This window comes from Periplaneta americana, chromosome 8 (assembly GCF_040183065.1).
Source record: "Periplaneta americana isolate PAMFEO1 chromosome 8, P.americana_PAMFEO1_priV1, whole genome shotgun sequence".
Lineage (NCBI taxonomy): Eukaryota > Metazoa > Arthropoda > Insecta > Blattodea > Blattidae > Periplaneta > Periplaneta americana.
Genome location: NC_091124.1, coordinates 53,234,057 through 53,378,235, shown reverse-complemented (window position 1 = coordinate 53,378,235; position 144,179 = coordinate 53,234,057). Strand labels below are relative to the sequence as shown.

Here is a 144,179-nt window from a genome sequence, read left to right as displayed (position 1 = left end):
TTTAAAATATAGTTCTCTGGAAAACTATTCAAAATAAGCGAAGTGGTATTTGACTTTTTTGTTGCTCTTTACTCGAGGAATCACCCACCAGAATTATTGACATCACTTATGGTTCACCCTGTATAGAGTGTTTTTAAAAGAGAAGTTGAGTAATTCTATATATACTGTGTACATATAAAGTATGTGTAATTTTACTGTTGCTATTGTTCCATTATCACTTGACTGAATTTCATAGCAGAGTCAAAATGGCATGTTAAATAAAGAATTACCATTGACTTTCCCTTGTGAGTCTCTCAACCAAGACACGTCAAGATTATCCTATTTATGTGTCTCTACATTTCATTTATATCCATGTATATGTATATTATTCAGTGACCCAGTTACTCTGTCTAACTCTGGTACATACAACTGTAGGCACAAAAATTGTTCTGTTTTTTGCTAATATGGAAAATTGTTTCTCTAATACCGCTTTGTCTCTTGCTAAGGCGTAACGGAAAAAGTGCTGCCATCTCTTGTTAGAACTTTGCATTCACTACAACGAATATTGATTTTATGAAGCATTGGAGCATCCAGCTGATAATGGTACAGCAAGTTTCAGATAGATGGCGGTGGTGGCAAATACGTGCATTCCGTTTTCAGAAGCCAAAGCGTTTTATTTCATAATTATCCATAAAATTGGTGTATCGTTACCGGAAAGTGTATTGCATCGGCTTTTCATGCTGACATAAATGAGTTAAAATCTTCCCGAGAGAAATACGTACAGTCACCAACGTAGCTCAGACCATAGTGTGTTTGTCTGCAGATCCGAAGCTGAGCTCGCGCTCGTGCGTGGGTTCGATTCCCGCGTGAGTGTGTTATCAGGTCAGGATTTTTCCGAGATTTTCCCTAGCTGTAAGGCGAATGTAAGGTAATTATATAACGAATCCTCATATACCAAACACAAGCTTGCTATCGCCAATGTCATCAACATTAGTAATCTAGTTTGATACAGCGTCGTTAAATAGTCAAAACAGAAACAGGGATACCTCTGTTCCCAAGTTTCTAATAAATATAGTTACGCAATGTATTTGTATATGTAAGTTTTGAATTAGTAGATATTCGAGCATATCCTCGGTACACTTGGTTCGTGCCAATATGATGTATGTATTATCCTTTATCACATTGTATTTCAGATTCTCATGTTATATAAAAGGGCAACACAAAAAAACAACCGCTAAGATCTCCACTGTCGAAAATGAACTTTTGGTATCGACCGCTAGATGGAAGTATATAGAATTGTTGCAATCTAATTCGAGCCTAAAAATCCTAGGTCTAGTTATTACAGTACACTGATTACGTCGAGAATGACCCGTACTTGTCTTCTTCCGTGCACCTACTGAAAATGTCATTTGCATGGAATCGTAATTTTGTAAGCAACCGACTCATAGAAGAAATAGGATTACTTCTGTTTGTGGGTTAGTCCCTGTTGCAGCCTAAACGACACCGTAGATTTCGTCCGTAGGTTTCGATAAACGAAATCTCTCCTGAAATATTGTCATCTAATTTCTCGTAATAAATCTCTCTTTCTTTCAATAAGACACCTTGTTCCGCTTAGAGGGATCGAGAAATAACTGATAATTTCAAGTGTAAATAATGGTATTATAACAAAATTTTACATAACTTGATGTAAAAACTCTCCGAGTTTCGCAGAATGGTCAATGGAACTCGATGTGTGCGCCTTGAATTACCCTACAGAAATCTAAGCGGTATACTCAACCTCCTGCCAAGTGTTCTGTAGCATTTGTGTAGTGACTAGCAGCTGCATTTGCAATGCGTTGCCTCAGTTCTTCCAAGATGTCCACTCTACTACGTTGGTACACAACATCCTTCAAAAGCCCCAGAAAAAAAATCAATGATCAGGTCGGGTGACCTATATGGCCAGACAAGGGGTCCTCCTCTTCCGATCAACCTATCGGGAAAGTTTGTATCCAAGAAGTCACGCACTGCTCCATAGCAATGGGGTGGAGCCCCATGTCGCTAAAAACCCGGTCCGGGGGGAGTTGGTAAACAACAAAACTTCTGCAACATGTCCAGATACACATTCCCTGCGACTGTCGCCTCAATGAAGAGGAATGATTCAATGACAGAATGCTCTACCGAATAGAACCAGGCTTATTTCGGCGTTAAACATTGGTGTACATGCAGCTGATTTTAAACCATTGTTACATAAACTTGGACAGTTTCTGCATTTTGTCAAATGTATATCGCAACAGTATCTTCCATGCGATTTTATATGGTGAGCATTTATTTCTCGATCCCTCTAAGCAGTATATTCTCAACAAAATATACATGTGTAAACATAAGTAATGAGTAATAAATTAATAAAGATACAAAGAAAGGAGCAAGAAAAATTAATGTGGCAGCATGTGACTAATTAGGATTTGATAGGATTTTTTTTAAACACAGTTATCACAATGTCATCCCACAGAGATGTAGGCAGAGCAAATTCCTGCCGAAAATCTTCAAAATGAGCTGGGATAGTCCCTCGAGCACCTATGAGCAAGTCAAATACCTCAATGTGGATTAATGAATGCTTTTTTTTAAGATTTACAGTGTTTATGATGGAGTTATATAAACTAATATACATTGTATTATATATATACATATATATATATATACAAATATTAAAGCACAGAATACTTCATAAATTTTATAGGAGAAAGAGTTCGTCCAAAGGGCTGGATTCGGAAAGAGTACTTAAAACGCTTATTGCATTTCCACGTTGAATAGCAATACTTAAGCATTGACGCAAATAAGTAGTGCAACGACGATCACCAGTAATGGAGATAAAAATTTGGCCGATTTGAGATACCAAAACTTTAGCGTCATGATTCCAAGTTCGAAATAGGCATAGTTAAACCTTAAATTGGCAAAGCTTCATTTCTCACACTAGTTTATTAAACCTTGTCGGACCGTAAAGAAAACAACTATCGTGATGTCCATATTTTATATGTTGTACAATATTATTATTCTTTTTTTTATTCAATGCAGTGGCACTTGACTAGAGTCATTGGCCGTACAGTGGCAATAAAAACTAATAGGAAAGAAAACGAAATAAAGTGAACAATGTCCAAGTGAAACTATGAAGGAGTGGATGTCAGCACTGTAATATCTCTCTATCATTAATCAGAGCAGATAGGTCCGCATGTTAACACAATGAGAAAAACGTTAAACTCAAATCGTCGTGTGATTCCATCTGGTTTTCAGTGTTGTACAATATTATAGTATTATGAAATTTTAATTTTCCTACTAATTTTTTTCTATTGTTTTAAAATTATAGCATATAGCCTATTAACCTGTTGTATCCTATAGGATACAATGTCAATTTAAGGGAACTGTTGACTCATGGATTAGATTCTTCTCATGTAAACCTAAGCTGGCTGATGACATCCTTCTTCAAAACTTATATTTGGGTGAGCAATAATGTCCTGTTTTGTGACAGCATTGTGCGCTAAAATGTCCACACGCTTCTTTTATCCATTTTCTTCTTCTACTATCCAGCCCTTATTTCTTACTGCGGTAGCAATTTTGGATCTTATAACATGATGTCTAGAGTTCCTCAAGAGCAATTCCTGTTCACAGAACCCCAAGACGTGTGCTAAAGTTTCGACCTTCGGGCAGCCATACTTGCACTGAGTACCATCAAGAGCCCTGCCGGGAACGAAATGAAGAGCTGCTAAATTTGCTGTCAATTTCAGACTGATATTCGTGAGACTTTTTTTTGTTAACAATTCAACTGTTGGCGGCTGTTAACTTCGCTGTATATCTCAGTAACTTCTTCTCGTCCTGAAAGGATCTTCCATGATTCATATTCACGACACTGCAATAATTCTTCTCGAACATTTCGAATAGTAGCTTTAGTAAAGTTGTCGGGAAAAGAAAACCAGAGGGAATCACACGACGATTTGAATTTAACGTTTGTTTCATCATGTTAACATGTGGACCTATCTGCTCTGATTAATGATAGAGAGATATTACAGTGTTGAAGAAAAACTTCCCAAGGAGTGAGTATTAACTGAAGTCCTTTTAACTTCTTACTAGTGTACAGCATGCTATTTGGAGTTATCAGTCGGGAGGAAAAGCATTTCTTCAATAGAGCTTCGAAATATCTTATCAACATCTTCTAAAAAACTTCGAGATAATTTATGTAAAGGAGTAATTTGATGAGCTTGGGCCAGATATATCGATTAACAATATTAAGCTTTTGATCAGGTCGCAGCATAGGTATCGATAATAAAAGTTCAAGATTCTAACAATGGGAAACTATTAATTCCTCATAATTAAACTTCAGTTCATCATTGAAAATTATTCTTAAATATTTTATTGTATCTTCTGGTCCAATGACCTTATAATTCACTATTAAAAACAACAAAAATTAATTATAAGTAAAGTAATTTGAATATAAAAGTGAAAATTTGTGTATTGCATGTCCACATTATAAAAAATACGTGTTAACAGTTTCGGATTAATTGGTGTAAAAATATGGATATTAGAACTTTCTCAGATCCATAGCATTGAGATCTTTCTTATCTCGTTTAGCTTGTAGTGTTATTATTATTATTATTATTATTATTATTATTATTATTATTATTATTATTATTATTATTATTATTATTATTGAAAGAGCAACTGCTAAAGTTAATTCAGGAAGATTGTTTCACGCTTCTACAGTTTTCTTTAAATATTGAAAAGTACTCTCCTTCAACTCAACGCGTAACTTTCCACCAATCTCTTAGCAAAAATAGGGAAGAAAAGGGAAATGGAGGAAAAAGTGGAAGTGGTCTGACCTCCCCCTCGCGAAAGGAAGAGAAAAGAAATGAGTAGAGGGTAGAAGAGTATTAAGAGGTAAAACTTCTTTATGCAAACAAAACAGCCAGTCAACCGCATTGAAGGGGAAGTGATTTGGGAAATAGCCGCTCCCCTTCATGTTCAGCATAATCACACTCTTCGCAGGTTAGGTGGAAAACCAGGAAGAGAGCGCTAGTTGTTATAGAACGCGTGGAGAAAGGTAGAATGAAGATTAGGTCGCACTCCTCTGTGCTAGACATTGCAACCAAGCGTGTCGTTCCTTCCTTATTTTCAAATCCGTGTTTTAATTAAAACCTTAACTCATGCAGTCATACCCATATTATAATAATATATTCATTTTGCCTTGGCTTATTTCTCATAAGTAAAATAGCGTAAACAGTCGCTAAATGGAGTTCAGTTTTGGTCGAAGATCAGGTTATAGACTTGAGTTCTATCTCTAAACAGGGTGGAAGGTGTTCAGTAACAATAAGTTCACAGAGTAAAACTCCGTAAGAGAAGAGAATGATATCAAGGTTATCATGCCAGACGAGAATATCAACAAAACTGCAAGTTTACAATAAAGTCATATAAATATGGAATGATTTTTTCTATAGTCTAAGTAACAAGTTACCGTCTTTGATTTTTTCTCATGCCAATTGTAATTCTAAAACGATTGTTTTCAAACCTAGGCTAAATAAGTTCGATTAAAACTTTTTCAATAACACAAAATTTGTTGATAATGTCCTTCTGACATGAGTTCTTGATATCCTTAATTTGAAATTTTCCTTAATTGATACCAATTTCTGTTCATTTTTTGTTTGTATGAGTAGTAATATCGTTGCTGCAATAACATAAATTTGATATTGGTTAATAAAACAACAAATTTTGGGATCAAAATTTAAACAAAGTCAGGATGTGTAATCCACTAAAATAGATGTTCATCAGCCATTTTTGAAGATAAGATCAAAATCTATTTGCCATTTTACTCCTAAAGCCAAATTTTAGTTTGATATTGGCTTTCAAAATTTTAAGATAAACGATTACAATTTAGGAACGAATTTTAGAGACACTTTTATACAAATATAAAGGGATATTTTTGAAATGCAATAAGATAATAAACTTTCGTATCATATAAAATTTCCTGATATCACAAAGAATGTGTGTTCTAAATATCGTGCATGCATATGACGTTAATAGTTCCGAAGATATACACCGTGTTCCGCTTATAAGTATAATAAAAGAAATAGTTATAATTTCATAACAATGCATGCAAATGGGTTAAGATTGGTACCATTGTAAAGAGGAAATTGGGAAGTTTTAATCCATTGTTGTTACTTATTTTTAGAAGACTCACGCATGCGCAGATCATTAAATAAGAGAATTCGTATCGTATCTTTAGTCAGTCAGCATGTGGACGCCACAGCAGAAAGCCTTTTGTGTGCTGTCATTAGCAGAACATAGATCCATAGTTCGTGTACAGCGCTTGTTTCGCCGTCAGTACAATCTTAGACCGAGGGAAGCTGTACCGACGTACGTCTCAATAATGAAATGGAATAGGCAGCTCAGAGAAACAGGAAGTTTGTTGTCTAATGCAGGTAAACATTCCAAGCGTAAAGTGTCTGACGAAAATGTCGAACGCATTCGCGAGGCATTTCAGAGAAGCCCGCGGAAATCCATTCGACAGGCTAGTGTGCAGTTGAACATCCCACCAACAACAGTGCATACAGTGCTCCATAAAAGATTGCGTTTGCGAGCGTACAAGCTGCAACTTCATCAGATGATTACGCCGAATGATAAACTGGAACGAAAACGCTTTGCAGAAACAATGTTGGATAAAGTGGACGATGACGACACATTTCTAACTCGAGTCTGTTTCTCAGATGAGGCAACCTTCCACGTCAGTGGAAAAGTAAACCGACACAATTGTCTCATCTGGGGGTCGGAAAATCCAAGTGTCGTAATTGAACACCAACGGGATTCCCCTAAATGGAATGTTTGGTGTGGGATCATGCGTGACAGAATCATTGGTCCCTATTTCTTTGCTGAAAAGACAGTCACTGCAAACACGTACCTGGATATGTTGCAACTGTATGCTGTGCCACAACTCCCAGATGGAGCAATTTTCCAGCAAGATGGGGCTCCACCACACTTTGCCAACATGGTTCGCACATTCTTAGACGAACAATTCCCTGCAAGATGGATCGGAAGAGGATCACCGTACATCACATGGCCTGCCAGATCACCAGATCTAACACCACCTGATTTTTTCCTGTGGGGGTTTGTTAAGGACCAGGTCTACAGGACGCCAGTACGTGATTTGGCAGACTTACAAGAAAGAATTTATGCTGCTGTCAACAATGTTACACCACAGATGCTTCATAACACTTGGGTCGAGGTTGAATACCGGTTGGATATTTCCCGTGCCACCAATGGAAGCCATGTTGAGGTTTATGGAACATAAGGTAACAAAAATTCCCAGTTTTCATTCTTTGTAGCAGTTGGTTTCAACTATATACTTGTATTAATTCAGAAGTTATAGCTATTTCTTTTGTTATACTTATAAGCGGAACACGGTATAATTTTATATGAGAATAAAGCATTAAATTAAAGTTACAGGAAACTAATAAAAACTTATATGATGTAAAAATCCTGTGCACTAGAGCTTTTAAAAATTGGGACAAAGCAAATAACAAGACCAAAAATGTGCATTAAATTTTATCTAATATATTTTCCACATATAAAAGATTTTTGCAAAATAGACATTTAAATTATTCGATAAGTATCAGTCAGATTCCAGAGCTGGACACAACACAAGCACTATTCCACTTAAAGTGACCGAAGATATTCGTGAAGCTATTGACTCTAATAAAGTAACAATACTATCACTTCTTCATCTTAGCAAAGCTTTCAACTCTGTAAATTTTGACCTGCTCAGCCATAAATTGAGAAATTTGTAGAGACTGCTGTGAGTTGGTTCGAATCCTACTTAGGGAAAGACAACAATGTGTTGTGTCCGAGAATCGAATCTCCTCCTGGCTTAACATAACTTTAGGTATACCCCAAGGGTCAGTACTCGGGCCATTGTTGTTTACAATATATGTCAATGACATTACATCTTTTGTAAGGCATTGTAACTATCGTCGGCTTCGGTAACGTAGTCGGTACAGAGCTGGCCTTATGTGCTCGAAGTTGCGGGTTCGATTCAGACCCAGGTCGATGGCATTTAAGTGTGTTTAAATGTGACAAGCTCATGTCAGTAGCCGAGGATACTGTATTTCTTATACTATAACAATTGAAAATTTCTGTTTTGTCTTCATCCATCCGCTATTTTATTACATAAATGTGGTGTCAATCTCCTATCTATGTAAGCACATTTTGTTTCATACGTCCAACTTTAATTCTAGAAATAATGATCTCAATGTTTTCTCAGTATGAGCCACTTTACACAATATACACATGCATGCACTTTTGATTAGCCGGCTTCGGTAGCGTAGTCGGTATAGCGCTGGCCTTCTGTGCTCGAGGTTGCGGGTTCGATCCCGGCCCAGGTTGATGGCATTTAAGTGTGCTTAAATGCGACAGGCTCATGTCAGTAGAATTACTAGAACTTCTGCGAGACACACCGGCGACGCTGATATAACCTCTGCAGTTGCGAGCGTCGTTAAATAAACCATAATTTAATTTAACTTTTGATTAAACTAACACTAACACTGTGGCTTCTGCCACAAGCCTCGCACTGAACTCTCCATCCTGGAATAACTGCCAACAGTGAACTTAATAATATGAAAGGATCGGAGTGAAGCCAAGTGTTACGATGCGATACATCGTTTTAGCAAAGTTACAGTCCTGCTTTTACTAGCTATAACACTTTTTTTTTGCGTTGGCTAAAGGTACGGTCACACGTCGCTACTTTTGCTGCGCAACTTTTGTACTGCAGCTGCAAAAGTTGCGTGTTGTGTTCACACGTAAGCCAAAAGTAGCGCGCTGCACGCTACTTTTCGTGCTGCGCAACCCGAGTGCTGCAAAAGTTGCAATTGGAGGTTGCGAGTCTGTTCACAAACAAGCCGCTACTTTTGCAGCCGCAGTCTTGCTACAGATTACCAACTCCGTGTTGACTTCTCAATATACATTTTGTGGTTGTGTTCGCATTATTATGAAAGTAATGCGATAGCTTACTTATCTATTATTTGCTTTTCTGTCCTAACTAGTATTCAGAAATTGGCATTATTTTTACTATAAAACTTTTAAAAATGCCTATATACTTAAATGATAACCAACAGCATATGCACGTAATCAATGTTGGCAACCCTCCTGTTTGAAACTACGCTACGGAAAATTAAAAAAATGAATTATATCGTCAGCAAATATACTCAGACTGTGTTGTACATTTAGTAACTGTTACAAAGAATTTATTTTCATCACATCTAACATTAAAATATATCAAAACAATAAAAGTGTCATTGGCACATTTGGGTGGCAACACTGGTCGCAACCGCAGCGAAAGTTTCAACAAAACCGATATCAAAAATGCTGCGGTTGCAATCCTGAGAACCCTGTTCACACGTCGCTACTTCTAAGCTGCGCGCAGCATGAAAAAGTAGCGGGCAGCAGGTTCGGCAGCCGCTACTTTTCGGGTTGCACCGTTGTTCACACGTCGCAGTACGAGAGTGGCGCAGTTTTTCGTACTGCAGCGCTGCAAAAGTAGCGACGTGTGACCGTACCTTAAGCCTCAAAACTCTCTTAAGAGCTTCGCCACTGAATTACATAGCGTTATGTGCGTACAACGTCAAGAAATTTTTGACGTCCAATTAATAAAGTCAATGAAAATGGAAAAGTTCGTTATTCATGTGCAAGAAGGTAAGAAACACTTCCATTTTCGCTGGTTACAAAAATGAAATCGTTTTTAGCGATCGACAACTCTCACAACCGGCAATAAAATTGTGATGTGTCAAGCTGACAACAAAAGAATAAACAGATGTTCCATAAAATTATGATCGGAAAACACGTACGGTATGTTCAGTATTTAGAAATAAATCTAGTGCATTGTACAAACCATTAAGTTCTCTACCTGCAAGACCATCTCTCGCTAGTCTCAGTCTAGTAGAAATGCAGCGTCGACAGATAGCAGATAGAGAGCGACCTTCAGATAAGGAGGTCAACTGCGAATATGGTGAATAAGCAGTCGTAGCTGATAGTGACTGCCCCTCTGGCTAATGGGGTTAACAACCCTTCAACACATCTTGTTGCCAATCCATCAAATAAACTATCGGAATGGTCAATATGCTGTTAGGAGGATGATATTAGAATGGACTTCAAAGAGACTGCGAAACTTGGCTTAAACTGTGACCCAAAGAGGCTTAAGCTGATGAGTATAACTTGAAGAGAAATTAATTATTGTGGGAAACACTGCTGCAACTCTACAAATTATTATACGGCTTAGAGATGAAGTAAAATAATACGCAAAACTGAATCCTACAATTATTGTTCCAAGTGTAGCAAAGAGTAATATTGGATTATTGGGATATTCAGAAAATATGCGATTTTTTCCATTCTTATACAAAACTTAAATATGTCGACGGTTGGAACCACATTCAACTCCAGACAAATTAACGGTAAGAGGGGTGTACTCATTATTTGAGAGATTACATATGGACAATAATAATTAATTGCAATTTCAGCGCGATTAGCATTTGTATATTAAAATTATAGTAAAGGACAGTCGCTCAAAGTAGCAGACATTAACTTTAAAACTGCATGTTTTTCACATTCTCAACTATATTAGGAGTGGGGGAAAAAAAAGAAAAAAAAAAGGGTTTTACACATATCGAAAAGTAATTCAATGATAATTTTGTCATGTTCCTAATGTAGTAGATTATGTGAATGTACGAGTACGTAATACGACTGAAAATAACACTGCATTAATTCTAAAATATAGGCCTACGTCTCTCAAAATATTGTTGTTCATGTCCGAAAATGTGTTATTGCGAAATTCGAAGTGTATAATCACATGTTACGCGTTGTGGAAATAACAGTCTCTTAATTTCTAAAATACCTGTATACGTCCCCCAGAATATTAGTCTTCATGTTAAAAAATGACTTATTGCGAGTTTATATTGTAGGCCCTATCTGTATTTTGTAATTACAGAAAATAAGAAGTAAAATAATATTAATAGCCTGTGTTCTGAATTTGTGAGTTGTAATTTCTCAATTCATATAAAAAAAGTGGGTATGATATAAGCGGATGTACAGCGGTAAAAGGGTAACAAAATTTTCCAATATAAATTAAATATTATCCTACGTATATTATATTGCTTCTTTGGCACGACCGACAGAGAGATAAATTTTGGCTCATAATTACATCCCAATAAGTTCAAACTGGGAACAAGGGAATTCCCTGTTTATCATCAGCTGTCTCTGAAATTCAAATGAAAACACGCATAGACATGAAATTGCGTGAAATGTACAGCTTCAGATCAATGTACAGATCTTATAATTATTTTGTCTCTGCCTCTGTGCAACGTCACATTTGCGGTGGGGAGGAAAGGAGACGGCCGAAAGATTGTAATGTTTTTTTTTAATACACTGACTTCCACGACTAAGAAATTTAACAGTTACTAACCGGCAGAGATAAATGTAAGATCTGTAGCACATTGAGATAACGCTAAATGGGCGTATAGGGACCGAGGAGTGTTTTTGTTTTGCTGCAAGACAATGCCAACTCATTTAACCTGTATAAATTTTCGTTTGGTTTTACTTTATTTATAGTTCGATTGTTCTGTTATTTAATTTGTATTTTTGGTCATGTGAAAGAGAAGGCCTGATGCCCTTAACTACGCCAGAATAAATAAATAAATAGATATACACACATACAAATTAAAAAAACATTTGAATGTAAGGTACGAGATGAAATGTTTTCTTTCGTTGTCTGATCTACAGTTGTTTTAAATTCAGTAAATCCTTTCAAATATTTGGCTAAGAAATTCATTAATTCATGTAAGTTACACTATTTAAAGATTCATCTTTATTGCGAGAAAATCTTAATAAAGATAATTCGTTTTGGTTGTTTATAGTTGAGTTCCTGAGTTTTCCGAAATGTCTAACAGTCAGTTTAATTATAAAAAAAAGGGCAACCCGGGCAACGCCGGGTGCTTTCAGCTAGTATAACATAAATTTGATTCTTCTTATTGTTGACATCTTCCGGTTGAGTTGTATTCAATTCGAAGCGGATATTAGGATCTATTATATAACCTATTGTGTTGTTAAAGGCTAGTATATGAACCCGCCGACAAATTTTTGTTTCCGATAGACCATGGATTTCTTCATAGGTGGTATATTACTTGTCGCGAAGTGCTTCAGGTCAAAAACAACTTGTTCAAATATATAAGTAAATCCGAAATCTTTAATTCTTTTACAAGATATAGGATTCTCTTTTAGTTCCAAATGTCAGATTGGCTAAATCCAAAACATGGTTCAGTAAATCGATTCCTATTGATTTGTTCAATAAACCACCTTCCGAGGCCCACTCTATTTGTTTCAGTAGATTTAAATCTTCAGTACACAGGTGGCTCCTAAATAATCCATGTTATATTATTCCAGAATTTTTGGTACCGTATTGATAATTATTATCTGTTAAACCAGCTGTCGTCAGCACAGAGCACCCTGGGGCTGGCGTCTCTTTCCCGCAAAGAACACAGTGAACCATGCTGCACTCGTAGCTGCTAGCGGGTATGCTCTCTACCTCTTCCTGCTGCACGACGGGGCATACGAGACGGCTCCGCTTACCCTTTGCACATTTCAGCGAGTGTTGACGACCACTGTTTTAAACTGTTTACTAATTTCAAAATAGTCGCTTTATTGCATACCTGCACATTTAACTCGCCATACACTCTGAGTTTCTGGCTAAATAAATATTGATTAATTGGTTGGTTCGCTGATTGATTGGGCCGGGATGGTTTATTAATTAATAGATTAATCAATAAATTGATCGATTCTTCCATCGATCTCTCGGTCGTTCTTTATTAAGGACCAGAAACGCGGAATTAAACAATTTTAATATAGGAGGTCAGTAGAAAATAAATACTTCAAGTTGAATGATGTGCTCACGTTTAAATACATTTATTTTAACAATATTTCTGTTCTCGTTCTCGTTTCCGTTACCGGTTTTGTGGACCAGCCTTAAGAAGATACTGTTCATCTGAAAGTTTGCTTTTGTTTGCTGATGTTATAGTAAGGCCAAGGGTGTTGCTATTTTATAAACTTTTTCCAATATTCAGTTGTAAAGTTGAGTCGAACGTCGACTGTGGTGCACTTCATTCCAGAGCTAAAGAACTTATGTATCCGAGAATAATATTTTAAAGTTTACAGATTTAATGTGCGTGTAGATCGGGAGAAACGAGTAACAGTGTCTAAACATTGTTTCAAAAATAAAGATCATGTGCGCCTTAAAGTAAAAGGTGTAGCTAAAAGACAAGCATCAATAAAACTTTTTATTATTATTTTGACGCCTTTTTTTTTTAATCCACTAATTATATCCCATAGATCTTACATGAGCAATGAAGCTTTAAGATTTGGAACAAGTCAAAATTTTACAAAATTACAATTACAATGTTTACAATTATTTTACAATTTTTGCAGTTTTACAATTTTGTAATTTTCTACGAATTTTTACAATTTTGTAATATGTAACATAGCGTTATTTTTTCACGTAAAAATCCCTTTCCATTTATACGAAATTACTGCGATAATCTTACAACTAATTAGCAATAAAACGCGAAATGCAATAGACTAGTTTTATCAGGATTTTTTAAATTAATGGGAAATTCTATGATCTCTAGCATTTACCTTTTAAAGTAGCCTACCTATCGTAAGGGGATTCCGAGACAAGAATTACGATATTCCTTTCTTTACTGATATGGCGCCTTCTCTTGGGAGTCACCGTACAGTTCCAAGGATTTAGTAATTGCAATTACTATAACTGGAATATCATTTGGCGTTGTGATCGTTTTCACTGAAAGACGAAAATAGGTCCAGCCTTTTGATCGTTCCACCATTCTTTTCGTACTAATAATTTTTTCGCCACCTTGTAAAAGATAGAACATAAATATCTCCTTGTATCAAATATTTAGTTACTAAAGCTGAAATACTTCCATAAAATAATAGTTACGAAGTTTTTTTTTTTTTATTTACAGATTTCGTTTCATGCTGATGCTGTATGGTACTTTGTCAAAAAGATGCTATACGGCAAGCCCAAGTCAATACACTACTATAGAAGGGAGATAAATTTCTGTTTTTATTCTGGAAATGGAACTCATTTACTTCGTGGTTGCTCGAGTTTGCTATAATTTTAACTATGACGATTTTACTAATACAGTATTCCTATGAAAATAGAGAGTTCAGTGTTACCGGCTCAGACATCGAGGTTTCATGTTGTGTTGGAATTCGATAATTGAATCGATAGTTCTCGAATGTCCATTGTATGTTTTTGTACCATCTCGCGGAGAAGGTTACAACTACGACGTCCCGTGGTTTGATTCCCGGCAGGGAGTGTATCCTGGTGGTGAACCTCTAAACCAAGTGTAGAGTAAAGAATTTTGTACTTCGCCGGAGGTATAATACAAAAGTTTAATCTTTATTTTTCTGTTCTAATTATGTTACATTATTATTAAAATCTCGTGAATGTATATTAAATATGTCAGATAGGCCTATATTTCATTTTGGCGGACCCCTAAAAGGCTTTTTTATAATTCAACTAGCAATCTTGTTCTACTCGTTAAACATTTACATTTCATTATATTTACGATAAAGTTATCAGTAAGATGGTAGATGTCTTTTCTGTGAAAAATTAAACAAGTGTTTTAGAATTATCATAATGTTACCAGTGGAATGGTTGAGTCCCTGCTGTGATAAACTAAACCAGCTTTTTACACTTACCATAAGGTTATCAGTGGGATGGTTGATTCTTTTCTGTGAAAAATTAAACCAGTCTATTAGACTTATAATGTTACCAGTGCAGTGGAATGGTTTGATGTCTTTTCCATGGAAAACTAAACCAGCTTTTTACACTTACCATAAGGTTATCAGTGGGATAGTTGATGTTCTTTCTGAGAAAAATTAAACCAGTTGTTTAGACTTGTCATAATGTTATCAGTTGGATAGTTGATGTCTTCTCTGTGAAAAATTAAACCAATTTTTTAGACTTATCATAATGCTAACAGTTTGATGGTTCATGTCTTTTCTGTGAAAAATTTAAACCAATTTTTTAGACTTACCATAAGGTTATCAGTAGAATGGTTGATGTTCCTTTACTAAGTCTGGCCCAGTCTTAAGTTGCAAGTCTACTTCAACATTAAGTGGATACTCCACTGAAAATCATTAAAATTTTCCAAAAAAAAAAAAATTATTGGCTGTTTCACGTCTTTAGAATGTATATTTTTCTTACCCCAAATGGATTTAGCTCAATTATTGTTACAAATATGTTTAAATGTATTTATGCTCGACCATGCCGAAATGTAGTAATTATAAACCTGGTAGCAGATTTTTAATGCATGTCATTAAAGCACACCTACTCATTAAAAGTCAGGTCTTTCAGCCAATGACGACTCAGGTTACGACTGTTCAGCCAATGACAGGTCAGCTTTCTACCGTTATAAAACCGCAAGTATCGATTATTCTCGGATATGCAATCGAAAGAGAATTAGCGAAAAGTCACGGAGGCTGGAAATCCAATACTGTCGCAGAAGGTTATGTTCTGTTACTATAATAATTAGCGTTAATTGTAAATAATATTCAAATAAATTCAATTTGTCATCTCGTTTTTCAATGTCTAATTTTATTTCAATGTTATCTCTGTAGGTTCTTATGGACTAGAAAGGTCAATGTGCACATCTGTTCCTCGGAAAAAATCAATACTTTCGCGTCTGCGCACATCTCACAACATACGGGACATTGCTCCAGGTCAGATACAATAAAATTAATAATATCAAGTTTGAAATATGGTCGAGCATAAAAAGTCGTATGAAACTCGCCTATAATGGTAATTAAGAAGCTCGTATGAAAATTATGAAACTCGCTTGCGCTCGTTTCATAAATATCCATACTCACTTCTTAATTACCTTCATTATAGGCTCGTTGCTTAATGTACTATTTTAAATTAGGGCTGTAAGGAAGCGTGGCATGTAAAGAACTGTCAAAATTATTATTTCATCAAAGAATTATATTTTACAATTTTCTGGTTACAAATCTAGTACCGTAACATTTTTTTCTAAAGTCGGCTCCCTGAAGTTACTAGATGAATGTAGCGGAGGAGAATTTTAATAAATATGTGTTACATAAATATTCATTTTACTTTGAAATCCATTTTTCCGTAAGTTTATTTTTCTTGATTCAACACCAACTTTTTATGCCAAATATTAATCAATCTGGATGAAATTTTTACTGCAAGTATTTATAAGGTAGCTGCATGTTTCTATGCATTTATTTTGTAAGAAATACTGGTAGTTTATTTTATTAATATTTTTTTCGTGAATTATAAAAAATAACATATTCAAAATTTCAAAATATTTTTGAAAGTGAATAAATGATATATTTTATAAAATGAATGCATAGAAATGTTTCTCTATGTCTTGTGAATGTAACCGAAAAGGAAGCTTAAAATTTGAGATATTTTACTAAAAACTTTGGTTTGAAAATCTTTGTAAAAATAAAAAATAAACAAATAATCAAAAGCTAAAAACATTCGAGAGTTCAAAATTTGGATTTTGTTAGTCCTTTACATAGTAAACATGCTCCCAAAATTTGGTTGAAAACAAAAGTTTAGGAAAAAGTTATCATTTTTATTGGAGTATCCCCTTGAGTTTAGGTACTTCTATAGTCTATTTATTCAAGAAGTTCAGAGTACAAAATGTACTCTCTTACAAATGTGTTTATGCAAACAGCATTAAGTGCTGTATTGCAATTCGAAAAAAACGTCTGTATAAGTGGATGGCGCATAGAGAGTTATCAAATCTCCAAACACCTTGTTTAGCCGGGTAGGGCCTACCAAGCATTTTAATGCCTTTTTTCAGCCCCCGATTAAATATTTACGTAACGGAGAAAGAACCTACTTTTTTCTAACAAAAATATCTTCGTTGTTCAACAAAAATAAATTAATAACAAGCACAGACTTTAAACAGCTACATTATAGCTTCTGTGTATCGCCTTTAGATGAAGCATACTTGCGCGTCATATGGCGGTCAGCACCTAAAGCCGAGAAGTCAGTACCAATCGTTAGCGATAATCGATTTCAGTGTTTGTTGTGATTGGTTATCTCCAAATGTGGTTATATCCAGCTTGTCCAAGTGCTTATTAAAAATGTGAATTCTTTTTATATTCTTTATATTGTAGTGATTATATTAACAAATAGATTAGGCAGTACACTGAATTAACTGAGTTCAACAGGTTAACTGTCTGTAAAGAACCTGAACGTGGAACTGTGGAAAACTGTACATTATAGTTTAAGAAGAGAGATGTTGTTATAGACGACAGTACTTCGATAAAATAATCCGTCTGGAAAAGTTCGTATATCAACAACTTCGATCAGAAGTCAGCGTAAGATTTTGGAAAATACTGTTTCAGTAAGAAAGTGTAATTTTCTTAATATGCATCATGGTGATGAATATTCTAAATTATTGAAAATTGTACAATTTAGTCTTTGCGAGCCCGGCCCACAATGCAGCTGTGGAAAAGAATTTTTCTTATTAAATCTTCAATGCACTGACGATGAAAACAGATTAACCGTGAAATATGTTAAGAACTTGCTCATTGTCTCCTATAATTAGATTTAATTGTTCTAAATATTACAATATCAAGTCAAGAATGTAATTTCTTATAATATTCAAGGTAACGGAAAACATTCTTTTCTCAAAAATAAATTGTTGTAATTGAAATAATGAATGCTTAAAATACCCCCGATTTTTATTTTAAAATTTTGCAATCCTGGGAACATATAGTACCGTAACCAAAATTGCAACAGAGTTGTTATAGGAAATACGATTTTTGAGATGGAATCAGAAGAAAATGCTAATAATTGAGCCGTTCAGAGCAGAAGTGGTGTAAGTCAGAATTGAGTAACGAGGTTTAAAGTAGAAATTCTGTAAAATACAGCGCAAAGTAGCAATTAATATGTCCTTCGTGCTATCCACTGACTACTAACAGTTTAAATAAATATAATATTAATTGCTACTTTGAGCTGTATTTTACAGAATGTTTACTTTAACCCTCATTACCCATGTTTGACTTACACCACTTCTGCTCTCAACGGCTCAATTGTAACTTCCCCTCTTATATTGCGGGCAAGCTATTATATTTTGTAAACAAGAACGGATTTTTCATAGAATTGTTATTTCCATTGCAGAATGGATATTTTCTTAATTTTGATGTCAATAAAAATTGTTTGTACTTCAAAAGATACTAGACGAGAGTGAATTTAATTTCTTTATCTCTGCTCACTCTTACCTGGAACGGTAAACACAGTTAAAATTGGACCCTTAAGATTAGAATTTAAAAAACTAAATATATCGGATATGTACGCAAGATTTGCAAGCCAAGAGAAGTCCTGTAGGCGAATTCATTTCTGTTAGGTCTAAACTCTGTCTCAGAAGTCTGAGATAAATAGAAAATATTCCAGCACACTGATGAAAAAAATCAGAGAATGTGATAAAATTAAGTTTAGCTAATGGTGCATATTTAAACAAATGGATATGGCTCACAGCAAACTCTTTTGGAGTGCTCCACGTTTCTCGGCTGAGGATCTAGCTAACAGTGAATAAACTTGCGCAACCCCGATTTTTTCAAGGATTGCTTCAAATTTTTTCACATTTTGCTTACCTGCAGTTCCATGGACAGAACTGAGTTTATTTTTTTGCGTCACAGATGATGTCCATCCATGTGAGACAGTTTCCAACTTTTCAATGCTTTTGGAAATCCAGTCGAAGTTTCAGTTGATATACTCCGCTCTACGCGCATTTTTGGAATTCGTAAGACATTTTGTGAAGTAGTCAAGTGAATATTGAAATAAAAGTTGAAGCCACTGTTCAGTATAACAATACATACCTCCTCTAATTACAGGAAGTACCCTATACTCCCGCCCTTTTCTATTTCTCTGTAAACACAGCTAACAAAATACAAAAATAGAAGTTGAGCTGCTTTCAGGCAGTGCAGCGACAGGAATTCATTATGTATCAATCATGTAGGTTTTTCAAGAGATGAGAACAAAGTGCAAGACGGCAGAATAGCAAGGAAATACTAGCTTATACCTGCGCGGTTGTCCTCTTGCTGAAATATGTATCCGTTTATGTACTGAAAACTTGAAGTCTAATATTGTACATTTTTATAAAATTTCTTCTCAGTTTATGCTGATATATTGATAATTTCTTACAAGGCGATTCATTAAACAGTTTTTAGTACGGATGTTAATTTTACTTAAAATAATGGGCTATATAATTATGTTTAAAAACATGTAGTATTGTGCGAAATGTGTAAATCGACGACCCAGTTAAAAAGGGAAACAACTCAAAATTTAAAGTTTCGAGAAACATGAAGTTTAAAGCTTCATGTTGTTGTGAAAAATCCAATTAACACACACTACATAATTTGAAACTCACAATATCTCATTTCGTGTGTGGAAAAAATGTGGTGGCTCTTGAAAATACTGAGTCTGGCTACTGAAAATATTTTAGTTTTGTTTATCCGTAGTAAAAACTTAGCTTTTATTGCATATAAGCTGCCTTTAAATAGATACATATTACTCGACCAAGGCCAGTGGAGTCCTGCAGCCCGGAGTCGTGGCGCTACTGCTCCTGCGTTCGTAATACCTCATCGCGATAGTTCACATTACTTCCGCGGCTCCACTCGCCTCGGTCGAGTAATACTTTTTTATTGTCATTAAATCCAAGTAGTATTTTGTCTATTAATATTATTCCTTGTTCATCGACTTAGACACATAGGCACACGAATAAACAAGAATGTAAAGACACAGTACCGGAGCGTGAGGGGAGACTGTTCAATTGCAGCGTGAACTGTTGACTCGCATCTTGCCCTCCGTACCAAGCCACACTACTTTTATATATAAAATATCATTAACAGAATTTGGAGTGATTTCAACGGTCCTTTGATTTTTCACAGCAACATAAACCTTTTTAAAATTCAGGTTTCACGAAACTTTAAATTCTGTGTTGTTTCCTTTTTGAAAAGGGCCGTCGAAATATAGTAACATCCTAATTCGGCAACATTTTGAATTTTCAGACACATACTCTTACTTACTTGTCCACACCTGTGGAGTAACGGTTAGCGCGTCTGGCTGCGAAACCAGGTGGCCCGGGTTCGATTCCCGGCCGGGGCAAGTTACATGGTTGAGGTTTTTCCGGGATTTTCCCTTAACCCAATATGAGCAAATGCTGGGTAACTTTCGGTGCTGGATCCAGGATTCATTTCACCGGCATTATCACCTTCATCTCATTCAGACTCTAAATAACCTAATATGCTGATAAAGCGTCGTAAAATAACCTACTAATATAAAAAAACACTCACTTATTTATGACTTTTAAGAAACCCAGAGGTTCATTGCCGCCATGACATAAGCCCGCCATTGGTCCCTATCCTGAGCAAGATTAATCCAGTCTCTACCATCATATCCCACCTCCCTGAAATCAATTTTACTATTATCATCCCATCTACGTCTCGGCCTCCCCAAAGGTCTTATTCCCTCCGGCCTCCCAACTAACATTCTATATGCATTTCTGGATTCGCCCATACGTGCTACATGCCCTGCCCATCCCACACGTGTGGATTTAATGTTCCTAATTATGTCAGTTGAAGATTCAGTCACATATACACTAAGAAAAAATATGTAATTAAGCCTACATAGAAATCCAGATGTAGGAAGAAAACTGAGGAGAAATTTCGAGGGACAAAATTAGTAAATAAAATGACTACGATGGCGGTGAGATGAGAGTTGTGAAGATAACTCTCAATCTACATCGTTGCGCATGCGTTTAGGGGCAAATATTGAAACAGCGACGCACCTGGACGAGATGCCTGGCAATATAACGCGGCTTACGAATTGGATGTGAAGTGCCTCCCGGAGTGTGGGGTCGTATAGCATGCAAATCAGCCTCTCCCTCCTCCTTATCATGCGCCGGCTTTTGCTGCTGGGATTTGTTTTCGGTCCCATGTATCGAGCCTTTAGAGTTGCACAGATTTCAATCTGATTTCGTTACGTGATTCAACTGTACACGAGGATATTTTGACTCTGATCCTCTCTCCCGCGCTCTGCTGCTGAATTTTTGCCGATGCGTTCTTCTTAACTACACACAGAAGCCAAAAGATATATGACGCCGTAAACAAGAACATCTACGAGGGAAATGCAGCAACTACTGGAAATGACGTTAAGATAAGACTTCATAAAATTAAATGTTTATTAGATGTTTTAATATTCGAAATTGATTACTAATCTCATAGTCAAATAGCCTACATATTACAATTTATTGTGTAAATACAAGGTAACTGGGTCACACCCGAAAAAGCAATATGCTTGAGGTCGGGTGTGACCAAGAATGAAAACTAGATAGAAGGAATAATAATAATAATAATAATAATAATAATAATAATAATAATAATAATAATAATAATAATCACAACTATGATTAAACTGTTAAATGTAATTACACATAAAGTTTAAAAAGAATAAGACAAAAAACAAAAACAAATAAACAAACGGTACAATACCCTACAGTATACATAAATATACTAAGTTAAGAATACAACATTGTTAAAGTGAATGATTAGAATATACATGATTATAATTTTAAAAAGAGTTCAAGCACTTGTATACAGGGTGTTTAAAAATACGGGGCATAATTTCAGGTATGTATTTCCCACATGTAGACAATCAAAATACTTCATTACAACATGTGTCCGGAAATGCTTCATTTCCGAGTTATGGCCTTCACAACATTGAAATTCACCGGAACGTTTTTCTTTCCGCAGGTCGTTGTCATTACAGAAGATGTTCAAAATGTTCACCTCCTGCTTGAATGCAGACCTCACTTTAATGTCTCATTGACCTCCGAACACGATCCCAAACTCCAGGAGTATTGCGTATGCCCTCAGAACATGCCACAATTCGATTCCGAAGGGATTCCAAATCAGGCACGGGAGACGAATAAACCAATGATTTTAAATGGCCCCACAAGTAGAAATCGAGAGGGTTCAGATCAGGTGAGCGTGGAGGCCAAGCAATTGGGCCACCTCTACCTATCCATCGATCAGGAAACCTTCGATCCAAGTACCGCCGAGCCGTACGACTGAAGTGTGCAGGAGCGCCATCATGCAAGAAGTGAATGTGTTGACGATTGATCAGTGGAGTGTCCTCTAAAACATGAGGTATGGTGTTTTCCAGGAAGTTTGTGCACGCCTGCCCCGTAAGTCTGTTTACAAGTACATCGATCACCAATGATACCGGCCCACATGTTGAGGGAGAACCGCAACTGGTGATGAGATGGAACAGTTGCACGTGGGTTTTCATACGCCCATACATGCTGATTGTGGAAATTTGTTATGCCATCTCGTGTGAACTGTGCTTCATCTGTAAATAATACTAAGGCAGGAAAGTTCGGATTTACACCACACTGCTGCAAGAAACACTGACAGAACCTAACTCGTGCAGGGTAATCTGCTGGTGGCAGGGCCTGTACACGTTGCAAATGATAAAGATACAATTGATACTCTTTCAACAGTCTCCAGACAGTCGTATGAGGAACATTGACTTGCAACGCTACCCTTCGTGTGCTGATAGAAGGAGTCATGTTCACAGCCTCCAGAATCTCCTCTTGTACTTCTGGAGTTGTAGATCTCGGTCGTCCCCTTCCCAAACCAGGAGAGTTAAATTTTCCTTCTCGCACAGACGGTAATGGAGACGTACAAATGTCTTCCGATCTGGACATTGTCGCTGTGGGTACCTCTCCTGGTACAAACGACGAGCCAGCGCAGCATTGCCGTCCGCCTTACCGTACATGAAGTGTATCTCTGCCAGCTCTTGATTTGAATACATGTCGCACAGTCTAACGCCTACACAACACTGAATGTAACCTTCGCCTCGGAATGAACTGTCAGAGTGCCCTCTTAATGTCTCCTTTGACGGCAACGACCTGCGGAAAGAAAAACGTTCCGGTGAATTTCAACGTTGTGAAGGCCATAACTCGGAAATAAAGCATTTCCGGACACATGTTGTAATGGACTATTTTGATTGTCTACATGTGGGAAATACATACCTGAAATTATGCCCCGTATTTTTTAAACACTCTGTATAAGCTAACAAGCACATATTCTAAGGAGGCAAATAAAAAAGTGAAATATTTTTCTTCCACTATGTTAATAATGTCAGAAAAAGTGCATCTACAAATTTTTACCACTCGACCACAATTACGAGACCGTCCAGAAAGTGATTTTCCCTAGGGTCGTTTACAGAAAAAAAATACAATTCCATAGAAAGATTTATTAAAACAGATACAGCAATTGTTGCGCTTTTTGTCAACATATCCCCCATTGGAATTGAGACATCTGTCATACCATGGGATCAATTTTTGTGTCATTATGACGTAGACGTCAGCCGCCTGGGATCGGAACCAGCAGCGTTTGACAGCCGTCTGCACCTCTGTGTCGATCCCATGATATGACAAAAGTCTCAATTCTGGTAGGGAATATGTTGAAAAATAGCTCGACAATTGCTGTGTTTGTTCCAATAAATTTTTCCGATTAAATTGTGTTTTCGTTCTGTTAACGGCCCCTGGCGAACTTATTTTTTTAGGGGCCTCGTAATTGCGGTCGAGTGACCAAAATTTGTATAAGCAATTGTTTTGACATTATTAACATGGTGAAAGAAAAAAATAACTTTTTTAATTGCCCTCATCAGAATGTTTGCTTGTAAGAAATTCGTTTTGACTTCAACACTGCCATAATAAACGAAATAGGGAAGTCCCAAAGTGTCTATGTATGACCAAAAATTAAGAAAAGTATAATTAAATTTTAAAATATCTAGGGCATCATACCACAAGGGCGTTTCAACAAATGCAGCATTTTTTAAATGTTTTAATGGAACCTATTTATGTTTGAAAACAATCGTTTCAAATTTACAATGGATATGAGGAATAATCAAAGAAAGTACCCAGTTAAGTAGACAAGAATAGGAAAAATTATTCTATATTTAAACGGCTCTAATGTAAAGTTGCAGTTTTGTTCATACTCTCTTCTGTCATAATGCCCTTGATATGTTACCTCTAAAGGCTGGCTAGTGTAATACCCTACGTTACTAGTCATCGATATATGCGATAGAGAGGGAAAGGAACTGGCAACCCTACCCCGTTATATTCTGACTTAGTTGCCTCATTAGTGATGCCTTATTGGTGTCACCTTTGAGTTTCAGACCTGTCTTTGGACAGTCGACTAAACAGCAGTACTGGCTAACTGGCATTGCTTCATGTTCTCTCTCCCTCTCCCTCTCCCCCTCCCTCTCCCTCTCCCCCTCCCTCTCCCCCTCCCTCTCCCTCTCCCTCTCCCTCTCCCTCTCTCTAAGCACAGAGTGAACAGTAAGTAATATCCTTAATTTCAGAGGGTCATTCTTTGAGATATTTCAAACAAAAAACTTTAATACAATTTTGCTCGTTTTTGCTTCCTTTTCGAGTCAAAAATTGTTTGATATACTGTACAACATTTCATAGCGTGTTTTGGGAAAGCCATTGATTTAATTCCCAATATGCCCAGACAATTTAAGAGAGCAGTGTATTATAATAATACAAATTTAATATTGAAAACATTTTAATTCTGTCCTTTAAGTGTGCAGAAAATTGATCCTAGTAAATGTAACTTTGCGTTCTGTAAAGGAATTTTAATTTAAATTTTAAATATGGAAACCATGTGTAAACTATGGTGTATTGAATGTAACAAAAATGTAACTGATAACATTAAAAATATATCAATCAAATTGTTACGGAACGTAGAAAATGTTCAGTGATGAAATATTTGTCGTCTTCAAGCCAGTGTTCATTTTAATATAGTTTCTTGTACATGTATTATCAGGCATTACATCTCACTTGACGATATGTGTCTGAGGAAGAACAATAATTGTTTGTATACATCTGAAGTCTAACTAGTGTAATATATAGCTAGTCGGCGATGTATACAATGGAGGAGGAAAGGAACTGGCCACCCTGCCCCATTATCTCCTGGCCTAGTTGCCTTATAAGTGGTGCCTTCTTAGTATCACTTTTGAGGTTCAGATCGGTCTTCGGACAGTTGACTAAACAACAAATTAGTTTCTTAATAACTCATTATTTTATCAGTCCCTGTTGAGTTGTAGATAAGGGTGACCAACTTCTGTTCACAAAAATTCGGAAGACTTGTTCACGACAAATTTTAGCGAAATTGGTCTGGTAAAATATGTATTTTCAGCAACATATTGAAAGCTTGTTTTCCCTCCTCTTCCCAGTATCACAGCAATTTCTCTTTAACCCTTAATCCCTACCCGGGGTACTGGAGTACGCCATGAGATTTTTATTTTAATTCTTCTTCGACTTGGTTGGCAATACTGACATGTTCAGAAGATTGTGACCATATGTGTAGAAATTAATTTCTGTATTTTAGGAAAACATTAAGCTTTTAATTGATGGGGTTCTCCAGTACCCCAGGGAAGGGTTAGTGTAGACTAAGTTTCGCTATGGGTAGGGATTAAGGGTTAAATTTCGTGAAATGATAAATTGAAGAGCGTTAAATTTCAATGTACGACAGGCAATATCCAATTGTTATTTTTATACATCTGTAGAATTACGTAAACTGTCAAAATCAGAGTTGATTATCGTGGTATAAAGCCTTGGTTTTTCTAAACCGACGCATGCGACGTGCAAGGTGCTAGACCCGCTTCGCACAAATCCGGACTGCACGAGAGATAGTGAGTGGTTTCTATAACAGCTAGGTGCGCAGACCTCGCATCTCGCAGCTATAGAAACCACTCACTATCTATCGTGTAGTCCGGATTTGTGCGAGGCGGGCCTCGCACTTCGCACGTCGCATGCGTCGGTTCAGAAAAACCAAGGCTTAAATTCTATTCATGTAGTCACTAATTTCACCCTTCCTGCAATCTTTCATGCCAACTCAAATTAAAAAAAAATCAAATTCAAATTTATTCATAATTTACATTTGAAATGATACATTTGAATAGATACTCGAAATGAGCATATGCTCGTGCTCGGATACAGTCCAGTAGAGTCTACATAAATTTTACAGACATCAATAATAATGTTGATGATAGAAATAATAGTAACAATAATAATAATAATAATAATAATAATAATAATAATAATAATAATAATAATAATAGAATAACAGTGCAGTGACGGAGATAATACAGAATAGTAGCCGAACTGAAACATTCAGTGCAATCATACAATTGAAATGATTCTGTTTTCCGTGGTGTGCAGAAGATGAAACGACTCCTAAGCTCCAAGTTGCTATTGTTTCGTAAACTTGCAGAGACTGAGAATAGCATCTAACACTCATGACTTGTTAATGGACAAACTTATTAAAACTCTTCCGTTTTGGGATAACCCCAGCAAGGATTTCGTACGGTTGGCGGCAAAATATTCACGGTATACTTAAGAAGGAAAGTTGCCGGACTTAATTCAGCCAACCGGATTATGAGATTTTCTGAGGCGAATTTTGGTGGAGAGAACCTAAGAGCTTATACGATCAGCACTTTCAAAACTTTTCCAAAGCTTTGACCTAAGAAGGTCCTTATAATCTTTACTTCACCTACTTCAAAACTCGTCGAAGAACAGGGATAGACACTTACCGTATAATGTGCTTTCATTATTAATTATCTTGTGTTATGAATAATTTAATTTAAAAGAAATTGCATTTCAGCAGCATTATTTACTCTTGAAACAAGACTTAGATATAACTCAGTTAACCAGAGGTCTCCCACTGGCTTTGGTTAAGTTATTTATGGTGTCGTATTTTAAAGACAATGGTTCGATTCTTGGGACATACACACTGCTCCGTCGATTATAGTAGAATGTGTTTGAGTCTAAAGAAAGCAGAAAATAGTACAGCGTGGGCTGCTGTTGTGACGAGAATTCAACCCAGGCATATTGGTAAGGCATCTTGTCACAAACACTTTCAAGTCGTAGCATTTCTGACAAAGTAAATATTATTCAACGCCTTGAAAACGGCACAAATGTTACGGATATTGCCAGACAGAGTAAGGTAATATTTATTTATTTTTATTTTTTCTTTATTTATTTAGTCATTTATTGATTTGTTTTTTCATTTATTTATTTATTTATTTATTTATTTACTTAAGGGTATATGTACGTGAACGACCACAAATATTATCAGAAATTGCAGGCTCTAAATTTCTCAAAATTTATAAGAAAATGAACTCACAATTGGACAAAAATTACAAGGTACCACAACAAGACTTACTAGAACTTAAATATCTGATAAAAGTATAAAAAAGGTTGGTAATAATATTTTTTTAGAATTCACTTTTTACCTTACATTAAATTTTCCAAAATTTTAAAATTTTCACACACATTATTTCATAACTCCACAACCATTAAAGATAGAATTCTGAAATTTTGTACTCTGATTTAACATGCATTTATGCAAAAGGTAGACTACAATAATGCCCATTTCTTTGAAAATAGAAAAATTAGGTCACATAACATTATGTAAATTTTAATATATTTTATATAGGACAAATATAAAATTAATTGTATTAAAATAAACAAGTCTACATGTCTGAGAGTAGTCTAATTTTCAGAAATAAGTGTTTATTACATGCAGGAAAAATATTAAAGATGTCAGAGAGACCATAACAATGTTACGGTTACCAAATGATGTAACTGCAGATTTTTTTTTGTTCTTTTTTTTTTCATACTTTGATAAAACTGGTTTGAAAAATATTATTAGTAATCTTTTGTATAGTTTTATCAGATATTTAAGTTCTAATAAGTCTTGTTGTGGTACCTTGTAATTTTTGTCCAATTGTGAGTTCATTTTCTTATAAAATTTTGAGAAATTTAGATCCTGCATTTTCTGATAATATTAAATAATTTTGTGGTCGTTCACGTACATATACACTTAATATTGTATTTTGTTGATATATACAGGGTGTTTCCGGGCTAGTTGCGTGGAAATGAAATAATTTTATTCCTCTGTACACCTTATTTATGTATATTTATCTGTACATCTTACACGTACTGTATTCATCTGACGCTGTTTACGTTGTCTACTTACATTATTCCATTCAGTGCGCTGTCTGAGGGGTGGTGACAGGAAACTACACTAAAGCAATGCAAATAGTGTAATGTGTAACGGACATGGTCGGTCCTGGTATGCACATCTGTAGACAGCAGTGTATGTGTACAAGTTGCAGTGTCCAGTCGGTCAGTCCTAGTGAAATGGAGGAGTACACGAGAGCGGAATATGCAGACATGATTTTCGAATAAGGATGAGCCTATGGGAACAGTAGACAAGCTCACAGATTGTATCCGTACAAGTACCCACCCATATCATCTTTCCACGACTGTTCCAAAGGTTAAGGGAAGGAGGGCACGTGGTGCCAAATTACAATTCCATTTCCACACAACTATTTTTGCTTATAACTTTCGACTCAGTCATTTCCGGACCAGGGTTCCTTATCTCAAATTGATACATGTGCCCTTCCCATCATCCCTGAAAGTTTTTAACACTAGGCCGGAAACACCCTGTATATATTTATATGTATTCTAGGAAATAAAACTAATTTGTTTTAACGTTGTTTCATATTCGCTATTTATAATGGATTAACAGGATTGGGAGGTGTTTTTTTTAATTAAGCGCTCAGTACAAGAGAGGAGGAAGTGTGCATAATACATGGAGACCTAAGAGACGCTATGTCTCTGCACGTATTTGTGGTCCTTTATAAAATATGAGATCACTCAAGTAGGTCCACCTACTCAGAAAGCTGAAATGGACAGAATCTGATTTAATTTTCATAATTAGGATATCGAACTTTCAGATCGCCTGTACAAAATTGTGTTGACGAGTGGAATTTATTTCTTTGATTCTTCCGTTGTTATAGGCGGCTGACATCAATCATCCTCACCTGTGCTGCAGCTCTTGAAGACGGAAATAGACGAACTTCCGAGTGGCAGTGCTGGAAGTGTGATTTCCAGGACCGGTGTACTCCCCTCTGTTCACAACGAAGTGAGTAGAAAGAATTCAGCTTTGAAGCATGTTCCACAAGGGTGAGTACATCTTACTGTTATACTCTTTAAATATTTAACTAGATATTTTATTAATATGATATCTCATTAAATGCATAAATTTCACGTATTGGTATAATCACTCATTAGTAGCCAATATACATGATCATGAAATTAGAAATAGTGAACAAATTAATATTCCATACTGTAGATTACATAAAACTAGTACAAATTATTCTGTCATGGGGATCAAATTATATAATAAGCTTCCCAGTCAATACTATAAGTTACCAATCAATAGTTTCAAAACTAGATTTTATAATTGGCTTTTAATTAATCCCTTCTACTCTATAGATGAGTTTCTTAACATGAATTCATACGAAATTGTTTTTTTAATAAATAAAGTTATTTACATTTAGTTACAAATATTACAATAAGAGTGAAGTGTTTTCATTAATTTTAGAGTTTCAAAATGTTTTGTGTTTTCATTCTAATTAAACTTTACTGTTTTCAATTATATGTGTATTTTCAAATGTATGTTTTTCCCCCCTTCTGTATTGTGACGAACCCTATCACTGTATGTTTAATGGCTTAATAAATTGAATTGTATTGAATTACTTCATTACGAAAGATAATAGAATATCTGACGTTCTCTATTGCATCTGGTAGAGCGATCTAGTGTGCCGTGTTAAGTATCGTTAGTACAACTGGCTCTGATCGATTACCACACTATATTTTGGTCAAAGAGTACAAGCTACAGCAATATTATTATAATTATTCTGTGCTCTTTGGTATGTTCTTCTGTGGTTACAAGGCAACCATCATCGTAAAATGACAATCGACAGGAACAGCTATTAGAGGGGCGGCCATTTTTTCTCTATATACAACGCTTAAACGAGGGGTTTCGTGTATATAACTACTACAAAGCAATTCCCATTGTATAGTTACGGACTGTTTATACAGCTATCGCTTATGCATGGTTTATTAGTAAAGTTTTCTGTCTCAACTCTGCATAAGTCTCGTATAAAAACTATACTTGGTTTATTAGTAAGATCGTTACATTTTTGTTCCTTATATCATCCTCCATTGAAAATTTGTATTGCAGCCAACCGGAAGATGAAAGAGATGGTGTATTTTACACTACCTTCTAATACAAGTTAAAATACAACCAAACAGGGACAGAAAATAAAACAAAAAATTAGATAATTCAATTTGTATTCTTAGGGTTTTAGTGTATTGGAAAAGTTTGCAGAAACTAGTTAAATATATTGTGTTACTATCTACTATTTTTAATATATTCTGCAACGCTATATTACAAGGTCCATAAACATTACCGTTTAACATATATTACTTATACACACATACCACTTATAGGGGCACAACATTTATCTCGACTTCTTTGTAAGTTTCTGACTTCTATCTTGCCTTTTGAACTAACCGTCTCTGGGGGCATCTACACATCACGTAGTGCTAATATCCACTACCTACGAAATCGGGCGCTGATGTTATTTCGTCCGCGAAATATTAGATGGTGGTGTCCGCAGTTTTGCATCCTATTATATTCATTCATGGTACAGTACTGAAGAAAAGTATAAGCGAAGGTGAAGATAAAAGAAATAGGTAAAGGAAAAAGTTAACAGAAAAGGTAGAAGATGAGACTAAGAAGAAATTGACAAAAGAGAGAAAGATTAGAGTGAGAGAAAATTGCTGTAAGATCGTATGGCTACCCCTGGCAGGAAGCATGTTTTGCTCAATAGGAAGGTAATTTGAATAGTGCAGGTCGCAAGCTGTCCGACATGGCAAGACCGATCGACGGGCATTGACGACAGTTGAATGGAGAGCAACGCACTGTCCAGAATGTCCAGCAGATTGTCTGCTTAAAAGGCATTGGTATCAGTTTAAAAGCGAGCAGCTTTAATTCTGCAGGCTTGAAAGGAAGATCCAGGCCCTGGAGACTGTGTGGAGTGCTCCTGTGTTGCTCATGCAAAGAAAACGTCTTCAGCTCAGTACACAAAGCGAGTTTTCAAATTAAACGAGTCCAAGGCCCCCAAGAACTGTTTTCTCAACTTATACTGACTTAATATATAACTGTGTATTTATTGTTTATTTATTTATTTATTTAGTTATTTATTTATTTTATTTATTTATTTGTTTACTTATTTACTTACTTATTTATTTATTTATTTAGTTATTTATTTATTTATCTTTTATTTAGTTATTCGTTCATTCATTCATTTATTTATTTAATTATTTATTTATTTATATTTTATTTATTTATTCATTTATTTACGTATTTATTCATTTATTTATTTAGTTATTTTATTTATTTGTTTACTTATTTAATTATTTATTTATTTATTTACTTATTTACTTATTTATTTATTTAGTTATTTATTTATTTAACTTTTATTTAATTATTTGTTTGCTTATTTATTTTTTATTTACTTATTTATTTACTAACTTACTAATTTATTTATTTATTTATTTATTTATTTATTTATTTATTCGTTCATTCATTCATTTATTTATTTAATTATTTATTTATTTATATTTCATTTATTTATTCATTTATTTACGTATTTATTCATTTATTTATTTAGTTATTTAGTTATTTATTTATTTGTTTGTTTTCTTATTTATTTATTTATTTACTTATTTATTTATTTATTTATTTAATTATTTGTTTACTTATTTATTTATTTACTTATTTACTAATTTATTCATTTATTTATTTATTCATTTATTTATTTATTTATATTTTATTTATTTATTCATTTATTTATGTATTGATTTATTTATTTATTTATTCATTTGTGTATTTATTCATTAATTTATTTATTCATTTATTCATTTATTTATTTGTTTCTTTATTCATTTATTTGTTTATCCATTTATTTATTTATTTAGTTATTTATTTATTCATTTATTTATTTGTTTATTTATTTATTTATTTATTTATTTATTTATTTATTTATTTATTTATTTATTAGGCCTACTATTATTATTCTGTCTTTATTATTGTTACCGTAAAAAAGAAATGAAGTTTAGAAAGTTGTAAGGGAAGAAATTCATTTCAGGCTCTGACAGTTATTATTAGAGACGAGAATTTCATGCACTATAAAATCCCAAAATAGGCCTATGCATGCATTCGTGCACTATCGAACTATGAAAAATGCACGATCGAGCGAAAAATACACTAAAATATGCACTTTAATTTCTGTTCCAAATTTCTTATTTCACTTCACTTCACTTCACTTCACTTTTTTTGCACAGTTAACAACTAATAACATTTCTAAATTGGTTACTGTGAGGTTTCTGTGCTTATCAATAAATATGTTTCTGTAGGCAGAGAATGACTCCTCTATATTGCAAGAAATTATGGATGCAAACGTGAATGAACCTTTTTCTGTTACTTAGTTTTTTTCTTTATTTTCATTCTTCACTCTTGATTCCTGAAGCTAAAATAATGGGCATAGAAATCGAGAAACTGAGGTGTCCACTCAAAACCATTAAAATATGCATTTGAACTGAATATAATGTATATTATATGCATGATTGACCTAAAAATTGTTTAAATATGCATTATGCATGTTTTTATCCCCAAGAAGGCCGAAACATGCAAATATGCATGGGAAAAGTACACATATTTGGAACCGGAAAGTAATGAAATGGATAAGTACTAAATTTGAACTACTCGTATGTTCTATGTTCCTACAAAAATATGCATTTGCTTGGATTTCTCGTCTTTAGTTTTTATAATTCATTATAAATAATTTTCTGTTTTAAAGTTTCAAAGTAATAAATTACGTAACTATAAATATATTAAATTATTAAATACCAAAATTATAAATACATTAGAACAGCCATTCATAAAACTAAATCTTTTAATGTTAGTCAACCGTGTTAAAACCAACTTTTATACGGTAGCGTGCTAAAAGTGCGTATTTTTAACACTGAGTGCGTTCAGTCGGGACAGCGCTAACTCAGCGATTGATTTTTGATGAGTTGCAGCAGCTGAGAGCTGCTGAACGACCTGATGTCACATATCCACCGTAGTTCAGCACCACTTAATCGAATGAATGATAATGGTGGATAATTGGGGAGTATCCGGAGAAAGCACTTCAATTGCCTGGAGCATGTGCTTGCCCATCACAACTTATAAATTCAGAATAGAGTGAGCTTTGCATTAGTTCAAGTCCTCATGGGGGAAAAAATTTTCCGGCCAGTGTATGTATAGAACCGGTGCCCACCCACCACCGTGTTACATGTAGGTAGCGAAATCCGGTTACAAAAGCCAGCAATAACAGCTGGGGGAGGGGGGATCAGCGTACTAACCACACGATAGGCCTACTTCCATTATGGTTGGATGATCGTCCACCTCTTTTGGCATGTGGCTGTGAGGTCAGCAGATAGCTAGTCGGTCTAGGTCTTAGGTCAATTGTCGGTTTCTGGTTTATCTAGTTATGTAAATCCTACTTAATTGTAATCTAATACTAATATGTATACTAATGTTTTAATTTTTATTTTTACTGTGTATATTTTTTTTATTGAATTATCGGCTTCTGTTTTTATGTAATTCGTATTTGATTCTAACAACATTAGTATGTATTCCACTATGTTTGTTTTTATTTTATGAGGTAAATTTTTATGTAACTACCTCTTTTGATCTCATTATGTACCCAAATTGTATCAGTATGTAATTACTTAATTCCGATCCAGTTTTATGTTCAACTATGGAAGCAAATAATTTTAATCCTTGTTCAGTGTAAGAGAAGGCCTTACGGCCTTAACTCTGCCAGGTTAAATAAAGCCATTATTATTATTATTATTATTATTATTATTATTATTATTATTATTATTATTATTATTAAAGGTCTGTAACGCCACGGATTATTATTATTATTATTATTATTATTATTATTATTATTATTATTATTATTATTATTATTATTATTATTATAAGTGCTTTTTTTGTGGATTGTGGCACTGTATGGAACAGAATCATGGATATTACGAAGAAGTGAAGAGAAATGACCAGAAGCATTTGAAATGTGGATATGGAGAAGAATTGTGCTTGTGAACTAGACAGACAGAATAAGAAATGAAGCTGTGTTGGAAACAGCGGGTGAAGAAAGAATGATGCTGAAACTGTTCAGGAAGAGAAAAAGAGTAAGAAGAAACTGCCTATTGAAGGATGCACTGGAAGGAATGCTGAACGGAAGAAAAGTTCGGGGCAGAAGAAGATATATGACAGACGACATTAAGATATATGAAGACTAAGAGAAAGGTAGAAAATAGGAAAGATTGGAGAATGTTGGTTTTGCAGCGTAAGACCTGCCTACTGAACCGGAGTAGGTTCGATTCCCGCTTGGGCTGATTATCTAATTGAGCTTTCCGAGGTTTTCCAAACTGTAAGGAAAATGCCAGGTAATTTGTGGCAAATCTTCGGCCTCATCTCGCCAAATATCATCTCGTTATTTCATATTTTCATATTTATTGTCATCATACGGCTTTCAGGTAGTGGTTTCCCTCACATTTCTGCATACGGTCCACCACTACTTTACATACATTCCATCATATATCCTTTATATTTCTCTTACCATCTATGTCTCCCAAATCTTCCAATTACCTAAAGTTAAACCCTGCTTCTGTATATTTCTTCCTCCATCCTTTCTGATGTACAGTGTTTACAACTCTTAACCTTCTTTATCTTCCCTCAATATAATTCCCGAATGCTATGCAATACTGTCCACCTTACTCTTATATAGAAACATTCGCGTCTACATCTACTCCTCCATCTCTACTACTATCATTGTCACCTATCATTACTGTTAGCTATCCCTACTTTTAAGTTTATCGTTAAAACCTATTATTTCTGACTAGTATTCACTAATATTTCTACTATCTCATCTACTTTATCTTATTATATTAATTGTCTCAATTATTATTGCAATGTTCTAATGTTTGTGATACCTCCTTGCTATTCATATCATCTCGTTATGACTAATTCCATCGACACTAAACAAGCTGGTAGTTGATACAGCGTCATTAAATAACCAACTAAGAAAATTGTGTAACATATACATTATGCGATTTATTCAAATTTTGAAACAGATAAAATTATATATATATATATATATATATATATATATATATATATATATATATATATATACTATATTCAGAGATTCTGAGCGAATTTTCAGCCATATATTCCGTGAGAAATGTTCAAAACGCCAAGTATAAAAGGCCAAACTAGAAATGTATAGACATAGGCTGTTGCTGTATTTGACGCTACTGCAGTAGAAGCGGGAGTCCCGACATAGCTCATTACAATGATGGGCAAGCAAGTATACGGAAACGTTAAGCTAATTACCTATTAGTCCTTGAGTGAGCGCAATCCTAAATGAGGTACGTAACGGTGAAGACAAAGGAAGTGTAAATAATGAATGTAATCAACCCGTTCACAGGCGAAGGCTTGTTTACAAGACTCGGGCCCCGGATTCAGCCAGGTGACTCGATTTTACGCACGAAATTCCAAACCTCTTCCCATTCTGTGAGGAATTCCAGCTTTCATTTCATCCTGCTGTGTTCGTGTTTTGTGTTAAATGTTAGACAATAGGTAGCCTAAGTGTTAATTAATTTGAAATTACTGGACTATAAAATACATAGCCTATGTATTTGTTAAATTGATGTATCTTTTACCTATGCATTTACTATTTATAGCGATATAATTATAAACCAGTTCGACTAATTAAAATGTGCCTCAGTGAAATGTACAGCAGAGTCCGTATAGGTCAGTTTCTATCAGATGCGTTTCCAATTCACTGCGGGCTAAAGCAAGGAGATGCACTTTTTAACTTTCTTCTAGAATATGCCATTAGGAAAGTCCAGGATAACAGAGAGGGTTTAGAATTGAACGGGTTACATCAGCTGCTTGTCTATGCGGATGACGTGAATATGTTAGGAAAAAATTCACAAACTATTAGGGAAAATACGGGAATTTTACTTGAAGCAAGTAAAGAGATAGGTTTGGAAGTAAATCCCGAAAAGACAAAGTATATGATTATGTCTCGTGACGAGAATATTGTACGAAATGGAAATATAAAAATTGGAAATATCCTTTGAAGAGGTGGAAAAATTCAAATACTTAAGAGCAACAGTAACAAATATAAATTATATTCGGGAGGAAATTAAACACAGAATAAATATGGGAAATGCGTGTTATTATTCGGTTGAGAAGCTTTTATCATCCAGTCTGCTGTCAAAAAATCTGAAAGTTAGAATTTATAAAACAGTTATATTACCGATTTTTCTTTATGGTTGTGAAACTTTGACTCTCACTTTGAGAGAGGAACATAGATTAAAGGTGTTTGAGAATAAGATTCTTAGGAAAATATTTGGGGCTAAGAGGCATGGAGAAAGTTACACAACACAGAACTGCACGCATTGTATTCTTCACCTGACATAATTAGGAACATTAAATCCGACGTTTGAGATAGGCGGGGCATGTAGCACGTATGGACGAATCCAGAAGAAATGCATATAGAGTGTTAGTTGGGAGGCCGGAGGGAAAAAGACCTTTGGGGAGGCCGTGACGTAGATGGGAAGATAATATTAAAATGGATTTGAGGAAGGTGGGATATGATGGTAGAGACTGGATTAATCTTGCTCAGGATAGGGACCAATGGCGGGCTTATGTGAGGGCGGGTTCCTTAAAAGCCAGAAAGTATAATTATATTATTTATACCTTTACAAATGCAGAAATAGTGGATGGCCATCAACTGTAGATCACATCTAAACTCTTACAAAAAATCGGTGGTTATCAAACCCATGAAGGGTCAAGGCTGGTCTCACGTTAACATTCCTCAGCAGAGGCGAACGATCATCCAACAGGTACGGAGTAACGTATGGTCAGCAGGATGCTTCCTCTAGCAGTTACAACTGGATTACCTAACCAGAGTTCGCTACATACTATATGTTCCCAAATTCATCACGGTTCTGGGTGGGCATCGGTTTCGTATAAGGGTCGAAATTTCACGAAAAAATTTCCCTCGTGAGATCTCAAACCAAAACTCTTTCTATATAGCTAATGTGAGGGATGACGCTTGAGGCCAGCGGGTTACGGCGCAGGACTTAAACAATTACAGTTTTTAGAATTAAATGTACCAAAGTAGGATATTAAATAGCTCAAGTTTTTATAGAATGAGTAGTATGAACCGAGCATGGTAGTGTAATGGTAGAGACGTCTACATAGTATTCGGAAGGTTAGGGACTCGGTCCCAGGGATGGGCTATCCTGACTTGGGTTTTTCGTGGTTTTTCAAAACTCAGAGAGGCAAGCGAATGCTGAGATAGTACAAGAGTCACGATCTGCTTTCTTCCCAATCCTACTATCCTTCATAACATGAATTCGTAGTCATATCATATCAATGTGGCTACAAGGATTGATTAAAATAATATAAATGTCACATACACGTCAAATGATTTTAAATTTGTATTATCCTACTATCACAGTCTAGAACTCTAGAATATACAGTTACGAAGCTTGAGTTGATGATGGTACCAGGAACAATAGACTGTGCAGGTACTATTTCGCATTGTCTGTAATAATGCGATAGTAGTGATCCTAGTGGTTAACAACTATCTATGGATGCATATTTACTACGTATTGAGCTTCGTGACTGTATATGACTGTGGTGCTATGCTGTCTTTTACCTGGCTACCCATTCAGTTCACCGTGACGTATTTATAAACATCGCTTCGGTTGGGTTCAAACACGGTCTGCTACTGAACGCTATTGGCATCTGTGTTTAGAAGAGACTTTATGTCCAGTTGCAGTTAACTTGCGATAAATGCCTAAAAAGTCCGCAATCTAGTTATAATATTTGGATTACATGAATCGGGATGATGGTGAGCATGAAATTGTATTAGTAAACAAAAAAAGAGCGAATTTGTTTGAGAAATTCGGTGAGATTTCGCTTATCGAAATCTGTCGTGTCATATAACCCTACTGCAAAAGATGGATCATTTGGAATGTTCTACAAACAGCAACAAATAAACGAAATCTCATCTGAAATTTTTTGTCGCCTAATTCCTCGTAAGAATAAATTATCTCTCTCTTTTTTTTCACCATCACCACGATCCAAGTAATACAAACACAATAATTTGTCTTCGACTGTGAAAGAGGTTGCCATTTTATTTTACTACTATTCACTGTTTATCTCCTTTAACTGCTGGAATATGGCGGGTTAGAGTTTACCGTGGTTAATTACTGTTTAATTTCTAACCGAGGTCGGTGCACCGTAAAAATATACTTAACCAGGGGTTAGTTGAAAATTTTAAGCGGTGGTTGCACTAACCAACATTGATGCACGTGGCCATCAGAATTTTTCTTCCACTCTTTAAATTGTATGCATCTGTAACTTGGACATATTTCAGTGGAACTGTGAGTGTCGAACTGAGAGAGATTTTACTGTAGTTCAATAGAACCTGCCGAGATTTGAACTCAGTGTTTGTGACGTTGTAAATCATTTCCATAAACTAATAAATAAGTAAAGAATGGAAGAAAAGAAGGAAGGAATGAATAAACAAATTAATGAATGACGGAATAAATAGAAAAATCAATGAAGAAGTAAATCAATAAATAAAATATTAAATAAATGAAGAATAAAATACAAATAAATATTACCTTACTCTGTCCAGCAATATCCTTAACGTTTGTGCCGTTTTCAAGGTGTTGGTTAATATTTACTTTCTCAGAAATGCTCAGACTTGAAAGTGTTTGTGACATGATGCCTTACCGGTATGCGGAGGCTTGGATTCTCGTCACAACAGACCACGTTGTACTGTTTTGTGCTTTCTTTAGACTCTAACGGATTCTACTAAATCCACGGAGCTGAGTAAGTAATTTGTTATACTTGCTCTACTTCTTCCCCGTCTGAAGAATGAGAATGGCATGATAGTAATACATTCTTCCCTGCATTCCAGATCTTGTTTCACAGTAATGTGTGTGTGTGTGTTAGTGTGTGTTAGTGTGTGTGCGTGCGTGCGTGTGTGCGTGTGTGTGATATTTCACCTCACCCCTGCCAGATGTAACTACTGTAGTCTCTTTGCATTTTTTCTTTATAAGTGAACTTGTTAATGAAACACAAATATTTTTATCTAGAAATATAATATAATGTTAGCAACGCCAAAGAATAGCCTATTAGTCCTTCATGAATAATTCTCTTGAGAAATAATTGTTAATGAAAAACTTTCTTTCAGAAAAATGTATATTAGTAATAACTGTTTCGAAAGGTTAATTTCGGAAAGAGGGATTTAGGAAAAAGTACAATTCGAAAAAAAGACGTTATGAATAATGGTTTCGGAAAAATGGTCGAAAACTGTTGGAAACCAATGTTATTGGCAGGGCCGGGTATTTATGGAGATCGCGAAAATCACGACATAATAGATAAACAATAGATTTTTACTAATCTTCACGAATTAAGTGATTCTGATTAATAATATACGGATAAAATAATCGCGACAAATCGCGAAATATAGTTCTAATAGCGAAATATGAACATATTCGCAAATTATTACTATTGCGTCGTTTTATAGGGAATTTCATATTCTGAGTTTTTTTCGGATTTTTTTCACTTGAATTTGTTATATATCCAAATAGGCTACAGTACATGTTATTCCAGGTGTTCTGATTATATTAGTGAACTCAAAAGACGGAGAATTCAACATTTCACTAAAAATTTGAAAGTGTTAATTTGAGGGCTGCAAGTTTTTTTTTTTTTTCCCCCGTTTTTAATCAATGTATGTTAAATACAGTCTCAATCCAACAAATATTATCTATTGGTCATACAGCACCTTTACCAGAATCCAACGAACATTTAATGTTAATTATTTGGAAAGTAATAGGCTATTCATACTGAGTTAATACTCCAATTCCAAAATAATTTTATTTTCCAAAATTTCTATCAATCTCCGCCAAGAGTACAAATCAATCTCCAACAATCTTCGCCGATACCAATATTAAAAAACACCAAAAATAGAATTAATCTCCTTAAATACCTGCCCCTGGCTATTGATTATCGATTCACAAAAGCGATTAAGCTATGGAATGTAATGGAATTTTGGAAGAGGGTTACTACGATCCAGCACTGCGATATTTCAAGATTTATTGCACTAACCGTCAAGCTAGTCGCATTCCTAAACTTACACTGGCTGATAACACTAACGTTCGCTGCATATCCAGGTCTCCAGCAGACAACCCCCTTCGTCCATAGGCCAGCCTCTTATGTGCATCGCCAGCCGACGTTCGGAGAATGCTGTGGAATGACGACGGAATGGAAAAATGTTGACGGAAGGATATAGATGCCTAACCCCGATAAATACCCAACTGCGACCTTGTCCGCCATAAGTGCTACTATGGATTCTTCAATGAAAAATCCCAGGTGTGAACGGGACTCAGACTCGGTCCCTTTGTGTACAGACTGAAGACCTTAACCACTCAGCCACCGCAGAGGTTTTCGATCAAGCTAAGTAGTACTAAATGAATGGCCAATGTCACAGTTTGCTTTACCCGTAACCACTTTCAGAGGAGACAAAAGAAAAGTAAAAACAGTGGAAATTGAGGTCAACTCATTCTTTCACGTGGAAAAAGAATGCGAATGTCGTATTCTAGCAGAACATTTGTTTACATTAGCGACTTTTTTCGCGAGCCATCTGTTTAACCTCGATAATAATTAAGTTTAGTTGAAATTAAATTTGAGACATATATATTTCGGGTTTGGCTTTTGTTTCCCTGCTTCGCTTTTATTCTCTTTCTGTTCATGTCTTGCTCTCCCTTCCACTCCAGAGCAATCTAGAGAAGAAGCTGTAACTCGGTTAGCGGAGCCTGGGAGGCGTGGAGCGAGTCTAACCGCCGTGCCTGCCTACACATTGTTCTCCCTTGGGGCCTGCCCAAGACGATGTCGGGCTCGGTTATCGGACAACTGTCACGCGCTCCACGCTGGGACGACTGGGACTGCTACCTGCAGTAGCACATCATAATTACACAACACACACCGCAAACTTTGATACTCTATTTATTTGCGTCGTTATCTAGCTTAATAATCTAGCAGAGCCGTTGAATGAACAACTGAAAATTGTCTTTCCTTATCATATAAATATAACTACAATTACTTAAGGGAGATATACAAGTTTGAGCTCTAAAAAGTAGGTAAATTCAATTTTTTTTCTCATCAACTAATGATTCTTTCACCTTGCAATTTGACATGCTCAGCATTCACTGCGTCTGCAATTATATACTATTTTCAGATTTACTAAAAGTTTCACCATTATGAGTAATTATTAGGTCTGAGAAATATAATAATAATAATAATAATAATAATAATAATAATTTATTTAACCTGGCAGAGTTAAGGCCATACGGCCTTCTCTAACACTCAACCAGGAGTAAAAACTGCGTTACAAAAACACTACAAATTTACAAAGTACACTACAATTTTACACACAAAACTGAATAAGATAATAATAATAATAAAATGTAAACAACAAGTAAGAAGAAATCAGACATAATATATAACATACAGAAAGAAAGAAAAAAGCATAATAAAATGTGAACAGCAGGTCAAAATAAATGAGACATACAAAGTATAAAAAAATAAGACAATTATTGATAATAATAATAATAATAATAATAATAATAATAATAATAATAATGATAAAAATAAGAATAGCAATAATAATAATGATAATAATAAATAATAATAATAGTAATAATAATAACAATAATAGTAATAAAATATTGCAGTACAAAGCATACAATGAATACAACATTTTTAAGTACACACAGTAAGGAAAATTATGATTATATATAGCTCAACTTATCACATTAGAGATATACCATTATCGGAAAATATGAAAACAAAAATATAAAATAAGTTAAATATCACTAGAACATAAAAAATGTGAATACGTGGAAACATGCAATACAACACTTGTCATAATAGTAAGTTAGTTTGGCAACTCGTCATAAGATAATTGTCTAACTTGGATTTGAAAGATTTCAATGTTCGGCAGCCCTTGACATCAGGCGGCAGAGAGTTCCAGTGACGAGAGGTAGCAACAGTGAAAGATGAGGAATACAGAGATGATTTGTGAAGTGGAATTTCTAGCATGTTATCGAGTTGTGATCGGGTATTAATATCATGATAGCGAGAGAGAGTATGAAAACGAGCGAATAAATAATAGGGGGATGAAGTGTGCATAATTCGATATAAGAGAGAAAGTGAGTGCAGATTTCTCCTCGCATGTAACCTAAGCCATGATAACTTCTAGAAAAAAGGTGAGATATGATCATAGTATCGAACATTACAAATGAAGCGGACGCACGCGTTATGAACACGCTGTAGTTTCTGAGCGGAATCAATCCTGACATCACTGAACAAAACGTCGCATCACTGAACAAAACGTCGCCGTTATACTACCAGTGCGCTTCGTGCCCCTCTTACTTTGAGTACGTCTCAGAGTTTGGGTGAGTTAACGCAGTGTCTTTCGTTCGTTTGAACTCATGCTTATCATCACGGTAAGTTAGTCCTCAGCATTTGGGTGGTTGAAAGCCACTCCTTTGACTTCGAAACACAACTACTGCTGAAGAAAAATTTAAAGACATAATTTTCTTTGTTAAAGAAAAATTGCATTGTATTAAAGACATTTTGTTTTCTGTCTGTAGAAAATACACCTAATACAACATTGACAAATATCAGTCTTATTATTTCGCTATGTTAAAATCATGGTGTATTACGTTTTTGTTCTACATAATTTTTCATTTCATATATTGTTGCAGTGAATAACAAACCACATTTTCAAATTTTCAAAGGAGAATGATTACTTCTGGTAGAAAACACAGCCTTACATCTAGAAAAGCTTTGTTCCACTTCTGCAGAAACAATAAGAATATATTTGAAATATTTTGCATAAGCATTATCTACTCGTATCTCAAAATCTGTATCATTATTAATAAATCTCCTCATTTGAAATTGTCACAAATTTTACTTAACTTACTTACAAATGGCTTTTAAGGAACCCGAAGGTTCATTGCTACCCTCACATAGGCCCGCCATCGGTCCCTATCCTGTGCAAGATTAATTCATTCTCTATCATCATTCATCATATCTCACCTCCTTCAAATCCATTTCAATATTATCCTCCCATCTACGTCTCGGCCTCCCCAAAGGTATTTTTCCCTCCGGTCACCCAACTAACACTCTATATGCATTTCTGGATTCGTCCATACGTGCTACATGCCCTGCCCATCTAAAACGTCTGGATTTAATGTTCCTAATTATGTCAGGCGAAGAAGACAATGCGTGCAGTTCTGCGTTGTGTAACTTTCTCCATTCTCCTGTAACTTCATCCCTCTTAGCTCCAAATATTTTCCTAGGAACCTTATTCTCAAACACCCTTAATCTATATTCCTCTCTCAAAGTGAGCGTCCGAGTTTCAGAACCATACAGAACAATCGGTAATATAACTGTTTTATAAATTCTAACTTTCAGATTTTTTGACAGCAGGCTAGATGATAAAAGTTTCCCAACCGAATAATAATACTCATTTCCCATATTTATTCTGCGTTTAATTTCCTCCCGAGTGCAATTTATATCTGTTACTGTTGCTTCAAGATATTTGAATTGTTTCACCTCTTCGAAGGATAAATCTCCAATTTTTATATTTCCATTTCGTACAATATTCTGGTCACACAAATTTTACATAGAGCTTAATATCCATAATGTTTATCCAGTATTCTTTTCATCTCATTTGCTTCAGTTGTTCTTATTTCGTGTTCCAACTATTCAGTTTCGTCATATTATCATTCTCTGCATGTTATTTTCTGGCTGTAGAAAATACATCTAATATAACAATGACAAATATCAGCTTATTATTTCACTGTGTTAATATGAGAGTGTATTACGTTTTTGTTTTATATAATTTTTCATTTCATATATTGTTGCAGTGAATAACAAACAACATTTTCAAATTTTCAAAGGAGAATGATTGCCTGTTGCTAGAAAACACAGCCTTATATCTTGAGAAACTTCGTTCAACTTCTACAGAAATGTCCACACCTGCGGAGTAACGGTCAGCGCGTCTGGCCGCGAAACCAGGTGGCCCGGATTCGAATCCCGGTCGGGGCAAGTTACCTGGTTGAGGTTTTTTTCCGGGGTTTTCCCTCAACCCAGTACGATCAAATGCTGAGTAACTTTCGGTGCTGGGACCCCGGACTCATTTCACCGGCATTATCACCTTCATTTCATTCAGACGCTAAATAACCTAGATGTTGATACAGCGTCGTAAAATAACCCAATACAAAAATTCTACAGAAACAAAGGGGGCATAGTTTAAATATTTTACATAAGCATTATTTATCTCAAAAGCTGTATCATTATTACAAATTTCCTCATCTGAAATTGTCACAAATTTCGTCCTCGGGATCTTGCTATTATTCTTCTTTACAAGACGTTGAATGTTGCCTGTTACGAATAGCAGTATTCGGTCGTAATGTAACCGATCAACTAAAGTTCACTGCTGAACGAAACACACTGAAATCCCTCAACTCAAGGCAATTACGTACCGGCACCTAAGTCAGAGGCGCATGAAGCGCGATGTAACGGCATACAATTCTTAGCCCTAGTAATTATCATAACAAAAAAATGGCCATTTGTGTCGTTTTTATGATAATGTCCACAAATATGAACAATATGAACTACAATCTTTTAAACGTCTACAATAGAAGTAATTTTTTTTTTTTAATTTCTTGCGAGAAGTTAAATGTTTAATGTTATTTAGGTTTTTTTAATAAACTATAAATATTACAGCAATAATTGTAGTTCATCTTGTTCACAAGTATGAAAGATAGTTGCATGTAAAATTTTATTGCGTTATCTTAAAAACGTGCCGAGTTATCACAAAAACGGTTTTGAAAAATACAAGTTACGGGAAATGCGCGTTAAACATACCTTATGTGTGGAGAGCTAAATAAGCCATGCTCGCACGTTTATGGTCATATCAATCAAAATATTGTATATATCATAGAAATTCCTTCATTGACCTAAAGATAAATGTCCAATCTTTATATATAAAAAATAAATTGAAAAATGATTTTTTTTACCCTCGAACCTGTATATCATCCCTTAAGTGCCATTTTCCTTAACAACCTGTGGATTAAACAAATTGAAATCACTTTCTGATTTAAAATTAACAATTAATAACTCAAATTGTAGACACCCTACATCCTGTAAATGCCCTTGCCTGAAGGAATTTTTAGATGTGAAATAACTGGGAATTACTGTTGATTAGCACATGGAATGGGATAGACATATTATCTTTTATGTAACAGAATTCGCAAAACAATTTATAAATTTGTAAATCTTCGCCAATATTTGCCTACTCACGTCTTACGCTTGGTTTATTTGGATATAGTTGAATCTATTACCCAATATGGTATAATTAGATGGGGAGACATTACGAAAACTGCTCTTCTTCCTCTAATTCTGTTATAAAATTATAGAATCAAAATTTGTTTGAAATGGCAACCATTTCTTAACCTTCTCTTTTCCGTTCGCTTTCCTTTTATTATTCTACTCCCTCACATCTTCTGAATTTCCTTTCATCTTATTATTCTACACCAGGCATATCAACTGATGCCCATACGAGCAAGCGCGCGTTTTAGAACTCAGGAGAGCCTGAGCGCTTTACAGCGGAAAGGAAAGAGACAGACGAGAGAGGTAGTAGCCTATATACAGCTTGGTCGAGCTGTATACAGGGATGGCCAGCACTGATTCAATTAATAAAGTGACGAGAACTTATTAAAACTGTATCCATGTTAATTTTTAGATTTGTCTGAGAAGTATATGTGCATTAAAGAATTTAAGTTTCAATTTTAATGCTCATTTTTCACGAGTTTCATTTTTATTCAAAAGCAGTATTTTCTCAACTTTTTACAGAAAGGTAAAATTTTCAGATAAGTATGTTTATTTAGTAACCATAGTAACCGATTAATCTAATAGAAATTCAAATATAATTAATTTTAGAAAAATTAATTAAAATTACAATTACACGTAATAATCCATACCCTCCTAATTTTAACAATATACCAGCCAAAATTATTGAACTACTGAAACAATGTTTTCGTACGTCTAATCGTAAATATGTATTACAGAAGATAAGCATTGAAATTTTTGAAAATATTCGCATGGAAAATATTTGTAAGAAAATGAATTAATAATTACTGTTACATCATAAACAAAGATATGTGCCCATGTGTTGTAGAAACGTCATATCTATAGCTTCAGCAGATTTCGACATAATAATTTAATATTCTGATGATAGGAAGTTGCGCATCAATATCACCTTTAAAGCATAATGCGATAAGGGTTTTGTTATGTAATATTAGTTACAGTTGAAACACATACCTAGGTAACTTTTCTTTGTACTATAATATTGTTTTGATTAGCTTAATGATTACTTTTATAGGGCTAAAGATACCATCAATATCAATTCCAACTTACTATGTCGTACTTAATATCTTTTTTTGGATATCACTTTCTTTGTGAATGATATTTCATTCACTTAATATAGTATAGTTTTGTTACTATAAAATTTATATGAATATTTCTTCTTAACTCTTTATTATGTTATTAACTGCAATATTAAGAAACTGGTGTTAGTACTTTGTTTTGCGGACAATATAAATAATATCAAACAGCAAATAGCCATATAAAATAACGACATAAAATTTCACGTTTTGTTTGAAGTTTGTACACCACTGTTTTCTTAATCCAACAGGCTACTTATTTATATACACAATCCTTCCTCCTTCCATACTTAGCGCTTGATCCTAGAAATGTTATCGATTGCAAACTATGTAACATTTAATGTTTGGTTCCGTTACATAACCAAATTCTAATACCTTCTCCCTCATTATACTATACCGTACTCCTAATACTAGGAGAGAAATTCTATAGGAACTCCCAAGGACACAACTTTCGGAATTACAGAGACATCTGTCAGAGTAATAGCAAAATGAAAACGGTAATATAAGGTAAACCATGAATGAAAAACGTGTGCCCTCAAAATATTCTTTTAGAAATTGTTTCTATTTATTTTTCCAATTCTACGTTTATACACATACTTTATGTAAATAATAATACAAGTTACGCCTTCTTGTCAGAAGTAATATGTTTGACTTAATGTGCTTTGACTGTAAGCCGAAGCGTACTTACAAATATATATGAATATATAATATATGAGTTATTAGACTGGCTAAGTACACTGCAGCGTGGTTTCTACTCACAACCGTGAGTGAGTAGGCCTTCACAATAAACCTACTCATATCACTAATTATTATAAGAGAAACCTCCCCCCTTCAAAAGCCGCCAATAGCTCCTTAGATATTTCTACGTATATAGGTAAAGGAACGAAGATCACTTGTGTGTCCCAGATACAGGAATAGTCTAAACATAGGAACTTAAGAATGAAGATAGATTTCAAAAATGGAAGGATAATCGTATTACATAACATCCCAGTGTATATCAGCATTTAAAGTAAGAGGGATAGAGTACTTTATTTTAAAATGTATATAGGTATATAGGACGATTGCTGCTATCTACCTTTCTGACAGGTAATCTAGAAAACGGAAGGAATACGCAATCAGTGAAGAGGTATTTGGAGACATTAATTGGTATGCTTGGCCTAATCTTTTGTTCTACATGCCTAGAAATAGTATCGATTGCAAGGAACCTAGATTGAGAAACGATGTATTTGAAGATAGTTCGTGAACTTTCTATTACAAAGCATGTAGAATCTGAGTTCGTGTCTCCTAGCGGGAATACACGATAACTGAGGATGTATTTGTAGGCACTTGGTGTACTCGACCTAAACTTGTGTTCTACAAGCCTAGAAATGTTATACATTGGAAACTATGTAAAATTTAATGTTTGGTTCCGTCAAGGAACCAAATTCTAATACCTTCTCTCTCATTATACTATACTCCTAATGCCAGGAGCCCTAACTGTAATCTGCAAATTTTTTCAGCATTTTTCCATATTTGAGTGACTTTTTTTTAAGTGTAGAAATTATAATAATTGAACTTTAAAAATAGAACAACAAATGTCTCGGGACTCAGGAGGATATGTTAGATGGGCTTTTCTAAGCTAACTTCGGGTCCAGGAAATTAGGTAAAATCCTTTTTCGTCCCCTTGTAGGACCAATACGGAACGAACTTGCCAGACCAGAGTTTGTCTGTAAGAATTTTTTTTCTCTTACATTTTTAAAAGCATTTCTGTATCTTTTTTTTTTTCATTTTTGCATTTTAGTACCGGTATTCTTATTTAAATATACGCAATATACTAAAAAGGAGTTTTCAGGCACAAATATGGTTTTTAGGCATTTATAGGACTTTATGGTTAATTTAGGCGTGTTAGGTCCTATAGAATTTTAATAGGGGAATCGTGTGTAGGGCTGCATGAAATGTAGAAATATCTTAATAACTTATGTCTAGAACTTAGCAAACAAAATAGATACGGAACTAGAAATTCGTTTCCTAATTATCACTCACCTTATTTTAATTGGCTTTCTAATCTTAAGGGGTTAGGTACAGCTTACAGCAGTAAAATTTTGGAAATATTTAATATTGTTTCCTCTATTAATGTATCTTGTACAATAATGGAAATTAGTATGTGTAAAACACTGTTCTTCTGCTATATGTAAAAATTGTTTTACGATTTAAAAAACTTATTTACATTTTTTTTTTCAAAATTCAGTTCACTGTGCAGTGATGAAGCATTTTCCACATAACTCAAAAACTATCCAACATTCTGCGATGAAATGTTTTGTGTATATTTATACATGTTATATCTTCAATATGATGCAAGATCTCTTCTCTATCTTTGATAGATTGTCTGATAAAAAATAAATTAATTTTTAAAAATGGTCAAATATCAGTATTTTCTTCTAACACAAGATAAAGAAATATTATTTATTGAGGAATGTAGTTGAAAGAACATGATACTGTAAACATGAGTTTCAGCAATAAAATAAAAGAGAGAAAACATGAAAAAGTTAACAAGTTTATGAGTTATAAGGGAAAAGCTTCATCACTGCACAGTCACCATTTTAAATTTTGAAAAAAATGTATAAATATTTTTTTATACTTACTTACTGGCTTTTAAGGAACTCGGAGGTTCATTGCCGCCCTCACATAAGCCCGCCATTGGTCCCTATCCTGAGCAAGATTAATCCAGTCTCTATCATCATATCCCACCTCCCTCAAATCCATTTTAATATTATCTTCCCATCTAAGTCTCGGCCTCCCCAAAGGTCTTTTTCCCTCCGGCCTCCCAACTAACACTCTATATGCATTTCTGGATTCGCCCATACGTGCTACATGCCCTGCCCATCTCAAACGTCTGTCAGATGAATACTACAACGCATGCAGTTCTACGTTGTGTAACTTTCTCCATTCTCCTGTAACTTCATCCCTCTTAGCCCCAAATATTTTCCTAAGCACCTTATTCTCAAATATCCTTAACCTCTGTTCTTCTATCAAAGTGAGAGTCCAAGTTTCACAACCATAAAGAACAACCGGTAATATAACTGTTTTATAAATTCTAACTTTCAGATTTTTTGACAGCATACTGGAAGATAAAAGCTTCTCAACCGAATAATAAGAGGCATTTCCCATAATTTCTGTTTTTAATTTCCTCCCGAGTTTCATTTATATTTATTACTGTTGCTCCCAGGTATTTAAATTTTTCCACCTCTTCAAAAGTAAATTTCCAATTTTTATATCTCCATTTCGTACAATATTCTCGTCACGAGACATATTCATATACTTTGTAAATATATATTTTTTTTAATAGTAAATTTTTTTCTTTCATATATCAGAAGGACAGTGTTTTACATATACAGGGACATCACTTTATTTTTACCAACATTTTTAACATTAACCTGGCTATACTCGGGAACACTGTTGCCCCCTTCCATTACAGGAGTTTGATGTTACTAGTGCAATATGTAAACAAATCATTTTACTAGGTATAGGAGGAGAGAAAAGTAGTGTATCCATTTATGTTGTAGGGAAATACGATATTGCGATTTTCAGTTTGATCATCACTCTTACGGAATTTATCAAAATACAGTAGAGTAGTAACATTTTTTTTGAAAAAACTCAACTTTTCAGGCGGCTATGTTCGTTATATAATGCTACTTTATTTAGCATATTAATTATTGATGTTATCATACAATTGTAGAGAGTGCATTTAAATTGAGGGGGTCATAAGTAAAAGGCTGTAAGTGCACTTAAGTTACTTTTGAGAAAATGGGGTTTAAATATTTAAGCTTTCGTAAAATCGATGAAATTTTTTATTTAAATTTTAATGTGTGATGCGATTAAAATATCCCTTTGCGACTAAAATTTTAGATACTTTTGCTTACACTGGATGCACTTAACTCATGTTATTACAAATGTCACTAGCATTCCTTTGCTTCTAGCCACCTCAATTCAAAAAAAAGCTAATCTGAATTTTTAAACAAGTTGCTGAAAATGGTTGCCGTTCATTACAATGCAGGCTTCAATTCAGTACGCATATTATTAAAAACATTTTGAAGCATATTCTCTGAAATTGAATTTATCGTTTCTTGAATATAATTTTTAATACGATATTATTAATATAGGTTCTTTCTTCTATAGAAAACGCAATCATATTTATGAAACACACTATACACTGCAGTGTTTACTTCACTGCTTGAAGACTTCGAATGCAACAGCGGCCGTAAGTTTGTATGTCTGACAGGAGCAAGGACATTAGTGAAGGGGTGAGAGTGAAGTACATTCAGAAATGCAGGAAAAAAAAAATGCAAGTAAAAATAAAATGATGTCCCTGTACTAATTTTCATTATTGTATAAGATACAGTAATGGAGGAAAAAAATGTTGAATATTTCCAAAAATTTTACTGCTGTAAGCTGTACCTAACCTTATTCTTACCTCTCAAAAGACAAAATATCAATGAGACATTCTTAAAGATGTCAACAACTTCTGGAACCAAGCAAGACGTAAGAATACGAATTGGTCCTCGGTTCTCTTTGTGCAGCCCTGCCGACCCTTGCGCAAATTGATGGGTCGAGAAGGGGCGGGTTCCTGGCGTTATCAAATCTCTCCAAGTCAGCGGAGTGGCGTAAGAATCGCACTACTGTACAAAGCTGTCGTGAATATCAATCTATGGGCCGCGCCTAAAATATTATCATATGTGAGAGTGTGATATTTCCAGCAGATGGAGCCGATCACGACGGTTTGGAGGGAGGGAAGAGATATGATACATGACGCCAATATCTTTGCTCTCTACCACTGTCGAAAAGAAAGATAACTCTTCCTCTCGCAGCTTCAGGACGATATTAGTTTCACTTCTCACCGTCAGTCTTGTCTGTGAGAAACATCGTTATATTTCCTGAGAGGAGGTACATGGAACTTAACTGTCAAGGAAATATCTCTTTCTTATAACCTTATCAATCTATCCCTTGTAGTCACTTCTTCCTAGATGCATGTTTCTCTTCGACTGAACCTTTTCCACGCTACAGTATACCGATTAGTGATTTGACGTGCAGATATGTACAACCCTCTTTCGTTGAGGTCGGATTGGTAGCGTTTTTCTGTGTTTCCAACTAAAAAATCAAAGAACCCATTTACTACTCCCGACCGCGAAATGGAGATTTTCCAGTCGGTGTATGTTCCTTGTCTTGTAGTATTTCAATAGTGATTTATAACACGCTAACTACATCACAAAGAAACTCTGTTAGTAGAGTGTTTGTAGAATAGGTTAATGGTAATTTGCACGCACAATACAAGCCTACTCAGCAGCGAGAAATTGCGAGACAAATATTTTTGAAACTTATTTATTTTATTTATTTATTTATTTATTTATTTATTTATTTATTTATTTATTTATTTATTTATTTATTTATTTATTTATTCATTTGCTCATTTATTCACTTATTTATTTATTTACTTATTTATTTATTTACTGATATATTTATTTATTTATTTATTACTGATTTATTTATTTATTTATTTATTTATTACTTATTTACTTATTTACTTATTTATTTATTCATTTGTTTATTTATTTATTTATTTATTTATTTATTTATTTATTTATTTATTTATTTATTTATTTATTTATAGCGGTACTTACATTTAGAATCTGACACAAATGCATGTTTTTGCCAAAACACACAGAATAATTTACCACTCCCTCCCCCCTCTTAACACAGACGATAATGAGTAGTTGTATAATGAATTTCAGGAAGAAATAAATTTTGATACACAAATAAGAGTATAAGTAATTTTATATTCTGAGTTGTTTGAGAAACTTAGAGACACCATGCAAGTTATTTTCACAGTAATGAAACAAAATCAGTTCTTAATATAAGCATTAGAGCTTTCTCTATACTTACGAAATTTTAAACACTACGCACACTATACAGGGTGATCATGAGAAGTTACCGCCACTTACGGAGCTTATTTCCGAAGATATAGTATCAAGTTTCGTAATTATATTATATTATATTAAGGAGACAAAGAGGAAGGCAGAAAATAGGAAAGACTGGAGAATACTGGGTTTGCAGTGAAAGACCTGCCCTTGGGCAGAACACTCTGAATGAATGAATGAATATTATACTTACTTACAAATGGCGTTTAAGGAAAAGGCAGGTTCATTGCCGCCCTCACATAAGCCCTCCATTGATCCCTATCCTGTGCAAGATTAATCCAGTTTCTATCATCATATCCCACCTCCATCAAATCCATTTTAATATTATCCTCCCATCTACGTCTCGGCCTCCCCAAAATATCTTTTTCCCTCCGGCCTCCCAACTAACACTCTATATGCATTTCTGGATTCGCCCATACGTCCCACACGCCCTGCCCGTTCTCAAACGTCTGGATTTAATGTTCCAAATTATGTGAAGTGAAGACTACAAAGCGTGCAGTTCTGCGTTGTCTAACTTTCTCCATTCTCCTGTAACTTCATCCCTCTTCGCCCCTAATATTTTCCTAAGAATCTTATTCTCAAAAACCTTTAATCTCTGTTCCTCTCTCAAAGTGAGAGTCTAAGTTTCACAACTATGCAGAACACTCGGTAACATAACTGTTTTATAAATTCTAACTTTCAGATTTTTTGACAGCAGACTAGATGACAAAAGCTTCTCAACCGAATAATAACAGGCATTTCCCATTTTTATTCTACGTTTAACTTCCTCCCTAGTGTCATTTATATTTGTTACTGTTGCTCCAAGATATTTGAATTTTTCCACCTCTTCGAAGGATAAATCTCCAATTTTTATATTTCCATTTCGTACAATATTCTGTTCACGAGCCATAATCATATACTTTGTCTTTTCGGGATTTCCTTCCAAACTTACCGCTTTACTTGCTTCAAGTAAAATTTCCGTGTTTTCCTTAATCGTTGGTCGATTTTCTGCTAACATATTCACGTCATCCGCATAAACAAGAAGCTGATGTAACCCGTTCAATTGCAAACCCTCTGTGTTATCCTGAACTTTCCTAATGGCATATTCTAGAGCAAAGTTAAGAAGTAAATGTGATAGTGCATCTTCTTGTTTTAGCCTGCAGTGAATTGGAAAAGTATCAGATAGAAACATATTATATTATATTATATTATATTATATTATATTGTATTATATTATATTATATTATATTATATTATATTATATTATATTATATTATATTATATTATATTATATTATATTATATTATATTATATTATATTATATTACTTTGAGAGAGGAACATAGGTTAAGGGTGTTTGAGAATAAGGTGCTTAGGAAAATATTTGGGGCTAAGAGGGATGAAGTTACAGGAGAATGGAGAAAGTTACACAACACAGAACTGCACGCATTGTATTCTTCACCTGACATAATTAGGAAAATTAAATCCAGACGTTTTAGATGGGCAGGGCATGTAGCACGTATGGGCGAATCGAGAAATGCATATAGAATGTTAGTTGGGAGACCGGAGGGAAAAAGACCTTTAGGGAGGCCGAGACGTAGATGGGAAGATAATATTAAAATGGATTTGAGGGTGGTGGGATATGATGATAGAGACTGGATTAATCTTGCTCAGGATAGGGACCAATGGCAGGCTTATGTGAGGGCGACAATGAACCTCCGGGTTCCTTAAAAGCCAGTAAGTAAGTATTATATTATATTATATTATATTATATTATATTATATTATATTATAGTATATTATATTATATTATATTATATTATATTATATTATATTATATTATATTATATTATATTAGATATGATTTCGTACTTATACTGCAGTTCTTGATAATTAACAGAATTTCGTGAATGAACGTGGTCTCTGTCATCATTGTCATCCCTGCATCGTCATCAGTGTCGTATCTTCTGAAGTATCATGTAATACACGTAATAAATTATTGAACTCTCCATAATCAGAAAACGTAACGTAACACCACTGGTTGAGAAAACACAGGGAAATAAGAGGCACGTCTCTAATATTGCGTCCTGCTGAAAGAGAATTTTCAGTTCCACCACAGGAAGTCGAAAGCGTGGTCATTTGGTTTGCAGCCACAAGCAATACCAATTATTCACAGAGATATGCTTGGAACTTTTGTACGTCACAGACAGATGTGGCGACAAAAAAATAGACAGTAACAAAATTACGTAATCAAAGTTTGTGAAACATTATTTAAAATACGCAACATCCGTTAGTCACGTTTCGTCTACACGCAACATACATTTGAAACTGTTGTATAGCCTATTCGAAATAAAAAATTTAGAGCATTGACCCATCTAACATATGACACAAGTAATGTAATAATTTGAGATAGAGCTTGTAATCCATAGTTTCGAAATTGATAATATTTATTATAACATAATTGTATGACGTAAGTTGCTTTTTAATTTAGTGGTTCTCTTCTTTTTAGGTACAGTATTTTTGACCATCGTTTGATATTCCTCAGCAGTAAAATTACTAATTTGGTTAGCATGATAAAATAATCGCATTATACAACACAAAACAAATTTTGCACCTAGTACAAGAACTCATGTCCCTGTAGGAGGGAGACATGTTTATTTCAGTACTGAAAATCGAACTCAAGCTTATAGGATCTATAATAAAAAATCTACCTGCAAGGGTGCAGCTGAAGGTGGACAAATGCAGTGTAAATAATTAATTTTATTATGCGAATAGAAAATAGATAGCCTATGAAAGACAGATTTCACATGCTCCGAAAAAGATTTTTAAGATGTTGTTCGGATCAAATTTCTGCACATTTAAAGGGTAAAACTGAAATTCTTCCAATAATTTATTATCATAATACACTGTTCTCTTAAATTGACTAGCATTTCGTGGTTTAAATCAATGGCTTTGGCAAAACACACTTTGAAATGATTCTTATAAACAAGTTTTATCTCGAATAGGGAGCAAAAACGAGCAAAATTGTATTACGCTTTTTGTTTGAAGTATCTCAAAGAATATCCCCCTGAATGTTTCGCCTCGTTTGTTTTCATATTTGACTACATTTACTTTTAACTTTTCTAGCGAAGTACTATTTGCACGGTACACATTATTGTTTTCTTTTATTATTTTATTTCATTACATTTGAAGCTGATATTTTAACCCTTAAACAGTCGCGCCCAACTTTGTAACAATAAAAGTCGCGCGGAGTGTTGCAGATACCCTAAATATAATGGGTTCTTATAGAATATTTTTAGTGAACAATTAAAATGTCTCTCTTACCTCATTTATACAACTATATGAAATACATTAATACCTATCACAATGTTATAATTAATGTACAGTAATGGTAATATTTCAATATTGGTTCACATGTAATATTCGAAAGTTTATTCACTCCTAATCAAAATTTCCAGACCACAATCTTGATTTTTCTTTACGCACAGTCACTACGTAACGTCTATTGTTATTATTTGTTACACATATTATATGGTCAGTTTAGTCACTGTCACTATTTACAATAGGAGCACTGTTGTAACATTTCATCATCTCACACCACTTCAACCGTTATTATCTTGGGTATGCGGATTCCGATTTCAAACTTATTTACGGTTATTGTTGCCTTACAAATTCTAAGAAAGGTACTGAAAGTTTCAGAAGTACAGGCTTACTCAATATGTAGTTAACAGCTCCGTATATGTGACTGGGGTGTTCACATCATCCCGCGCGGCTATTAAAGTATTAAGGGACTTAAATATTGCGAATATGGAGATGGTCAATCAATTCTTAGCCGATTTAATCAATTTTTTGTAACTCAATTAGGATTTATGAAAGAGTGCATTTTCTTGTAAGAACAGCACAGCTTGGGAAATTTTACAGTAACATTTCTCCACAATTTTTCCCCCGAAGCTTAGTTAATAATGAAGAATAATACTCTCCTCTTAAAGTATTAAGTTGTAAGTAGTCATAATTATTCCGTCTTTGTCCCATAAAACTGATACGAATAACAATCCTGAAAATTTTTGAAGGCGAAATTTCTTTGGGTGGGGTAGTCACAAAACCAGGTATTCCGACTCTGTGGTCATCTTCGAACTTCGTTCTTTCTTTCTTAAATTCCGCAGTTAATTTTATATTGGCGTACAGATTAATATTCTTGCTTAACAGATTAATTACTGATTATGTTACTTGCAATGAAACTAACATCTGTCCATTCTTATTATTACCAATAATTTCTCTAAACAGAATACAAAACCTCTACTGGCAAAATCTCATTACATTAATATTCTCATTATATCAATATAATTATTTTATATTTATATTTTGCACCGTATAACATAGTTCTAGTAATCTTTTATTATATTATTTCTCACCATTTTAACAAACTAGCTATCTCAAGTTAATTATAATTATTCTTTACTTATTGGATATAGGCTGAATTGAATTACATTAGCTCATAAATTTAGTTATTACTTTTTTCTTATAGGTTTTGTCTCAATTTAAATGAACATATACTAGTCGTTAACACTTAACTGAAGAATATTGCTGCAGAATCTTTTAAGTGTATTGTAAATATTCATATTTTAAATATGTATATCACTATTGTATTAAGGCTGGTTGAGTGGAAGAGAAGGCCTTATAGCCTTAACTCTGCCAGCGAAAATAAAACATTCTATTCCATTCTACGAAGGACAATGATTTCTCAATATATCCACCAACTCCGCACAAATTTCCCTTTAAAATATGTACTCACCGACCGATACTTAATATTATTAAAATTGACATAATTTATTTTATTTTAATATAGCACCGCATAACCTTGTCATAAAACGTTAAGTAACTATATATAAAAAAACTCTTTTCCATAGTATACCACTTTGAGTTTTGTTTATAACGAAAGTCTTTGGTTAACTATACTTCAATTCATTCATTCATTCATTCATTGTTCTCTGCACAAGAGCAGGTCATTCACTGCAAGCCCAGCATTCTCCAATATTTCCTATTTTCCACCTTCCTCTTTAGTCTCCGCATAAATGACCCATGTATCTTGACGTTGTATATCATCTGATACATTCTTCTGTTCTGAACTTTTTTCTTGTTCACTATTCCTTCCAGTGCATTCTTCAGTAGGCAATTTCTTCTTAGCCAATGACCTAGTCAATTTCTTTTTCTCTTCCTGATCACTTTCAGTATTATTGTTTATTTACTTACTCTTTATGGTACATCTTTATTTCTTATTTTGTCTTCCATTTCACACACTCCATTCTTCTCCATATCCATATTTAGAATGCTTTCAGTCGTTTCTCTTCACTTTGTCATAATGTCCATGTTTCTGTCCCATACAATGCCACAATCCACAGAAAGCACTTCACTAGTTTCTACCTTATTTCTTTTTCCAAAGGTCTGTATAAAATGCTCCTTTTTTATTAAAAGCTTTCTTTACCATTGCTATGTTCCTTTTGACTTCCTGGCAGCTGCTTACGTAACTAGTTATTGTATCACAGCCCCTTGGTAATTCTTGCTTTGGCCGTTAAAACTTCACACTCTAACTCGTTGGTAATATTATAGTTAATATATCGCAAGATTACGGCATAAGCAGAACATGGAATGAACATAAGATAAAAATTCATTATGTTCCGAATGGAAGAAATGGAAATTTCGCCTCTACCGCACTATTTATAATCGAACCTAAGTTCGCTGATCTTAGTTGATAGCGCTACCGTTTTAACCGCAATAAATGAAAAATAAATACAATTTGTATGAATAACAAGATGACATAATGCAGGAAATGTGAAAATAATTACGATATTAGTGTTAACTTCCTCATTGGTGTTCAAGTAACATTAAATCTCGCATAACCTTGCTTCTCTGCTGACATCCCTTGGCATTGAGGATTCTGTTACAATATCATGGACCATCAGTGCTGCAAATGAGCCTCATCAACTCCGGCACACCTCAAACGTCAGGCCTGACATCGACTCTCTTTCATGTTTGATTCCACATCCGTTAAATAAGCTGTTTACCTTCGTGAATAAAGTTTGACCTTAGCCCATTTTATATACATCCTGAGATCACCGGAAATTGCATGCAATATACGGTTATATGTGTCGAATATGGTAGTACCAAGTGCAACTGTTGCTGAGAGAAGGTCGACTAATGGGAGAATTCAGAATGTCGGGATTTGCAAATTAAGTCTTGAGAAATGTGGAGTTCTAGGATCGGTAGCCAGAGGATGGTCTTTGGTAGGTTAAGGGCAACCATGTTGTTGACTACAGTTCTCAGTAAGTATGTACCACATCTTACATGAGTTTATGCATGTTTTGTCGTCTACCATGGCCTAGTTCTTACCATGCTGGAGTTGTATTCAATATTCAAGGGTTCAAACTTGACCTAGGGCGATGAATTTGAAAGGGGGATAAAACCCTTAACTTGGTTCCTCTTGGAAAGTAATTAAAGGCCGATATTTACGCCACAGTTTAAGGAAGCTACCTGAAATTTGCTGGTAATTATTGCCATGATTCATTTTGAAGCTAAATAATATCTACAGTTGAAACCGTTATTAAATAAAATAATAACATACTACTTCTTCAGGCGGTAGGATATTAGCCTTCGCGTCTCCAAATTAATTTATTCAGTATTGTAAGATCGATTTAAATAGGAGGGAAATGATATGACTATAAAGGTTGAAAGGGGGCATAATATACTAAAATAAATTAAAAAAACCTTTCATGCGTTTTATAATTATGTCCATGTTTAATAGTTATAAAATATGACCATCAAGTGATCTTTAGTAATGAATTGCTAGCATAAAGTCCCATGTTCGGTAAAGATCTCTTGTGATGGGAGTGGAACCCCCTTTACATGGTAGCTTATGGGTACTCGCTTGGTCAGCCAATCCAGGCGAACTGATATAGTTGTCGTGGATAGTTGTGAAATGGCTATTAACAATGTTCAATTTTAACTAGTCATAGCACTTAGTTCCTTGCTCATTTTACGCACTGTCTACGTAAAGCTAATACCAGCACTTTGAAAAATACTAAGATTATTATTTACAATACTTTAACTAACACTTTCACAAACACTGACTTTACTATTTACAATATTTAACTATCGCTGTCACAAACACTGACATTACTATTTATAATATTTTAACTATTGCTTTCACAAACACTGACTTTACTATTTACAATATTTTAACTAACGCTTTCACAAACACTGACTTTACTATTTACAATATTTTAACTAACACGTTCACAAACACTGACTTTACTATTTACAATATTTAACTAACACTGTCACAAACACTGACTTTACCATTTACAATATTTAACTAACACTGTCACAAACACTGACTTTACTATTTATAACATTTTAACTAACACCTTCACGAACACTGACTTTACTATTTACAATATTTAACTAACACTTTCAAAAACACTGACTTTACTATTTACAATATTTTAACGACCACTTTCACAAACACTGACTTTACTATTTACTATATATTAACACTGATGATGTTCGCTATTTACAATGTCCTTTTCTAGTTCTCTCCATAAAAATCTGTTCCTTGCTGTCTTCGATCATTGTTTGCCCGCCTCTTTCGCGAACATGTCAAACCACCTGAGCCTTGGTCTTCCCTGTCCTCTCTTGCCGACGTAGGGGTCCCACATGGTGACTTCTTGGGCCCATCTTGACTTTTGTAGTCTTGCCACATGTCCCTCCTATATCCACTTTGTTTTTAGTAATACCGAAGATCATACATCTTGATTACACAATTTTTAACAGTATATCACTTCGGTATGTGTATTATATGTCTTTCTCGTGTTAAATTCTATCGTACCTGGTTAACATGTTTCAGCCAGTTCTGAAGAAGACCCATACAAGGCCGAAACATGTTAATCAGGTACGATAGAATTTAACACGAGAAAGACATATAATACACATACCGGACCGAAGACCAATTAAAAACTTCCGCCCTGAAATTAAACGAGATAGCTAGTAACTATGATATGAGTATTTCAACAAAAAATAAAAGATAAATAGAGTGAAATAAAAAAAATAAACAAAGTAATGACTTTTGAAGGAACAAACCACAAAAGATGCAAAATAGTGATTAATACTGAACTGATAGCGAAGATAAATAATTTCAACTATTTTTAATTACCCTACTGCCAGAAGAACGACATAAACATGAAGCTAAATAAATTCTATAACATGTGTGGGACAATAAGAACATTGAAAAATGAAACTTCATAATCCACATAAGTAGAATTTTACAAAATTGTGACAGTATCTATATTAACATATCCGGGACTCGAACCCGGGTTTTTAGATCTACGTGCTGACGCTTTGTCTACAAAGCCACACCGGATTCCAGTTCCGATCCCGTATTGAAACCTCTCAGTTTAAGTTGCACCTCTTAGTTGGAGTCCCGGTGCCGAAGAGAATTTTTCTCCGCTCCACCCATCTTTCATCATATGATAACGAAGAATTCTTGCACGGAAATATCATATGTACTTCGGTACACCACAATAATATTTCAGGGTGTTGTTGCTTACTTGAAAATAAAATACATACAAACTAATTACAAATTACCAGTAATGTTTGTAAAGTATTATATCAATGTTAAATAAAATATTTTGTAACTATCATAATAACATTAAAAATTAATATACAAACAGTTGTTTCATGTGGAATTGAGAGTAATTATTATAGAGAGCGTATTCTGTCCGAGGGCGTACGCAGATAAGGTTAGTTGTTCATAGACTATAGAGGCGTGACGTCATGTTGGCTCGTGGTACAGGTAGATTACTATGACGGAACACTTGCATTACGCTTGTTCTGCAGTTGACGTTCTATTTATGATTGAAAACTAGATCTTGGATACCATTGAAAATGCATTCTAGTGATAAATATTGATACTACCATGACCTTTCCTGCAATTTAAATAATTTGTTTATTTATTGTACTTCGTTTATTTTTACGGGTACTGGCAGAGTTAAGATTATAAGGTTTCTCTTCCACTCAACCAGTTTAAAAATATGTAACAAATACCAATAGCATCAATATAGAAACAATGGAATAATAATAATAATAATAATAATAATAATAATAATAATAATAATAATAATGAGAAGAAGAAGAAGAACAAAATGTAGATGAGTTCAGTTACAGTAATTATAAAGAGTTAAACAAATACAATTTAGTGTTAAATAAAACAATTTGGATCAAAGGAATGATTAACATAGAGAAGGAAAATTGATATAGTAAATATTAATATTCTACAAAAGTAATATTTGAAGAAAGATCATATCTTAGAGACGAAAAGCAGTCTTTCTGACAGTCGACTTTTGAAAGTAGTCAATATCTGACAACCCTTTACACTATGTATACTAAAAATATGCTATTTTCACTATTACACTATCATAAAGAATTTAGGCTTACATTGATCAAACATTATTTATACTATTGTACACAATTTACAAAATAAGTATCCTATTGTATTATGAAATAAAATACCTAACATTACAACACACTGCACTGTACATAAGCTAAATATTGTAATAATGTTTAATCGATGTAGACCTACACTTTTATTATGGTGTAAATATTAAAAACAGCGTATTCTAATATACATAATTTAAATAAATTAAACTGTAAATATTATAATAATTTGTTAAAGTGGTCCAAGTCAGTCAAGTAGACCTACTTCGTTTACTAGACGCACGCACTTCGTTCACTTAAAAACTCTAGTAATACTTAATCTTGTTGCCTCCTGGGTTAAAGTACAGTCCCTAATTATTACAGTTATATAACAAATGAAGTCAGATGTATTATTTTTGCTGTCATCAAAATTCCATTTGTGTGAAATACAAAAAATCAAAGGTTATCTTAACCAAGGCCATAGTAATTGATTTCATTTATGCATTTCTTGTAGGCCTAAATGACAGTTTAACAGAATAAAATACAAGCCGGTACATCATCGGCATCTTCATGAAATCTAATGTTTTTGGAAACAAAATTTACGTAGCGAGAAAATGAATGTGTCATATTAACAGTACTGAAATATTATGTATTTTCATAAATTGCTTGGGGATCATGTAAATACAGTTTGTTTCAGAAATAAGTGCGAAAGATTATGCGCTTAACTTTCAGCCTTATTTAACGACATTGCATCAATTTCGAGCCCACCTGGCCGTTATGAAATCGGCGATAGTCAAATAACATTTTGGTGAGATGAGACCGAGTATATTCCATGGGGTTACCTGACATTAGCCTTGCATTTGGAGCAAAAATTCGGAATAAAATCAAACCAGTTAACCAAATCAAGCTGAATTACAATCTTAATCTAGGATTAAAATTTAGAATAAAATATTATTTGTAATTTTATTTGAGAGCGGTAAAAATAGACCATTCCAAAATTAGTAACGACACTACTTCTATTCAGCTCCCCTAGCAGATGTGATGTAAGCTAGTAGCGTGAGATAGAATGGTGCCTCTTAATAATGTATTATTTGTTAGTTATTAATTTCATTTACATTCTATGCACAGTGATTGTAATAATAAGACTTATATGAAACGTCCTTTGTAATAATAAAACTTATCTGCAACGTTCTTTGTAATAATAAAACTTATCTGCAACGTTCTTTGTAATAATAAAACTTATCTGCAACGTTCTTTGTAATAATAAAACTTATCTGCAACGTTCTTTGTAATAATAAAACTTATCTGCAACGTCATTTTGTAATAATAAGACTTACCAGCAACGCCATTTGTAATAATAAAACTTATCTGCAACGTTCTTTGTAATAATAAAACTTATCTGCAACGTTCTTTGTAATAATAAAACTTATCTGCAACGTTCTTTGTAATAATAAAACTTATCTGCAACGTCCTTTGTAATAATAAAACTTATCTGCAACGTCATTTGTAATAATAAGACTTACCAGCAACGTCATTTGTAATAATAAGTCTTATCAGCAACGTCATTTGTAATAATAAGATTTATTTGCAACGTCCTTTGTAATAATAAGACTTATATGTAATGTCCTTTGTAATATGAGTTATCTGCAACGTCATTTATAATACTAAAACTTATTTCCAACGTCCTTCGTAATAATAACACTTATCTGCAAGGTTCTTTGTAATAATAAAACTTATCTGCAACGTTCTTTGTAATAATAAAACTTATCTGCAACGTCATTTGTAATAATAAGACTTACCAGCAACGTCATTTGTAATAATAAGTCTTATCAGCAACGTCATTTGTAATAATAAGATTTATTTGCAACGTCCTTTGTAATAATAAGACTTATATGTAATGTCCTTTGTAATAATATGAGTTATTTGCAACGTCGTTTATAATAATAAAACTTATCTCCAACGTCCTTTGTAATAATAACACTTATCTGCAACGTTCTTTGTAATAATAAAACTTATCTGCAACGTTCTTTGTAATAATAAAACTTATCTGCAACGTCATTTGTAATAATAAGACTTACCAGCAACGTCATTTGTAATAATAAGTCTTATCAGCAACGTCCTTTGTAATAATAAGACTTATATGTAATGTCCCTTGTAATAATATGAGTTATCTGCAACGTCATTTATAATAATAAAACTTATCTCCAATGTCCTTTGTAATAATAACACTTATCTGCAACGTTCTTTGTAATAACAAGACTTATCTGCAACGTCATTTGAATTAATAAGACTTAGCCACCGGCGTAAGCTACACCTGAACATTTGTCACCTACATAAAGAAATTGTCTATTGTAGAAATAGGATATTAACAATATATTGGTAATCTCACACTTCCAATAGTATATTTATTTTTCATATAAATATTGTGACTGTCATCATCAAACACTAAGTTAGTCGGCAGGTACGTTTGTCTGCTGATCCAGAGCTGCGCTTGAGTATGGGTTCGATTTACGCTTGGGCTGATTACCTTGATGGATTTTTTCGAGGTTTTCCCCAACAATAAGGCGAGAAATTATGCACTTCGATTACAGTCTAGAATAATATTATTGTAATTGAAATTAGATTTTGAGTTTTATATTCATAAATTTAAAACTTAATTGGTTATAATAAATTATTTTTCCACTTCTTTAGTAAGATATGTAATATTCCTGTTACAGTACCATTAGTTAAAGTTGTATCATCAGCAGATACGATTGTTTTTTAATCAGTATTATAAGGTAAATCATAGTTCCTGATCAAACAATTCAAAGGACCCAGCACTGTGCCTTGAAGAACACCACAGAACTGATTGAACTCTTGAACATTTGTCACCTACATAAAGAAATTGGCTATTGGAGAAATAGGATATTAACAACATATTAGTAATCTCACACTTCTAATAGTATATTCATGTCATCATCAAACACTTAACTTAGGTCACAAAAAATATTTACAAATTTATAACGGAGTCAAATACACTTTATGAAATGAAGATCGTAAGGTATTAATTTTCTGTGCGTTATGCAATATTTCCGTAATGTAATTAAAGAAAATGCCAGATTTGAAGTACATTTTTGAAATTGAAATTTATATTTCGCAGACAATTTGAGAGTATAGGCTTATTTCTGTATTAAATACTTCAATAAACTATACCGGAATTATTTTAAAGAGTCAAGTAAGTAGTTTTTTTTAGTAATTTAGAGATACAAGTCCATGAAATATTTCCCTTTGTATGAAGACATTTAGAAATACAATAATATATACATGAATGTGTCATGTAAATGCTATTTTTTTGCAATAGTGAAAAAATTACAGTTAAAATGAGAACAACTCTATTTAAAGTGACCTCGCATGCAGCATGCTATGAACACAGAAGTGACTGCGTGTTCATTGTAATAAACCGTTCCTGCTACGCTTGAAATACGATGTATTCAGAATTAAAAGCTCTGCTTGTTCTTTCATGAAAAGAACTGCAAACACTTGGCTCATAAATAATTAACGCGTGGTTTTCTCTCCGAGTGTCCGAAATTCCAGAGGCTGGCACCAAATCCCGGGGGTGTCATGGGTCAATAGCTTATGTCCTTACTGCGGCGACTTACGGTCTGAAAATTTGGCTCAGCTAGTCTTGGAAGAATGACTAACTTGTACGTTTAAAGACATTAATAAAAAAACACGATGCCGAAGAGGAAATGAAAGACCAGGACAAGCAACAACACAAAAATGAAGATAAGGAACACAAATAAGTTACTACTGAGAAGTAAAAATGAAGTTAAAATAGACGAGAATAATGAAAAGTAGGCTACGTCTGAGGTAGAAATGAACAATATGATGAAAACAAAGACAAATACTATCAAAGAAAGATAAAACGAAAATGAGAACATAATCAAGACAAGGACGGTGATAAAGCTAAAGATTAAGATGAGAACATAATTGTTGACGAAAACGAACATAAAGTTCAATATTTGATGAAGAAGACTATAATAAAGATGAAGACGAACTGAGGCCACTACTTAAATGAAGAATACTGTATTGAAGGAGAGAACCAACATGAAGATCAATATTTAGATGAACACTTTAATGAAGAGGAAGAAGACTATAATGAAGACAAGCACGAAAACAAAGGTCAATATTTAGATGACGATGATTATAATGAAGCTGAAGACGAACATAAAGTTCACTGCTCAAAAGGAAAATAATATAATAAAGATAAGAACGAACACAAAGGTCAATGTTTAGATGAATACGATTATAGTGAAGCTGAAGACGAACACCAAATCCACTACTTAAATGGAAAATATTGTAAAGAAGATGAGCATCAGCACGAAGGTCAATATTTAGATGAAGAAAACTATAACGGAAACAAACACGAAAATAAAGGTCAGTATTTAGATGAAGATTATTATAATGAAGCTAAAGAACACAAAGTTCAGTGCTCAAAAAGAAAATATTGTAATGAAGATGAGCATCAGCACAAAGGTCAATATTTAGTTGAAGAAGATTTTAATGAAAATGAAGACGAACACAAGACCTAAATGAAGAAGACTATAATGAAGACGAGCACGAATACTAAGGTCAATATATAGCAGAAGATTATAATGATGCTGAAGACGAACACAAAGATCAATACTTAAGGAAAGTCGGGGGAATATGGGCACCTTAGTAATATTTCGGGTGCAATATCTCTCTGTTTTTTTTCCTAATAATTAATTTTACAGCTGGAATATGTTTCTTAACAATTTAGCCATATTATATAAGAATCCTGACTGCTCACTCCTAAACGTATGCAAGTAAAACTGGAAAATGCATGTTAATGTGTTTTGCCCATATTCCCCCGAGTGTGGGGGTAAAATGGGCATTAATGATGTGAATCACAGACAACTGAAAGAAGTGAAACAACACTTAAAATACTTGAAAATATAACTGTATTAACTATATTATATATTGTATATGCAATTTGTGATTGTTATTGCGTAACGCCTTTGGTAGATGATATGACTCTTTGGCGATGAATGACGTTTGGAGAATCTAAGACATTTGAATCAGTGGAAGGAATTGTATGAATTGTAAGTTTGTCACCTGATGCTGCAGTGCCAATGTAAGTATAATCAGGAATGACACTCATGTGCAGTGGAAAGGGGCCTGAAGCTCGGAAAACATTTACAGCCAGACATACATTGACACATCTGTTCAATGCTTCTTTGACAATTAAAGCAAACTCGACCTTCGTAAAGGATCTCCTATGTTGCCTGAAGAAAGCTGTAGCACCACTGTTGTATGTTTTCTTCAGAGAACCAAACATACTCTTATCTGCTGATTGAAGTCAGGCTGTGGTGTGTGGAGGAAGACAAAACATGCACAATCCGTTTTCTACTGCAAAGTTAAGAGTGTCAGGATCACAACTATGTGAATCACGTCTATCTACTATCAAAATTGTAGGTGCATTCTTACTGATGTTGAAATAAACAACGAAGTTCTTGATTACTGAAAAAAATACACGAGGTGTGACCATTAAATTCCGAGATTGTGTCTACTGTGGGTGAAGGGATCACGTGATTGACACGCGTGCGCAGCAGTGACACTAGACGACCTTGAAGAGACGCGACACAAAGTTTCGAAGCGCTATCTTCATTGAGACCGGTGTTACACAAAGTTTTGTTAGCACGTGCATCCACGCATTTGCGAAATCACGATGGACTCGAAACTGGAGCAGAGAGCCAATGTCAAATTCTTTGGGAAATCGGCAACCGTAACCCATGGAATGTTGAAGCAAGCCTACGGGAATGCAGCAGTGAGTCAGGCGAGGTGTTTTGAGTGGCATTCGCGTTTGAGAAATGGCAGAACATCGCTAAAGGACGACGAGAGACCAGGTTGACCACACACGTGCAACACTGCCGAAAATGTCGAAAAAATTCGACAAATTGTGCATAATGATCCTCACGTCCATTTTGAATATAAACGACCACAACTCTGGACAAAGAACAAATGGATGCTCCATCACGACACTGCGCCAGCTCACAGAGTTCTCGCAACACTCCAGTTTTCCACCCGTAATAAGATGGTCGTCGTTGCTCACCCCCGTATTCACTAGATTTGTTCACCTGCGACTTTTTTTTTGTTTCCGAAGATGAAATTCAAGCTAAAGGGTCGTCGTTTTGGCACTGTGAAGGAGATCCAACGCGAATCGCAGAAGGTGCTTGACAGGCTTCAAGAACGCGACTTCCAGGAGGCATTCCAAAAATGGCAGACACGTTGGGATCAGTATATAGCTGCCCAAGTGAACTACTTTGAAGGGGATGGTAGCCAAATTTAAAGGAGGTGATTTTATTTCCGCTTATGGGATAGGTTTCGGAATTTAACGATCACACCTCGTATCTCCGTTAATGTAGGCAGACTGCTTGTTGAAGTACACCTTACTGACAGCAGGCAGCTGTTCTTTCAGTCATTATTGTCCTCACTCCTTTTATAATGATACTTGGAGGAAAGTAGTTCCCTGATGCATTGAAGCAGGCCACAAGGGCAATGGTTTCTCTCTTTTCTTTAAGGTAAATGCAATGCAATACTTTGTGTTCTTTGAGTGCAATGACATTTTTCGCTGTTATAATCATTTGTAGGCCATTTTCATTAACATTGAAGAGTCATTTTCATAAAATGTAATGCTTGCCCATATTACCCCGAACATTAGCGCCCATATTACCCCGACATACTTTCAACAGTTGGCACTACCATAAACTATTCACAAAACAACGTCTGACGCAATTGAACAGCAGTTCAAGACGTGTATTCTGTATGTATACTATTTGATTTAAACTATTTTCTAAAGTTCATGTGTAATCTATTTCATACAGCATATCTAAAATAAGTAATATGAAATTTTAGTATGCTTGGAAGTCAATACTCACGTTTTAGATGGCTGTTTTAACAATTATATGAGACAATACTGCACAGCGCGCTTCCCACAGCAACCATTACGATACTCTCACTTTATACTAACCGTTATTAGCGAAGAAACATAATTCGTTGCAAGAGTTTCGATATGAAAATATAATATTGCACATATTACCCACGTGCCCATATTCCCCCGAATTCCTTTAGATGGAAAATATTGTCATGAAGATGAACATCAGCACGAAGGTCAATATTAGATGAAGAACACTTTAATAAAGATGAAGAGGAACACAAAACCTAAATGAAGATTATAATTAAGACGAGCACGAACAAAATATTCAATATTTAGATGAAGAGGACTATAATGAATACGAATATGAACGTACGAACAGTATTTAGATGGAGATTATGATAAAGGCGGACATGAACACGAAGCTCGCTATTTAGATGAAGATTTTGAAGGAAATGAAGATGAACAAGAAATCTCTCTTTAAATGAAAATACTATGCAGATGAATGCGAACAATAAAATCATTGTTTAGGTAAAAGTACTAGGAAGATGAATGCGAACAAGGAAATTACTATTCAAATGGAAACCAAAGCTATGATGAAGACGAACACAGATAATTGAGTCATTGACATGGCAAAGGTCGTAACTGCCAAAAATTCGAATTTTTAGGCTTTTCATTGAGAAGGTAGTAAATGGCCATGCCAATGGCACAGAGTAGGTAGTATGTCCGTATGTAATGAAACGTAGTCACTAGATGTTGTAAGTTGTATGTGCACAGCTGTTGGCGCGGAGAAGGTAGTAACTCCTTTTACAACATCAGAGTGTGTCTAGACAAATATGGGCTGATAACTGTGCAGGGCAGAATAAGAATCGGATGATTCTAATGGTCCTGATTTACATTATTGCCAAGAAACATTTTGATTCAGTGGACTTGAAATTCCTGGTTTCAGAACATTCCTACATGCCATGTGATAGGGAATTTGGCATCATAGAGAAAAGAAAAAAAAAAAGATGCAAGAACATGGTTCCAGAAGAGGTAAGGCCTAATAATGTAATAATGATGAAGGATGAGGATTTCTTCGACTTTTCTGCAGAATGTGACAAGTTTTTGAATACAAGTCCTATCAAAATCAGCACCCTCAACTGGATTAGACTCTCAAAAGCTGATTTTCCTCTAATAAAAACAAGACAGTCATTTAATGACCTTGAAATGTGGACAGAGCACAGGATTTTTAAGAAAGGACAGTCATTAACGTCAATCATTAACTTGCATTGCTTGCAACGTCTTGAAAGAAGACCAGTCGTCCCTGATGCCAAAAAGAGAGACTTTTTATCTATGTTAGACTTCCTCGATGAAAAGTACCGAAAAATTTGTGCATAATGTATAAATAACGTCAATTCTCAGTTTGGCTAAGGAGTGATTTCAATGTTGTGTTTTCATAAAATAGGATTTCACAGATAAATCTGTGCCAGACTTTTCAAATTTCATATGTAACACAAACATGAATGTATGACTTTCATTTAAAGCAGTTTCTGTAATAATGTAAGTGAGAAAGTGTTCGTAAATTTGTTTTTTGCTTCCCCTGAAAAATTTTGTTTTTGGCAGTTACTGCCTTTCCCATGTCAGCGCCTCAATTATTATTTAGATGAAGACTATGATAAAACGAACACAAGTACAGAGGTCAATATTAAAGTGAAAACGAAGACTGTGTTGAAGATTAACATGAATATGAATGCAAATATACAGGCGAACAGGGACACGAAAAAAGGGATAAAGACGTACACAATAAGAATATAAAGACGAACAAGAACAGTGATGTGAAGAGAGATTAAGAATAACGTGGACATGAAGATGAAAACTAAAATGAACCGAAAAACAGAAAGTCGAACACGAAGATAAAACAAAGACGAAAGAAGAATACGACGAAAATAGTAGCGGTACTAAATAATAATAATAATAATAATAATAATAATAATAATAATAATAATAATAATAATAATAATGGGCCTAGTAATGAGGACGAACTCGAATATGGATGGAATGGTAAAACTATAGAGAAAAAGGGGACAAAGATAAAAATAAATACGAAGATAAAAACAAAAATTAAGACCGATGAAAATGGACGAGAGATGAAAAAAGATAAAGTTGAGGGGAAAATATGTCATATGTTACGTTTAATATAATGTACTCATATTATAAGAACTATTTTTTGTTAGTGGGATGATTTGATGACAGTAGAATGGTATTTTTGGGGTTTTCTGAAATATTCTGGAAAAACTGACAATTGTTTTATTCAGTATGTTATAGGATATGTTCAATATGTAATTGCAAATTCAATAGATTGTTGATATGAGTTACCTGGTCCAGTTTCTCCCTGAAATCCGATGTTATTTCTATTGGAATGCACCATCACTCCGCAGTGTAATACTAGAGTACTCAGCATTACTTACAGCTTAGCGGCGAGTGAGCTGAAGACATTCGGACTTGTGTTCGAAGTTGTAAGGTTCTGAGTGCCTGTAACGACGCTTTGAATGGTCGCAGAAGAAAGAGGAACAGATACTTTTTCTTATTCTGACGTCTGTCGAGCAAAAACAGACGAGGACTTACGTCGATGGAAGAAGAAACGAGTAAGAAAAAGAACTTCACTTGAAACAAAATTCAAGGAACTAAATTTCGATAAATTACATTTTCTTTGTTTATTGGGTTATGTATTCAGTTTTTATACCGATCGAGTATCCGCAAAGATAAAGACGAACAAGTTATAGCCAGGAAGGCTACGGTCGTGTGTTCAAATCCCGCCAAGCTATGGATGGTTGTTCGTTGTTAGACCTAATATATCTTGTGTTGTCCTAGATGTAGGCCAGGCGTCGTGCTGACCCCAGGTCACAGGATTGCCACGTTATGCGTGTCTAGTGTCAGGTTGAAAATACCAAAAAAAGGAGAAGTCTTTGCTCATTCATAACAGTTAGTAAATTAATTACTTAGTCAGCCAGTCAGTCAGCCAGCTAGTCAGTCAGTTAGTCAGTCAGCCAGCCAGTGACTCACTCAGTCTGACTGACTGACTGACTGGATGGCTGACTGACTGACTGACTGGATGGCTGACTGACTGACTGACTGACTGACTGAATGACTGACTGACTGACTGAATGACTGACTGACTGAATGACTGACTGACTGACTGAATGACTGACTGACTGGATGGCTGACTGACTGAATGAATGAATGACTGACTGACTGACTGACTAAATGACTGACTGACTGACTGACTGGGTGGCTGACTGACTGACTGACTAGATGGCTGACTGATTGACTGACTGATATCCTAGATCATATATACCCAGATTGCTCTGCGTTATAGGCTTTGACGGTAACAACTTTCGTCAGGTTTACTATGCTGCCATCTAGTTGTTACGTAAGGAGTCACGTCATAACTCCCATTTGAATTGCATTAGCGACTGTACTGCCATCTCGTGTTCGTTTACGGCGGACGGGTGGCGATCCTGGCGGTTGTTCTCTTCAAAGTGCAACTGATTTTAACATAGGAATGAGCAATCTATATGTGATCTGGGTTAATACTGACTGGCACATTTATTAAGGTAACAGCTCACTGACTGATTAACGAACTGCGTGACAAATTTATTGAAATAATGGCTGAGTAACTGAATTACTGCCTGATAAATTGATTGGCGGACACACTGACTGACTGAAAAGTTCCAGTCCTGATAGTTCACGAATTGACACTAAGGTGTGAGAAGTGTACTATGATTTAAGACTTCCATGGTGTAACATGGTGAAAACGTTTGGATCTTCGCATCGTGTCATAATGTAGACACATCTAAAGTTTCGAAGCTATGTATCGACTCCATCATCAATAAAGGCAAACATGTTTGTTAGATCTGTTACCAACAGCTAATCTCAAGGACTAATCCAGTCTTTGACTTATCAGTAGAGAGCGGAATTTAGGCAAAAACCTATTTTTTCCTTGATACATACAGGCTTGAGATTTAATATTTACATTTTTCATGGAAATATAGGTATAAATAAAGAGTTTTATAGTACCTAAAGATGTCTATTTCGACATTAGTGTCTATTTTCAAGTTTTTTTTTTTCATTTTTGCATCTTTTTCGTAACTTATATCTGTTTTTCTTAATATCCTGTACCGTTTACATTCCAAGACGGATAACAGCAACTCCTTCCTAGCAGTGAACGACACAATAGAGAAGTACCTCCGGGCCACCCCTTCTCATTCTTACAATATTTCAATCCTAAAATTTCAACTTTCAGTCGGCCTGGGTAGCGTAGTCGGTACAGCGCTGGCCTTCTGTGCTCGAGTCCAATCCCGACTCAGGTCAATGGCATTTAAGTGTGCTTAAATGCGACAGGTTCATGTCAGTAAATTTACTGATATGTAAAAGAACTCCTGCGGGGCAAATTATTATTATTATTATTATTATTATTATTATTATTATTATTATTATTATTATTATTATTATTATTATTATTATTATATCTTTCTTTGTCTGTCAGCAATTTTACACAAATGCACTGAGTTGTACCCGAATAAGCATTATCTTACATTCCAAGACAGATAACAACCCCTTCCTTTTTTCTCACCATTTGTAAGTACAGTAGTGAGCGACACAATAGCCACAATAAGTGCTGATCTTCTAGTGTGAAGCAAACTCAAACTATGGAAACGTGATCATTGAATGAAAAATACTAACTTAATGGCAGAATGTCTTCATTTTGTGTATGCATGTATACCCTTGTAAAATGTGGAAGTTTCTTTTTATCCTAGAATTTTGCATTAAATAAACGTTCAATCTTATATTAATGACATTTTAGGCCCCTAAAATGCCACTTTTTAAGGGCCTAAAATTCCGCTCTCTAACTGTTAAAAAGATCTATATGACACAACCATTACAAACAAGAAAAGTTGGAAGATCGAAATTAAGATGGGAATATGATGTCTTGCAGGATATTAGAATTAGTAAGATAAGAAATTGGAAGAATTTAGCAGAAAATAGAGAAGTCTGGAAAGGCATTCTGAAGAAGGCTAGGGCCCATAATGGGCTGTCATGCCATGTATGATGATGATGATGATGATGATGATGATGATGATGATGATGATGATGATGATGACTTTTCAGATAGGTTACATCTGTCTCTGGTTACTGGACCTACGAATACTCCCGAAGTTTCTGCATATAAATCTATGATATTCTGCAAAATCTTAAAATTTCTGAATATATTTCCCATGCATTTGGTGTGTTCAAAGTAAGACGTTATGCAATTGTGTATTTTTGTTCTTTAAAAATTATTATATGAGCCTAATGATTCGGTCGTTATTACACAAATTTAAATGACATGAATATATATTTTGACTGTAAATGTATGTGCGAAGAACAAAGAGATTGAGAGAGAGAGAAAAAAAAAACAAAGAGAAAGTAGGAATTGTATATTATTTATTTGAGCCGTTCAGAGCAAAAGTGGTGTAAGTCAAAATTGACTTACACCACTTCTGCTCTGAACGGCTCATATATTATAGGCCTACCTTAATTCTGAAATTGAAGGATCATGAACAGGGATGGGCAACTCGTGCTCCCAAAGTGCTAAAAAACCTTGAAAGAGAGAAAGGCAGACGGAGCCAGCCGCAGCAGTTACAAGTTGTTTGTAGTTTCGCTGCAAAAGCCACGGTGCGCTCTGGCGGCTCATGCAGGTGATCGTGATATCTGTTCCATGATTTGAATTTCAGAATGACGCCGGTACAATAATTATAGTAATTTTAGACAGACTGTACCTAAACACATAACAAAATTATATTATTTCCTAGCTTTGTAAATTAGTTTAGTAGGTACTGGAAACACAAACTGAATACAATCTTTTCAAGATACAACAAATATAGCTGCAACACTTATTTATTATTACACTATTTGTTAATATTTCTTATTATATGTCTCATTTGAAACATAGAACCTGAGAATTTACAAGTCTTTATACATTAAAGAGTATTCCTCTGTTCTCAGAAAGGTAATAGTCTGTATTCGTAAACAATAACAAATTCAAGGAAGTATTTTTTACATGTCACGGCAGATGAAATAAACTTACTTCTGAGCTCTTTCTTTACTTTTGGAGCTTTTACACTTCTTTCTTGTATTAAACTCTGCCTCAAGCACATACAGTATATATGGAAGCAAAGAGTATATTTGGAATTTCTGACTTAGGCAACATTACGAACAGTTCGATTCCTGATTTTGCTGGAATCTGAGTGGGGTGCTGTTCTGTAGATTTATTAATTCAAACTATACATTTTCAGGATTTTCTATCGACGTAAGCTAAAAAAAATTTCAGAAAAATTTCGATTCCTTGTCAGTTGTCACTGTTTCTCCAATTCTGCTGTCGGTCTTGAAGTAGGGTCTTATATTTGATAAGAAGATTTTCTTATCACTCTTCAAGATAGTTTATAGTCAAAAAAAGTGAAATTATCTATATTCTACATGATACTACCACATTTCAAATTTATCTATAAATGTTCTTAGCTAGTAGATTATAAGTCTTGCAATTCTGTAACTCGCACGCACAACGTGCTAATGATATTTGATATCAGTCTCACCTTGTTGATATCTCATTTTTACCTTTACCTGTTCTAAAGCAGATGCAGACAGCATTTCTTTACTAAAACCTTCACTGTTTATTTGTAACATAAAATGTCATGCGTAAGAAAGTGTAATAGAATACAAACTTTACATCTCTTCTTAATAAAAAAAATTCTCTTTTTACTCGTAACTAAAGGGAAATGATCTAGGAATTATATTGTTTTTCACTTAAAACGAGCCGCCACTTACGGCAGACGCGATCGAACTTGTGTCTTGAAAGAACCGCACACAGACAGTACAGCTAGTGGAGAGTCCGTTCTATCTGCACTGAGATTGTGTTGACACTTTGAGAGCACGAGTTGTCCACCCATGATCATGAAGATGCCTACTGTTGTAATTTGTCCGCAAAAGTTCCACACAGTATTTCGAGGATTCAAACATGGGTCTCCTGAGTAGAATTCATTCAGTTAACGGAGTATCTTCTCGTCTCTAAATAAGTAAATACAAATTACAGCGGGGTAATGACGCGGAGGCGTGGTCCCGGGGTGTGAGATGCGATATTTGGTGTGAACCCCATCTTCAGCAACGACGGAACAACAAATAATCGATGGGTTGATACCAGGGCCTCGCGCGACGGAGAGGTCCAAGGGACGAGCAAGAGAGCTAAAAGACTATCTCAGCGGTTTAAGGGTGAGTGGAAGTGAACGCAGCTACGAACAGGGGAGAAATCTACACCCTACCCCACTCTCAGGAAATGTGAGGGTCACCCCAATCGTTGGGCAGTGACTTGCAATTTCTCGGAAATCATATTCCTTCGATAAGCAAATGAAAATCTAGAAGCGAAAAGATAGTTATGTAGGAAACTGTATTTTGAAGACTCGCTTCTATATGTCGCCTCCACAAATTTATTTAATTTTACTGTTTACTATCTCAATTATAAATTTAAAGAAAACATGACCTATAGAGTGATAAGTTATTACCGGATTTTTATGTAATATCAAGGGGTAAAATATATACATATTTATGTAAGAAAAATAAGCTAAATATGTACCAAAATATATAAAATCATGAAAATGTTTAATATCAATATCTGGCAGGTATAGGATAGGTAAGTGATTTCATAGAGCACCCGACTTTTTTACCGCACAATTGACACATTACTATTTTTCCATCTGTAGTGAAAGCTTCGTCCATCGCTATCCATGATTTTATTATTGTCGTTAGGGTTGAAGATACGGGGGCCATTTAAGTTAGTTAAAATCAGTATATAAACTCGCACTTTATACTGTAAGTACTAAAACTAGAGAACTGAGTGAAATGAATGACACAATAGTACTGCAAGTACTGTTTCTCTGTACTGGAATAGGAGAAAATAAGAGGAGATGTGGGACATACGCATTTTAGCTGCTGCCTGTAAAAAAGAAAGTAGCTACTAAAATCTCAAACTATAGGCATTTACAAACTATTGTTTGAAAAGTGACATATCTGTCTCATTCAGAAGGGTAGAATTATTCCAGCCGAGAATCATACTTAATAATTGCTCGGAAAATCCCATTTTCGTATAGGTCTACTAAATTTAAAGTAAAGAGGTTCAGCAATAACCTGAAAAGTTATTTATTTTAATCTTTCAACATCTTTCCAGTTTGTTCCTTTACTTGAGCTTCTTTTCAAAAGTCGGCTACTTTATTGCGGCTCATGCCAGACTTGACACGGGTTTTCCCTGGAAGGATTAGGAAGAGGGTGGGTAAGGTTGCAAATTGCATGGGAACGGCTTGTTAAGACGTGTGCAGAATAATTATAGTTCGAGACAAATCATGTCGTCCTCGTCCCATCCACCGCATGAAGGCAACGCTACTTTCTGAGGGATTTTTACAATACAAGGTAGTTGTATGAGAAAGGTTGCCTTTTGTTCACTCATATTTACAGTGGGTGGTATGGGGTGAGTGCCTCTACTACTTCCTGGAACTAAGAATGTTATGATTCGTCCCGAAATATATCCTTTCTTGTGTAGGTAAAAGGTTTTTTAAATCTGTGTATTTCAAATTGTAAACTTCTCCAGCAAAAGTTTTTTTCCCCTTTTAGAGAAGTAAAAATGAATAAACCCTTAAATATGTAGATTTGTGTAATACCAAGCCATAATATGTAATATGGGGTAAATACGTAAAAATATGTAGTATCAAATTTTGATATATTAATGGTAATTACAAGATTCGCAAAGATTTGTTATTTATATACAGTTAGGTTGAAAGGAATATAATATGTAATTACATAAAAATCCGGTCCCTAGTAATAACTTAGTAACTTGACAGCTGTCAATTCTTGGCAACTAATTGAAGAATATTTTTTCCCTTCCGCTGGGGCTAGGTAACGGGTGTACGCTATAAACAGGTTTCGCATAGCACGGCGCCTTTCGAAAAGTGACATGGACAAGTAAAGTCCGCTTACAAGGGAAGTACTTGAGTTGTAAGAAAGAAATATTCTATATTTCTACATCATTAGCAAGAGTTAATGACGAAGTCATCGAATTTCAAAAGAAAATGCGATTTTCCAGAGCGTTTAAGCAGAGGCGCTCTTTGAGCTTGTTATATTACATACGAAATAAATCGCAATGTATAAATAATTTTCATTTGTATTAACCACAATTATACATTATACAGGGACAACATTTTATTTTTACTTCAATTTTTATTGCACCTGAGTTTTTGAATGTACTTCACTCCCACCCCTTCTACTAATGAAGTTCAACCGTCCTCCACACAGATCCAAGACCGCATATACTATAGCCTTACGGTTAGAGTAAACAGTACGTTCCAAAAATATGTTCGCGTTTTCCAATGACGAAAGAGCTTTCAATATTGAATCATTTTCGCACAGGTACTGTCGTCCATTTGCCTACGTCGTATCCCGGTTACTCCCACCAGCTTTTATTCGCCAGCTAGTGGCTGGGCTGTCTTAGCTCTTTTCTGAGAACATTAATTTCTGTTAGGAATTGGACGTCTACGTAATATTATACAACTGTTTAAAATAACTTAAATAAAAGGGCCTCGTTAAGTAATTAACTGTCACGTGATTTCCTCCCTTTCTACGACCCTACGACATAACCACAAATGATTTCCTCTCTTTCTACGACCCTACGACATAACCATTTGGACGGACAGTAGATAGTATGTCTGAGTAATTTTATCTTTTCGGATCGGGCAGAAGTGAAGATTGAATTTACAATACGTAAGGTACTCTTTTATAGAGTAGGTACAGAATTATTTCAACATGAGTTACTAGTACGAAGAACGAAACTGGTAATTGGGATTAGGTACAATAGTCTATAGTGCGATAATATGCACATTAGAACTGAAGCCTGTATCGAAATGAACGGCCACCATTTTCAAAATTGTGTTTAAATATCCATATTATGATTATTTTTCAACTTAACTTCATTCCCTATAATGTACGCTAATGTGCTGTAGACAGTATAATATACACTGCATAATGAATACGTCCACATGGACAGCTCAGTTCGTGAGTAAAAACACTCATTGTTAATACTGTACTGTATTTTGATTAAACAAAAACATAATGAAAATGATCAAACTCAAAAGCGCAATATTTTCTAGTTTACGTAAATGGATGAACTACTTTTCTTCCCTCCTATACCTAGTAAAGTGATTCGTTTGTATATTACGCCAGTATCATCGAACTCGAATCGTGGAAGGGGATAGCAAACGGCGTTGATCCAGAGGTATAGGCAAGTTAATATTAAAAATGTTAGTAAAAATAAAATTATGTCCCTGTACTTACCACATATGGTTTTGGTTTAACATAGGCTATGCATATGAATATAATGATTAAAATTAAACTGAAAATAATTAACAACACTCCGTCTGCTATACCCGATCTATTGACATCAACGAACTTTGTATTTAATACACAAAAGTAACAGGATTGCCAACATTTAATCACTGACCAACTGAGGTTAATATAGCTACTTTGTCTCCGAATTAATTTATTGTAAATTGGCAAAAAAAAAAAGATAATATTTTATAGTTCAACAATATTATCAATTTTATAAAACTGACAAATCCTGTAAATAATGGGTATTCATAACATCTGGTCAAAATTCTTAGATAAGCAACACTGATAACCAATTTATTTCCATCATTTTCATCGAAACATAGCTACTATACTCCGACCCAATTCGGCAAACTAAGAAACTTCTATGAGACACAATTGTCATCATAAGAGTTAAACCCTCTGGCTGTATCCAAATGTTCTAATCTTGACGTCATTTCAGTCTGTGTTATCTACCCAAACTACAAATCTTCCCACTCTTGATGCAGGGGAACTTTACACACTATTTCCTCGACAGTCACTTTCGATTTGTAACAGTAGAAGGCCGGAGGTATTTTAACTGAGTGAAATCTGTTTTCTGGCAAACGCTGTGTACTTTTATCTCCCGTGGACACACATACGCATACATATTAATGCACTAATGAAGCAAAAATTGTAGGTACATCAAGAAAGAGATGAATAAAGATTAGGGGCCGTATTCAAAGACATTCTTAGGGCGGGCTTCCGGTGGATGATCAACGAACTAACGTTTTTCGTATACATAAATCAGTGTTAGTGATATGATATGATATGATATGATATGATATGATGTGATATGATATGATATGATATGATATGATATGATATGATATGATATGATATGATATGATATGATATGATATTATATGATATGATATGATATGATATGATATGATATGATATGATATGATATGATATGATATGATATGATATGATATGATATGATATGATATGATATGATATGATATGATATGATATGAATCCTGTACAAGTAATCAGTCGATAGCCGGGGCTAGTTAAGCACACTCTTAGCGCGGGCTAGCGAAATGTCTATGAATAGCACCCTAGATCTTTACTAATGGAACTGGAATTATGCATCCTAATATGAAACGAAGAGAGAGAAGAAGAATAAGAAGAAGAAAATACGACACTAGTTTTATTAAAGTGCATGTGTTAATTTAGATAATTGCAATTCTTTGAACGACTTCTTTTTATTTGTTTACGCACATTAAAGTCTGTGTGATGTATCTCGTCTCACTGTGAAAAGCGAGAGAAAGGAGATATATCTTACTTCGTCTGTATTGTTATGGCGATGGGGGAGTGGAGCGGCGCCGTCCATCCATCCAGCGGCGGAAGGGACTAGTTGATACATTCTGTAACGCAAAATAAAATTACAAATTATCTCTCTTCGTACTGTGTAGTTCCGTCATTGAGCTTGTCTTTCAAGAAATTGAGTTCCGGTAGCCTGTGCAATAATAAGGTTTTGAAAGGAATCCTGAAAATGTACAACCCTCCTATAATCTCCACCCTCATTTGAAGGGACTTGGTTTTATTGCTACTGAGACAAGATAAACCTTACCAGGTAGCGATTCATAATGGAATTAAGGCGATGTGCCAACTGAAATTTCTAAAATCCACAATTTCTTTAGCTAGAGAGTTGAAATTGTTACTGAATATGCGTATCAGTATCATAATCACAATTGTAAATTTCAATCTTTCCTCATAAACACTAAAAAAATAAAATTATTAATGTTTCCTTTATTTTTTTTTCATTTTAGTGAAAATCCTATTTAAAAAAAATATATATATATATACTTTTTTTTAAATCTAATATTTTCTTAATGGAATGCACATTGTGGGATGGAGCATTGATAATACCCTACTCTAATTTGTTCATCGCAAAAAAAATATATATATATAATTTCTTCAATGTTCAAACATTAACAAAAAAAAATAACACTGCTTTACGTATAATTCTCTAGCAATAAAACTATGCTGAATACAGCCAAACAAATGCTCCATTTCACAACAGATATTGATATATTTATTATAGTTCATAGACAAAGGAAGAAAAAATATACATACATATAATCATTGAAGCCTTACATTACACACTTTATAATAATTTACATATAGATATAGAATTTTTAATATAATTTCTAAACTTAACTATTTAATACAATATGTTTTATCTTGCACATTGCGACTAGTTTTGTGCAAGACTCAACTCATTTAAGTATGTTGTTGCAATTCATTCAATTCTAGCTATTTCATTTATTCTCCCCATTCTAATTAATTTCATAACAGAGATATTACTGAATAACTATGCCAAGTTTCATCACTCTAGCTTTAACCACTTAGAAATAGAATGAATACTTATGTTGAAAACGTAGAAAATTTCTTTTTTAGATAATTAAATTTAAAGTTTTGGTTACATATAACTCGTACATTAAAAAAACTTCTTCCAAATTACATAAACGTATACTTATAATTAAGTTACTGAGATAAAATTTTCATAAAAATACATATAGATATAGAATTTTTAATATAATTTCTAAACTTAACTATTTAATACAATATGTTTTATCTTGCACATTGCGACTAGTTTTGTGCAAGACTCAACTCATTTAAGTATGTTGTTGCAATTCATTCAATTCTAGCTATTTGATTTATTCTTTCCATTCTAATTAATTTCACAACAGAGATATTACTGAATAAGTATGACAAGTATCATCACTCTAGCTTTAACCACTGAGAAACAGAATGAATACTTGTGTTGAAAATGTAGCAAATTTATTTTTTAGATAATTAAATTTAAAGTTTTGGTTACATATAACTCGTACATTAAAACAACTTCTGCCAAATTACATAAGCGCATATTTACAATTAAGTTACTGAGATAAAATTTTCACGAAAATACTCCTCATTAAATCGTAAACTTTGTAACGCGAAAATTAAAATTATAAAATTTGTTAAAATTCGACTATATTTTCAGTAGCGCATCGTCAGTGACTTCCATTCAGCGTCAAGGTATCGCCTTAACTATTCTGTACACGCAGCAGGTGATGTTAGAGATATCTAGCTTTATTTCATTTTCCACTTCATCGAGAATCGAAACCAGTCCTCCTAAATATGAAACTATCACACTAATACGCAGCCGACCGTGACGGTGGAATGAGAGAAAGGGCCTGATTTAATGGCAGCATGTTCAGTAAGTGTGTGGGATAGAAATTGCCGCCATCAACAACGTCTTAAGTTGGAAGATATCTCGTCTATTGATAATACGTACGTACCGTTATGGGAGTGGTCCGGCCCGTCAAAATTTATCGCTATCTACGGTTCGTGCATTTAACTTGGTGACGTACATTCAATTTGCACGCCAAGATCGAATTCTTCTCAGTTAGTGACAAATCTATTTCACAGTTTAAAGAAAGCTTCAACCCCGGATGTTAGGCAAAATGCCTTTTTAAACTGAGTGTATCTATGAAACACCTATTAGAGATAAACACCTTTCCACACATTTGGGGACGATAGATCCAATTTTTATTTTGCCTTTTTTGCCTATTTTAGCTCCCGTTGCCTATTTTAAGCTTATATACCTTATTTAGCCTTTTTACGTCATTATTGTACATTTTCTATATTTTCAATGCATTTAAAATAAACCGCACATAAATTATATCAAAAAACAAAAAAGAACGGTTGTACAAATTTAAAAAATATATATATATATATTTATATTTACCTCACACAAATATTTGCTGAGAATCTTATTCTCCAGCAATACATATGTTTCCAAGAAGTCGTAAACTTTTCCTCCCTACCGATTCCACCTTTTATGTCACTTAATAAAGATGTTTGAACAGTACCCTCAGTGCTCAGGTCACTTCGGGGTTTACCAGCGAAAGAAAGGGGATGAGGAAGGTATTAAAAGCAAGTCTGCAGGTCCCGTTATTGTTGTCGCTTAAGTCACGCATACTTTGAAGTCTCTAATCCCTTCTCACACTCCTCTTTTTGAGGTAATACACAATCGGTTTTTTCCGATCTCTGAAAGAAAGTAGAGACAGTCCTTCTGAAATAAGTTGTTTTAAGTTTGCTCCAATCACTTCAGTAGAAGTAGAAAGATCTTTTTCCACCAGGAGAAACGTTCTCTCTTACAGGCGGCTCACTATGACAGTTGAAAACTTACAAAAGCATCTTGTTGTGATATGTAACCAAGGAAAGTGAGTACCGTATGGGGTAGTTTATTAAGTATTTGTCTATTTTTTGTCTGCTTCCATGAATAATAAATGCTTATTTCACTGTCTATTTTTACTATTTTAGTGCCTATATGCCTGCCTATTTTAACCAAAATAAATGCTAAACATCCGGTCTTTAGTCATTAGAAATCCTTGTTTACGACTCTGATGATAAAATATAATAAGATGTACGTATTTTTGCAATACAGCATTAAATATATTTAGTCATATTCATGTTTTCTAACTTTAAAATAGCCTATATTCAGCAATAAATAATAAAACTTATTTTTTTTTTTTACAATTTCTACCTGTATTCTGTTAACAATACTCCTTAAATCGATTTTCTTTCATAAACATATCCATATCTGATAACAAAATAATCTAAAAATTCAGTGTAGATGTGAAAATTACAGAAAAATAAGAATTAGGCCTATTTCATTTAAACATTTCCCAGTCTAAATAACTACTCAAATTAAGCAAATTTAATTGAAACAAAAAGCAAGTTAATTTAAATATTGAGGAGGGAGCTTAAACCTGTGTTAATTTCATTTTAGGTTTCATCTCCACTCCCCTCCTACGCCCCTTTGAAATTTCAAATGACACTCCTGTATTATGATACTTAAATCTGAAAGAGTATTCAATTGTTCATACTTCTTATTCACATTTGTTCTCACATGTCTTGTTTTCTGTCCTCGCCTGTCAACCTGGACTTTTGTTAGAGCTGAAGAGAATAAAATTACAAAGACTATTGTTGATTACAGATTATTTCAGGTAGTAACACAAACTAATATCAAGGAATATTGTGGTTATGTATTATAAACCTGTTCTTCAAAAATTTTAAGCAAGATACAGGATAATAAACGCCGAAGTCTGCATTTACGTTATTTATGTATGTTCATGCTCTACCATGCCGAAATGTAGGGTAATTCCGGGGGAGATAGCCATGCGGGTGAGACGGCCAACCGCTCTTATTTTTATTCTAATCATCTGTTTCGAATGAAAATCGGTTTGCCGTCAGATATTAATTAAACGAAGTGATTGTTGCACCTGCGAAAACGGAAAGTTATTATTTCCGCGTTTTGTAGCCGTTCGTGAGTCTGTGAGCAAGCAATAATTTTTCACCTTCTGAAATAACAATAGAGAAATACTGCATTTTGTGAGGAAATTTGCTGGAAACATTATTAAAGAGGTAAGGCATATTTAAACATTCTATCTTAACTGTATTTGTTCTCTTCACTTCTGCCAGTTTTTATTACGAGGTATGGCCATCTGTCCCGTAAAAAAAGGAGAGATGGCCAGCATTTTTCCGGGATAGATGGCCTACAATTGAGGAATATTATTATGTTAAAAGTATCGTTATTTCTAGATTCCGATAAAATATAAAGCAAAGCCCGGCAGCAAACGTGTCTTTGGAATGAAGATGACTTATACCGTGCTTTTGAAGCCATTAAATATGGCACTTCTGTACGTCAAGCCTTCATTACATTTCATATTCCAAGAATAGTCCTGGAAAGTAGAGTTAAAACAGACAATTCTACAAAGGGTGCAATGGGACCAAGTGACACATAGGCAATGACAATGGATGTAGGTTTGTTCGCCATATTAAATATGCAGGAACATGGATTTTCCCTTACAGGGACCGATGTCTATAGTCTCGCTTACATTTTTGCTGAAGAACTTGCCAATATTCTCTGACTGGCTGACAAGCAAGCATTCTGATGGGAGCAGATAAAAAAGTTATTTTTTTTTCACCATGTTAATAACGTCAAAAGAAGTGCTTATAAAAATTTTGGCCACTTGACCGCAATTACGAGGGCCGTAAAAAAGGTTCGCCAGGGGTCGTTAACAGAAAGAAAACACAATTTAATTAAAAAGAATATTGAACAGACACAGCAATTGTTGAGCTATTTTTTCAACACATTCCACATCGGAATGAGACATTTGTCATATCATGGGATTGGTAGAGAGGTGCAGGCGGCTGTCCAACGCTGGTTTCATCCCAGGAAGCTGACTTCTACGACACAATGGTACAAAAATTGATCCCATGGTATGACAAATGTCTCAATTCCAGTGGGAGATACGTTGACAATTAGCGCAACAATTGCTGTATCTGTTTCAATAAATCTTTCCATGTAATTGTGTTTTTTTCTGTAAACGGCCCCAGGTAAAATCACTTTCTGGATGGACTCGTAATTACGGTCGAGTGGCCAAAATTTGCATAAGCACTTCTTTTGACATTATTAATATGGCGGAAGAAAAAAAATAACTTTTTTATTTGCTCCCATCAGAATGTTTGCTTGTGAGGCAACGCTTCCTATCCCGGAAACCAACTGGAAAAGATACTGTTACTTTGACCTTTCAGGATTTTGTTTCATTAACATGTTCATAAGGTCCCGCGTCGTGGCCTAAGGCATCCTGCCTAGGGCTCGCGTTACGGAATTCGCGCTGGTTCGAGTCCTCATGGGGGAAGAAATTATCTCATGAAATTTGAGCCAGTGTATGGGACCGGTGCCCACCCAGCATCGTGATGCACTTGGGTAACTACGATAGGTAGCGAAATCCGGTTAAGAAAGCCTGCTGTAACGGCTTGGGGGATCATCGGGCTAATCACACGATACCGCTATTTGGTTGGATGATCGTCCACCTCTGCTTCGACATGTGGACGTGAGGCCAGCAGCTGGGTGGTCGATCATGGTCCTTAATGGGCTGTCGTACCTCGGATTATTATTATAATGTGTTCATAAGCGTTTCAATTTATTTCTGTGTTGTTTTAAGGAAAATTCACTAAAAGAGGAAAAAACAAAAAATAAAGTTGTTGAAAAGTTTCAAACAATCATAATTATGCACTTAGACACTATATTTATGTGTCCAGTGCATAAAACCTCATTCTTTTACAAAAAATTGTTATGAATTTACTTAAAAATTATGGTGGCCATCTATCCCAATATCCTATGGCCATCTCACCCACATATGTTGGGTGAGATGGCCAGTGGCCTATTATATTTCAAACATATTTTTTTATTACATCAGTGAATTCTATGCGCCCTGAGGCACTGTAGTGGAGAAATATAACCTAGAAGGAACGTATTTGATTTGTTTCGTATTTCTTTACCAATCGGTTACCCTGTTCTAAGTGATTTAAAAAACTATGGTCATCTAACCCGGAATTACCCTAGTAATTATACACCTGGTAGCAGACCTTTAATGCATGTCATTAAAGTACACCTAATCATTAAAGGTCAGGTCTTTCAGCCAATGACGACTCAGGTTACAACTGTTCAGCCAATGACAGGCCAGCTTTGTACCGTTATAAAACCGCAAGTATCGATTATTCTCGGATATCCAATCGAAAGAGAATTAGCGAAAAGTCACGGAGGCTGGAAATCCAATACTGTCGCAGAAGGTTATGTTCTGTTACTATAATAATTAGCGTTAATTGTAAATAATATTCAAATAAATTCAATTTGTCATCTCGTTTTTCAATGTCGAATTCAATAATCAAGGTTATAATATTATCAAGTTTAACGGGACTACGTCAAGGTCAATGACATTATTGTTCCTCGGAAAAAATCAATACTTTCGCGTCTGCGCACATCTCACAATTCGACCTAGAACAAGGTCACTTCCGATCTTGTCAGTTACAAATAAAATGTATACATCTGAATACCGGTAATTTCAAGTTAGAAATATGGTCGAGCATAAAAAGTCGTATGAAACTCGCCTATAATGGTAATTAAGAAGCTCGTATGAAAATTATGAAACGAGCGCAAGCGAGTTTCATAAATATCCATACTCGATTCTTAATTACTATCATTATAGGCTCGTTGCATAATGTACTATTTGATACCATGACATTATGGGAATGTTATGTAGTAAAGTTCCGAAATAGGCTGTATTACTGTCTAGCCAACAATGGAGCATATTTTGAACACTTAATTTAGTAAATACAATTAATTAAACTTAGAAAAGTACCTAAAATAAACTGTTTGACCAATTTGACAATAACGCCAGGCGACAATAGAAAACAAAAGATGTGAAACAAATGATAAGATGTATAAACAATTGAATACTCTTTCAAATTAAAGTATCATAATATAGAGATGCCATTTGAAATTTCAAACGGGGTGGAGGTGAGGGTATGAAACCTAAGATGCAATTAACGCCGGTTTCATATTTACTCCTCAATATCTAAATTAACGTGTTTCTTTTTTTAAATTAAATTTAATTGAAACTGTTATTTAGAATGGGAAGTTTCGAAATGAAATCGCGGAATGTATATTTTTTGGCCAATGGAAGGGCCCTAACTTATTATTCGTCCCGACGCTATGCGTGGACTTACAGATGTCGCTACTGTCGAGGAGCGCAGACCACTTCATTCATCAGACGCACCGCAGGTGGCAGATCCACATTACACTATAATTGCGATAACAATAACAGATTGTCTTTTTTACACGGTATGTAAACAGAGATGCCGCAAAAAGTATCGGTTTCGGGATTTTCCCAGAAATAATGTACATGTTAACAGTTTTCCTGTAATTTGTAATCACTTCATCTTAAGTAGGAAATGTTATGAATAACGGTTAGAGCTGGTTTGGTTTTGAGTATATTGTTTCTTTGTTTAATTTTTAAGAATAAAGTAATGAGGTAGTTGTGGTGGTGGTGGTGGTGGTGGTGGTGGTGGTGGTGGTGGTGTAGGTCCTTCCATCAGGAGTATTGCGCGTTTGTGAACAATTTCAATCTGACTATTGCTTGCCAACACTGACTTCCCTCCATGGTTTGCCTCCTCTACAACTATTATTTTCCAAGTTTGCTTTGGATTTCTTCTTCTTCTTCTTCTTCTTCTTCTTCTTCTTCTTCAGTTCGAATCAAATCTTGCTTTTCGATGGATTCGTCTTCATTCCTCAGAGTCTTCCTTCTCCTTTCTATCGTCATTTAATTTGTTGTGCAACTGGTTCGTCTTCACTGATTTCCTGCAATGAAGAATTATTTATTAACTAGTATTCTTCTCAAGTATATATTTGCAAAGGTCTGTAATTTGTTAGTAATTTGATTGTATACTTTCCAAGTTTCGCACCGTAAATCGCAAATGATTTTACATTACTGTTAAATAACAGGACTTTCGATAACTAATGGCAAAAATGCTGTAAATCAGTGCTCCTAGCGGTGACCATTGAAACTTTGTACTAGATAATAGAGCAGCGATTGTTTCATAAATTTGCAATATTGAAAGTCTTTAAGAAGCCATATTTTGTAAATACAGTGGCTGTGTCTGATTTGTAGTAAATAATACAGCCCTAAAGGTACGAACATAGGTGCTTCATAAAAATCCAAGTTGCAAGAGAAAAACATGCAACTCAATTCTCAAGAGCATTAAAAGAAGCCCGTGGGAGAGAAGTCCTACCATACTGAATTATTGCGAGTTGGGTGGAAGCAAGGCATTCACTTTTAATCAAGAGTTGACATCCGAAGATATTTAGATTGATCAGTGAGAGATATATTCAGAAATGCTGCTCCAGATGGAGTCCGACGTCTTCCAAGAATTTGGCAACGTATTGTTGACATAGCAGGAGACTATATTTGAAGTATGTAATGTCAAAAGTAACCTGAATGAATTTCGTGTGAAACAGTAATGTGTTGCCATTACGTTTCGAATGTCTTAGTATACGAATCTAGTTTCTTTTTTAATATTTATATTTTCCATAATATAGCTGTAAAAATATTCTATTAGCTTCTTCAATCGTTTTGAACGTCTTCTACAGTTCCTCCGCCTGTAATCATTACGCTATAATTTAAGGAATGTGAACCATGTTCCTACAAAATAGTTATTTTCCATAGCTTTAAATGTCGTTTATTAAAATTCTAACCTATTCAACTTTTCATTATCTGGATTTTTAGCATTGTCATTTCCCTCGACGTACAGGGAGCTGCCCTGATGCGTCAACCCTCAATCTGGAGGAACGAGGATTTCATTTCAGCGTCTCCATCCCCCGGAGAGGCTATTTTTATTATAGTTAACAAGACCTCTCTGCCCGTCATGTAACCCTAACATCCGGATTATCAGAGCCTGGGATTTTTTTACGTGATGTTCTCATCTCCTTCTCCTTTTTCAACTGGGCTTGGAACCGGCTATGGCGGAGTTTTGAAACAAAAATTACAATTTTAATATCAGTGATATGAAGTACAAAAATTTACGAAGCTGAAACATGGGAGCTAAAATCTAGATGAATCAAGATTATTTTTGACAGAAAAGGATTTCTAGCATCTCTCCGCAAAAGAGACAGAATAAGGAACAATGTGATTAGAGAAAAGATGAAGGTTCAAAATTCAATAACAGATTTCATAACACAAAGTAACTAAACATGTATGGACACGTGAGAAGGATGACAGAGGTTAGATTGCCAGAGAGAATACTGGAATGAGTTCCACCTGGCAGAAAAGGAAGTGAACAACCGAAGGTTACATGGAAGGATGGAATTTTCAGCAGCATGTGGGAGTAAGGATTGGAGGATAGGGATTTAAATCACAGTGAACGTTGGAGAAAAGAGACAGAACAGTATTAATTGGGCGTACGAAGATATTAACATTGTAAAGTCTGCTTCATAATAAAATATTAAATAATAATAATAATAATTATAATAATTAATAATCATCATCATCATCATCACATCATCATGCGGTCATAGGCAGTTACATGTCTCTCCGTTCAGATGCATTTTAATAACAAAAGTGTTACAGTCTTTCTTGCAGGCATATCCTCAACCACATCGCACTGGCGCATCAAAGGAGAGTACGTCTGTCTGGAGGCTGCGAAGAATGTAACCTACGATCCTCTGTGTGCGTCCAACGGGCAGACCTACCAGAACTACATCACCTTCCAGTGCTTTATACGCTACTTCAATGGTAGGTATTGTGCATAAAATTAAGTCTCACTTAGTTAAATTCATCTATTGTAGGCTTAGGTTTGTAGATTGTTGCTAATATTACCATTATTTTCCTTTTTTGCTGAAGACAGATAAAATTTGGTGCAGAGCGTCTTAATAAAGGCAATACATCTGAATTGCGATTTCCATCAGACATTATAGAAGTTTATAGAGTACACAACATTTTAAAGCACGCTCGACATGAATTGGGTTGAGTAAATTGGACTGCCAAGCTCCATTCAATAGCGGGTGGTGAGAATAGGGTATTAAGAAAGTCTCTCACGTTGTGCTATTTCCAAATGTTTAAAGTTTCAACACATTCGTGTTTCGAAGTTTAATATAATGTTAAATATAGATAATATATGAAAAGCATCACCAAAAAGGTATATTAAAATAAATGAATAACATACAATTAAACCAGTATCAGGAAACTCACAACTAAAATTCGTATTTTTAACTGGAGAAGATAATGAAAGAATTTTGTACATAGTTTTGGTGGAATGATAAGGGAAAAAGAGAGATACGGAGAAAAACTCTCGAAACTAGGCTTTGTCCACAACGAATGTCATGTTCGCAGGGGCCAGGGATTGAACTCTGGCTCGTTTGCAATGGAGGGAGTTGATGAGCATTCTGTTCATAAACTTACGCTATTCATTTAAATTCATGCAATGATGCAATGGCGAGTTATTTCGCGAGGACATTCTTGTCCATAATGTTGGCTTCCTGCACTTGTTGCGAAAAGGTTAAGATAAAATTGGTGACCTGATCCATTCATTCTACAACCATTACATAAAAATGGCAGTACGATGCAAAAATAAACACTGTTAAACTATTTTGTTCAGTGGATAATGATGTGCAAGCATGGAAAATACAATTTATCCCCGATCTAACGGTGAATATAAATAACCGTGCAAAAATTATACAGGATCTAGCAATGCTCTACTGAGTATTTTGGATTTGACGTTTGTGACGCCAGGTTAAGAAGATACGGTTATATACGTGTGATAGGGTAGCCTGAAAGATAGGCAGACGATGTACGTTTAACTGTCAATATTTTTATCGGCTTCGTCCAAGATCATCTAATTGGTCCTTATCTTCTACCGTCCGACCGCCCACACTTCGTGAAAAGAATCTTGTCTGAGTTACTAGAGAAAATACTATTAATTTGCCTGATAGAGGATGTGAGTAAAGTACGACTTTCTGTGACTGTCAGTGACTAGCTGAATGCTACTTTTCCCAGTCGCTGGATTGGAAAAGGAGATCCTACCCTATAGCCTGCGAGGTCACCTGACCTGAACTCTGTTGACCATTTCCTCTGGGGATACTTGAAATCAATTGTGTATGAAATCCCAGTGGACACATTAGAGAAATTGGTTACTAGAACCATAGCTACCTGCAATCTGATTGAGAACACTCTAGGGAGCTTCGAAAGCGTACGGCAGAATATCATAACGCCATTGCAAATCTTAGATTCAGGTTCGTGGTCGAGATTTTGAGCATTTTTTGTAAGATCACTCACTCTTTCCTGTTTAATTTCGGAACTCCATATGCTATATATATAATGTTTCTTAATTATAGGTACAAACTGTAGAGGTAAATAGAGAGAACTAAAATAAGGCTTAGAATCCTAGTAAACATAGGTCCTGAAACCAGACGTTTCCGAAATCTATGGGGTTTGATAATGCCCGTCAGTACAGATGTTCTGGGGTAACAACTTCCAATATGCATTGAAGGAAGAGAATGTTTAACATGTGTTCAATATGACCACCGTTCATGTTAAGGTAGATAGTACGTTTCCTCATAAACAACCGTACTCGTTCGAATATCCCTGGCGTGCCTCTAATATGTTGACAAACATTGAGAATGGGTTCCTGGAACTCATTAGCATTACCAACTGGGCTAAATACACAAAATATTTTAAATATCCCCAAACAAAACAAGTCAGAGGATTGAAGTCGGGAGAACTGGGAGGCTATAGTGTTGGTAAGACGCGGCCGATACAGCTGTTGTAAAATCATGTGCGTAAGGACTGTAACGTTGAAATGAAAGTGAGCCAGTGCTCAGTTATGCATGTACCATAGCAGCTGCCTTTCCCAAAGAGCTATATTATCCAAAATGTCGCGTAGCTCATATTACAAAAAATTGAGGTACGCACGAGAATTGAGTCTGCCACGTAAAAAAATGAGGTTGCAAGTTTGACAGGTGTATTAGGTCTAAGTGATGATAATAACTCGGAAACGGGTGGTTTCCGGATCTGTGTTTTTAGGACTTTTTGCCTTGTTTCAGTGTCCTCCAGTCATTTATACAATTTGTACTTATGATTGTGAAACTCTCGGTATATAATAGTTTGGAGGATCAGTGACCGACATAATGGAGTGCCAGGAATCGCGTAATTCATATATTATTCGTGCAGAATAGTGACATTGCCAAACGGAAACGTCCGTTACCGGTACCAGTGGGATTTATAACAAATACGATTCATGATATGAGGGGCTCACAACCAGAGTGGACCAAGTCCACCAGTGATCAGTTTGTGGATTAATACAATCTCGGATGAAGAAATCTTAGAGTCAATATTCATGGTTACAGTGTGATATTCAATGCAGATGAAAGCGATTATCTTGTAACCTATAAAGAATACAAAAAATGTAGACCAGCTATTGTTAATGTAGGCCTACTGACTTCATAAGAAGACATCTTCCTCTGTTACTTAATGCAGAGGTCAATAACATGTCAATAGATCTAGAAGTTTGTAGCCTAATACTGAAATATAAGCCGCTTACAATGAAGTTCTTATTATTCTATACCTGCATCCGCAACCATTCTTCTCAGTCAACAGTTCTAATACAATATGAATGTTATTTTATAATATTCGTAAAGAACGTTTGTAAATATTATTGTTTGTTACTATGTCCTAGTCAGTAATCGAATGGATGCCCTGCTTGAAAATAAGTTGTTATAATCCCGAGGTTAATGTCAGATGACTTATAAAAATCGTGGATATAATCATAGCTGGGGGCGGGGGAACCTACAAAGTAGGACTTGTTTTAGGTACAAAGCACGTACGGTCAGAAGACCCGTGCATTGGATTTTAGAGAAACTTATGATAATATAAAAATCTGTATGTATAATATTACTCAATAAATCTATCTATCTATCTATCTATCTATCTATCTATCTATCTATCTATCTATCTATCTATCTATCTATCTATCTATCTATCTATCTATCTATCTATCTATCTATCTATCTATCTATCTATCTATCTATCTATCTATCTATCTATCTATCTATCTATCTATCTATCTATCTATCTATCTATCTATCTATCTATCTATCTATCTATCTATCTATCTATCTATCTATCTATCTATCTATCTATCTATCTATCTATCTATCTATCTATCTATCTATCTATCTATCTATCTATCTATCTATCTATCTATCTATCTATCTATCTATCTATCTATCTATCTATCTATCTATCTATCTATCTATCTATCTATCTATCTATCTATCTATCTATCTATCTATCTATCTATCTATCTATCTATCTATCTATCTATCTATCTATCTATCTATCTATCTATCTATCTATCTATCTATCTATCTATCTATCTATCTATCTATCTATCTATCTATCTATCTATCTATCTATCTATCTATCTATCTATCTATCTATCTATCTATCTATCTATCTATCTATCTATCTATCTATCTATCTATCTATCTATCTATCTATCTATCTATCTATCTATCTACCTACCTACCTACCTACCTACCTACCTGTCTATCTATCTATCTATCTATCTATCTATCTATCTATCTATCTATCTATCTATCTATCTATCTATCTATCTATCTATCTATCTATCTATCTATCTATCTATCTATCTATCTATCTATCTATCTATCTATCTATCTATCTATCTATCTATCTATCTATCTATCTATCTATCTATCTATCTATCTATCCATCTATCCATCCATCCATCCATCCATCCATCCATCCATCCATCCATCCATCCATCCATCCATCCATCCATCCATCCATCCATCCATCCATCCATCCATCTATCTATCTATCTATCTATCTATCTATCTATCTATCTATCTATCTATCTATCTATCTATCTATCTATCTATCTATCTATCTATCTATCTATCTATCTATCTATCTATCTATCTATCTATCTATCTATCTATCGATCCATCCATCCATCCAGCTATCTATCTCTCTATAAAAATCGTTACATGACTTCCTTTAATGCGAAAATAAATTTTGGAACTCCATTCCTGAATAATGGATCTCTAGAAGGAATTTACTATTTCTCACACATGTAAAGATTCAACTATGCTAGTCGTCATTACTATGCAGAGTAGTGAATTCTACCATTCCAGGTATCCCTCCTTCAGGAATGTAATTGTCCACACTGCCATACTAGCAGACTCATGGAAATTGTTAGTCGACAATATCCGCAGATGCTAGAAAATTATCATCAGAAGCAGCATTAATGCTTTAGGCATTTTGTGCCTACATCAAGTACATTTGAGCACTCTAGAGTTTCGGAGGTCTTCCTAAGTTTCTCTTGCCGATATGTTTATACACTGTTTTCCACACAAAGGGAGCTTCCCGCTGAAATCTCAAATGATCTGGCCACCTCCACTTCAAGGCGGGAATACTGTACTCGACGTTTTATAACTAAGTTAAGAAAGCAAATTCAAGTAAAGAAACATATGAACGTAAAATACACTAAACTGAAAATAATGTCATCTAAAAATATTACGGGTTTTTCCTAATTCATTTTTCTCATTGACCTTAAAAGTTCGTTGCGACGGGCAACAATATCGCCATATTCCAATAAATATTTCTTACTGCCCTCGTTTCTGCTTTACTGGAATCCAGTAGCTTTTAGTACTTTCCTCAATGAGGAATGTGAAATTTTAATTTGTAGTGTTTCGTATTTTGAGGGATTCCGGCAAAATATGGTTTAAACTGGTTACAAAGCTTTCTTTATATAAAGCAAGAAGTTCCTGATTTAATGTGTCCAATTTTGTAACAGGAGAGTCGCAATACGTTTTCTTTTTTGGAAGTGCTTTTAAGCATTTCTTCGGATTCATTTTCTTTTATGTAACTATTTACCTCAATTTTAGATACCACCGTCGCTTTAAGTGTTCTCTCCAAAACATGACCAACGGAATTAGATTGTGTTTCATTTCTTGCATTCTACCATCTATTAAATAGTAAGTAATTACTAAGCTCACCAACACCAGCACCCAATCACAATTTTCATTATCTTGAATGAAAATGACGTGTTTAAAAACTGAACTTTACTGGATTACAAACAGGCCTAGACTGAGGGAGGATAACAAAGAACGCTAACGTGTTGTAGGAACTTTCTGTCAAACAGGTATGTGATAGTAAGTATCGCACCCCAAACCCTCTTGTTACTAATTGGCAAAATTCGCCCTAACGTTTAAACTCAACGGCGGGAAGTTTCCTTCTGTATAAAAACAGAGTATAAACACAGCCTAGTATATACAGTTATTGTCGGACCACCGGATCTATGCCCCTTCAGCGCTGTCGTCGTTCTTGGAAAAGTTAACGCCTCTACTCACCCCATTCCACCCGTTTCTCTCTCACTACGTCAAACAGCAGGCCACGAACCTTGCCGAATAGGGATGTTGCTAAACTTCCGTCAAACAGTGCCATGTCTCTTCAATATTGTTTATAATACTGTAAGGTAAATTATTACTTATTCTTAATTTAATTTAAGTAGGTCTAATGACGCTGATTGACTTACGCAAAATGCTATTACTTGCTTAATAATATTTCTTTCCCCACTCCGTGCTACAGTATTCATGTTGAGTTGACAAAACTGGACTGCAAGTGCAAATAAACTGTCCCGCAAGAAGGCTCAAAATTGTGAGTAGTGGGGGAGAGAAAGAGAGGGGGATAGAAAAGAGAGAAATAGGAATACAGGGGGAGAAATGAATTGCCGAGGCTGAAAAGGAATTAAGGTTCAGTTCGCATATCTTACGGGGGCACAGATCCGATGGTCGGACTATACGAAGCTCAATACGCAGGGAATATGCAACCATAGATAGTTGCTAACCACTAGAATCGCTACAATCGCCTCATCACAGACAATGCAAAATAGTACCTGCACAGTCTATTGTTCCTTGTACCCTCAAAACTGAACCTTCGTGACTGCATATACTAGACTGTGCTATAAACGTGTCAGTGTAAATAGCTTTTATCGAAACTTGGTAACGGACAGTGTTTGGTCACAGTGCACGGGTTAACGGTGCGTCGGGGAGCGTGTTTCCGGAACCCGGAGCCAGACCACTGCGTGCTATCCTTCGTGGTGTGGCGCCGCGTGTGTGGAACGGATAACGTCACCTACAGCAGCGTCTGGGAGCTCTTGTGCGAGGCGCGGCGCCAGAACAAGGGTAAGTACTCTCTACAGCCTGACAACCATGTTTATATTTGCCAACATCGCTACTTTTACTCTATATTGCAGCTATAAAGGAAGATTTGAGGAAGACCTCAAGTTCCTTTTTCATACTTTCGAGATGGCTCTTCGCCGTAATACATTTGGTAGTTTAGAAATTACGCTCCAACACTTCACCTCTTTACTGCCAATCTTAGGTTCTTAGACGACAAACTGGAATCTTCAAAGAACTTACATATACCACACTTCCACCAACACGAATCAAAATTGTGGACGAAATAATTTGAAATCAGGACTAATCCATTTTTTCTCGCAGTTAAAAAAAGCTGTGTTCTTATTGTGATAATTTTCTTAAGACTGCGAGTATCATTTTCAAAATTTCGTTTTTTGGTGTTCAATACAATAAAGTATAAAATTTTGGCGATAATGTCGCAATAAAATAATGTCTGTTAACGTGTAATAACTCACCACATCTCCTCTACCAAATGTTCTTGGAAACGAAATCAATTTAAACACATTACATAAAAATATAACTCACTAATTAAGTTACGCTTTTCATTATTATTATTATTATTATTATTATTATTATTATTATTATTATTATTATTACCCGGATAATTTAATATAGCCTAGGCCTATTATGATTTACCTTGGGGTCGCAAGCACGGCATATCTATCGACGGAAGAAAACTGACCAATCTACGCTTCGCTGATGATGCGGTTCTGTTTGCCAGATCCAGGAAACGATTGGAAGAGATGCTGAACGAATTGTGTGAAGAAAGCATGGCAGTAGGCCTAAAAATCAACACCAGCAAAACCAAAGTACTGACAAATGACGCAGAAGGGCAGATGATCGTCAACAATGCGAACATCGAATTTGTCACGCAATACATTTACCTTGGCCAGACCATATCCTTTCAGAACAGCATGGATAAAGAAATTGATAGACGAATAGCATCGGCATGGAGAAAGTTTCGGAGTCTGTCCTTCATCCTAATGGACAAGAGCCAGAAATTGCAGAACAAGAGGCAGATCTTCAACAGCTGCATTGCACCTGTACTTCTATATGGGGCGCAATCCTGGTCACTCACAAAGAAACAGGCATTAAAATTAGGAAGATGCCAAAGAAGAATGGAAAAGAAAATACTCGGAATAAGCCTGAAAGACAGAATCAGAAACGAAGAAGTACGGCGACGAAGCGGCGTAGAGGACGTGGTCACACTCGCTAATAGGATGAAATGGCGCTGGGGAGGACTCGTGGTACGAATGCAACCTACCAGATGGGCACACACGGCGACACTGTGGGATCCAAGAATTGGCTGGAGAAACCGTGGACGACCGAGAACCAGATAGGGAGACGAGTTCAAGTTGCAGCTAGGAGAACTGTGGACCAGAATAGGACGCCAAAGAACACGGTGGAGGGACGCAGTCAACCAACTTTGAGCGGGAGCAACAACCAGTGCTAGTGAAATTGTGGACAAAGAACTAGGAATGTACATAGACCATCAGGTCGGCTCTTCTGATGGTCAAGACTTGAGCCACCCCTGCCCAAGCAGGAGGCCTTGCCCCACTAGGGATTTACGGCTATTATTATTATTATTATTATTATTATTATTATTATTATTATTATTATTATTATTATTATTACTATTATTTAGTTCAAGGACAATACGGATGGTAAGATTTAGTGAAATAATTAACACAATTATTAGGTTAACTTACTGTTAACTCCAAATCAGTGGAACAGACAAACTGCAACATACAAACGTTGCAATGTTACTTTAACTTACTATTAATTCTAAATCAGAGAAATGGACAAATTGCAACATACAAGTTCCAATATTTTCCGATTTCATTAAAGATCTCTTGTTTGAAACTCACGAGAAGACGCAATTATTTCGTTTTTTCGTCCCGTTTTAACACCGTCACTTCACTTTGGGAACTAACTGTTAAAATTACCAGGTAGATTAATTGCTTAGACTGAAGTATACAGTATCGTTAAATTCTCACTTTTGTGCTGAAATACGAGGAACCGTTTTACAAATACTGACTGTCTGTAGTACGGTCAAAATCCCTCTTTTATGTTCATACATACCGAAAACAATGTTCTCAAGGATTGGTCAAGCTCTTAACTGCCAGGCTAAAGCACTCTTAGTCAGTCTAAACATATATAAGTAGAACGCCAAAATCTTCGAACATGTACCAAATATTTCTATAAAAACGTAGCCTATATAATATTTACTTTTAAACTATGGAAAATTAAAAAATACACTATTTTTCGTATTTATCGCGCAAAGTAAGTCTTTCGTAAGAAAATGTGAAATTCGCGAAAATTCGCTTGAGAAATATTGTCAACTATGTTTCTTTTTTTTTTTTTTGGTCTCTCCAACAAGTCTTGCAAAGTGCATCTTGCTTACCGGCACCTGTGGTTTAAAGTAAGAGTTCCACATAGAATTTGTATACCTATATCACGATATTGATTATGTGCAGCAGATACAAAATTATTTACTATAATACGTCGCCATGTGTCTTATTTTAAATGAGAAGAAAATTAAGGAAAAATAGAAAATATTGCTCAAAAGAAATATAAGAAATTGAGAAAATCCGTGGAAGAGGCATACATAAGAAATTTAAAAGGATACTGAAAAATAAAACGTTCTTTGAAATAGAACAGATTCATGTAGAGTTCGTCATGAACAACTCAAGTGTGTTATATAGTACCTAACTTAAGCTTTGTAAAAGTAGGCCTATACTATATTCTTAATATTTCGAATTTTTAACATATCAATATGACATACAGGAACCTCCATATAGGCCTATGACACTTTCCTCACATCAACATTTTCTGTTTATAGCCTACCCTTATGTAGTTACAGCGAAATTGGCCGACGTTTCAGTGGTAGCAATTGTATTATAGATTTAGTAATTTGTCATACAGAATAATATCTGTAATATTGACAATTAATAGGGCCTATATTTCTCCTCAAATATTAATTGTCAATATTACAGATATTATTCTGTATGACAAATTATTAAATCTATAATATAATAATATTCTCATAGCTAGCAGTGCATCTATCTGTACAGATTTCTGTGCACTTAACTGCGGAATCCCGGCCAAATAAGTCACTCAGCTGAGTGCGCTCCTAATATAATGGTAGTTGACAATGGACATATACGTCAACATACATGCCTAACATGGAGTCAGGCCAGAAAGGGAGACATTGAAGGAGGAGTGTTCGATCCGGTGCTGTGGATTGAATTCGGCGTAGCTCAGTGGCCAGAGCGCTTGGTACGTAGAACCAAGTACCTGGGTTCGATCCCCGGCGCCGGAGCGAATTTTTGTCCTCAAATATTAAGGTAGCAACTGTAGTTTAACGGGAAAAATGTTTATAAACAATTGAAAAATGAATACAAATCCTCATACTTGTATCACAAGATATGTTTAAAGTGTCTTCCTTCGGCTTCAATATAGAATTCCCGTAAGAAGAGAGCCGAATGATATCTAATCTTCGCCTGAAACAACATATAACAAGACATTAACAAGAATAAATACGAGTATATCATAGTAGGGGTTTTAATATATGACGTTGTGTTCTACTTACAACCCAAACCACATGCCGATTGGTTATACCGTGTACTGCATATAATTAAGTCACATTTTCCTTGCCGTATCTTAGTTTATTGACAATATTTAGTGTTTAAAAATAATTATCTTATTCTGAACACATAATTCGCTTTCTTGTCACCATGTATGCAGTTTACTTTTCGTTTTTAGCCCGGAGCAGTTTCCTAGCTCAGGCTTTCTGTTTTGCCAAAGGGACATCGAAGATTTTTCGCCCCTCCTAACATTGAATCGTGTAGAAACTACCCCTCACCCTCTCTACAACAAGGGAGGAAATCAGATAACGTGACGTCACGTGAAGTCGATCTCACCTCCTTCTTGGTGTGGCAGTACGTGAGCTTCAGCTCAGATGATCTTCTCTTTCCACGTCAAGAGACGTTGCTTCGACACCCGATACCACTCTTGTCTACTCTACTTTAAAAAGTTTTTGTTTGGAAAACAACATGACAAGAAATATGATGGGCTTAGAATCAGAAACGTCTGTGTGGAATTCTCAAAACAGTGTAAACTACGACTGAAAGCAGACTAGAGTGAATATTGGTTTACCGAATGCTTTGTTTGTTGGAATAGCACGAATGAAATGAAATAAAATAAAACGAAAGCAATCATGATTAAATAGATAAAATAAAACCCCTATTCCGATGCAAGGATTATCACTATCACTATCATCATTATCATCATAATCATCACCAATATCATCAATCAATATCATACAGTATCATCATCAAATATGAATGGGCTATTTGAGAAACAGCCATTTTTGACCAAAACAAATTTGTTCTTCTGATATTAATACATGTATTTTCACGACTGTGGGAGAAAGTCCCAGAAGGAAAAATTCTATAAGTGGCGGAATTTGGTGATAAATATGCAGGATGTAAGTGATATAAACTATTAAAATTATAGGGGAGACTCGGCTAATTCCGCAATATTAAGAAGTAAATCTATCATATGTTTATCAAAATGTTTATTGAAAAATATTTTCAAGGTATGTAGACATGGACGAAAACTTTCATTACCAAATGAGATAAAGAGACCTATTAAAATGCATATAGCCTATATTTAGTTGTACATACATTGCAGTTGAAAAAGAACAACTCGGGTAATTCCGCAACAGTGCGGATAAATCCGAAATAGGATTTGGCTAATTTAGCAGTAGTAAATAATTATTATGAAATACATTATGAAAGTAACATAAAAGGAACAATTTATATGTAACAGTACTCACTTTCTTCACAGCTGTGAACAAAACACGAAAAACAGCCAACTTTCGATGTTCACTGTATTGCCGACAGAGGTGTCGACCAATATCGTTGGTTTTTTTCTACAGCACTGCAGAGGACATGCCTCCTGTTGACAGCTTCTCAAAACTTACGTTCACGCTATTGTAAAGCCGCAGTAAAATCATATATGCACTACTGCGGAATTACCCATACTGCGGAATTAGCCAAGTTTTCCCTTTAGACAATACATGTTCGTCTACAGGACAAAAGTCTAGTGAATTTAATTATTACTTGCGATGTTATATTTAATTTGTAATGTACCATGCTTTTAAGATTGATAGTAGTCTAAATTATTAGTTTACATTTCGACTGAACGTGAATGACATTACCAATCCAACACATAGCAATACACAACAGAGTAACAAACGACTGTTTCAGCGTACATATCGGGTAAAGTAAGTACACACTCAAAAATGTTAGACTCACAAAACACATTTTTTTTTCTGGGAAAACCTTGACAGTTACAGAAGAACAATATTTCACTTTTTTCTTCAGTTATTTATGTTCTTCCATCCCGTGCCGTGGCGTCGTGGTCTGAGGCGTCCTGCCTAGGACTCGCGTTATGAAATGCTCGCTGGTTCGAGCCCTCATGGGGGAAGAAATTTTCTCATTAAGTTTCGGCCAGTGTATGGGACCGGTGCCCACCCAGCATCGTGATGCGCTGGGGAGCTACGATAGGTAGCGAAAATCCGATTTCGAAAACCAGCTATAACGGCTGGGGGGATCATCGTGCTAATCACATGATACCTCCATTCTAGTTGGATGATCGTCCACGTCTGCTTCGGCATGTGGACGTGAGGCCAGCAGCCGGCTGGTCGGTCTTGGCCCTTCATGGGCTGTAGTGCTACGGATAACGGATTTATGTTCTTCCACGAGTATTTTTTTTTCTTTGGCAGTTTACGGTATACCGTTTACACCCTGTATGGAAATATACCTTCAAGTTTGAAATTTCTACAGTTCATCTTTCCTCTTCAGCCGGTTATTTTGTAGATATGCTTTGTAATTTCCTTCGTATTTTATTCCAGATAGTTTATCAACCACATAAAAACATAACACTATTGAATTGTGAATGTACAGTACAGTATTACCACAGTCTAGTAGGCCTATATACAGTCACGAAGCTTAATACGTAGTAAATATGCATCTATAGATAGTTGCTAACCACTAGGATCGCTAATATCGCCTCATTACAGACAATGCGAAATAGACCGGCACAGTCTATTGTTCCTAGCACCCTCACAACTCAAGCTTCGTGACTCTATATACGAGACTGTGGTATTACGTTATATTCGCCATTTTTGTGACGTAACCATTTGGTGGTTACGGAGTGTTATTGTATAATGCGGGAATCCTGGAAGTATTTTAATCATTAAGCAGAAAATAATGTACTTGTTTTCCAGGGAATGCGGTACAATATGAAGGTCCTTGCAGGATTCAGTGCCCCATGTCACTGGTATACAAACCAGTGTGTAGCTCAGAAAGTGTGGTTTACCCCAATCTGGATGCCTTGAGATGTACTGCAATGAGAGAACCGGAGAAAAGTAAGTTAATTTCATTTTCTATTTATCTACGTCAAAATATTTGTTTATTTTGATACTGTGTAATTTCCTACAAACGATGAAAACTGTGTTTATTACTTGCTATCGATGTGTGAAAGTTAGGTAAGTTATGTTATTAGCTTATTACGTTAGTTACTTCGTCGTAAGATGGTGGTATTATGATCGATGGATCGATAGGTGGAGTTGTGGTATACAGGATGTTAAAGAAGATCTTATATTTTAAGAGGTGGTAGAACTCATCAAAACAATTAAAAAAAGTCTAATAAATATGTGAGCAGATGCTCGATGTGACTTCCATTCATCGTAACACATCCTTCTGCTCGACGTCTTAGGGAACCACGCAACTTTTCAAACACCCCTGGTTAGTCTTGGATGTGCTGACAGGATGGTGTTGAAGACACGCTCCTGTAGCGTTTGAAAGTCTTCAATGGGTGTTGCATACACTAAGGCCTGTAAGTGTCCCCATAACCAAAGTGCAAGCGATTAAGATCTGGGGAATGAGCAGGCCATGTTATAGGACCTCCTCGACCAATCCGTAGAAGATCAAATACCCGTGTTAGATGTTGCCTGATTCTGTTATAGAAATGGACTGTTCCGTCATGCAATAACCACATTTTTAGTCTTTGATGGTTCAGTACTTCCTCCAGAAAGACGGAGAATCGGTTTATTAAGAAATGCCGATACTGAGAACGACGTGGTAGAATGTGTGGCCCTATTAACCTGTCACCAACATACGAATTTTATCCCTCAAAATATTAGACCTTCCTCAACACTCTGTAGAGTATTTTGACATCTGAACGTTTTTCACATTTGACAGTTGGATAGTTTATTAGTTGAGCGTCATCGATCGATTACCGGTTCAGTTTAGCTCTTATTTTGAGGAGTGTGGAGAGTTGTTTTACTTTTTTCTATGGAATTATTCTATTGCAGTGCACGAAGGCTTTTATAGATTGTGAAACGACGTGTAAGATAAAGATTTGCAAGCGACTAAGAAACGTACGGTAATTATCCCTATGGATTTAGTTGTAGTGTTTTTGGAAAGAGGACAGTTAGTACGAAAAATACATGGTTTTACTGTTCAACTTTTCTATTCAACTGACTATTGCATTGATTGACCCGTAACTGCGAAGTTTTTACTGTATATTAGAAGTCAGGTGTTCTGAAGTTGATTTAAATATTAATGTAGTTTACGATTATGAAAACGAAATGAGGAACAGGAGTGTTATTTTATGTACACTGGCGTTCAAAGATATCTTACTCCTACTAATCTATAGCGATCAATAATTTGTTCATGTAAGTCTGGCTTCTTCAGTTAATACTTCTATGAATAAATAGATGGCGAAGGTAACAGTCAGTATCGCCAATAGTAAATAAATATACCCGCATTATAGAATTTAAAATTTCATTCCCTTGTAATGATTGTAAAAAGCATTAGGTTTAGCGGGAAACTGCTGATACAATTATAAGAATATTTTTACTTAATCCCCATCACCATTTTGTCCAACATGTCCAAATAATAATGTCACTTATTGAGAAATACGGACACTATTTCAAAGTAATTCAATTTGTTATATAGGTATTTGATTCTAATTTATACCCTGTTTAGAAAGTTCGCTTACACGAACAGAAAATTGTAGGTCAGATATTTTTGAACGCCAGTGTAGAAGAGTATAAAATTATTTCGTGCCATGCTATAGTCCCTACTAAATCTGTTCTTTTACGTTCACCATCTCAGTATGAGTCTAAGGTGACTTGAAGTCATTCTTTTACTAACACATTTTATTTTACTAAACTAAGCACAAATTAAAACTCTACTCTAATCTATATTTTACTTGTTCCTAGTATTTACTTTCATACAAATATCAGCCAGCTTGACATTTTATATGTTGGTATCACTGTACAGAGAGTACACTGCCATCTTTCGGAAAATTGTGCAATTACATTTTCTCACGTTATATGAACGAACTTACGCTATGTCGAATGGATGCTTAAGTAAGAAAATATTTACAATTCAATTTTTGAAAAGGATAACTATGAAACTTCAATAAAGTCAATCCCTCTCAGTAATTATTTAGGAAATGCTTGCTACAAGTGAATAACTTACTGGTATGTTAGATGAATTAGGTTATGTTAGAAGTGAGTTTTGTAATATAGTGGATTGGACTTTTTCCGTTGCTGGTGATAAAATATAAAATATAATTATTATTTACGACGTTTCGAAGATTGGTTCTATCTTTGTCATCGGGTGAGAAGGGAACCTACTCGTTCGGGACTGTTACATACAGCTGCCTGTATGACCGTTTGTTTATATTTTGCGATGTGTAGACTATATGGTGTAGGTTACAATAACTTAGTATTTTAACACGTCTGTTAGAGAGAGGAAGAGGAAATAATTAGTGTACCTTTATTATGCGAAAAATGTTATTTAAATATACCCTCATAATCAACATTATCCCCAATGGCTAAGTCTAGTGGGTCGTTCTGATCTCATAAGGTGAATGACATTAAATGTGATCTGCCCATCGATTTCTTGGCCTATCAAGATTTGTTCTTCCTCTATATCTGTAGCATATTTACGGTACTGCTTAAGTTTAGATTTCTTTTCATGTTTGCAGATTTGTTTAATACGGTTTTTATCTAATACACGTAGGCCTACATTTCTCAGAAATCTTATATTTATTTTGGTAATTCAATTCTCGTTTTATTAGTCTTTAGTTATGTTTCATAACCCAGACCAATAGGCTACAAAATTGCTGGAAATGCCATAACTTTATTCAAGTTTTACAGCATACTAATTTGCTTATATAAATCTATATTTAGGATCCTTTCAAACTTAAACGGTTAAGTCAATTTTCACCTCTCGTTAACGTTTTAATTTTGTATGCAATATATATTTTACATTCCTCTGATTGAGATTCTGGCAGATATGTGCATAATATTATTAGACAGTACATCTCACTTGACGAAATGTGTCAGAGGTAGAATAATTGTTTGTAAAATACATCAAGACATGTATTGTGGGTCCCTATCACCACGGCATGGCGCGTCCTCAGGTTGCGGATCGAGGAGACGGCCTCCAGATATGGAGGGTAGCTGTGAATATATTCAATAAGCAGTCGCGGACAGCCGATGAGGGGTGGTCCTCCAGCTTGAGGATTGGGCGAAAGGCTAACAACCCATCACCGTAAAAAACAGCTTGTTACGAATCCTTCAAATAAGCCACGGAATGGGACTGATTCTCTGGCACGAGGGAAGCCGGAGGGAAAAAGACGTTTAGGGAGGCCGAGACGTAGATGGGAAGATAATATTAAAATGGATTTGAGGGAGGTGGGATATGATGATAGAGAATAGATTAATCTTGCTCAGGATAGGGACCAATGGCGGGCTTATGTGAGGGCGGCAATGAACCTGCGGGTTCCTTAAAAGCCAGTAAGTAAGTAAGTAAGTAACTAAGTAAGTAAGTAAGTAAGTACGTAAGTAAGTAAGTATAATACATCAAGTCTTATTAGTGTAACATGTAGCTAATCATCAATGTATGCAATGGAGGGGAAAAGGGACTGGCCAATCTATTCCATTATCTCCTGGCTTAGTTGCCTCATGAGTGATTCCTTATTGGTACTACTTATGAGGTTGAGATCTGTCTGCGAAAAGTTGACTAAACAACAACAAATAATAGAATATATTTTATATTATTAATCTTTACAATAGCGTTACCAAAGGAAGGCGGCTAGGAAGGACCCTACCGAAGACATTATATTACGGCATAGTCTGGGAGAGAGGGGTTTGGGTGGGGTAATGACATTTTTAGACAATTGTGAGTATAGGCCTATGCAAGGTACATCAAAAGCCTAAACTAACCTAACCTAACACTGATTCGATCTTAGTAAAAATCGCTTTCTCTGTAGGAAACCATGGAAATTAGATGTATGTTCTGCCCCTCCCTCCCGTCTATCCCCTTTCACCTCGAAGGAGCGCTTTCGCCTGCCTGCACCTTTCCGTTGGTTCCCACTTTCACTGCACTTTCTATCCTTATTTCGGTATGTACCCAATTTTTCTTTTATTTACAGTTTATATGTTTGTATAAAAAGCTAAATACTTAAATACATTCGTACTTGAAACTGGTAACGCAATTATGAAGAAATAATGTTACATTAAGTAGGTTTTCTCAACCAAATATTTATTTTATAATGGTCTCGTCATCCACCACAATATTGGCTGCAGTATTATCTGTGAATCGCCTCAAACGACATACAGAAAGTAGTCCAGATTTTTCTTAAACTTGGGCCTGTTTACGGGTCAAATTGCTCACTACCACAGTTAACGATGTAGGATTCTAGGCGATCTAGTGGTATTGTATTTATTTACATTTCATGGTATTCGTACATCGCTTTACAGTCAGAATAAGAAACATGTCAAAAGAATCTTAACAGGCTAATACTATAAAATCTTAATTATAGTCACAGTCTAGTTGGAATATATAGAGAAGAGTTTTACAATAGGGTAAACTAGGGTCTGTTGGACAGTCGGGCATGTTGGACACTCTGAACTTTAACGTGTTACCTCGCCACTTGTGGGCACCACATTCTGCTAGAAGACAATGACGGAAGTAGCCCCACTCGTGGCTACTTCCGTCATTGACTTCTAGCAGAATGTGGTGCCCACAAGTGGCGAGGTAACACGTTTAAGTTCAGAGTGTCCAACATGCCCTACTGTCCAACAGACCCTAGTTTACCCTATATGATACTAGTGCAACACAAGGGGTTCGTATCGATACTTAATATAAGAGAGAAATATTCAAGTGCAGTTGTTGAATGTCATAAATTCACCTACAGAATAGAAGGCGTGAGAAATTAGGTACTTCTTTAATTTGACCCTAAATAATCTTATGTTTTGAGTTTGATTTTTCATATTCACGCGCTCCTTTTTTATAGCAAGATAGATGGTGTCCTTAATCCGACAAGTCTTTTTTTTAGCGGCATAGTATACAAATTATTTAACATAAAATGTAGCAAGACATAATTTTAAGCATCATAATGACATACTTCCATGATACTCAGCCTTATATAAGTTAACAAGAAAAACATATAGAAAAGTTTAGTGTCAAGTGTAAGAATTATTTGATTATGGAATTGAATATTCAACAGTTCCCAATTATTACTAATAGGCCTATGTATTAGATTAACAAATTAAATCTGTTTCAGATATTACTAAGAAGAAAGACGGTGTGTGTGGAAACAGTCAAGCATTGTCCATCTGCCTGCCCTCCAAGTATAGCGGCGGGAGAAAGAGGCAGACTCCAGTCTGCGCAAGCAATGGCGTCACCTATGCCAGCTACAACGCCTTGGCTTGTTTGCGACTCTATAATCGTGGTAAATATAAAACATTTTTCTTTACGTTTATTCTCTCCTTTCTTTCTCTTTTCTCATTTGATTCTTTTTTTGCTTTATTTATATCTCTCCTTCCTGTTTGTTTTCAAATTCCTTCCTTACCTTCTGTCATGTCTTTTCCCTTCTTTTTTCTTTCTTTCTTTTTTCTTTCTTTTTTCTTACTTTCTCTCTCTCTTTCTTTCTTTCTTTCTTTCTTTCTTTCTTTCTTTCTTTCTCTCTTTCTTTCTCTCTTTCTCTCTTTCTTCCTTCCTTTCTTTCTTCCTCTCTTTCTTTCTTTCTTCCTCTCTTTCTTTCTCTCTTTCTTCATTTCTTTCTTTCTCTCTCTCTTTCTCCCTTTCTTTCTTTCTTTCTCTCTTTCTTTCTTCCTTCCTTTGTTTCTTTCTCCCTCTCTCGCTTTCTCCCTTCACTTCATATTTCTCCTTACTTCTCGTGTTATTCTCTTTATCTCTTCTTTCATTCAATCTTGCATTCTTTCTTCCTCTTAATTTCTTTTTTATGTATTTTTTATCTCTTCTTTTACTTATTCCTTCTTTCCTTGCTCTTTTTCTATATTTTTCCCTATTTTTCTTCTCTGAATTTCTTTCCTTATTCCGTATCTTTTGTCCTTTCTTCTCTTTATAACTTCTTTCATTTCTCCTATTTTCTTTCTGTCTTGTGTTCTTCTTTCACTTCCTTTTTACTTTCTTTCCATCTTTCTCTGTCCCTTTCTTTCTTCACTTCGTTTCTTTCCTTGCGCTTTTTCCTCTTTATTACTTCTTTCCTTTCTTTTCTTCTTCCTTTATTTCTTTCGATCTTTACTTCATTTCTTTCTTCATTTTATATCTCGTGTTCTTTCTTAACTTTATTCTCCCATTTCCTTCTTCCTCTCTATTCCTTTCTTCACTTCATTTCTTTCCTTACATTCTGTCTTGTATCCTTTCTTTTCTTTATTCATATTTCCTACTTTCTGTCTCTCTCTTCCTTTCTTTTTTCACTTCATTTCTTTCTTTATTTTCTGTCGTGTATCCTTTCTTTTCTTTATTCCACCTTTCCTTCTTTCTCTATCTCTTTTTCTTCACTTCGTTTCTTTCCTTATTTTCTGTCTTCAATCCTTTCTTTCTTTATTCTATCTTTTCTTCTTTCTTTATCTCTTTTTCTTCACTTCAATTCTTTCCTTATTTTCTGATTTGTATCCTTTCTTTTCTTTATACCATTTTTCCTCTTTCTCTATCTCTTTTTCTTCACTTCATTTCTTTCCTTATTTTCTGTCTTGTATCCTTTCTTCCCTTTATTCAATCTTTTCCTCTTTCTCTATCACTTTTTCATCACTTCATTTCTCTTCTTATTTGCTGTCTTGTATCTTTTCTTTTCTTTATTCCATCATTTCCCTTTCTCTATCTCTTTTTCTTCACTTCATTTCTTCCCTTATTTTCTGTCTTGCATTCTTTCTTTTCTTTATTTCATCTTTTCTCTTTCTCTGCCTCTTTTTCTTCACTTCATTTCTTTTCTTATTTTCTGTCTCATATCATTTCTTTTCTGTATTCCATCTTTTCTCTTTCTCTATCTCTTTTTCTTCACTTCATTTTTTTATTTGCTGTCCTGTATCCTTTCTTTTCTTTATTCAATTTTTCTTCTTTCTCTATCTCCTTTTCTTCAATTTATTTCTTTCCTTATTTTCTGTCTTGTATCGCTTCTTTCCTTTATTCCATCTTTTCTCTTTCTCTATCTCTTTTCCTTCACTTCATTTCTTTCCTTATTTTCTGTCTAGTATCTTTTCTTTTCTTTATTCAGTCTTTTCTCCTTTCTCTATCTCTTCTTCTTCACTTCATTTCTTTTCTTATTTGCTGTCTTGTATCTTTTCTTTTCTTTATTCAATCTTTTCTTCTTTCTCTATCTCTTTTTCTTCACTTTATTTCTTTTCTTACTTTCTGTCTTGTATCCTTTCTACTTTTATTCAATCTTTTCTTCTTTCCCTATCTCTTTTCCTTCACTTCATTTCTTTTATTATTTGCTGTCTAGTATCTTTTCTTTTCTTCATTCAATCTTTTCTTCTTTCTCTGTCTCTCTTTCTTCACTTAATTTCTTTTCTTATTTTCTGTCTGGCTCGAGGGATGACATAGGCAACTATAGACCTATAAACTTGATGTCAAACTTACACAAACTGTTTTCAAAGATAATAGCAAAACGGATAACAAAAACCCTGGACGAAAGTCAACCTCCCGAGCAAGCAGGATTCCGCACAAGTTTCAGCACGACAGATCATCTGCAAACCATAAACCAGCTGATAGAGAAGTCAGAGGAATTTAACTTACCTTTGTACCTAGTGGAAGGCAAATACATTCGTCTATTGAGCAATATTTATAGACAAAACTTTGCTAAGGTAAGAACAGAAATAGAAGGTCAATCATTTCGTCTAGAACGCGGAGTACGACAGGGTGACCCAATCTCTCCCAAACTCTTTACAAGCGTTTTGGAAAATGTATTCAGAAAAATGAACTGGAACAAGCAACAGGGAATAAACATAAACGGAAGACACCTAACAGACCTAAGATTCGCGGACGACGTAGTCCTATTCGCAAAAACACCAGAAGAACTACAGTCAATGCTCCAACAACTCTGTACACAAAGCAAAACCGCAGGTCTATCAATGAACATGGCAAAAACACAGCTGATGACAAACAGACAAGAAATCCCCATCTCAATTGACGGAACAACGCTACCATATGCAACAGAATACGCATACCTAGGCCAACTAATTTCCTTTAAAGACAATACTGGAAAAGAAATAAGAAGAATAATATCCTTAGCTTGGAAATCCTTCTGATTCCTCCAGTTCATACGCCTTGACAAGACAATCAGCAGAAGACTCAATTTCGAAGTACTACAAACCTGCGTCTACCCAACACTACTTTATGGATGCCAAACATGGTCGACAACAAACAGACAGATGAATGCGCTAGAAATATGCCAAAGGAAAATGGAACGAAAAATATTGGGAATAACTATGAGAGACAGAATTTCCAATGAGTCGCTGTCCCAAATGGCATCAACAACAAACGTCACACAAAGAGCAAACAAATTGAAGTGGAAGTGGGGAGGCCACATCGCGCGGATGAAAGATGAAAGACGGACATACAGAGCCACCATGTGGGACCCGCGCACAGGAGACCGGCACAGAGGCAGACCAAGGAAGAGGTGGGCAGACTTCTACACAACACAAGCAGGCCAGCAATGATCCAGAATAGCAAGAAGTAGGGGAACATGGAGAACAATTGGATGTCGACTACAAACGAAGACAGTGCCAGCCACAAACAACATCCCAAGTTGACTCAGTGAAAGTGCATTCAATATAATAAAAGTGTTAGTGAAATCAAATTAATCAAAGTGACAGCGAAATCAACTCCAACCAGACAAAGAGACACTAGACACAACCTAATGCGGAGTAGCTCACCGCGTTAGTGGAAACAGAGCTACCCTTTAGCAGGAGACCTTTGCCCTTCAAGGGACACATTAGGCTATTATTATTATTATTATTATTGTTATTATTATTATTATTATTATTATTATTATTATTATTATTATTATTATTATCATCATCATTTCTTTTCCTTATTCAATCTTTTCTTCTTTCTCTTCTCTTTTTCTTCACTTCATTTCTTCCCTTATTTTCTGTCTTGCATTCTTTCTTTTCTTTATTCCAACTTTCCTCTTTCTCTATCTCTTTTTCTTCACTTCATTTCTTCCCCTATTTTCTGTCTTGCATTCTTTCTTTTCTTTATTCCATTTTTTCTCTTTTTCTTCACTTCATTTCTTATCTTATTTGCTGTCTTGTATCTTTTCTTTTCTTTATTCAATCTTTTCTTCTTTCTTTATCTCTTTTTCTTCAATTTCTTTCTTTCATTATTTTCTGTCTTGTATCCTTTCTTTTCTTTATTCCAGCTTTTCTCTTTCTCTATCTCTTTTTCTTCACTTCATTTCTTTCCTTATTTTCTGTCTAGTATCTTTTCTTTTCTTTATTCAGTCTTTTCTCCTTTCTCTATCTCTTCTTCTTCACTTCATTTCTTTTCTTATTTGCTGTCTTGTATCTTTCCTTTTCTTTATTCCATCTTTTCTTCTTTCTCTATCTCTTTTTCATCACTTCATTTCTATCCTTATTTTCTGTCTAGTATTTTTTCTTTTCTTTATTCAATCTTTTCTCGTTTCTCTATCTCTTCTTCTTCACCTCATTTCTTTTCTTATTTCCTGTCTTGTATCTTTTATTTTCTTTATTTAATCTTTTCTTCTTTCTCCATCTCTTTTTCTTCATATCATTTCTTTCCTTATTTTCTGTCTTGTATTCTTTCTTTTCTTTAGTCCATCGTTTCTCTTTCTCTATCTCTTTTTATTCACTTCATATCTTTTCTTATTTTCTGTCTTGTATCTTTTCTTTTCTTTATTCAATCTCTTCTTCTTTCTATATCTCTTTTTCTTCACTTCATTTCTTTTCTTATTTGCTATCTAGTATCTTTTCTTTTCTTCATTCAATCTTTTCTTCTTTCTCTATCTCTTTTTCTTCAATTTTATTTCTTTCCTCATTTTCTGTCTTGTGTCCTTTATTTTCTTCATTCCACCTTTTCTCTTTCTCTATCTCTTTTTTGGCTCATTTTTTTCCCTTATTTTCTGTCTTGTATCCTTTCTTTTCTTTATTCCATCTTTTCTTCTTTCTCTATCTCTTTTTCTTCACTTCATTTCTTTCCTTATTTGCTGTCTTGTATCTTTTCTTTTCTTTATTGAATCGTTTCTTCTTTCTCTATCTCTTTTTCTTCACTTCATTTCTTTTCTTAGTTTCTGTTTTGTATCTTTTCTTTTCTTTATTCAATCTTTTCTTCTTTATCTCTTTTTCTTCACTCCATTTCTTTTCTTATTTGCTGTCTTATATCTTTTCATTTCTTTACTCAATCTTTTCTTCTTTCTCTATCTCTTTCTCTTCACTTCATTTCTTTTCTTACTTTCTGTCTTGTGTTTTTTCTTTCCTTTTCTTTTCTTTATTCCATCTTCTTACTTTCTATTTCACTTTCTTTCTTTTTTTTTCTATAACGCTTCCTTTATTTGCTATCTTCATAGCTTCATTCTTTTCTTTTTTCCTTTCTTTCTATCTTTAATTCCTTTTTTCTTTTTCTCTCTTCCTTTCTTCCCATCATTTCTTTCCATACTTCCTTTATGTGTTTTTTCTTTATGGTTTATTTTCTTTCTTCTTCCTTTCTTTCCTTCTTTTTCCGTTCCTTTCTTATCTTAATTTCCTTTCTCTTTTCCTTTGTTGCATTCTTTCTTTTTTATTCCTTTCTTTTTTCCTCACTTGGTTTTTCATCTCATTTTTATTTCCTCTTCTTCTTAGTTGTGGCCTTTGTTTTCTTTAGTGCTGTTTTTCTTTGTATCTCTTTCCCTCCCTTCCTACTTTCAAATTAGTCCCTTTATTATCTCTTGTGCTATTTCTTTTCTTCATCTTCCCTTCCTTTCTTTGTAACTCTCTTCCTTTCTTTCTTTTCTTAATTTCTTTCCCCATTTTCTATCGTGTGTCATCCCTATCTCTAATCCGTCTTCCCTCCTTTCTTTCTTTCCTATTTTCTCTCTTCCATTCATTGTTCTCCTAATTTCTTTCCTTATTTTCTGTCTTGTGTCCTTTCTGTTATTTCTTTTTTTCCCTTGTTTCCATATCTTCAATTCTTTCTTATCTTAATTTATTTCCTAATTTTCTTTGCTGTGTTTTTTCTTTATTCTTCTTATTTTCTACCTTTGCCTTTTTATTTTATGTTGTAAAGATATAAATAAATAATTAATGAAGTTCATATCTCAATTTGGAAAGATTTCACTACATATTAGTTGAAAACAACAACAAATTAATAACGTTATCATGATGTTCTTGTGTATAAAGGACAATGCTTACAATGTCTACAATACTTAACTAGATTGTTATACTATCATTTTGAAACTTATCTTCCGACCGTCTAATTATGAATTGTGATATTCCTATAATTCTAGATAACCAGCAATACATCCCAGTGGAATTTCAGTAGTGACAAATTTAATACCATGTTACTCCAATATAATAAAACACTACTACTTGGCATGTTTATTCACTTCATGATATAATTAATTGCAGATTTGTGACATAGACTTTTCTCACTGTATGTTCCTAACTTTAGATTTACGAATCCTGCACGATGGACCATGCCAGTACCGCGATGTCGTCATTTCATCCGACGATAATAAAGTCTGCAACCTGGCGGATAACAACGCCATCATGATGCCCGTGTGTGGCACGGACAACGTAACATATCCTAACCCATTCATACTGCGCTGTGCCGCGTACAGAGGAGCTATATCTTCAGGTGCGTCAGTGTGTCTTGTATTTCCTAACAGGCGCTAGTGTCTTTAACAATTTCTCTAACCACTGAACAGCCCCCTTCATCTCCTGACATCGTAAAATATTATCGTTGTCAATATTATCAAACACTAGCCCGTTGACCTATTTGGATCTCATAGTCATCATCATCACCATCATCATCATCATCATCATCATCATCATCATCATCATCACAATCACCACCACAATTATAGTCATAATAATTCTTCACGAATAGTAGATTAGATGATTCAATTAAGCTAATAAATAAAGTCTATCAGGTATTTCTAATTATTTATCCTCTCGACTAGTGGTTCAAAATTTGTTGTGATGTTCTATATATTTGTCTTAAAATGTCTAAATTATGTTTCTGTTTCTTAATTTTTTAATAAATAAATTTCAACATGGTTAGGCCTACTGTAGAATTTAGTAGTTTTTTGATGCAACAAATTGTATTCAATTCTTTTCTAAAAAGTCCAAACTCTTCTGTATTTGATCGTGGAAAGTATTTTCCAGAATGATCCAAATTTCGTCGCCATACAGGGTGAAAGTGAAATAACCCTGCAGATTTTCAGGGCGAATAGCTCATGTTGTAGCCTATGTAACAGGAAAGTGTATTACCATATTGATGGAAAGTACATAGTTTTCTCAGAAAAAAAATATTTTTCCCTAAACGTTTATTCGGTAAGTATTGCGAGTAGGATCGTGATTTTTATTCATATCGATAGAAATCTTAATAAACAATCATTTATCTCTGTGGCTTATTTCCGATTAGCGTGAACAGTTTTCGTGTAACTTTAATTTAAAAACCACTCATTTCAAGACACGGAACGATGCGAGCAGATTGCAACGTCATAGCGAGAGAGGGAGACTCCCGTACTGAGACAAACCTGAGTTCGTTGAACTCTTACATATTTATTACGAGCAGAATGACGAGTATGTTAGCGGCGATGTTGCCAGACTGCTGAAACTTCCAACTTAATTTTCTAATTAACTGTGCATTTAATCACAAAACGTAATATACGTTTTCTATTCCTTTAAGTGTACCCTATCGTCCTTCTCAATCTGCATTGTTATTTCACTTCAAGTCTGTATAGCTGCTATCGTTGCAACTGCAGAAATGTTTCATCTTTCAAGCCTTGTTTTTCTTTTCTTTTTCTTTTTTAGACTTGTAGTCTTAACAGTCGTAAAATAATATAAATATTTGGTCCCGTCAGCTATATATTGATACTGTATTTTCTTTTGTTTCTTCGTTAAAAATATATTTGTTAGGCCATTCGATGCACTATACATATTCAAACCATATTTTTAAAACCTAATGATAGTGTTAATATCTTGGACTCACAGTGATAGCCTCATGGAAACTGTAGGTCGCTGCTCCGATCTGTAGTTCACTGAAGCGCCTGTGTTTTTTTTTTTTACAATTTATTTAAGATAGTTTGCGTATATTATTTATCTCGGTAGATAGCGTTCAAAAACGATTAAATTGGCAATTTTATGTTGCAATTACTTGTCTTCTTAGTTATTGCCCAGGCCACATACTCCTAAAACGCATAGTTCAGATTCAACATTTTTCTTAAATGTCCTCCCAAAACAGTTGTATCATTTCAGTCTTAGAACATTTTAAGAATTATCTAGACATCAATGTTTATTTCTCACAACTTTAATTTAATTCTAACAGCTTTAACATATTGACTGTGTTTAGGTAAAAGGGCTTAAACCTAATTTTAATATGATTTTTTTGCTGTAATTAGTTACAATTTAATTACAAAACATGAATACATGTCTTTTGTAATTATATTTACATTCTTTCATATAAAGTAATTAATAATAGTGTGTTAAAATTTAATTATAGCTGTTTCAGGAAAATTTTTCTTTTGTGAGATAAGCTCTTTTACCTGAATATCGTCGATATGATACTCTATTTCTAAGACAGAGGTTAATTGTATTTACTGTTTGAACTTACAGATATTGAAGTAGAGCACGAAGGAGCATGTGACGATAATTTAGTGGGAAAAGAAACACCTGATTACGAAGAGGATCCTTGCCAACAAATTTCAAACTCGGCACAAAAGAAACCGTTGTTCTGCGCGTCTGATGGCAGATCCTACTACTCTGCCCAGGAATATGCTTGCGCCGTCAAGGCCAACAGCGATTGGTTCCATTGTAAGTACCGGATCTCTGACTTACTTTTAAAATGTATTCACCTCAAGTAGACAGTCTTTGCAAAATGAGAACTGTCATCGATATGAACTTTAATCGAAGTACTCGGGGAGGAAGAGAAGAAAGAGTTCTATACTCGTACTTATCATTTTTCTTTGTATGGGTATAAGAATTGTCATTTCACAACTTAAAATAACATACGACAATGCTCATATAAAATTAAATTATCCATAATCTGATCTGCATTAATAACAAACGGAAGTTTTTTTTGTAGCAAAGCATAACAAATAATGTGGCAAATAATTTTGTTCATGTCCAATAAATTCGTAATTGTAGGTTTAAAAAAAAAACCATAGTCCAAAAAATGTAAATTTTAGATATTAAGCATATGGTGAATCTATTGTAGCGGTCACATTCTGGATTAGTTGTTAAAGGAAAAAACACCTACGGTATTTCATGTTATAGGAGTGGAAATTTTCAGTGGTTTTCATAAAATAACCATAGTTCAAAGATGTTTTTTCTGTGAAAACAGCGAATGTCCAGGACGGTGATAGCATTTACAACTATCCCATTCATATCATCTTGAAACATTTATCTATACAATTTTAAACTGTAGTAGATTGGCAGTCCTGCTTCTTATATACGCGGCACAAGCCACCTCTTTTCCTTTTTCCATCTTCTTATTTTCCTTGTTCTCTTAGTACTCCCATTGTCCTCCTTGCCTTCGTCTTGTTCCTTCCTTCCCATTGTTTTAATTATTTTCTTAGAACCCCCTTATTCATAATTCATTCGTATTTCTCTAGTCATCCCCTTGTTATTCTTGTTTCCTTTTCCCATTCTTCTACTTGCATTCGTCTCGTTCTTGTATTACACTTGTTTTTCTTGTCTTCCCTTGTACTACTTGCATTCGCCTTGTTCCTGTCATCCCTTGTTCTTTTTGTTCGCCTTCTATTTTTGTTCTCCTTGTATTCCTTTGTTCTCCTTGCACTCATCTTCTTCTAATTTTCGCATTGATTTATTTACTGTTCTCTTTGTATTCCCCTTGACCTCTTTGCATACGACTTGTCCTTCTCTTTTCCGTGTTCTCCTGGAATCCTCCTTGCACTCGTCTTGTTTCTGTCTTCCCTTACGCTACTTATTTTTCTCATTGTATTCCCCTTTTCTTCTTTGCATTCTCCTTTTATACTTATTTTTCTCCTTCTATTTTCATTGTTCTTGCATTCATCTTGTTCTTGTTTTCTCCATGTTATACTAAATTATTCTCCTTCCTTTGTGTTTTCTTGGTCTTGTCTTCCCTTTGTTCTACTTATTGTTCTCCTTCTATTACCCTTCTCCTCTTTGCATTCGAATTGTTTTCCTCTTTCTTGTGTTATATTATAGTTCTCCTTGAATTCCCTTGCACTCTTTGCAGTGGTCTTCTACTGGTCTTCCCTTCTTTATGCTTATTGTTCTTTTTGTATTCTCGCTGTTCCTGTTTCATTCGCCTATTTCTTGTTTTCTTCTTGTTCCACTTACTGTTCTCTTTGTATTCCCATTGTTCTTCCCGCATTCGTCTTGTTTTTGTCTTCCATATCTCCTACTTATTTTTGTCCTCGTATTCTCCTCGACCAACAAGCATTCGTCTTCTCCTTGTTTTTCACCTGTTCTACTTATTATTGTCCTTGCATTCCCCTTGTCCTCCTTGCATTCCTCTTGTTCTTGTTTTCCCCTTGTTCCACTTATTGCTCTCCTTGTATACCCTTTATTCTCCTTGCATTCGTCTTGTTCATGTCTTCTCCTTATTCTACTTATTGCTATCCTCTTATACCCCTTACTCTCCTTGCGTTCGTCTTGTTCATGTCTTCCTCTTATTCAACTTATTGTTTTCCTTCTATAATCCTTGTTCTCCTTGCATTCGTCTTATGTATGTCCCCCATTATTTTACTTATTGTTTTCCCTGTATACACCTTCTTCTCGCATTCATCTTTTTCATGACTTCTCCTTGTTCTACTTATTGTTCTCCTTGTATACCCCTTATTCTCCTTGCATTCGTCTTGTTCATGTCTTCTCCTTATTCTCCTTATTGCTCTCCTCTTATACCCCTTACTCTCCTTGCGTTCGTCTTGTTCATGTCTTCCTCTTATTCAACTTATTGTGTTCCTTGTATAACCCTTGTTCTCCTTGGATTCGTCTTGTTTATGTCCCCCCATTATTTTACTTATTGTTCTCCCTGTATACCCCTTCTTCTCGCATTCATCTTGTTCATGACTTCTCCTTGTTCTACTTATTGTTCTCCTTGTATACCTCTTATTCTCCTTGCATTCGTCTTGTTCATGTCTCCCTATTATTTTACTTACTGTTCTACTTGTTCCATTCGCCTAGTTCTTGTCTTCTTTTTGTTCCACTTACTACTATCTTTGTATTCCCATTGTTATTCCCGCATTCGTCTTGTTTTCGACCTCAACCTTTCTACTTATTTTAGTCCTTGTATTCTCCTTGACCAACAAGCATTCGCCTTCTCCTTGTCTTCCACTTATCCTACTTATTGTAGTCCTTGTACCCCCCTTGCCCTCTCCTTGTCTTTCCTAGTTCTACTTATTGTTATACTTGTATTCCCCTCGTCCTCCTTGCACTCGTCTTGTTCTTGTCTTCCCCTTGTTCTGTTTTATTGTTCTTGTTGTCTATCACTTGCTTTCTTTGCATTCGTCTTGTTCTTGTATTCCCTTTCTCCTACTTATTGTTCTCATCGCATTCCCCTTCAATTTCTTACATTCTTCTTTTTCTTATCTCGCTTTCTACTTATTCCCCTCCCTCTTTCTCTTAGCATTTGTTTTCTTGTTGTCTTCCTCTTGTTCTAATTATTATTATTCTTGTATTCCCGTTTCCCTTATTACATTCATCCTTTTTTGTATTCGCCTCCTTCTATCTATTGTTGTCCTTGTATTCCATTTGTCCTCCTTGCATTTATCTTGTTCCACTTATTTTTCTCTTTGTACTTCCCTTGTCCTTTCATTCGTCTTGTTTTCGTCTTCGCCTCGCTCTACTTATCATTGCTCTCGTATTCTCCTCGTCTTCGTTGTATACGTGTTGTTCTGATCTTTCTTTGTTCTACTTATTTTTCTCCTTGTATTACCCCTGTTCTCGTCGCATTCGTATTGTTCTGTCTTCCCTTGTTCTACTGATTTCTCTACTTGTATTTTCCTTGATCTCTTTGCACTCATCCTATTCTTGTCTTCCTCTTGTTCTACTTATTGTTCACCTATATTTCCCCAGTTCTCTTTGATTCGGCATGCTTTTGTCTTCTTGTTCTATGCATTCTTTTCACAGTCTGTCCCTTATTTTCTTTGCGTGTGTCTTGTTTGTGTCTTCCCCGTGTTACAGTAATTATTCTTCTTATCTTTCCCTTGTTCTACTTATTTTACACCTTTTATTCCCCTTCATCTATTTGCACTCGCCTTGTTCTTGTCTTGCCCTTGTTCTACTTATTGTTCTCCTTCGTTTTCCTTGCCCTCTATGCATTCGGCTTGTCCTTGTCTTTTCCTTGTTCTACTTATTTTTCTCGTTGTCTGTCTCACCTTTTCTTTGCATTTATCTTGTTATAGACTTCCCTTACATCTACTTATATATTTTCTTCTATTTCCCTTCTCCTCCTTACATTCGTCTTGTTATTGTCTTCTCCTTTTCTACTTATTTCTATCCTTGTATTTAGCACTTTTTTCGTTACTGTCTCCCCTTGGTCTACTTATTTTTGTCCTTGTATGCCCCTCATTCTTCTTGCATACGTCTTATTCTTTCTTTAAATTGTTCTGCTTATTTTTCTCCTTGTATTACCCTTGCTCTCTTTGCATTCGACTTATTCTTGTCTTCCCCTTGTTCTACTTACTCTTTTTCTTGATATCCATTGCCCTTGTTGCATTAAACTTCTTGTCTTCTCCTTGTTCTAATTATTGTTGTCCCTGTATTCCCGTTGTCTTCTTCGCAATTGCTTTGTTCTTGTCTTCCGTTTTTCTACTTATTATTCTCCTTGTAATTTTATTCCCTTGTTAACTTTATACTCGTTCTACTTACTTTTTGTCCTCGTATTCCCTTCATCCTTGTTTCATTCGTCTGTTCAGGTGTTTCCCTTAGCCTACTTATTGTACTCCTTGTATTTTTCTTGTTATCTTTGCATTCGTTTTGTTCTTGCCTTCCTCTTCTTCCATTTGTTTTTCTCTTTGTATTCTGTTTGTTCTCCTTGTATTCGTCATGTTTCTGTTTTCATCATGCTCTACTTATTTTTCTACTTGTATTACCCTTGCTTTCATTGCATTCGTCTTGTTCTTCACTTCCCCTAGTTCTATTCATTATTCTCCCTCTAAATACCGTGTTCTCAGCGCATTCATTTTTTTCCTGTTTTTTCCTTTGTTCTACTTACGTTTTTTTGTACTCCACTTGATCTCCTTGTATTCGTCTTCTTCATATCTTTCCATATTCCACTTACTTTTCTCCTTTTATTTTCCTTGTTCTCTTCACATATTTTTGTTCTTGTTTTCCCCTTGTTCTACTTATAATTTTTTCTTATATTATCATTATTGTCTTTGCATTCCGCTTCTTTTTATCTTCATTTATTTCTACTTATAGTTCTTCCTATATTCCCCTTATCTTCCTTACATTCTTCTTTTTCTTACATTTCCCTAGTTCTTCTTTTCGTCCTTGTATTCCCTTCTTCTCCTGACATTAGTATTGTATTTACAATTCCGCAGTTCTGCTTAATTTTCTCCTTGCATTTCCCTTGTTCTCTTAGCATTCATATTGTTTTGATTTCCCCTTGTTCTACATACTGTTCTCCTTACGTTAACAATGTTCTTGCATTCGACTTGTTCTTGTCTCTCCCATGTTATACTTATTGTTCTCTTTGAATTCCCAGTGTCCTTCTTGCAGTCGTCTTCTCATTGTCTTTCACCACTCCTAATCAGTTTTCTCGTATTCGCTCTAAACCCCATGCATTCGTCTCTTTTCTGTATTCTCCTTTTTCCACTTATTCTTCCGCTTGTATTCCACTTGTTCTCCTTGTATTAATCTTGTCATTCTCTTTCAACTGTTCCACTATTTTCTCTCCTTTTATTCCCCTTTCCGTCCTTACATTCGTCCTGTTTGTGTCTTCCCCTTGTTCTACTTATTTCTCTCCTGTATTCCAATTGTCCTCGTTGCATTCGCGTTGTCAAGGTCTTCCCCTTCTTCTACTCATTGTCTGCTTTCCATTCTTCTTGCTCTTATCTTCCCATTGTTTACTTATTGATCTCTTTGTATTTACCTTCTTCTCTTACATTCATCTTGTCCTTGTCTTCCCCTTATTTCACGTATTGTTCTCCTATATTTCCATTCTTCTCTTTACATTCGACTTGCTTTTATCTTTCCGTTGTTCTACTTATTCTTCTCGGTGTCTGTCCCTTGTCTTCTTTGCATTTGTCCTGTTCTTGTCTTCCCTTCCTTCTACTTGTTTTACTTTTTGTATTCCAATTCTCATCCTAGAATTCTTCTTGTCATCCCGTTGTTCCACTTATTCTTCTCCTTGCCTTTCCCTCTTTCTCTTAGCATTTGTCTTCAGATTGCCTTCCCCTTGTCCCAATTATTATTCTTCGTGTATTCCCGTTATCCTTGTTGCAATCGTCTTGTTCTTGTCTTCTCTTCCAACTACTTATTGTTACCCTTGTATTCTATTTGTCTCCCTTTCATTCTCCTTGTCCTACTTCTTTTTCTCCTTGTATTTCTCTGTTCTATTTTCATTAGTCTAGTTCTTGTTTTCCCTAGTTCTACTTACTAATATCCTTCTGTTCTCCTCGTCCTCGTTGCTTTTCTCTTATTCTGGTCTTTCCTTGTTCTACTTAATTTTCTCCTTGTATTTACCCTGTCATCGTCGCATTCGTATTGTACTTATGTTCTCTAGCTCTACTTATAAATCTTCTTCTATTTCTTTTGCTCTCTTTGCACTCGTCTTATTCTTGTCTTACCCTTGTTATGTCTTATTGTTTCCTATATTTCCCTTGTTCTCTTTTCAATCGGCTTCCTTTTGTTTTCCCCTTCTATTCTCTTTCCGTCTTTGCATTTGTCTTGTTGCAGACTTCCCTTCTTTCTAATTATTTTTTTCCTTGTATTTCCACTCTTCTCCTTACATTTTTCTTGTTGTTGTTGTTGTTGTAGTCTTGTCCACATCTGTGGAGTAACGGTCAGCGCGTCTGGCTGCGAAACCAGGTGGCCCGGGCTCGAATCTCGGTCGGGGCAAGTTACCTGGTTGAGGTTTTTTCCGGGGTTTTCCCTCAACCCAATACGAGCAAATGCTGGGTAACTTTCGGTGCTGGACCCCGGACTCATTTCACCGGCATTATCACCTTCATATCATTCAGACGCTAAATAACCTAGATGTTGATACAGCGTCGTAAAATAACCCAATAAAATAAAAATAAAATAAATTGTTGTTGTCTTTCTTTTTTCTAATTATTTCTCTCCTTGTATTTTCTTTTTTTTTTTCTTAGCACTTTTCTAACTCTTGTCTTCTCCTTTGTCTACTTATTGTTGTCCTTGTATTCCTCTAATTCTTCTTCCATACGTCCTGTTCTTATCCTCTCATTCTCCCCATATTACTATTGCTCTCCTTGCATTCGACTTGTTCTTATCTTCCCCTTGTTCTACTTACTCTTCTTCTTCATTGCCGTTGTCCTTGTTGCATTCTTCTTGTTCTTGTCTTCTCCTTGTTCTACTTATTGTCGTCGTATTCCCGTTGTCCTCCTTGCACTCGCCTTATTCTTGTCTTCCCTTTTTTATACTTATTATTGTCCTTCTATTCCCTTTGTTCTCTTTGCACTCGTCTTGTTCTTGTCTTGTGCTCGTTCTATTTATTTGTTGTCCTTGTATTCGCCTTATCCTCGTTACATTCGTCTTGTTCATGTTTTTCCCTTGTTCCATTTATTTTTCTTCATGTATTTCCCTTGTTATCCTTGCATTCACCTTGTTCTAGTCTTCCTTTCCTCTACTTATTGTTCTTCTTGTATTTCCCTTCTTCTCTTTGCATTCTCCTTGATTCTGTCTTCCCCTTATTCTGCTTATTCTTCCTGAACTCCCATTCCGCTGCTTCCGTTCGTATGTCCTCTTCTTTCCCTTGTTCTACTGATTAGTTTCCATTTATTTCACTTGTTCTCTTTGCATTCGTCTCGTTCTTGTCTTCCCCATGTTCCACTCATTGTTCATCTTTTTTCCTTGTCCTTCTTGTATTCATATTGTTCTTGTCTTCCCCCTGTTTTTATTGTTCTCCTTTTATTTTCCTTGTTCTCCTTGCATGGAAAATAGTTCATTCCAGATAAAATATAGACAGAATATACCCTAAAAGGTTTTTCCTAAAATATTTTGACTCCCTTCCTCAAGCAAGAATTGAAATTATACATCTGGAAATATCGATTCTACAAATTAATGTAATATCTTTAAAATTCGTAAAGAATTACAAATTGGACCTGGTATGGTTATATATCTGTAATCAGAATGGATACAGAAGTAGTAGACTACCGTCATCATTCAAAAATATACAAACCCCAGGGGAGAGGATTTGTGGGGTGCACAAGTAGGCCTAGAGAAGGGCAGATGTATTTTCTTTAAGTCAGAACGGTCAGTAGCCTATACCATATGGTTAACGACAGAAAATTTCCTAAAATCAGTTCGACACATTCATTTCATTTCATTTATTATATTCCACAGATCTTACATTAGCATTGAAGCTTTAAGATGTGGAACAAGTCAAAATTTTACAAGATCAATTACAATTACAATTTTTACAATATTTTACAATTGTACAATTTTGTAATTTTCTATAATTTTTTTACAATATATTGGCAAGATGCAATGAGATGAGATGAGGCCCGAGGATTCGCCAAAAGATTACCTGGCATTTGCCTTTTGGTTGGGGAAAACCTCGGAAAAACCCCAACCAGGTATTGAAATCAAAGTGGGTGAAATAAAGTGAGCCCGAGGACACCCCATAGACCATCCGGCAAATAAAGGTCACCCCATTTATGTTAATAATTATTTAGAAAAATAATGCTTTGTAATATCTTATGCGAGAAATATTTGGTAACTTCACTGAGATTTTATCATGCATCGATCGGCATATTTAGTTTTCATTTTTTAATAGATATTTGTCATTTGTAGATATGGTGTTCTACATTGTCTTACTTGGAAATTAACAACTTCTTGATCCCATGTCATGTTGCATTAACAAAGGACAAAAATCCATGCAATACGCGAAACTCGAATGCTCCGCCGGGTCATTTATGTAATAAAAACATTATTATTGACATTCGTTGAAATTTCGGTCCATTTCCTACTCAAGGATAACGATATCTCTATTCAGATAAATATTTGATGTCTGCATTCTACATATCATACTCCAATAAAATAAATGTTGAAAATATTTGGCGAAGTAAATTCTTGGCAACCTCCTAATATAAGTCTGTACGCATCTCCTTTTTCTTTCTCTCTAAAAAAAAAGAAGATATATTATAGCCATTGCTGTAACTGACTACTAAACAAATGTGAATCTTCTTTCCGTTACGTTATACTGTAATAATTTTTTCTTCTTATTTTTCCTCCCTCTTACATATTTGTCACATTTCAGCTGTAGAGGGAGTATCGTATATTTTTTTATAGTCCTACTACAAAAATATTCAAAACTGTTAAGATTTTAATATGAAAGTGTTACGAAGAAAACCAAGGTGGCTATATTTATTGGGATTAAAAATGTTATAGTTAATAAAATAATAATATTATAGAAAATATTGCAATAAAATTGTTTTAATTATTTAGTTTCTGTGATTTTTACAGAAATGATATGTTTATAAAAATTGGCACTATGACGCATACCTAAAAACAGAATATGAAAACAGAATGTTATAACCTCTCTAAAGTAATGATTAACCGAGTCTTGGCCTGAGCTGTGAAAATTGAGCTTTGAAAAATAATTTTCTGAAATGAATAGAAAAGGGTCAGAAAAGTTAAACCTGCTTATAATAACAGAACACAAACTACAAAACAAAAAGTGAACTGAAAACATAAGGAGAGAACTATACATAAGAGTATATACTTAATAGTAATAATAATAATAATAATAATAATAATAATAATAATAATAATGATAACAATAATAATAATAATAATAATAATAATAATAATTTATAAATATAGAAGTAATTGGGAAGAAGTCTTATTTTGAATGCAAGATACTCACCAGTTCAGAATCGTTCATGAATAAGATGAAAGTACGAAGAATACCTGAGTGATTTTTTTATGTTTTTTTTTTTTCGGAGGAGTGCCAGAAGGATAGCACCTTAGCCTTGAAGCTTATTATGTAACCTCCTTATATTATGGGATGATTACTGAAGTCCTTAGGACCGATTCCTCGACGAATATCATTCACTGTTTTGTGCCATTTTATCGATTCAGCTACAGCATCCAGGTCTGACTGAATCAGCGGAACCAGGAACGCATATCACGCTGTTTTAAGCTCACGAAATAGGGACTAAGTTTCAAAGCCAGACAGATTACTATGCAACTTTCAAAACCAGACATTATATCATTAAAGGCTCAAATGAATGCAGTTCAGCAGTATATAACAATAATAATAATAATAATAATAATAATAATAATAATAATACTAATAATAATAATAATAATAATTTATTTATTTAATCTGGCAGAGCTAAGGCTAGTAGGCCTTCTCTTCGGCCCACCCAGACTCTAATTCTAATTGAATACAGTTGTCTTGTAATAGTTATTACATTAATATCTAGACCATAAAACAACATGAAAGTAAATAATGAAAGTTGGATAAGTAATGTTAATGAGACAATAATAAGCAGTGGTAAGGAATAATAATAATAATAATAATAATAATAATAATAATAATAATAATAATAATAATAATAATGAGATAATTTAAATATTTATTCTGTGATATATATATATAACCATTAAACATTGAGAAACTTGAAACAGCTATTATTGTTAACAAGAATTGTTAGAAAAATATTTCGTTAGTCTATTCTTAAATTGGTTTGATGTCTGACAGTCCCTGACATTAGTCGGTAGGGAATTCCAAAGCCGAGGAACAGCCACAGTGAAAAAAGAGAATATAAGGATGTCCGCTGGAAGGGAATGGATAAGGAGGAGTGTTGTGATCGTGTCTAGGTTATGGTGGGTGGATGAATTTTGAAAACGAGACGCAAGATAGACAGGAGTGGAGAAATGCAATATGTGTTTCTTAAATGTATTTTTAAAAAACGTGAAAGTTATTCGCCTCATATCATATGAGCGCATTTTTTTTAACTGTGCACCTTAGGCGGAAAGCAATTTTTAATAATGTGATTCCAATTGTAGGGCATTTATTTTCTTATGTCTAATCGTGTTTTGGCATTGAAAGAGTAGTGAAGAAATCTGACGTTATAAAATTGCAGGGATATAAATGAGGAGAAATCGTGCGTGACGTATTACTCCCCCCCTCCTTACTAGTCTATTGAACTAATGTAACGCTGAGAGAGGGATTGTTTATGTCAAAGCCACGCGATCCTTCCTCAATTCCATCGTGCGCACCTAAATCGGTAGGAGGAGGTAATAAGGTGAAATCACTCCGCGAGTCACATTTTTACATCTCTGTAGTAATGAATCCACAGAAATTATACAAATTAATTTATTTTTCCCCAATTTAGAATAGTTATACCTCTAGGAGGAAGGGAGTTGACTGCAAAAGGACAATTCGTAATACGGTGCGCCCTCCAGCTCAATGACACTTTCAATTTAATGCGTACAATAGATTTTTTAAGAGACCGTGAAGAAATTGGCTGTTTTTATTAGGATAAGTTCACTAAAAAATCTAAGAAAACAAGGAATACTGAGTCGTCTACTTTAATATCGACTGGGGTAAAATTACGAGATGTTCCACATTTCCTCGCAAAACATTTCTATCATGAAAGGATGTATTTTAAATCATTATCATATTACAAAAATATTATCGGTACTCATTCAATATCTAAAAATGATCATGCGACGAAAAATGTCCTTGTGAATTGGCCTGTGAAGTTAGTTACTTGTTTGTATAAAAAGTGATATAAAATATCGTCAAAGTAGCATTTCCAAACTAATTATGATTTTCATTATTTATATTTAAAATGTTTACTTTCCTTGATTATGTATTCTATTTCAACATAAAATACTGTTAAAAATGCTCGTGTTACTTAAACATTCATATTATGTTCTCTCGAAACCAGATACATTCAAAATCACATTTGTTGAGCAAAATGTAAATAATTTAATGTTTATATTTTAGGCATATTTATATCTATCACCTACAAGAATTTTACCCTTTAAATTAATTATACAATAATAAATTAATAAATTAATTTATTTTAGAAAAATATAAGAGGTGAGTTGTAAGATACATAAAAATTCTAATACTCCCCAGAAAGATAAAGATTTCGTGGTCAATACATAATTAAATTACATAGATAAAATACAACAAATAACAAACTTAAAAATGTTCACTAATAAGAAAGTGCTTACATACATTTTCAAATTTAAAGCTGTATGAGTTAATTAGACGATGATGTTTCTTAATTAATTTGTTATAAATTCTAGGTACAATATTACTGCTAATATCTGTTAGTTACGTACTTCGTCTCAAACGAACGTATTGCATCCATGCCTTTGCTTTTATGCTTGTGAGTATATGATCTGAAAGTCGGTCATTTTATACATAAATTGTAATAATACATTGATATAAATTTTTATTTTCAAAACTTTAAATTCTTTAAACAATTTTTTCGATAGTAGGCCTATAATCAATAGCCTTCCTTAGAAATAATTTAATTATTCTTCACTGTAATAAATCTAGTCTAATAAGTTTAGTTTTATAAGTACTTATTACCCACAGATCACAATACTAACACTTTTAGACTACTCCAAAGCCTTCGACACTGTAGATGTTGACTTACTAATTGCAAAATTAAGAGTACTGCATTTTTCTGATAATGCGTTAGGGTGGATGGACTCCTATCTTCGTGAACGCCAACAGTGCGTGTCTATTAATAATCGTTATTCCACTTGGCGTACCACGAAGACTGGCGTACCACAAGGCTCTGTCCTAGGACCTTTACTATTTTCTATTTATATTAATGATATTTCTTCTAATCTAACATCCTGACGACATACAAATCTATCTGCATACTCGACCTAACTACATAAATGACGCCATAACTAAAGTTAATGATGACTTGAATTCTATATCCATATGGTCGAAAACGCACGGACTTAATTTAAATGCAAGTAAATCGCAGGCAATCTTAATAGAACATCAAAGATCGAAGTGTGACAAACAAAATTTGCCATCGATAATTGTAAATAATACTACTATTCCATACAGTACGACTGTGAAGAACCTTGGTATTTATATGGATTGTCACCTGGAATGGAATGAACAAGTGAATCACACTTCCAAAAAAATATTTTCCATTATTCACTCATTAAAGCGACTGAAGAACTTTCTTCCTGATAAATTAAAATTAATCCTTGTACAAACACTCGTGATGCCACACTTTGACTACTGCGATATTATATTAAGTAACCTAATTGCAAATTTGAGCAACAGGCTACAACGTGTGCATAATGCGTGCGTCCGTTATATTTGTAATATTCGTAAGTATGATCATGTTTCCCCGTCTTTCCAAACTCTGTCTTGGCTAAGGCTAAGCGATCGACGAGCCCTGCATTCTCTTGTTCTCTTATTTCAAATCCTGCGCACCGCTACCCCAATATATTTGGCTTCTCGTTTTCAAAATTTATCCGCATATCATCAGCTAAGTACAAGATCTCATTATAACAATTTACTCATTATACCCTACCACAAGACATCTTTATATTCTTCATCCTATAAAGTTTCAGTTGCTAGAAATTGGAACTCGCTTCCGAGTGATATAAGGGGTTGTTGGACAATAGCTTCATTTAGGTCAAAATTACATAAATTCTTACTTAACAGATGAATTGCTGATTAATATTTGTTACTTATAATGAAACTAACATCTGTCCATTCTTATTATTATTATCTTTAATTTCTCTAAATAGATCTACAAAACCTCTAATGGCAATTACATTAATATTCTCATTATAGAAATAGAAATATATATTCTCCCTGTAACATAGTCCTAGTAAGCTTATATTAAATTAATTTTCATCATTTTACTAGCTATCTCAAATATTAAATTAATTATAATTCATTGAATTAAATTAGCTCATAAATTAAGTTACTACTTTACCTTATAGATTTATCTAAATTTAAATAAATGTGTAGTGAAGATTATTGCTGGATAACCTTTTAAGTGTAGTAAAAATATTTGTAATTTAAATTTATGTATTGTATTGATTAAGGCTGGTTGAGTGGAAGAGAAGGCCTTATGGCCTTAACTCTGCCAGCGAAAATAAAACATTATTATTATTATTATTATTATTATTATTATTATTATTATTATTATCATCCTAATATTCTATATTGGGTTACAGACTGAAATAAGGCATTGTAAATTATAACTAGTACGTCTGTTGATAAGTAATTTCGTAATTGAGCAAATGAATATATAATTTTACGTTATTTTTACACAATATTTGTTCCAGTTTAGGTGTTAATCAATTATGATTCCTAAATATTTAAGTCCGCAAGATTCATTTATACTAATTGGACAATTACAAATCTAATTGTGGTACAATCCGAATTGTGTAGGTTATTGTTTAGGGAAGAATTAGTCTATTTTTTTAATTTACCAGTTAATGAAAGTCCACACCTATGGAGTAACGGCTATCGCTTCTGGCCGCGAAACCAGGTGGCCCGGGTTTGATTCCCGGTCGGGGGAAGGGGCAAGTTACCTGGTTGAGGTTTTTCCGAGGTTTTCCCTCAACCCAATATGAGCAAATGCTGGATAACTATTGATGCTGGACTCCGGACTCATTTTACCGGCATTATCACTTTCATTTCATTCAGACGCTAAATAGCCTGAGATGTTGTTACAGCGTCGTAAAATAACCTTCTAAAAAGAGTTAATGAAAAAGGAATAATTATAGTTTTAACAGTGTTAATAGAAAGAATATTCGAATCAAACCATTTTCTCTTTATTAATTTTAAAATATTATTCGCGTTAAAATTAATGCCAAGACTTTGCATAGGAATACAATAAGTACTCATTTTTCATTATGTAAATCGATTGTTTACAAATCATTAATGTAACCCTAGATCATATATGTAACAGATAACTCCTCGCTACGTTAAAATCGGCAGCACTTTGAAGAGAACAACCGCCAGGATCGCCACCCGTCCGCCGTAAACGAACACGAGATGGCAGCACAGTCGCTAATGCAATTAAAATGGGCATTATGACGTGACTCCTTATGTAACAACTAGATTGCAGCGTAGTAAACCTGACAAAAGTTGTTAACCTCAAAGCCTATAACCCCGACATATCTGTTACATATATGATCTAGGATGTAACTTACATTAAAAACAAAACAGTACAGTTATAATGTTGTCTTGTTTTCTGAAAAATTGTATGTTTGTGATGTAGCTGGTTTTGCAACTAAACTTTCCATTTATAATGTTAATAAAATATACTTCCTGTTCCTTAGACTCTGTAATTTCAATTTAACTGAAAAAAAGGGAGTTCACTTCCGTCAAAGGCATAAAATACCAGTAATAGTCTAGACTTCTATTTCTGCTCCCAGACCAAACCAAAACATTTGTTATCTTAAAATATTGTACGTACATCAGATGATAGATCTAACTTCATTCTATGAAAGGGAGCAACGAGTTGGCACTAAAAGTATAAATGGCTGACACTGATTAAGCGATCGATGGACTTGTACATCAAAGTGCTTATCAACTGTATACCTAAGCTAACATATCGCTTCAACTGATTTACAATTTCCAATTTCCGATGGACGCTAGTGATTACTTCGTTATCCTTTCTGATTGAATAGGACAGAAAGTACCCACAGTCAAACATTTTCAAACTCGCGACTGCGAAATCTAATAACTTTGCCAGTAAAATAGATATTTCATGGGAATATCTGATACCTAACGACAAACTTTAAAGGGAATACGATCACATAAATATTGAAGTACTTGCACGCATGAATTCACGTTTTGAATAGTGCTTACCCGTTCCTTAAATATATTCTTAATGGCACACACAGTTTGAATTCTTTTCGAAGCCTAAAAACTCTGTAGAAAATCGGTCAGTTCACGAGAAATAGTCAACGGCACGGATGATGTTGTTTAGTCAACTGTCCGAAGACAGGTTAGAACTTACGGGGCACCAATAAGGCATCACTAATGAGGCAATTAAGACAGGAAGTAATGGTGTAGGGTGGATAATTTTAATTTAATTATCTCACCGTTTCTGTGTCTTCAAGTTAAATTACTTTTATATTATTAAATTTAATTTAATTGGTTATTTAACGACGTTGTATCAACTACGAGGTTACTAGGGTTGATGGAACTGGTGATAGTGAGATGATATTTGGCGAGATGTCTTAAAAAGTGATCTTAAATTTTTTGTCAAACGTACTTAAATCTACACACTAGAGTTGAAGTATTACACGAGTTCTTCATGAAAGTAAACCGTGTAACTGGTGTATATTACATGAGACAAGTTCATAGTAATGTATATTATATTTGAATAATAACACTGAACAACAAATTTTTACTTTTTGTCTTGCTCCGAAATAAAAGTAGGTGAATATTACTAATATGTGTGCCCTAAATCTGAATTAAAAAGCCAAATTGCCCCATCACGTACCATTTTTCGGGGAAAATGATTATTTGTTTTTAACTTTTCACTGCTACTGATAAAATTACAACACATTAGGAATTAAAAATTTCTCATAATATTTGAAAGATGTGTACATGGATACAAAAATGATGTTACATAGTTTAAAACAGAACAATAATAAAAATATTTAATGCGTATAATGAGCAAAATCCCGGAATTTGAATTCACATTCAAAATAATTTTCTAGATGACTAATGTTTATAACTACACCTGGGACTGTATTTTAGAAGGAACCAACAATAGTCTGCAAGCATGCTGGATGATCTTCCTTTATATCGCCTTTCCATTTCAGATATTTCTTGATGAAATCTTTCCCCATGCTCGTCGCTTACCGCTCCAAAGATAGGAGGAAAGAAATTAAATGAGAATGTAAAAAGTGTATTTTGAGAGACGTATTACACTCCATTTTGTCATATGCACTTAACATGGTTTCCACAACAATTTCTGTGCAGTTCTGTACCCTAGAATTTCCAAGGAAATTTGAGCAAACGTCTTTGAAAGCGCGCCATGCCATTCTTTCTGTAACGGAAAGCTTTCCCTCACACAAAGAGTCAGCCATAACTTTGTGAATTTATGGACCGATGAAAATGCCCTCTTTTAATTTGCCTTCACTTAAACTGGTAAACTTTTTCTTTAAATACTGAAAACCACACCCTTGTTTGTTCATTGAGTAGACCTCAATTTGAACTGTTATGAAATTTACTTAATAGAAGGGACCAATATCTGTTTATTTATTAGAAGTACAAAAGAACATGGCAACAATCATAAGAAACCGGAAATAAGTCATAATTCATAAGATGCATTAGCTTTTGTTTTGGTTCATACCCCCAACACGCCCCAGATGTTTCCTGGGGAAGCGCTTATCGAAAAGTGAAATCATAGTATATCTTAAAAACCTTACGTGATACAAAGAAAAGAGGTGCATTTTCGGATTCAGCACACACCAAACCATAAGGGACACATTATTTTAAGATGGAGCAAAATTCTTGTTGTTCAGTGTAGCTAATTTGAAAAAATATAATAGAAAATAATGCAATAAAACAAAGGAATTTATTTAATATCACAATATGATAACACATCATCATAATCATCAACATCATCATAAATCAGTCAGGCAAGTAGGTCCCGTGTCCTGTCCCGATGCTAATGCATCAGTCTAGAATTCTCATGATCGACCTTGACTTATTCTTTCATGGGATTGTATTTCAAGATTAAATGTGGTAAACTGCTTCTGTTCATTTGAAGAATGTGTTGAGTCTAATTATTACAACGGTAATTTTGAATTCTGTTCGAAACTTTTGAGTTCTGGCAAAAATTTCTTGATTGTTTTGTACTTTTACCATGTATATTTTGCAGTTTTCCTTAAAAAGTCATATTTGCTGCTCTTATCCTGGATTAATCTTGTTCTCTTAGTGCCCAAATGTCATATCGTGTAACAATGTAGAGATAACCAATGTATTGTGTATCAATTTGGGATAGTTTCAGAATATTATGTTGACGATACCTTTTTATTTCGAGAAACTTCGCAATTTTTCTGTTTATATTTCTCTTATGAAATCGTATATCGAAGACAGTTAAAACTGTTCATTTGCTCAAAAACATTTATTACAATTTTACTTCAAATTGGGTCCTGCCTTTGCAAGTCATTGAGATTGACTAAGAAGTAGACATTTTAAATCATTGCTACTGTTTCCGTTTTACATATTTATCTTTGCAGTGTATCTTCTGAATCTGCTATTTTGACACAATACATACAACTTTACAAATTTTACATACTAGTAGTATGAATTTTACTTCCGAAGTAACTGTTAAGAAATAAATAGTTTCATATTATAATCGATATGGGCAATAAGTGTTTAAAATAGCATTGAATAATACAATATTTTCTTAACCATAAAGTAGCTCAGACGCTAGACATGTTTGTTCAGTAATCCGGAGCGTGGATTCGATTACCGCTTGCGCTGATTTCCTTGTTGGACATTTCGGAGGATTTCCCAAATTGTAAGATGAATGCCAGGTAATAGAATGGCGAATCCTCGGCCTTATATCGCCAAATAACATCTCGCTATCATCAATTTCATCGATGCCAAATAATTTCGTAGTTAACACAGCGTCCTTATATAGCCCACTATTTTATTCTTTTTTTTTTTTAAATCACAGGAAGATGTGTAAAATCTTCATGTGAAGTGTGAAAGTAAAAAGGGTTATGAATTGACTTTTCTTCAAATTTAAATGTTTTTAAATGGCTACTTGAGCTTTCCAAAACATTAAAAACATTTTCTTTCTTGATTTAAATAAATGCTAGGAAATATTAACATAAGTAACACTATCGTTTTGCATACTTAGAGTTAAGATGCTTATGAATATGATTTATTGCTTTGTGGTTGTTGCAGATACGATCATCAAAGTGGGAGCCTCGTGCGAGAAGAGAGACAGTCCGTGTGAGAAACTTCAAGTCCTGCCCGAGGCGCTGCAAGCAGATCCAATTTGTGGCAGTGACGGCACCAGCTACATAAATCCTTTGGCTCTCATGTGCGCCATGACAACCGAGCCAAGTAAGTGCAGGATCTTTGTACTGGTACTCAGATATGCAGTATGCTACTTTAACTAGCTATGTAAATTTTATATACATTAAAAGAGCTACAAAGACCTTCGTCTCTTTTTAAAGGTAATATTTTATATCAGAAGAATGAGTAAAATATAAACGCTAACTGAAGAGTGTGATCCCAAAACAAGCTCATTCCATTTGGCCATTCTTATGATTAATAAATATAAGTACAAAATTATGTCTGAAACCGCTATCATTATATTTTAAGCTTGTTTTCTTTCAAACCGACGTCAATTTTAATCAAAAGTTTGTGTTATTGTGCATGTCACTTGAAACTCCCTCAGTCCGTAGATCAGTGCATAAAAGAACTAACCCAGTCCTTTCCTAAAAATGGACTGAACGAGTTTCGGGATAGGTTTCCTCAATTTGATTTCCGATTAATAATAGTTAGCCACAGCCAGAATACCACTGCTATCACTAGATATAGCTAATACATATTACATAATCATTGTAGTAGATAGGAAGACAGACAGACAGATAGACAGACAGACGAACAGACAGATAGCTAGACAGACAAGTAGATAGGTAGGTGGATGGTTAGGTGGACAGGTGGATAAATAGGTGGATAGGTGGGTAGATAGGTAGATAAGTGGATAGATAGCTGGATAGGTGGATAGATAAGTGGATAGATAGGTGGATAGGTGGATAGATAGATGCATAGATAGGTGTATAGATGGGTGGATAGATAGGTGGATAGGTAGATAGATAGGTGCATAGATAAGTGGATAGATAGGTGGGTAGGTAGGTGCGTAGGCAGGTGGATAGCTAGCTAGCTATCTATCTATCTATCTATCTATCTATCTATCTATCTATCTATCTATCTATCTATCTATCTATCTATCTATCTATCTATCTATCTATCTATCTATCTATCTATCTATCTATCTATCTATCTATCTATCTATCTATCTATCTATCTATCTATCTATCTATCTATCTATCTATCTATCTATCTATCTATCTATCTATCTATCTATCTATCTATCTATCTATCTATCTATCTATCTATCTATCTATCTATCTATCTATCTATCTATCTATCTATCTATCTATCTATCTATCTATCTATCTATCTATCTATCTATCTATCTATCTATCTATCTATCTATCTATCTATCTATCTATCTATCTATCTATCTATCTATCTATCTATCTATCTATCTATCTATCTATCTATCTATCTATCTATCTATCTATCTATCTATCCATCTGTCCATCTGTCTGTCTGTCTGCCTGCTTGTCTGTCTGTCTATCTGTCTGCCTGCCTGCCTGTCTGTCTGTCTGTCTGTCTGTCTGTCTGTCTGTCCGTCCGTCCGTCCGTCCGTCCACCCACCCACCCACCCACCCATCCATCCATCCATCCATCCATCTGTCTGCCTATCTTATCCATCCATCTATCTATCCACCCACCCACACACATGCCCATCCACCTAACTAGCTACTCACCTAAGCAACTACCTATTCACATAAGTTGATACCTACCTACCCGCCTAGTTACTCGCCTAGCTAACAGCCTAGCTACTCGCCTAGCTACTAGCCTAGCTAACAGCCTAGCTACTCGCCTAGCTACTAGCCTAGCTACTAGTGTAGCTACTCACCTAGCTACTAGCCTAGCTACAAGCGTAGCTACTCGCCTAGCTACTGGCCTAGCTACTAGCTTAGCTACTATGTAATCTATCTATATATCTATGTATATATATATATATATATATATATATATATATATATCTATGTATGTGTCTATGTATGTATCTATCAATCTATGTACTGTATATATCTATGTATGTATTTATGTATGTATCTATCTATGTATCTATATATAACTATGTAACTACCTATGTATGTGTCTATCTATGTATGTATATATCTATGTATCTATCTATCTGTCTTTCTGTCTGTCTCTCTATCTATGTATGTATCCATGTATGTACGTACTGTATGAACGCATGCATGCATCCATCTATTACCTACCTATCCACCTATCTATCAACCTATCCATCTATCCACCAATCTATCTACCTACTCTCAAACCTATCCACCTATCTACCAACCTATCCATCAACTTATCCACCTATCCCCTATCTATCCATCTGTCCATCTATCCACTTATCTAACCACTCTGTCCACACAGTCCACCTACCTATCCTGCTACCCACCTGTCCAATTATCCACATATGTATCCAACTATCTATTCACCTATCCAACTATCTGTCCACCTATCCACCTATTTACTCACACACCAATCCACCTATCCACCTATCCATTCACCTATCCAACTATCTATTCACCTATCCATTCACCTATCTACCTATCTATCCACATATTCAAAATCTATCCTCTTATCTATCCACATATCCACCAGTCTATCCACCTATCCACCAATCTATCCAACAATCCACCAATCTATCCACCTATCCAACAATCTATCCATAAATCTATCCACCTAATCAACAATCTATCCACTTATCCACCTCTCTATCCATCTAATCACCTATCTATCCACCTATTCACCTAAGTCTCCACCTATCCATCCACCTATCCACTAATCTATCCACCTATTCACCAACCTATCCAACTACCCACCAACCTATCCACTTATCTACCTACCCATCCAACAATTTATCCATATACCTATCCACCTATCTATCCACCTATCCACCTGTCTATTCACCTATATATCCACCTATCTATCCACCACCTATCCACCAATCCACCTACCTATCCTCCTACCTAGATAGATAGATAGATAGATAGATAGATAGATAGATAGATAGATAGATAGATAGATAGATAGATAGATAGATAGATAGATAGATAGGTAGGTAGGTAGGTAGGTAGGTAGGTAGGTAGGAGGTAGGCAGACAGACAGACACACAGACACACAGTTTGGCAGGCAGGTAGGCCTAATTTTGCATCGATTATTAATTAAATCTTTCAATCATTGCGTCGTTAGGAGGGAAGTAGAGTTGTTTGTCCGTTGTAGTGGATTTATGGCAAGAACTGTCCCTAATAGACGGCTTCAGATGGAATTCGAGCGATAATTGCCTTCCGAAGTTGCATTTCTTTACAATATAAATTTTTCAATTGAAGGCGTTGTTAAATGAAATGATACTGCTAAATACTACTATTATATTTATAATTTATTTCCAAGAAATCGTCTGTCCAGGCATCCTGGGTTCCCAAAAAGACAGAATAATATTACACATACAGGAATAATGACTGATTACAGTAAATAAATGAGTCAAATTAAATGTGAACTAAGAACTTGAATTTTAGATATATTATTTATAACAATCACACTTTAACGTACCACTACTACTACTACTACTACTACTACTACTACTACTACTGCTACTACTACTATTACTACTGCTACTACTGCTGCTGCTACTACTGCTGCTGCTGCTGCTGCTACTACTACTACTACTTCTGCTGCTATTACTATTACTACTCCTACTGCTATTACTACTGTTACTACTACTACTGCTACTGCTACTGCTGCTGCTGCTACTACTGCTACTGCTATTACTACTACTACTCCTGCTGCTATTACTATTACTACTACTACTGCTATTACTACTGTTACTACTACTACTGCTACTGCTGCTACTACTGCTACTGCTATTACTACTACTACTCCTGCTGCTATTACTATTACTACTACTACTGCTATTACTACTGTTACTACTGCTATTACTACTGTTACTACTACTACTGCTACTGCTGCTACTACTGCTACTGCTATTACTACTACTACTGTTGCTGCTATTACTATTACTACTACTGCTATTACTACTGTTACTACTACTCCTTCTGCTATTACTATTACTACTACTGCTATTACTACTGTTACTACTACTACTACTACTACTACTACTACTACTACTACTACTCCTGCTGCTATTACTATTACTACTGCTATTACTACTGTTACTACTACTACTACTACTACTACTACTACTCCTGCTGCTATTACTATCACTACTGCTATTACTACTGTTACTACTACTACTACTGTTACTACTACTACTGCTACTGCTGCTGCTGCTACTGCTACTACTGCTGCTACTACTATTACTACTACTACTGCTGCTGCTATTACTATTACTGCTATTACTACTGTTACTACTACTACTACTACTGCTACTGCTGCTACTACTACTACGAATATTACTAAACACTGCTACTACTACCACCACTACTACCACCGCTAGGCCTGTTACCACTACTACTACTACTATTACTGCTACTACTACTAGTACTAACTACTACTGCTATTACTACTGTTATGAAATGACTGGATTTAATTTCGCTTATTGTAGCTCCTCCCCAGACTGGACAGGCGTAAATCACTAGAGTTCGTAATAGAGATGTGTAAAGTAGCATGCAGTTTTGTAGCTTTAGAGATGTTTTCTTGTTGAGGAGCGGATAGTGAATATTGAGTAGGCCAATTTAAGTTTGTTGTTGATATGATGTTTCCATGATAGAAGGCGATCTAAGTGTAGTCCAAGGTATTTTGTGCGAGATCGTGCGTATTTGCTTGTTTTCCGCACAGAACCAATACGCGGTAAGTATGAAATACCACATTCAGTATTCCCAACGTAACACACATAACAATTTCCCTCTTCTTACCGCTTAAGCGCGACATTCATTTTACTGCTTTAGGCTTTTAACATATTATTTTTAGAGACGTTTAACATAGTAATAATTATAAATTGGAAACTTACCACTGTAATTTCACCTAAATTTCAATGTTAATTATTGTTTTTAAATATTTGCAAAAATTAAGTAAAGTCTACTACTCCACGAAACTTATTGCATTCCTGATACAGGTAACATTAAGGAAGCCGTGAAAAAATCAACGAGATTCCAGATGCCGATGTTATTACTGCAATATGTTATATAAATAATATTGTTAAAATATTAAAATGAAAAATAAATCATTACATAACCTTACCGTTTGTTTTAAGTTCGCATTTATAGACTGGGGGAAAAAAAAGACAGACGTATATCACGGCCTGCTGGAGTATAGTAAACACAGAAAACATTTTAGAGCAACAATGTTGAAGAAAGATATTTTGGTGTTCCGAAGTTGGCTAATTAAACAGAAACCAACATGGAGATTTCATTGCATTAGAAATTCGTCTTTCAGGTATGTAATAAACGATCTTCGCACAAAATAATGTACGATACACGAGCGATATGTTTGTTTTCATGTTCTCGGAAATTAAAAAAGCTCAACTACGTTTCGCTTTTTCAATCTTTTCCTCGAACATGAAAACGTCAACATACCGCTCTTGTAACGTATATTACTATTACAGCTTCATCCTTTGGTTTGCATGGTATCATATTGGTTGAAAGATTTATTCATGTAGGATTAGCAGGACGACAAAAAGTAAAATATATCATTGCTTCGTATTTGTTATAGTTCAATGCGATGCGCCAATTTTCAGCTAAAAAGATTAGTTTACATGAAAGTCTTAAATTACCTTTTTTTCATAGTTTTTTCACTCTTTCTACTTCGTAGAGTGAGAAAGCAAAGCAAAGACTTGAAAGTAAATAAAATAAATCAACTGTAAATGTGAAACTCTTTTGTCTAATATATTAAACTTCTTTCTCCTTGTTTCAGAACTGAAGAAACATCATAAAGGTCCTTGTATATAATCTCCAAAAACAAGTAGAAGATGCTTCATTGCAGCGCCAGCGTTTGAAAAATATTATCGGTAAAACGTGGAACTTGGACGCGATGAGGTACAGTGCATAAAAATTACTTTCAGTGTCACACGTTTTGTTTTATTTGCATTTTGATGTAAAATCAGCGTCACGGAGAATGACTCCCGATGACGGGATGTAGACTGGCATTTAACACTGCCGTGCAACGCAGTCTAGACTTGCGCACTATCTTGCTCTAGTATCGCGCTCCAAACTCATTCCATTACGTTGTAATCCCTCCCCTGTCATTTGTCATTTGCTCTTTATCTTACTCCCGTCTCCCCATTACGCTCCTTCCTTCCTTAGTCGGCTCAGTTAGATTTATCGCCGTCCCCGTTGCTGTGATGTTTGTCGACACGTCAAACCGCCACATGGTCCTCCTCTCTCAAACGACTCACTTACTATTCATTTAGAAAGATTTGAGCACGAAATGACTTTACCTTGTTACAGTTTTATTTCACGAGCCTTCAAACTAAATCGTAACTCGTGTGACAAAACTATCACGTTTCTCAATTACGTAAACGGTGCCGTATTTTAAATGTATAAATCATCATATCGTTCGTTTCCCTTTTTAACGTCTAGTTTTTTTGTATAAATTAAACGTAGTTATTTTTATGCTCGACCATGCAGAATTGTAGTAATTATACACCTGGTAGTAGCCCTTTAATGCACCTCATTAAAGTACACCTATTCATTAAAGTTCAGGTGTTCAGCCAATGGCAAATCACCTTTGTACCATTATAAAACCGCAAGTATCGATTATTCTCGGATATGCAATCGAAAGACAATTAGCGAAAAGTCACGGAGGCTGGAAATCCAATATTGTCGCAGAAGGTTATGTTCTGTTACTATAATAATTAGTGTTAATTGTAAATAATATTGAAACAAATTCAATTTGTCATCTCATTTTTCAATTCTAAATCAATTTCCAGGTTATATCAAGACTTCTCTACGTTATATCAAGGTCAATGACATTCGGCCTCGGAAAAAATCAATACTTTCGCGTCTGCGCACATCTCACAATTCAGGTGAGTTCGCTACTCACATAACCATAACATGACCTACTTTTGAATAATTTCAAGTTATAAATATGGTCGAGCATAAAAAGTCGTATGAAACTTGCCTATAATGGTAATTAAGACGCTCGTATGAAAATTATGAAACTCGCTTGAGCTCGTTTCATAAACAAACATACTTGCGTCTTAATTTCTACCATTATAGGCTCGTTGCATAATGTACTATTGCGTGATTATGTTAAATGGTTTTAGTGGCAGACCCACTTATAATATTTAGACTTTCATTGTGTTCAGAAGAAAGCTTTTGTATACATCTTGATTACACAACTTTTAACACTGTATCACTTCGGAATATGTATGACAAGAATTTCTTGTGTTAAATTCTAACGTACCTTGTTTACATGTTTCGACCTTTTATGGGTCATCCTCAGAACTGGTCGTTGTTGGTCTTGGCGCCTCTTGTTTTATTTCCTGTGTGTTCGTGCTAACCACACCCACAGAGACATCAACACAGATATGAAATACTACACATCCAACCAAAAAGCCAGAAACAAAACACACTAGAACAATATGAAATATACAGACACACGAAAACACAACCCAACGAAATTCTCAACACACAACTCAATTTCAGAACACACACACACTTTGACCCTACATTACACCACACGAACAAGCCCTCACAGGAAACAAAACAAGAGGCGCCAAGACCAACGACGACCAGTTCTGAGGATGACCCATAAAAGGTCGAAACATGTAAACAAGGTACGTTAGAATTTAACACAAGAAAGTCTTATCATGCATATTCCGAAAGCTTTTGGATATTCTACCGCATACACGGTCAATATGTCCAACATTTCGGAACTACATACAGGGAAACAAAATTATTTTTCTGTCCATTAATGAATACTGCCTTAAGGTAATTGAAATGATATGATTAAATTAGAATCTTCCAGGGACTTGTTTCAAAGTGTAACTAGTGAAAATAATTAAACAGACGTTATAAGATTATAGATGTATAAACTAAATAGTTAGAAGAGAAATATGGATTATCACAGACACACACACACACTCTCTCTTCCTCTCCCCCTCCCTCCCTCTCCCACTCTCCCCCTCCCACCCTTCTCTCTCTCTCTCTCTCTCCTTCTCTCTCACGGCTGTTTGAACTTTTCATTCTGTTTCCAGTAAAATTTCGAAAAATACACATACGAACTTATGGCAGTGAAGTGACGAAGTACTAATTTTGACTAATATCAGTTGTTTTCCACTCAGATTTCGAATACCTATATAATACAAACAGAATTGGATTACATATGTATCCAAACAGAATTGGATTACATATGTATCCAAACAGAATTGGATTACATATGTAATGCACTCTAAAAACATAGGCTATATACTTCTCCACGGAAAAAAGTCACATTTAAATCCAACACTCCAGATAACAGGGCTAAACTGTAATACGAAAGGATGTGGTAACTTAATAAAAAGCAGTGGATTACATTTTTCT

At 34.8% G+C, this 144,179-nt stretch overlaps 2 protein-coding genes across 2 annotated transcripts; both read left to right on the top strand.

Moving 5' to 3' along the window:
* Window positions 1–58,801: 58,801 nt before the first annotated feature.
* Window positions 58,802–111,628, top strand: LOC138704217 (serine protease inhibitor dipetalogastin-like). Its single transcript, XM_069832099.1, has 6 exons — window positions 58,802–58,939; window positions 90,450–90,614; window positions 96,929–97,087; window positions 103,398–103,538; window positions 108,758–108,925; window positions 111,435–111,628. The coding sequence occupies exons 1-6, from the start codon at window positions 58,861–58,863 to the stop codon at window positions 111,626–111,628; spliced, it is 906 nt and encodes a 301-aa protein (XP_069688200.1). The 5' UTR covers window positions 58,802–58,860.
* A 413-nt stretch (window positions 111,629–112,041) lies between these two features.
* Window positions 112,042–142,441, top strand: LOC138704216 (serine protease inhibitor dipetalogastin-like). Its single transcript, XM_069832098.1, has 5 exons — window positions 112,042–112,117; window positions 115,105–115,290; window positions 117,273–117,470; window positions 135,727–135,888; window positions 141,571–142,441. The coding sequence occupies exons 1-5, from the start codon at window positions 112,042–112,044 to the stop codon at window positions 141,603–141,605; spliced, it is 657 nt and encodes a 218-aa protein (XP_069688199.1). The 3' UTR covers window positions 141,606–142,441.
* Window positions 142,442–144,179: the final 1,738 nt, after the last annotated feature.

Excerpts from the sequence above, each read along its gene's own strand:
- LOC138704217 (XM_069832099.1), top strand. The coding sequence starts at position 58,861 with ATGTGGAGTTCTAGGATCGGTAGCCAGAGGATGGTCTTTGGTAGGTTA. Across the intron at positions 90,615-96,928 it reads CTTTATACGCTACTTCAATG|TGCACGGGTTAACGGTGCGT; the intron begins GTAGGTATTGTG and ends GTTTGGTCACAG. Across the intron at positions 108,926-111,434 it reads TTTGCGACTCTATAATCGTG|GGAATAAACATAAACGGAAG; the intron begins GTAAATATAAAA and ends AACAAGCAACAG.
- LOC138704216 (XM_069832098.1), top strand. The coding sequence starts at position 112,042 with ATGAAAGACGGACATACAGAGCCACCATGTGGGACCCGCGCACAGGAG. Across the intron at positions 115,291-117,272 it reads CAGAGGAGCTATATCTTCAG|ATATTGAAGTAGAGCACGAA; the intron begins GTGCGTCAGTGT and ends TTGAACTTACAG. Across the intron at positions 117,471-135,726 it reads CAACAGCGATTGGTTCCATT|ATACGATCATCAAAGTGGGA; the intron begins GTAAGTACCGGA and ends TGGTTGTTGCAG.